Source organism: Nicotiana tomentosiformis, chromosome 12, assembly GCF_000390325.3.
Source record: "Nicotiana tomentosiformis chromosome 12, ASM39032v3, whole genome shotgun sequence".
NCBI lineage: Eukaryota > Viridiplantae > Streptophyta > Magnoliopsida > Solanales > Solanaceae > Nicotiana > Nicotiana tomentosiformis.
Genome location: NC_090823.1, coordinates 31,920,819 through 32,064,997, shown reverse-complemented (window position 1 = coordinate 32,064,997; position 144,179 = coordinate 31,920,819). Strand labels below are relative to the sequence as shown.

The 144,179-nt window shown below is 39.5% G+C and overlaps 3 protein-coding genes and 1 non-coding gene across 6 annotated transcripts; 2 read left to right on the top strand and 2 right to left on the bottom strand.

The window, feature by feature from the left end:
* The first annotated feature begins 10,790 nt into the window (after positions 1-10,790).
* On the top strand, positions 10,791-13,829 carry LOC138902428 (uncharacterized). Its single transcript, XM_070190295.1, has 2 exons — positions 10,791-11,305; positions 13,805-13,829. Exons 1-2 carry the CDS (start codon positions 10,791-10,793, stop codon positions 13,827-13,829), a joined length of 540 nt encoding a protein of 179 aa, XP_070046396.1.
* Positions 13,830-26,731: 12,902 nt separating this feature from the next.
* On the top strand, positions 26,732-26,838 carry LOC117280172 (small nucleolar RNA R71). Its single transcript, XR_004510658.1, has one exon. It is a non-coding gene; the product is annotated as a small nucleolar RNA R71 (small nucleolar RNA).
* A 37,197-nt stretch (positions 26,839-64,035) lies between these two features.
* Positions 64,036-120,722, bottom strand: LOC104110727 (guanine nucleotide exchange factor SPIKE 1). Of its 3 annotated transcripts, none has more exons than XM_009620264.4 (31): positions 120,417-120,722; positions 119,684-119,767; positions 113,694-113,856; positions 112,762-112,889; positions 112,570-112,682; positions 112,436-112,491; positions 112,212-112,309; positions 111,962-112,099; positions 110,457-110,765; positions 108,784-109,053; positions 108,190-108,357; positions 107,920-108,111; positions 107,673-107,716; positions 103,925-103,994; positions 102,884-103,045; positions 94,725-94,832; positions 94,516-94,553; positions 94,295-94,439; positions 85,850-85,976; positions 84,372-84,565; positions 82,700-82,830; positions 76,100-76,175; positions 75,844-75,954; positions 70,540-70,722; positions 69,747-69,890; positions 69,404-69,571; positions 68,873-69,220; positions 68,428-68,760; positions 68,131-68,316; positions 64,727-65,698; positions 64,036-64,511 (listed from the first exon to the last, which is right to left on the bottom strand). In XM_009620264.4, exons 2-31 carry the CDS (start codon positions 119,762-119,764, stop codon positions 64,257-64,259), a joined length of 5,511 nt encoding a protein of 1,836 aa, XP_009618559.1. In that variant the 5' UTR covers positions 119,765-119,767; positions 120,417-120,722; the 3' UTR covers positions 64,036-64,256. The 3 variants fall into 3 exon arrangements, with proteins under 3 accessions (XP_009618559.1, XP_009618560.1, XP_018631312.1); XM_009620265.4 differs by having other exon boundaries at positions 120,311-120,611; XM_018775796.3 differs by lacking the exon at positions 120,417-120,722 and adding an exon at positions 120,294-120,400.
* An 18,189-nt stretch (positions 120,723-138,911) lies between these two features.
* Positions 138,912-140,309, bottom strand: LOC138902427 (uncharacterized). The gene is made up of 2 exons (XM_070190293.1): positions 140,172-140,309; positions 138,912-139,667 (listed from the first exon to the last, which is right to left on the bottom strand). The coding sequence occupies exons 1-2, from the start codon at positions 140,307-140,309 to the stop codon at positions 138,912-138,914; spliced, it is 894 nt and encodes a 297-aa protein (XP_070046394.1).
* Positions 140,310-144,179: the final 3,870 nt, after the last annotated feature.

Below are 144,179 nucleotides of genomic sequence, written 5' to 3'. Positions count from 1 at the left end.
CTATTGGTCCAATACGGGTGATCCGCAGTCCCGGCCTTAGGGCGGTCTTCAAAACTAGGGTAGCACATTTTACTGTTGCCTCATTAAAAATCTTGTCGTAAAACCCACTTCGGAAAAAAGAGTGCAACACGTGCTTTCAGACCTAATCCTTAGATTTGACCTCGACTGAATACTTGTACGGGTTAGTTCAAAGCATAATAAACTACAAAGGAAATTGTGTTCGTACTTTAGCAGTAGTACCGCTTTAACTGTGCCACATTCCAGTTGTTGGGTAGTTGTACGACATTCCCTGACTTGAGCTTATATGAGCCTTTCCCGGTTATACCGGTAACTCTGTATGGCCCTTCCCAGTTCGGGCCTAGTTTCCTGTTGTTCGGGTTCTTGGTCTGCAGTTTAAATTTCCTTAATAATAAGTCCCCGACTTAGAAGTGTCAAAGGTTTGCCCTTCAGTTGTAGTATCTCCCCATTCGTTGCTTTTGGGCCGCTAACCGGACTAGGGCGACTTCTTGTCTTTCGTCTGATAAGTCTAAGCCTGTGGCCATGGCCTCGTTATTTGACGTGTCTGTAGTGTATTGGAACCTTAGGCTCAGTTCTCCTACTTCTATCGAAATCAGAGTTTCTGCGCCGTAGACTAAAGAGAACGGTGTTATACCGGTGCTTGACTTCGAAGTCGTTCAGCATGACCACAAGACCTCGGGCAAATTTGTTTTCCACTTTCCTTTTGAGTCGGTCAATCTCTTATTCAAGTTTCGGAGTATAATTTTGTTTGTTGGTTACGCTTGACCATTCCCACATGGGTGGTACAGTGTCGACAAGATCTTTTTGATTTTGTGGTCTTCAAGAAATTTTCTAACCTTGCCGCCGATGAATTGCCTCCCGTTGTCGCAAGTGATCTCGGCTGGTATCCTGAATCGGCATATTATATGAACCCAGATGAAGTCAATGTCCTCTTTTTCCAGAACCTTCTCGAACGCTTGTGCTTCGACCCATTTGGAGAAATAATCGGTCATGAGTAATATGTATTGGGCTTTGTTGGGTTCCCATGGCAAGGGACCAACGATGTTCATCCCCCATTTCATAAACGGCCAGAGGGAGAGGAATGGGTGAAGCATTTTCCCCGGTTGGTAAATCATCAGGGCGTGCCTCTGGCATTAATTACACTTTCAAACGAAGTCTTTCTCATCTTTTTCCTTCTCGTTCCAGTAATAACTGGCTTTAATCAATTTTCGAACCAAGGACTCTGCTCCCGAATGGTTTCCACAAGTACCCTCATGTACTTCCCTCATCACGTAGTCGGTCTCCCCGGACACAAGCACCTAGCTAGCTGCCCAAAAAATGATCTTCGGCAAAATTTCCCACCGACCAAGCGAAACCTAGAAGGCTTAGTACGTAGGGCCCTTGATTCCTTGGGATCCGACGATAATTTTCCTTTATGAAGGTAGTCTATATATTTGTTTCTCTAGTCCCAAGTCAAGCGTGCTGAGTTCACCTCGGCGTGACCTTCCTCTATCATTGAGTTCATCAATTACACTACTGCTCCAGAGTTGAATTTGTCGGAGTCGACTGATGACCCTAGATTAGCTAGTGCATCGGCCTCGTTATTTTGATCTCGAGGTACATGTTGTAAAGTCCACTCCTTGAATTGATGTAAGGTTACTTTCAACTTATCCAAGTATCTCCGCATCTAGTCCTCTTTTACTTCAAACGTCCCGTTGACTTAGTTAACGATGAGGAAGGAGTCACACTTGGCTTCGATCATCTCATCCCAAGCTCTTTTCCAGTTCTAGACTTGCAATCATAACCTCATATTCGGCTTCGTTGTTAGTCAATTTCACTATTCTAATAGACTGCCTTATTACATTACCCGTAGGTGGATTTAAGACGATTCCCAACCCGAACCCTTTCGCATTGGAAGCACCATCCGTGAATAGGGTCCAAACCCCCAAGCTAGTCCTCGAGGTGAGCAGTAATTCTTCTCAACATCGGGGATCAAGGCCGGCATAAATTCAGCCACGAAGTCTGCCAAAATTTGAGATTTTATAGCAGTTCGGGGTTTGTACTAGATATCGTACCCGTTAATCTCTATGACCCATTTGGCAAGCCGGCCCGAGAGCTCGGGTTTATGCATAACATTTCTTAGCGGTTATGAGGCCACGAAATATATGAGGTGACAGTAAAAGTACGGTTTTAAGGCGAGTGCTAATTTTTCTAAGTGTGGATACCTTGTTTCAGCATCGCCTAAGGTTCTACTAACATAATAAATAGAAAATTGCATACCTTCTTCTTCCCGAACCAGGAAACCACTTACCGCTACCTCGGAAACTGCCAAGTAGCGGTATAGCTGCTCGTTCTCCTTCAAAGTGTGCAACAAAAGGGGGCTCGGCAGGTATCGTTTGAGTTCTTCTAAAGACTGTTGGCATTTCATTATCCAAGAGAAGTCATTCTTCTTCTTTAGTAATGAGAAGAATCGGCGGCTTTTGTCAGACGACCTCAAAATAAACCGGCCCAACGCAGCAATCCGACCGATCAATTTTTATACTTCCTTGACGTTGTCAACTATGGTGATATCTTCTATGGCTTTTATCTTATTCGGGTTGATCTCTAATCCCCCGGTTGGATACCATGAAATCGAGGAACTTGCCCGAGCCGACCCTGAAGGCACACTTCTCCGAATTCAGCTTCATGTTGTATTTCCTCAATACGTCGAAGGTTTCCTGCAAATGCTTCAAATGGTCCTCTTCTCTTAGGGACTTAACTAACATATCATCAATATAAACTTCCATTGATTTTCCTATTTGTTCTTTGAACATCCGATTAACTAGGCATTGATATGTAGCACCGGTAGTTTTTTATCCCAATCGGTATTACATTTAACAGTAGGTGCCAAATTTAATTATAAAATAAGTCTTTTCTTGGTCGTCGAGGTCTATCTGTATTTGGTTGTATCCGGAATAGGCATCGATAAAAATTAGTATCTCGTGCCCAACTATCGCATCGATCATTCGGTCGATGTTAGACAAAGGAAATGAATCCTTTGGACATGCCTTGTTTAGGTCCTTATAATCCACACACATTCTAAGTTTGTTTCCCTTTTTAGGCACGCCCACTACATTAACTAGCCAATCCGGGTATTTAACTTCCCGAATGGAACCTATTTTCAGAAGTTTAAATACCTTGTCTTTGATGAATGCATGTTTGATCTCGGACTGCGGCCTCCTCTTCTATTTGACCGAGTGGAATTTTAGATCCAAGATCAATTTCTAAGGTGTCACCTCTAGTGGGATCCCTGTCATATTTAAGTGGGACTAGGAAAAACAATCAGCATTAGCTTTAAGGAAATCAATAAGTTTTTTCCTGAGCTCCGGAGTTAATCCCGTGCTCACGTATACCTTTCTGTCTGGTAGGTACTCGATTAGTATGACCTGCTCCAATTCCTCTATTATTGATTTGGAAGAGTCGGTATCATCGAGTGCTATAAGGGACCTCGGGATACCATAATTATCTTCCTCGTTTGTTGCGTGCTCCTCCTGTTTCCCCGACCCGGTCAGGTTCGGGCCTGCTGATTGCTATTTGGTTTCTTTCTCTTAGACCAGTTCCCTACTTTTTGATGTTGTGACCACGAGCACCAGGGTCACTTCCTAGACATCGAACATATCCTTTGCGGTCATTTGTTCCCTGCAGACCATTTTGATTCCGCCCGGAGTGGGACATGCTTGATGTAGGGTCGAAGGCACCGCCCTCATGTTGTGGACCCATGGCCTCCCGAACAAGGCGTTGTATCTTATATCCACCTCGATCATGTAGAATTTTGTATTCTGGTGGTCACGATAGTGTTTACTTATAAGTAGGGTTATTTCACCCTTCATCGTCTCGCATGCCATGTTGAACCCGTTCAATACTCGTTCTGCCGGTACGATTTGGTCCAATAATCCCAATTGCTCTATGACCCTCCATCGGATGATGTTGGCCGAGCTACCTAGATCAATTAACACACATTTAACTCAAGATTTATTGATAAGTACGGATATTACCAGTGCATCGTTGTGAGGCTGGATGATGCCCTCGGCATCCTCGTCGCTGAACGAGATGGACCCCTCCAGGACGTAATCTCGGGTGAGTTTTTTCCTTGTGATAGAAACTTTGGTGCGTTTTATTGTTGGTCCTTGTGGGACATCCACTCCCCCAATGATCATGTTGATCATATGTTGAGGTTCCTCTTGCTCAATATTTTTGTTGGCTTCCCTATTTTTGAAATAATATTTGGCCCGTTCACTCAGGAATTCTCGAAGATTCCCGTTGTTGAATAGTCGAGCCACTTCCTCTCTTAGCTGTCGACAATCTTTGGTCCTGTGATCATGAGTACCATGATACTTACACACCAAAGATCCCTCTGTATGGGATCAGACTGAAGTGGCCTAGGCCATTTGGTTTCCTTGATGTGACCAATGGCCGACACTATACTCTCAGCGTCCACGTTGAAGTTATTTTTTGATAATCTCGGGGATTCCCTTCCCCCAAGCGATCTGTAAAAACCGTTTGTATTCATCAGACCTCGGTTGCTAGGTCCTTGGTCGCTTCTCCTATTACTCATGGGTGGGTGGCGACCGGGTCTATTTCCCCTTCTGTCCGAGCTATGTGGCTGATACCGATCTTGTACCGGCCTTGGTTCCTGGTCCATAATTCTTTTAGATCTATCGTTCACCCTGTTGGGGTAAGCAGACCCCGAGGCCCCCCCAGCTGGTCGTCCTCGACTCTAATCTTTGACTGATACCTATTATGGACATCGACCCAAGTAACCGCCAGGTATTCCACCAAGTTTTGCTTCAAATCGATGAGAAACAATGGAACTCCGGGGGTTGAGCCCTTGAGTGAATGCCTAACGGACCAATCATCTACGACCAGAGGCAGGTCCATTCTTTCCATCTGAAACCTCGACATGAACTCCCTAAGCATCTCGTTGTCTCTTTGCTTAACTTTGAAGATGTCTGATTTTCTCGTCTCGACCTTGATAGTGCCGCCATGGGCTTTAACGAAGGCATCTGTAAGCATAGGGAATTAATCAAATAGAATTCGGGGGTAAGTTATGGTACCATATCATTACTCATTTGGACAAGGTTTCCCCAAATTTCTTTAATAACACCGACCTGATCTCGTCGTCTTCTAGGTCGCCTTTTATTGCGCATGTATAGGAGGTTACATGCGCGTTTGGATCTATGGTCAGTTACATTTGGGAATGTCAGGCATTCGGAATCTCTTCGGAATTGGCTTCGGTGCCGCACTCGAGGGGAAAGGCTTCTTAATGAATTTGTTTGGAATCCAGCCCTTTCAATATTGGAGGCGCTCCGGGGATTTGATCGGCCCTCGAAATATAAGTTTTCACCTTCTTGTCATTTGACTTTATCTTTTTCTCACCAGACTCCACCCGCTTTATTAGTATTTCGAGCATTTTCATCACCTCGAAAGTTTCCTCCGGCCAGAACTCATTCGATTCCATGGCAATCTGCTCATATCTTCGAGCATTTTCTCTAACCCGCTCGGGCTCGGTCCTGTTCTGGGCGTGAATTTGGATCTGTAGCTGTGCTATTGCCGCTTGTTGAGCTTGTAACATTTCGAAAATCAATCGCAAGCTAACTCTATCACCTTCTCCTTCGGGTTCTTCTCGAGCTGGTGGCCAGGGTGCCCCATGAATATTATTTCGGGATCAGTCGGAAGGTTGATGTTGATGGAACCTTATGAGTTAGCGTCGATCGGGTCAGCGATTGGGACACCAGATCAACAAGGGGTATGTCGTTGCTTGGCATCACATTGTTGTTCTCACCGTGGTGGCCTGACTCAGCGTCAACGTTCAAGTGAGCAGACTGAGAATTTGACATTTTTGGATTAACCTGAAATCAAACTTCAAAGAGCAAGTGTAAACTAGGATATGTTTTGGATATTCGTATTAAATCACCACTATTATCCTTAGCCCTACGGTGGGCGCCAAACTGTTTACCCTTAAAATGAGTAACAATGGAATTTATATGTGGTTAAAAGATATGTGATTTAATTTAACACGACTGAACCACGAACTATAAATAATTGAATTAAAAGAAGTTAGAGTGATCAAACCAAATGTAATGGATGAACAAGTCTAGCTTTGCGATGGACGTTTGAAAATCAGTTTCGATTTCGCCCTCAGAACGAGCTCAGTTATAACTTAACAAACAGCCGAAGAACACTTTGAACGATAGCTAAAGGACAAAAATTAACTTTTTTGCTTTGATATGCGTGCCAACAGTGATCTTAAAATGAAAAGGTTCTCCCCTTTATATAGTAGGGGAATTTTAAAAATCGTACTAATCTAAATAAAATAAAAAAATCTCCTCCTCCTAGTAAAGGTTGATATGCAGTTGATATCGGGCGAGATTTGCGCCGTATCATCCGGTTGAGTGCGAATATTACAGCTCCCCGCTTATCGTGCCTAACCGTATTTTTCCTTAGCCCTTCACTCTGCTCTGACTTGATACTCATCCGCATCCGGTTCTGGGTGCACCATTCGTCCTCCTCGGGCTCTGAGATGTGAAATCTCTCATCTTTACTCGAGGTCATGTCAGATCGTGCTTCCCTCTCATTTTTTTTACTGAAAAATCAGAGGCAACTTTATTCTCGACTTTACCTGTACACATGCTCCTTTAGTCCCTTTGCCACTTAAGTGAGACACGTGAAAAGAAAATGCTCTTAAACTTTGTCAAATTACTCATTCATGGCTCTCCTGTCTTAATTTTGATTTTTAAACAATCACCACCATAGGTTAAGAAAGAGCTTTCACCATCCTAAGCAATATTGAGCTTTTCCAAATCTTTTTAATATTTTGCAAATGGATCTGCAAGTTGGACTTACTACTTTTCTAATTTCCTTTGGATCATAAGGTTTAAGTATTCAGAATAATAGGTATCATCAACTCCACAAAAAAAAAATTCTCCTTGCAATAGCCATAAAAAGGTCTACATGCCAAGTCCCATATAGCAATTGGTCTCAACCCAAAGGTTTTAGAAAAGTTTACCTTTGCTCAGGATGATAGAAACTCTTTATAGTCACTAGTCATGGTGATAGTGATTTCATTTGTAGAGAAAGATCAAGAAATAAGATAAGAGGGGCATGGCTGTGTAATTTTGTGATGTTCAAGGGAAAATTTAGATATTTTTACTTTTTTACGTATCTCATTTACATGAAAATTTAAATATGTACAAATAAAGTATATATGCAAGTTAGAGCTCTATTAGAAATGAATGACATATTGATACATTTGGTAACATTGATGCCACTTTTAAGCAAACTTTTAACATAGGGCATAAATGACGAATTTCATAAAATTCAGGGATAAATTCTATATTTTCCACCATTTTTTCTTAAAACTTTACGTTTTTAGGTGGCGCCTTCCTTTTATATAATTATATACGATCGAAATCTAGGCACGAGGAGCTGCCTCGAGAGTAAGCTCATAATAGACCAGGCTCGAGCTCAATGGTAGAGTATGGAGCATGAATATCAAAGTGCTCGCCGAAGATCGAGACCGAGCATGACCGATTTTGAGTAAGGCATAATAACTGAATGGCGAGATATTAGCAACCGACCGAAGATCTCGGCGAAAATTCCGGAACAGATCGAATCAAGCAGTTATTGACGCCAATCATGGGATTATACAGCTATAACTTGGGCAGATGTGCACAATCAATATCAGTTGAAGATCAGAGTCGAGGACGACCAATTAGGATCCCCTTCCGGTTCAGTATATCCAAACAGGTCGACAGTTAAAAACCAGAGGGACGTCGACAGGGAGCGAAGGTCGAACAAGGACCGATATCAACCATATACTGCAGATCGAAGGAACAATGGTTTAGGATGCAATTCCTCCAGAATAATCGAAGAAGTGATCGAGGACAGAATTCTCGAGAAATTATGAGCAAAAGTGGTTTTGACAAGTATGCCGATCCCACAGAGGCACCTCGGTTATCGGAATATAACTTTAGCATTGATGTATCGGGTATTGTATCAACAATTGGAAGGATCAGAGACACTAGGTGGCCTAAACCCATACAAATCGATCCTTCCCAAAGAAACCCAAATTTGATGTGCAAGTATCATGGCACGCATGGTCACAAGACCGAGGATTGCAGGCAATTAAGGGAGGAGGTAGCTCGTCTATTCAACGAGGGACACCTTCGAGAGTTCCTCAGCGATCGAGCCAAGAATCATTTTAGAGAAAGGGATGCTAATAGGAAAAATGAATAGGAGGAAACCCAACATGTCATTCATACGATCGTTGGTGAGGTCAACATTCCACAGGGACCCACATTCAAACGCACTAAGGTATCAATCACTGGGGAAAAACAAACTTGAGATTATGTGCCCGAAGGCACTTTATCATTCAACAACGAAGAAGTAGAAGGCATTTCTCAGTCCCACAACGACGCTCTGGTAATTTCTATCTCATTAAATAAATTTCAAGTTAAGCGTGTTTTAGTGGATCCACGTGGCTCGACAAATACCATCTGATCGAGGGTCATGGAGCAGCTCGGCCTACAAAATCAAATCGTACCCGCAACTCGAGTCTTAAACGGCTTCAATATGCTAGTGAAACAACTAAAGGGGAGATTATTCTACCAGTGAACGTGGCTGGAACTATTCAAGATACCAAGTTCCACGTAATCGAGGGAGACATAAGGTACAATGCCCTGCTCGGAAGGCCTTAGATACACAATATGAGGGCAGTCCCTTTGACTCTCCACCAAATGATGAAATTCCCGACATTGGATGGTGTAAAAACATTATACGGGGAGCAGCATGCTGCAAAAGAAATATTTGCGGTCGATGAAGTAACGCCGATATCGACATTATCAACCTCAGAAAGGTCGAGCATCAAAAGTAAATAGGAAGTCAAATAGCAATCACATCCACCAGCCTCGACCAAATCAGGGAAGTAGGAGATAGAAGAAGAAGAGGAGGATTTTCTGACCCCTCAAACTTTTATTGTTCCCGAAAATTTTAACATTACCAAATCAATGGTCGAAGAGTTGGAACATGTTATATTGATCGAGTACCTACCCGAGCGAAAGGTATACCTGGGAACGGGATTAACCCCCGAACTTAGGAAAAAGCTTATTAAATTTCTTATTGATAACATAGATTGTTTTGCTTGGTCCCATTTAGACATGACATGGATCCCACCGGAGATAACAACGCATCAGCTAAGCCTGGACTCTAGGTTCAAATCGGTGAAGCAAAAGAGAAGACCCCAGTTTGAGGTAAAGCATGCATTCATAAAGGACGAGGTAACTAAACTTCTCAAAATAAGGTCCATTTGGGAGGTGAAATATTCCGAATGGTTAGCCAATGTAGTTGTAGTCTCTAAAAAGAGGAACAAACTTAGAATATGTGTAGATTATAAGGATTTAAACAAGGTGTGCCCCAAAGATTCTTTTCCACTGCCTAACATCGATCGTATGATCGATGCCACGGCTGGCCACGAGATACTTACTTTTCTCGATGCCTATTCTGGGTATAATCAAATCCAAATGAGCCCGGAGGACCGAGAAAAGACTTCACTTATCACCAAGTATGGAACATATTGTTATAATGTAATGCCCTTCGGGCTAAAAAATACAGGATCTACTTACCAACGCCTAGTAAATAAAATGTTCGAAGAACAAATAGGTAAATCAATGGAAGTTTATATTGATGACATGCTAGTTAAGTCCCTACGCGTGAGATTTTAAGGAAATACAACATGAAACTCAACCCCGAGAAATGTGCTTTCGGGGTCGGTTCGGGAAAGTTCCTTGGCTTCATGGTATCGAATCGGGGGATCGAGATCAACCCCGATAAAATCAAGGCCACCGAAGACATTACCATCACGAACAGTGTAAAAGCTGTGCAGAGGTTGACTGGACGGATAGCTGCCTTAGGCCGATTCATTTCGAGGTCATTAGATCGAAGTCACAAGTTTTTCTCTCTATTCAAAAAGAAGAACGACTTCGCCTGGACCCCGGAATGCCAACATGCATTAGAGGAATTATAGTGGTACCTATCGAGCCCACCACTGCTTCACACTCCAAAGGCAGATGAGAAACTTTACTTATACTTGGCAGTATCGGAAGTCGCAGTAAGTGGCGTCCTAGTTCGAGAAGAGCAAGGTACATAATTTCCCGTTTATTATGTAAGTCGAGCCTTAGGAGAAGCAGAAACTAGATATCCACATTTGGAGAAATTGGCACTTGCACTGATAAGCGCCTCTAGAAAGTTAAGACCATATTTTCAATGTCACCCCATATGCGTATTAACCACTTACCCACTTCGTAATATTTTGCACAAGCCAGAAGTATCGGGCCGATTGGCCAAATAGGCAGTCGAACTCAGTGGGTACGATATCAAATATCAACCCCCTGGACAGCCATCAAGTCTCAAATTTTAGCGGACTTCGTGGCTGATTTCACGCCAACCCTTGTACCTAAAGTTGAAAAGGAACTCTTATTGAAATGAGGTACATCGTCGGGGGTATGGACCCTTTTCACAGACGGTGCTTCGAATGCGAAGGGGTCCAGGATAGGCATCATTTTGAAGCCGCCGTGGGTAGAATTATTAGACAGTCTATCAAAACCTTCATATTGACTAATAATGAGGCCGAGTACGAGGCCATGATTGCAGGTCTCGAGCTAGCTAAAGGCTTGGGAGCAGAAGTCATTAAAGCCAAGTGCGACTCTTTACTGGTGGTGAACCAGGTAAATAAAACCTTCGAAGTTCGAGAGGATAGAATGCAAAGGTATTTGGAAAAATTGCAGGTAACTTTGCACCGTTTCAAGGAATGGACTTTACAGTATGTACCTCGGGAACAAAACAGTGAGGCCGATGCACTTGCAAATTTGGGGTCATCGGTCGAGGAAGATGAGATTAGCTCGGGGACTGTCGTTCAACTCTCAAAATCAATGATCGAGGAAGGGCATGCCGAGATAAATTCTACAAGCTTAACCTGGAACTGGAGGAACAAATACATTGAGTACTTGAAGAATGGAAAGCTTCCATCGGACCCTAAAGAGTCGAGGGCCCTACGAGCTAAAGTTGCTCGTTTCACAATGGCCGAAGACGGAATGTTATACAGAAGGACATTCAATGGACCATTGGCAGTGTGTTTGGGACTAGGAGACACTTATTATATTCTACGAGAGGTCCATGAAGGCACTTGTGGGAACCACTCCGGCGCCGATTCACTTATTCGCAAAGTCATTAGAGCAGGATACTACTGGGATAGCATGGAAAAGGACTCTAAGGAGTTTGTTCGAAAATATGATAAATGTCAAAGGATTGCACCGATGATCCACCAACCCGGAGAACAACTTCACTCGGTCCTATCCCCATGGACATTCATGAAATAGGGGATGGATATTGTCGGCCCTCTGTCATCGGCCCCAGGTAAAGCTAAGTTCATTTTATTTATGACTGACTATTTCTCTAAATGGGTTGAAGCATAGGCTTTCGAGAAAGTCAGAGAGAAAGAGGTTATAAATTTCATATGGGATCACATCACGTGTCAATTTGGGATACCCGCAAAAATAGTATGCGACAATGGTAAACAATTTATTGGCAGTAAAGTGACGAAATTTCTAGAAAACCATAAAATAAAAAGGATATTGTCAACACAGTATCACCCTAGTGGGAACGTACAGGCCGAATCGACGAACAAGATTATCATCCAAAACTTGAAGAAAAGGTTGAACGAAGCTAAAGGGAAATGGAGAGAAATTTTACCCGAAGTCCTTTGGGCATATCGAACAATATCAAAGTCCAGTACAGGGGCAACTCCGTTTTCCTTAGTATATGGCTCCGAAGCCTTGATTCCAGTCAAAGTCGGAGAACCCAGCGCCAGGTTTCGACATGCAACTGAGGAATCAAACCATGAGGCTATGAATACTAGCCTCGAATTATTAGATGAAAAATGAGAAGCAGCTCTCGTTCGAATGGCTGCACAAAAGTAACGAATTGAAAGGTACTACAATAGAAGAACCAACCTTCGCCACTTCAGGGTCGGGGACTTAGTCCTAAGGAAGGTCACCATCAACACTCGAGATCCTAATGAAGGAAAGCTCGTCCCGAATTGGGAAGAACCCTATCAAGTCCTCAATATAGTCTGAAAAGGGTCTTATAAACTCGGAATGATAGACAACGAACCACTGCCAAACAACTGGAACATATCACTTCTCAAACGATATTATTGTTAAGGTATGACTTTCTCCCTTCTTTCGTTTATATATATTCGATGCTAAGTCATTGCAGGAGTTCGACCAAAGACATCGAGACATCGGTTTATAAAGTACGCGTTGCACTCTTTTTCCCTTAAATCGGTTTTTATCCCAAATGGGTTTTTCCGGCGAGGTTTTTAACAAGGCAACAATTATGTGCTACCTAAGGACAATTCAACAGTATCCAAGGCTTCTTTGCAATCAACCTCGAATACTGGAGGGAATCACCCTCGGATGTTGTATTCTCGAGAATAGTACTTCATGTCAAATGTCCTCGATATGGAAGCTTTGTAATGGGCCAAACGGTCAAGTGAACCGTGTCCATATAAATTAGTCGATCCCCGATGGCATGCGCATGTATAAACTATTCAAAGAAGCATTCTCTCTTCATTTAAACATTTTGTGTCTCGAAGAAAATTCTTTACTATACAAACCTCATGCTTATGATATTATGAGAAACGGCTCAAGAGCCAAAGTGTAAATATACACTCGGGGACTACCATCGATGATAGGCATATTCGAGTTATCTAAACTCAAATTCATAAGACCTCAAAGAGGTATCCCTCGATCTATATCCACCATTCTCGGGGACTGACATTTCAAACGAGTTCGAAATGTTATTGGGAAATAAACCCAAGAGGCATAGCTGAAGGATACGAACAAACTAAATGCTATGGACAAAATACATACCCGAAGGCTACGGCCAAACTATATGCTACAGCCAAAATAACGCAGCTCGGAGATGTCCGAATTCCGCAATAACGATAGGCCTTCAAATTCTTTGAAAACCCGGTTAAAAAAGGCTACCCTCGGCAAATAATCAAAAGGGATTCAATAAAATCAGCCCTCGAAAAACCTTAAGAGGTATCAAATTATCTTTAACACAAACGTGCTAAGGCACAAAAATAAAAAGGGTTTCAACCGACACCGGAACCTCAAAAAACCCAATGGGTAAAAAATACATGTTAAGGCATAAAGAAATTTTTACTAAAACTTTTAAGCCGAAAGGGGGAAATAATAGCCGTATTTTAGAGGCCATATGGGCCCAACCTAAAAGGGCCTAAGGGCCAATACATTTAGAGTTTGAGACTTTGTTCTCACTCAACTCGGACCTAAGGGTTCCACTATTCCGAGTTCAAATAAAGTTGACTTGAATTTAGCTCAATGATCCGCCATAAAACCTTAAGGGGTATGTTACTGTAAGTTCGAAAATTACCCATTATTTGATAAAATACCTAAGGGTTTGTTCTATTCTAAGTTCGAAACATACTCGAACTTAGTTATAAAAACAATGCAGTCATGGCATCGATCAAGCCATCCGAAATCTCGAACATATTATTGTGCTCGGGGACTCGCCCTTGCGTGTCTAAAAAACTTAAGGGTTTGTTCTAAGTTCGAACTAGTGTTCACTCGATTACAGAGGCTGCAACAACAAAATTTTCACAAGGCAAAAGCACAAAACACGTTTGAACATAAAACTGAGAAGACATTCAAAAGAAGTTTTTCTATTATAAAAAAGATTATATGTACAGGAGACAAAGTCCTAACTACGACTAGTTTCGACCTCTTCTCCGGGAGCAACCTCTCCTTCAGGCCCATCATCCGTATCCGCCTCGACTGCCTTCTTTATCATCGTCTTCGTCATCAGAGGAGGAAAGCTGCCTGGCTTCGGCTTCGAGCACCTTGGCTCGGGCTATCTCCTCGGAGAGGTCAAAACCTCGAGCATGGATTTTCTCGAGGGTTTATCTCCGGGATTGACACTTTGCCGAGTTATTGATCCACCGCTCTAGGTCAGAAGCCTCCCTTAGCTGCATTTGAGCAGCCTCAGCATCGGCCCGGTACATGGCAATGGACTTGTTTTCCATGACCTTTGTCTTCTCCATCTCCGCCTTGGCCTCAGCAAGCCCGGTTTCAAGCTCCTCGATCCTCTTGGCATGTGCCAAGCTTTTCTCTTTGCGGCCCCAAAGTTGAACTTCAGCCGATGACAGTTTGGCCAAAGTAGTTTCTTTTTCCGCAGCCAGGCGGTCCATATTCCCCTTCCACTGCTCACAATCGGCCTTGACCTGATCGACTTCTCCCCGAAGCAGCTCGATCCTTTCAACCTTTTGGTGCAGCTGCGATAATGAAGTATTAGCCTCCACAGTTGGGTCGAGTCCATACTTTATCCAAAGGATGCTCACCTGCTTATCTAGCTCGGCCTCTTCCTCATGAGCCTTGGCCAAATCCACTTGAAGGTCATTTATAGTTTCGTCCTTTTGGCTGCAAAGAAGCTTCAGAGCGTTCCTATCCTACGAGACCCTTTGGAGCTCGGTTTCACACTGGATAAGGTCAGCTCAAAACTTGGCGAAGGCCTATACAAAAGGAAAACACAAGTCAGATTTAGAGAAAAAAGAGTAAAGAAAAAAAGTGCAGTAAACTGATTCTTACCCGAGATAAGAGATGTTGGGCCTCTTCTAAAAGAATAGAAGCATCGCTGTATCAGAGGCATCATCGACTCCAGTAAAGCAATCCCGAAAGGGATCCCCTACACTAGAGCCTCTGCCTAGATCAGGGGTCTTCAACTCTCGAACCTCCCTTAGTGCCTCCTCAGAAAAAGTCAGAAGAGAAGGCAAGTGACCTGCTGTCATGGTCCCGAGCAAGTCGCTCGGGGCGCTCTGATCGATCTTCGGGGTCTTAGAACCGTCCCCGTTTGGTGTATTTGTAGATGGCCGAGAAACGATCTCGACCTCTGGTAATTCGGTATCCTCACCCGATTTCTTTTTGGAATCCTCCTCGACACGAGGCTTGATTTTAGCATCCGCCATCGGCTCAGAAGGTTTGGTGACTTCGACGGCTTTCCTAGGTCAGACCGTCAGTGCCGAGGCATTTTACTTTTCTTCCTCTTCTTCGTCTCTCAGGTTTTGGACCGAGTCCATTGTGAGAGCGATTACTTTCCTCCTCACCCTTTGAGGTTTGGGCTTGGGGTCCTCGGACTGTGGGGCACTTTTCCTCATCTTGTCTTTCCCCGGCTTCGGAATCGGGGACTTGGTTTCTTCCTCGCCACTCGAGGGCCTCAAAATATCATCCTTGGTCAGGCCCGCATGAAAGAACATTAGTGACGAATGAAGTACAAAAAGTGTTTCAGAACATGAAAAAGGAGATCCTTACCGTGGTTCTTAGCTTCCCATCTGCCCCTTGCCAAATCACGCCATGCACGTTCGGCATAAGTGGAAGTTGAGGCTAACTTCCTAACCCAATCTTCAAGGTCATATACCGCTTGAGGCATCCAAGGAATAACTGCATGTCGAAAGGGGATATCAGGTGAAGTCGAAGAAGGTACGAAGAACAAAGTTTAAAAGGTCACTTACAGTCGAAGTTCCACTCCTCAGGGAACGACATCTTCTCTTCCGGGATAATGTCGCGGGTCCTCACCCGTATAAAATGGCTCATCCAACCCCGATCCTTGTCCTCGTCGATGCTCGAGAATAAGGCCTTCATTGCCCGACGTTGGAGCCTGATTAGTCCTCGATAGATTCGAGGCCGGTACAACCACATGAGGTGATTTAGAGTAAACTCTAGCCCTCAGCCTTGCTAGAGAAGAAGAGCAGTATGATTACTATGCGCCATAGAGAGGGGTGGATTTGGCCGAGGGTGAACTGATATCTTTTACAGAGATCAATAATCACTGGGTCGAGGGGACCCAATGTGAAGAGGTAAGTGTAAACACTTAGGAACCCCTCCACATAAGCGGTGATGCTCTCTTCGGGAGCAGGAATTTGCACCACGACCTCGGGACCCCAGTTGCAGTCCCTCTTCATGGCCTCGAGGTGGCTCTCCATTATCGAGCATATGTACATCGACACATGCTCACATCGGCCCGTAATCGATGAAGGGTTTTCGACCTTGAAGTCGGATTTTAGAGTACACGGGCCGGGAACATACTCGTGAGGAAGCGGCTCCACCGGCGCCTTGTCACCGGACGGCCGGGATAAGGAGCAAGAAGCTTTATCCTTCTGCGGTACGGTCTTTGAGGTTTTCGCCATTTGTGTAAGTAAAAAAGAGTGAGGGAAGATGAAAAACCGATGGTTTCGGTGCTAACGAAGGTGGCTCTACAGACGACGAAAAGGAGGAGACGAAAAGAGTGAGAAGACTTAGAGATTTGATTAGAGCAAAAAGTAAAGTTTGATTCAATGAAGGAGCGGGTATTTATAGGCTCACGGCGACGGTTCGGTGGCGCTAGTGGCCGACCGCTAACTAACAGACATTAATGATTTGGGGAACTAAACCGACGGGACTTTTTGGTCATTTCTATCACTTACGTCATGAGGACGACGTCATGATCGAGGTTTCGAAAAATCAAGGCTCAAACCATTTCTTATCATTTTATTCCAAGAAACGCGAGAACTATCTGTATACGGTTGAAATTGGGCATGTCTGATTTTATAGGCACGAGGAGCTGCCTCGAGAGTAAGCTCGTAATAGACCAGGCTCGAGCTCAATGGCAGAGTATGGAGCATGAAGATCGAAGTGCTCGCTGAATATCGAGACCGAGCATAACTGACTTCGAGTAAGGCATAATAACGGAATGGTGAGATATTAGCAACCGACCGAAGATCTCGTCGAAAATTCTGGAACAGATCGAATCAAGCGGTTATTGACGCCAATAATGAGATTTGTTTTCATTATTAGAATTGTACCTTATTTAGTATTCCTCTACTATATAAAGAGGGACCCCATTCATTTGTAAAGGAGAATTATTCACTAATAAACATATACACATACACTGCTTTCTCTATTTCACTTACTATCTATTACTGCTCATCACTGTTTATTTTCTGTTCTTTATTGTTATTGTTATCCAACCTCGAGACCATCTCGAATCGAAGTCGAAAGCACTGCCAGAATACTGGTTTGATTTATTTTACTATTCAGATTATCTATTTAATTCCTTGTTTATCAATTAATATTAGATTAAATCACGTATCTTTGAAATCACTAAATAAGTTTAATTGTTACTCGAAATTCTGGGTAAACAATAATCCCAATAAAAAGAGCACATAACAGAGGGAGACATTTCACCTGACCTCTGTTCATACATCCAAAAGACCATCCTTATAACTGCTAGTAGAACAAATACAAAGATATAGTATCTTTTTTATCAATATACAAAAAGCAAAGCACGTATCAAATGCACGTAAGAAAGTCTACCTATGTACGAAAGGAGCTCCCAGAAAATGCTATACAGAAAATTATATGGATTCAGTAACAAATTTTCTTATTCCCTTGGGTCTAAATGTAGCCATTTGCATCTTATCCACCAGATATGAGCTTGTAGCTTGATTGAGAAGATCCTTCACATTATAAAAGATAGAATTCTCATGAATGATGCTCCATTTAGCCAATGCATCTGCTACTTGATTAGCTTCACGGTAGCAGTGTTGGATGGAAAACCCGCAAGATTGCAAGAATTGTAGAATATCTTTAATTGTGTCATGCATTTGCTACACTGGATCGTACAATCCTTTCAACATGTTAACCAAGATCAGAGAGTCACGTTCTAAAATTAAATTGCAAGATCCCTGGTCGATGCACCATTTAACTCCAATCAGTGCTGCTTTAGCCTCGGTTAAGTTACTACTACTCTTCTAGTGGCTGTGCAAATGTCATAATAAAAAAACCATTAATCCCTGATCTCATATTCCTTTCTCCATCCCCTAATATCATCAGTGCTAATCTTAAACCAATTTTTCACTGGTTTAATCCATCTAACAATAGTTAATTAATAAGAAAGATCCAAAGATGAGGTTGGAGCACGGTTTTAGGAGAAATAATAATAACGAAAAAAGTATCCGAGTCCAACTTAAAAAGATGTAGTTTCAAATTTAGGTCGACATGATGGAGTAAATGAATCCCAACTCTTGGTGAGTTGAAATTGACACATACGTATGTATAGTTAATATGCATAACAAGGGTGATCATTGATCAGTTTGGTCCGGTTTTGAAAAAACTCGATTCGATATTTGACTTTTTAAAAATATTATACTAAAACTAGACCTAATTAAATACGATACGGGTCAATTCTTTGCTTTTTTATTTTAGTTTCTTCAGCCTTTACACCATAATAATAGGGTCATAAACGGCGATGAGTATTATTAATAAATATTACGGATAAATAATGTTAGATTAGAGCATAATTTTACTATCCTCTATATGCTCAGGATCGGACGTAGTAAAGTATGTGTTCATCCAACCTAATAATTTTGGTTTAGATTTTGTATATGTTAAAAGATTTACTAAACAATTACAAATGGTTAATTTGTAGCCATTAAATTAGATAATATTTCGGTAGAATCCCGAATTGATTGAAACCCATAAAGTTAAAATATATTGTGTAATAAATTATTTTATTAAATGAGAGGTGCTTTTCTTTTTGTTTGAGAAAACTCGACCTTATTACCAGTAACAATGCAAGGGATGATCTTCTTTTACCACTACTGAATCAAAATGGAGGAGAAAATGACAGGGATCTCCAAATAATGAAGAAGACGCCGAGTACACAGGTATTTTTTCTTCTGAAAAGTTATTCGACCAGTAAAGAATAAAATACCGTAAAAAGATGAACCAACAGTCAAAATGTGCCATTTAGTTGCGCTTTTTCAAATTTAATTTCAACATTTTTAATGGAAAAATGGTTTTGAATTTTCAAAAGTTTAAATTTAACTTTAAACTTGAATAATTAAAAAGATGGCGTCAACTTGATACACAACTTCGTTTTTTTTTTTTTTTAAAATTCTAAAGTTGTGTACACTTATGCCGGCACCATGAAACATTATTTTCTTTGCAAATTTTACCGGGCTTTACACTTAAGTTCTTCAAAATTTTCCGGGGTGTTACAAATTGTGCCCCAAATTCCAATGGTCGGAAGACCGGGGAGGAGAAGCATTCCTCTCTCGAGCGTTTGCGGCTGGTGGAGGAGATACATGGGTGTTGGTGGTGAAGGTACAACTGGTGTAGATGGGCATGATGTTGTTGGCATTGAAGGTTGAGGAGCAGCTGCAATAGGAGCAGCGCTGATTATTGGTTGCTCAGTGGCCGAAGGCAGAAGAAGCCCGACTAGAAATAACAATGGGGACAAGACAACAAGAATTGGCGTTATCTACCAGATCTATCTTGCCCAAAGTTCTTGGACCTCTTCTTTGGTCGGGTCTTGAAGCTCTCCCGACTGAGCTTCCGGTTGAGATGATGAAGTCATTTTTCTTCTTTGAAGGGGAGCCACTTCATCACTGGCTTCTCCATCTTCCGCAATAACCATTATGGTCGGTTCGGTTGTTGTGCTCTTTATTTTCTTATTTTTATCCCCAACCAAGGAAGAACATTGCCTTTTGGTTGCTTGTTCTCTGGCTGGGATCTCCGATAGAAAGCACCCTCACCGAAAGTAGATCCGCGGGCACTGCTTCAAGCAAGGGCACTTTGTAGCACCTCCGCGGGGTCAGCCAAAACATCAGCCTCGGGGTAGGTGACAGAGCCCAACGGGAGTCCTGAATCGAGCGGAATATAGAGTTAGCGAAATTACCTATGTTCATACAAATACAAAAGGAAAAAAGGACTCGGTTTACCATGGTTCTTGGCTTTCCACCCATACTTGAGGGCCATTTCCTTCCACCGACGGGTTTTTGGTATTGTAATATTCAGAATCTTCTAAACCCACTGGTCCAGGACTTGAATTCATGGTGGTGTCCACCAAGTAGCTGAGAAAACGAAAACAAAGAGGTCAACAATGACGGGAAACAGTCTTTTTACAAAGGAAAGAGATGGATAAATTACAAACTTACGTGATGGATTCCATGATTCAGGAAAAGATGGAGTTATGGCCGGGATGATATCCCTGGTAGTGATGATATCAAATCGCTCCATCCATCCACTGTCACTGTCATCATCCACGCTGGTGAGAAGGGCGTGGCGGCCACGTTTGCTAAAATTTATTACTCCCCCACCGAAGATTTTGGGGGTTGTAGAGATTCATAATATGTGCCAGGGTTAGAGTTTTCCCAGTCTCTTTACACAACTGGCATAGGCAAGCCATAATTTGCCATGTAGATGGGCCTACTTGTGCCAAGCTGACCTGATACCGGTGGTAGAACTCCAAAATAGGGTCAAGCCCTTCACTCTAGGAGAACGGACCCAAAGTGAAAGGATATGTATAGACATACGTAAAACCTTCTTTGGTGAAGGTAACCCTCTCTATCATATCCGTAGCAAGGATGTTTAGGTTAGGGTAGTTGCAGTCTTCCTTCATAGCAGGAATACTGGAAAGGCGAATAGAGGAAAGGTACATGCTAACGGCCCAAGTCCGTGGGGACGCGGATGAAAACTTCTCTTGGAAGTCATTGGCGGTGCTCAAGTGTTTGGGTATGATGGTATTTACAGTGGGAGGATCAGCGTCAACGTCAAATTCTTTGTCTTTACTTCTCTTTGGGCCTCCACCGAAGAGAAGACCAGAGTTTCTAAAAGATTCAGTAGAAGAAGCCATGGTAGTAAAAAAAAGTAGTAAAGCTTTAGAGAAAGTTAGATAAGATTAAATTTTTTCTAAGCAGGAGGAGTTTGACTGCAGAGAAGATGATAAACTTATGGAAATTTTGGATGTGAAATAGGTAAAATGATGAGTATAAGTAAAGATATAGACGACAAAAATTGTGATCATGATTACCTCGAGAACTCGCAAAAATATTACTGAATCGTGGGGCAACACGTGTTCGGGGTATTAAATGTGAGAAGACGTGCGTCCTTTCAAGCGTCAGAGACTATTCAGAAGATTTCTTGCTAAGAAAGGGATCTTCACCAACTTTCTGGTGACAGAAAGATATGTCACCAGAAGGCAAGGGGACTATCTGTATAGGGAAAAATTTATTTGTAATAAATGATCAAATAATAGCATGACACGTGGAACCGAAAACAAACAAAAGGCGAATCAAGTAATAACTAGTATCGAGGACAAAGGCTACAACGACATCGGATAGACCCCGAAAGGATCATGGTCAATGGGAGCAGATCGAATATTTATCATCAGATAACATTCAATGAAGAATATTCTTTGACATTAAATAGGCATTCGCTACAGAGAATATTTGCCTACAGTTACATATATATCAATTGCTCCTTTATTATCATTTAAGTAGGTCTTGATCCTAGGATCTTGTTTTCCTAGGTATAGCTATACATAGCAGGCTCAGCAGCCATTGTAACACACGAAATTCTTGGCAAAACTTATTTTGTATTACAATTTCGCTCTTAATTAAAACTACTTTATTTGCTTTTTATATTGCTTTTACTTTTGTCCTTAGAGATGTTGTTCTCGGAGCTAGGCTTTCCATCTTCATCAATCTTAATCGCTAAATCTTACTCTAAATCTTGTTTATTTACTATTTTTGGATTAAATCGGTTTGCTTGTCTATAAATCACGTAACAATTTAAACTGTACCATTTTACGGGTAAATAATATATGTACTTGCACGAGATTGTGTACAAGATCCCTTACTCCATATGATTTTATTTAATTACTTATAGTTTTTTACGCTACAACATTTTAAACCCTCTATGATCATTAATTGAGCATATAGCAACTTGACAACTAGGTTGGACAAAGTACATGTGTTTTCATGCATTTAATGAGCATAAATATGAGGATTAGACAAAAAATAAAAAAAAATAAAAAAAATAATAAAAAAAACAGATAAAAAGTAAAACCCTTTCTTCCATGACGAGCGCAAAACACCACTTTATTTATGCTCACTAGTAAAAGATAGTATAGTATAATATCGTATCCACAAGGATTGGGGTTAAATAGTATTTTCGTAGTTTCTAGCTTGATTGCTATTCAGAAAAATCAACAGTTAAAATTTATGTGATTGAAACTACAATTAACTAAGAATCTAAAGATATTGACTAATGACAATCGCAACAAAGGGAAGCAAGGAAGTTATCAGTGGGAGAAAGTAGGGGTTGATTGGATAGGTGCAAGATAATTATTTGGTATCTAACTCTAGATAATTTACTTCTAATGTTTAAGTAAGTCTCTCGAATTCAATCAATTATTAATTTAAATGTTTAGTAGAAACCCCTCTCTCGATTAAGTTTTAACCTCACAAGATGAACCAATTTAAGTACGTGAAGATATGCAAGAATGTGTAGTGGACTGGTCTTAGGAGAACCTCTCTCGATTATCCTCCTAACTAAGTTTAAACAACAATTCAACTAGCCTCTTTCGATTACTAAGAATAATTAATGAACTCAACCAACAATATAATGCAAATATATCACAAGTTATGCCTCTCTCGATTACATGAACAAGTGAATATAGATGCAATAGTTAAATCATCCAAAACGCTTCAATACATAAAACCATAGTTATAATCCACAAACAAATATCAAAACACCAAATACATCAAACCCTAAAGAGAAATACTCCATAGATATGGAGCAATTTATCATAAATATGTTTAGTATAAAGGAAAACATAAAACAATCTAAACTCGGGTCTTGAGTGAGGATTGAATGATGAACTCCTTGATTTTGCTTCTCCAACTCCTCCTTAACCTCCTTAGGTCGAGTATGTGTCAAAAGTCCAGAAAATAATATTTTTTCATGTATTTATCCCAAGTAGGGTCGGGCCCAAATGAAATCACCTTTTCCTACGCGAAATAGGACAATTACTTTGTAAAATTTGCACAGGCACGTCGCATGGGGAGACGCGCCATGCGGAGCATTAGTGAGGAAATCTAGAGAGTTGAAATCTGTCAGGCAGCAGAGAAATGCACAAGAAAGGCGCCCCACACGCTGCCCCATGCGCAGCATCTGTGGGTTTTTCTCAGAGTACGGAATTTTCCTCGCCTTTTGATATCTAGATGAGGTTTTCGACCCCCGAACGCGATCCCGGCTTAATCCCTTGGGCTTTTACTCAAATTTCAAAGCTCCAAATAGTTCGAACTCATTCCATACATCTACATAGCTCAGAATCACTCCTACAAGGCATAAAACACACAATAAGTACAAAACACTAGCAATTAAAGCTAAAACACAATAAAAGTGTAGTAAATTAGAGTGCAATAGGCGACTAAAACACGAGATTATAGCCTACCATCAACACCCCACACTTAAACCATTGCTCATCCTCGAGCAATCAAACTACACTTTACATAGACACGACCTTTTTAAACAACTCTCATAACTCACCATACCAAGACTATTAAAAATAGATTAAGTACAGTACCGTAACATCCTACTCTCAAGATTTGACTCAAAAGCACCACACATTATTTATAACCCGCTCACTTACTCTAACACAGAGGTCAACGACATTACCTTTCCTTCATGAACCAAGTGCCCTCACACAATAATAGAGAGTAGTTCCACACACAATTAAAATTAAGAAAAATCAGGAACTCAATATAGAAAGAATTCACTCACTCTTAAAAAAAACATTCATATGCCACAAAAGACGTACCATAGGCTTGCCCGTAGTGTACTACTCTACTAATTGAGCTCATTCAGCCAGGGATCAAGTGGGACTTTAATTGGTTGTAATGTAGGCTGTGGGATGGGTATGATACATTTAGATATAAGAGTGACTATACCTCCCTAAGCACTTTAATACATACAGTTAACCATTCAAAACCCCACACTTATGTCAAACCATAACTCCACCTCCACAACAATGTACATTAACTCTCTACTTCTTTAAGCACAATTACATCAAGTTACCACTATCAAAGAACACTTTTCACAATCATACACTTATTTTTTTTCTTTCTTTTTCAATTCAATTGGCTCTTACTTTTTTCAAAACAGTGCACCTTTCTCCTTATTTCATTAGTTCCAATCAAAAGCCAAACCAACCACCCCACACTTCAGCTTTTACAAAGTTCATAACAAATTCAAGTGCTCACGGGAGGTAAATGGTTCAAATAGATGGTCAATTCAAACATATGGGTAAGACTTGTAAGGTGGTTGCCAAAGAAACAGGATTACAGGCAAGACTGAACAAAACTACCATTTCACTTTGCAAACACACGGGGTAAGTTCTAGACATCAAATGCAATGCATAGAATAACACAAAACCTCTCACACACATGGCACATAACTCACTCAAGATTGGACTCATCAATACACTCTAGTCAAAGAAGTTAAGCAGAGTTAACATCAAACAATTTAAGGTATACAAGAGTCAAAAACTGAGCCTAAGCATCACAACTAAAGCACTTACCGTTCTCAAGGTATAATAAAGTTGAGAGATATTGCCTTCCATTCAAATCATAGCACAAGGTTTCTTACTCCTAACAAAAATAAAAACTAACTACACCCGGTTCAAACAAAACCCTTGAAAAAGAACCGTGACACGAAGAAAAACCAAGGGAGAATTATTACACTACCTAACAAAAAGAAAATCTTTTTGTCTTTTTCTTTCGACTTTAATCTCTCAAGAAACCCGTTGAATGATATCCATCGCCAGGAAAAATCAAAACTTTTTCAATTTTTATGGTGTTTTTCCAAATATTTTTCTATCTCTAACTACTAAAACAAAAACTAAACTAACACATATACATACAACATATAATTATCCCCCACCCCACACTTTATATTGCGGCATGTCCCCGTGACACCCAATTAAAAAACATAAGGTAAAGGAAACTTCCCTGAACATCTAGTCGGGGTCTGAGTCGAAGTCGGGATCCATTCCTCGCCTTCGAACTAATGCGCACATTTATGCAGACAACTTATTCTCCACCTTCTTGGGGTGCACCCCACACTTATCTTTCTTACTCGCCACAACCTTCTCTTTTGAGCTCTTCACTTTCCACTCAACATTTGCAGCTGGCTTCTCCTTTTTCACCCTCGTTTTTACATTCATCTTGAAAGTTACAGTCTCCTCACCCACTCCAAGCATGAGCTTTCTCTCGTGTATATCTAACATCGCTCTACCCGTTGATAAGAATGGTCTTCCTAAGATGAGGGGGACCTCTTTGTTCTCCTCCATATTCACCACTATAAAGTCTACAGGACATACAAACTTATCTAACCAAACTAAAACATCTTCCACTATCCCCTCGGGTATCAGAGTCGTTTGGTCCGCCAGCTGTAAATATATTAGCACTGACCTTATCTCTCCAATATCCCTCTCTAATTTCCTATAAATAAATAGAGGCATTAAGTTAATTGAGGCACCAGAATCACATAAAGACTTATCAAAATTTATAAAGCCTAAAGAGCAAGGCATAGTAAAACTCCCTGGATCTCCACACTTTTGTGGGAGTTTGTTTTGCAATATAGAACTACAATGTTCTATGAGCTTGACCACTGAGGTCTCCTCGATTTTCCGCTTTTTTGTAAGGATCTCCTTCAAAAATTTGGCATTGGCAGGCATATGTGAGAGCACTTTTGTGAATGGCAAATTTACATGAACCTGTTTTAACACATCCAGAAATCTCGCAAACTGCTTGTTCATGTTTTCTCTATATAGCTTTCGAGGGAAAGGTAGAGCAGGCATATGCTCGCTCTCATTAGATTCCACCCTTCTCGAAGTTTCCTCCTTCTTCTTTTTATCATCTTCCTTCTTGCCTTTCTTCTTCCTATCAATATCATTCTTCAGCTGCTCCCTACTTTCTTTTGCAGTTATCATATCTTTTTGGTTTGGGGTGGGTTCTTTCAACACCTGCCCACTTCTCAAGGTCACAACATTTACTGTTTCCTTGGGATTTCTCTCAGTATCAGCGGGGAGAGTTCCAATCCTCTCAAACAATTGAGTGGCTAGCTGCCCAACCTGTCTTTCCAAGTTTCAAAAACCAGTACCTATTTCTTTGATAGCCTCTCCATGTTCCCGTATAGCTGCGCTATGAGTTTCAAGCCTCTCATTAGTCTTGATAATGAAAGCCTTCATTAGATCCTCTAGATGGGACTGAATGGGCTGTTGAGGTTGAAATTGCTGCCTCTACTAAATTTGTTAGGCTGAAGCTCATTGTCCCTACGGTCAAGAGTTATTTTGTTGCTAAGTATTCGCAGTACCTCCAGATGAACTCCATGAAAAACTGACGTGCCTCTGACACATCGCATTATATTTTCCCACAACATTTACTTCCTTAGTTGAGGCTTGACACTCATGAGTAGGGTGTCCTCTTCCACATATATCACAAGATGCGTGAGGCTTACTCTATATCGACGCTAAGGTCAACCTCCTTATCTCCTTGGCCATAGCATCAAGTTGTACCTGCATAGATGTCGTAGCATCAACTTGGTAAACACCAATTGATCTTCTTCTTTCAGCACTCTCAGAGGGCTACTGATTTGCATCTTCAGATAACTCGTCAAGAATTGTGAATATCTCCTCTGGTGTCTTCTTCATCAATGGACCTCTAACTGCATTGCTCAATGTTCTACGTGAGGCCGGTGTCAATCCATCTCAAAAATCCTGGAGTTGCATCTAGAGTTCAATTCCGCTATGTTGACACTTTCTAACAATCTCTTTAAACCTCTCCCATGCTTCAAACACAGTCTCAGTATCTTTCTGGAAGAAGTTATGGATTTCTCTTCTAAACATGTCCGTCTTAGCCGACGAGAAATATTTATCAAGAAATTTTCTAGTCATCTCATCCCATGTTTGAATTGATCCATTAGGTAAGCTTCAAAGCCACTACTTTGCATCATCTTTGAGTGTGAAGGGGAATGCCCTTAAATAAACTGCATCTTGTGACACACCATTGTATTGAAAGGTGTTTATAATCTCCTCGAAGTCCATTAGATGTGTGTTTGGATCTTCGTTCATCTTCCCTCTGAAAACACATCAATTTTGAAGGGTTTGGAGCAACCCTTGCTTCAACTCGAAATTATAGCTGCAATTGGAGGTGGCCGAACATTGGATAATCCTTGATTGTAGACCGGTCTAGCATAATCGCCAAGTGGTCTCCCAGGTAAGGGTTGATATTGATTAAGTCTGAGACCCCTCTCTTCTTCATAGATGTTCTGCGTATCTCTAATAGCTTTTTCCTCAGCATCCCGCGCATCTTGTTCTCTTCGTTGGGCTGCTTCTCTCGCAGCCAATTCTATATTATCTTCACCGTTTCCACCCATAAGTTCTTTGGTTGAGGATTGCCCAACCTTTACTAACGTCTCAGTGAGATTTCTTTCCTTCCTCAACTGTCGTAGTTGTTTTTCAATTTCAGGCTCGTATGCTAACTCTTCCTTCGCAGAAGTTCTAGTCATGCACCACTCTCAACCTGCATCCTGCGCACAGTCAAAGAACACCAAACATAAAAAGGAAAAAATAAAAATAAAAGAAAAATTCTTGAATTAGCTCTACAAACTAATTAAAACACTGTTGATTGCCAATCCCCGGCAACAATGCTAAAATTTGACGAGCGCAAAATATCACTTTAATTATGCTCGCTAGTCAAAGATAGTATAGTATAATATAGTATCCATAAGGATTGGGGTTAAGCAGTATTTCCGTAGTTTCTAGCTTGATTGCTATTTAGGAGAATCAATAGTTGAGATTTATGTGATGAAACCTACAATTAACTAAGAATCTAAAGCTATTGACTAATGGCAATCACAACAAAGGTAAGCAAGGAAGTTATCAGTGGGAGAAAGTAGGGGTTGATTGGATAGGTGAAAGATAATTTTTTGGTATCTAACTCTAGATAATTCACTTCTAATGTTTAAGTGAGTCTCTCGAATTCACTCAATTATTAGTTCAAATGTTTAGTAGAAACTCCTCTCTCGATTAAGTTTCAACCTCACAAGATGAACCAATTTAAGCACGTGAAGATATGCAAAAATACGTAGTGGATTGGTCTTTAGGAGAACCTCTCTCGATTATCCTCCTAACTAGGTTTAATCAACAATTCAACTAGCCTCTTTCGATTACTAAGAAGAATTAATGAACTCAACCAACAATATAATGCAAATATATCACAAGTTATGCCTTTCTCGATTATATGAACAAGTGAATATAAATGCAACAGTTAAATCATCCAAAACGCTTCAATACATAAAACATAGTTATAATCCACAAAAAAATATCAAAACACCAAATCCATCAAACCCTAAAGAGAACTACTCCATAGATATGGAGTAATTCATAACAAATATGTTTAGTATAAAGGGAAACATAAAACAATCTAAACTCGGGTCTTGAGTGAGGATTGAATGATGAACTCCTTGTGTTTTTGCTTCTCCAACTCTTCCTTAGCCTCCTTAGGTCGAGTATGTGTCAAAAGTCCAAAAAATAATATTTTTTCATGTATTTATACCAAGTAGGGTCGGACCCAAATGAAATCACCTTTTCCTACGCGAAATAGGACAATTATTCTGTAAAATTTGCACAGGCGCACCGCATAGGGCGACTCGCCATGTGGGGCATTAGCGAGGAAATTCAGAGAGTTGAAATCTGTTAGGTAGCAGAGAAATGCACCAGAAAGGCGCCCACGCGTCGCGGTTATGGGTTTTTCTCATAGTATGGAACTTTCCTCGCTTTTTGATATCTAGATGTGGTTTTCGCCCCCCGAACATGATTCCGGCTTAATCCCTTGGATTTTTACTCAGACTTCAAAGATTCAAGTAGTTCGAATTCATTCCATACATCTACATAGCTCGGAATAATTTCTCCAAGGCATAAAACACACAATAAATACAAAATACTAGCGATTAAAGCTCAAACACAATAAAAGTGCAGTAAATTTGAGTACAATAAGCAACTAAGATACGTGATTATTGCCTACCATCATCTCCCCTACCCCTTCCTTTAACTACGTTGTTGTGTTCTCTTCACATTCAGCTCTACTATGCAACTTCGCCTTCTCTTTCTTTTCAACTTCTTGACATACTCCAACTTTATCCTCCGTTGCTACAACTTTTCTATCATGTCCCAAAATCACATTAAAATTTGATAGTGTCACTAACAAAAATCGGCTCCACATTTCCTTATCTGATCCTTCTTTGGCACTCCATCACGTTTGTAACACAAACTTCGAGGGAGAATACTGTTCCATAGAAACTAATAGAACGAATGATTATGTCGCTGAATCTTCAAGAAGTAGCCAACCATTATTACAATTGAAACTAATAGAATTTGAATACAGATTACTACTTCTCAATCTCAAACGCCAAAGCCTATTTGAATTCGACTTTGATTGAATTGGTTCCTTTAACAAAATCTCTCCACTAGGCATTTTTCGAACCCCCCTCCCCCCCCCACAAAAATAATAAAAGTAATTTTTGTGTGTGTGCATTTCAGTTCTATAGAGTAAAATACAAAATATTAATAATATGAGGTTTGTATAAAAGAAAAAAGGATTTGAAAAAAAAAGTCGACAGTGGGCGGTAATGGGTGAAACAGAAAGAAATGAAAAATGCGAGGGAGGAGGAGGGTAAATTGAGGAAAGAAAAAATGCGGTGAATTTTATTTTTTCCAAAAGGCTAGTAAAAATTAAAAAAAATAATTTGTGCAAAAATATAAGATGATGTGACATATTTTATCTATTGTGGATACTGACACCAGCAACATTTAGAGACACATAAAGGGTGTATGGATTCCCTTTTAAGCTGGTCAAACTAGCTTTTAAGTTCTTTTTAACCGTTTTTAGTGTTTGGTAATTTCAAAAAGTACTTAAAATAAGTTTAAAAGTATTTAAAGACCAAAAAGTTATAAACCGGGACATCCCAACTTATTATTTTTTTGGCTTGAAAGCTATTTTTATTTGACCAAGTATTTTTTATTTTTATCCTTTACACTTTTCCAAAATTTCCAAACAACCTTCATAACAAAAAAGTCGCAACTCCCTAGCATCTTATCCTTCTTTGGTTGGTAAACTCGAAAGGAACATCATGAGTGAGGAGCTATGGTTTCATAAAAACGTGGCAAGACTGTTTGACTAAAACGGCCCAAAGATACTCTTCACATGGTATGATATTGTTCGCTTAGGGCTATGTCCACACGATTTTTCATAAGGCATCACGCCATTACGAATATCCAATTCCTTATAAGTAGCTTCTTCTTTTTTCTACTTTTCATGTGAGACTTTATTTATACACACATAATAATCTCCCACTTGAACTAAGTTCCACATGATCCATCACCATTGATAGGATAATTTGGAGATTAACTGTGTGTCACTCACATGATCTTGAGTATTTACGGTTACCTAAGCCCAAAGGTTATGTATGCATCTTCAAAGCTAGGGATAAATGTTACAAACCCTGTAGACGGGGAAAGGCACAAAGTTGAGCCCCTACGCCACACTCCGTCATCTCCATAGTCCTGCCAAATTATTGGCTCTGATACTGGTTGTTGGCTAAAATAACCCAAAGATACTTTTGACATGGTGTGATATTGTTCATTATGGGACAAGCCCACATGATGTTTTTCATAATACCTCACACCATTAAGAGTATCCAACTCCTTACAAGTAGATTTTCTTACTTTCTATATAGTACGATGTTCACGCACACCCAACAAAGACTTCTCACAAAGCTGCTCTAGTTGATGAACAAGTAGTAGTTTCTCGTAGTGTTGAAGAGATTGAAGACAATGATGATGTTCTAATTAAGATTCTACTTTTCCTCCCACCAAAATCTCTCTTCAGTTTCAAGTTTGTTTTCTTCAGAGGAGCAATCTTTTGGACATCAACGCGTTATATAACTTTGCTATTTTAATATTGATATGGAAATTATCCACTCTTATCCAATGCCAAAATTTGATGTAAAATACTACTGCGGATGTGTGCATGAGCATCTGTATCTGGTTGGCACTTCAGACAATGAATGGCCTCAGTTAATTATGTCACGACCCAAAATCACCAACCAGTCGTGATGGTGCCTAACTCACTTGCTAGGCAAGCCAAATTTGATAAAAGCGGTACAAGATAACAGAAATAATGAAAACAATACAAGTCTAAAAGCCAATAACATAAATAACTATGTCGATACATAACAATCCCCCAGAACTAGTAAATATAGAGTCGCGAGCTATAAAAAGAAAATACAAGTCTGGAATATAAAGTAGAATACTGTCTGAATGAAAGTAACTGTACAGAAATGAAAAGAGACACCAAAGACTACGGTCGAAATGAAGTTCTACCTCGTCTCTTTGCAAATCCTTAGCAATGAACCACAGCTACTCATGGCTCGACCCTACACCTGGATCTGCACAATTAATTACAGAGTGTAGCATGAGTACAACCGACCCCATATAGTCAACAAATATCACAGTTAACATCGGTGAGGCAATAGAAGCAAGAATTATTAATGATTCTCGCTAATCACCCTACAATTCATATATCTCACAAGTTCACAATAATTAATATAACACGTCATAAATTACGGATAAATCCACCTCGGTGCACAAAGATAACGTGACATGCCCTGTTTTAGTTAATGCTCGGGGATATAGAGAAGATATGCAAAACAAGGCATGTATACATTTCCGATCTAGCATATAGAGAAGATATGAGAATAAAACATGTATACATCCAAGGAAATTGCAAGTAGAGAAGAAATACAATAACCAAAACACACACTGACCAATTTTTCTCATACCGCGTATATACTATCAAGAGTATCCACTCATTACATTGACAACTCACGTGCAATATATAACCACTGCAAGGACAACTCACGTGCTAACATAACTCAGATCCGTACGGACAACTCACGTGCTATCAACCAGTTCATATCACATAGAAAGCATATACAAGGATACATGTACATGAACAATAGATATAAATTTACATACTCATGGACTGATATAAGCGACATGCTAAAGTGTAGGCATGTGCGAAGCGTGCTACCACATTTTTAGTCTGGAGATTACGCCACAAGAATGGAAACTAACACGTTTGAACATGATATCAACCAACAAATAATCTCTAACATGATTCAACTAGTTCACAAAGAGAGTACAACATAAGAAACATGATAACATAAAGCTTAACAATCAATTCAAGGCATACAATAGCCTATTCACTACCCCAAGCATGGATAATACCCCGTGTACGCACATGAGCTCAATCCCCTCACATGTACGCCGCCCATAGCACGTAGCTATCACTAATAACTCATGAAACTAGTGCCTCAACCAAGTTTAGGTAAGATACTTACCTCAAGCAAGCCAAATTAATACTCTAAGAATCCATTCCCGCGTGAATCAACCTCTGAACGACTCGAATATAGCCAAAATAACTTAATAATATTAATAGAAGCCATAGAAAATAACTCCAAATAATAAAGCTATGATCTTGATACACATATGCAAGGTCAACCCAAAACGTTAACCCCATGATCGCACCCCGAAACCTGACAAAACTTATAAACCCCGAACACTTATTCCAATACAAGTCCAACCATACAAGTTTTATCCAATTTCGACTCCAAATCGGGGTTCAAATCTCGAATTTACACATTAGATAAATATTTACAAATACAATTTCTTGACTTAGATTCATCATTCAAAAGCTAAAATAAAATATGGAATCATAAATAATTAACAAATCCTAGTAAAAAACACTAACCCCAATCTAAATCGTAAAAATTCTCTCAAATATCTCCCAAATCCGAGCTCCCAATCACAAAATATAATAAAATAACTAAAACCCTCGAAATAGAGTACTTAAGTCATTGCCCAGTAATACTCTTTACGATCGCGGGACCTGCTTCGCCATCGCGAAGCACAAAGCAAAAGTTGCCTATGAAGACCCTACGTGATCACGAGGACCTGGTCACGAGCGCGATGCCTACCACTGCAGATCCTTTGCGAACGCGGTCCTTCGCATGTGAACACGAAGGATAAAGCCTGACACACCCAACCAGCCTCCCCTTCTACGCGAATGCGACTCCGAGGTCGCGAACGCGAAGGCCACTGCCCCTTATGCTCCGCGAATTCGACCACCCTATCACGAACACGAAGATCAAACATCACCTGCCACCAAAATACTCTCCGCGATCGTGAAGCACACCAGAACGTCAGAAAACCAGTAGTTCCAAAACAAAGGAAAATGATCTGAAACCCATCCGAAACACACCCGAGACCCCGTCCAATCACACCAATCAATCCCAAAACATAACACATACCTACTTGAGGCCTCAAATTACATAAAACAACATAAAAACTATGAATCACACCCCAATTCAAGCCTAAGAAACTAATCCCCAAATTCAAAACTTACGCCGAACATGCCTAAACAACTCAGAATGACCTCAAATTTTGCATACAAGTACCAAATGACACAACAGACCTATTCCAACTCCCAAAACATTCGAACTCGATATCATCAAAGCCAACTTTCGGTCAAACCTATGAACCTTCCAAACCTTCAACTTTCCAACTTTTGCCAAATAGAACCTAATCAACCTAGGAACCTCCAAATTCAAATTCGGACATACGCTTAAGTCCAAAATCACAATAAGAACCTATTAGAACAATTAAAACATAATTCTGGCACAAAATTCAAACTCCGGTCAATCCTCACAACGTAAGCCTCCAATGAAGGGACTAAGTGTCCCTATTCAATCCAAAACTCCCCCGAAGCCATACCAACCATCCCACCAAGTCACATAACGATAAATACACATATGTAAAGCATCAAATAGGAGAAATGAGGCTAAAATACTTAAAACAACTGGCTGGGTCATTGCATTTTTCCCCTCTTAAATAAACGTTCATCCTCTAACGAGTCTATAATCATACCCGGGGTTTCAAAAAGGCAAGGATATCTGCTCCGCATATCCTGTTCGATCTCCCAAGTAGCATCCTCGACCTGCTTACCTCTCCAATAAACCTTCATTGATGTTATATTCTTCGACCTTAACCTTCGAACCTGCCAGTCCAAAATGGCCACCGGCTCCATATCATAAGTCAAATCCTCATCCAACTCAACCCTGCTAAAGTCCAATAAATATGGCGGATCCCCATAGTACTTCTGAAGCATGAAAACATGAAATGCTAGTGAACTCCGGAGAAACTAGGTGGCAAGGCAAGTCTGCAGACCACCTCTCCAACTCGCTCTAGCACCTCAAAAGGATCAATATACCGAGGCTCAACTTGCCCTTCCTTCGGAACCTCATCACACCCTTCAAGGACGAAACTCTAAGTAGAACCTTCTCACCTACTATCTATGCCACATCACGAGCCTTCATGTCCGCATAACGCTTTTTCTTAAACTGTGTTGTATGAAGCTACTATTGAATTAACTTCACCTTCTCCAAAGAATATCGAACTAGATCAATGCCCAATAACCTAGCCTCCCCAGTCTCAAACCGACCAACTGGAGAATGACATTGCCTTCCATACAAGGCCTCATATGGAGCCAGATGGATACTTGACTGATAGTTGTTATTGTAGGCAAACTCTGCTAAAGGTAGAAATTGATCCTATGATCCCCCGAAATCAATTACACATGCTCGTAACATATCATCCAATATCTAAATAGTACGCTCGGACTGCCCGTCCGTTTGGATATGAAATGACGTACTCAGCTCGACATGCGTGCCCAACTCATGGTGCAATGCTCTCTAAAAATGCGATATAAATTGAGTGCCTCGATCCGAGATAATAGGCACGGGCATACCATAAAGGCAAAAAATCTCTCGAAGAGAAATCCGAGCCAGCTGCATTGCAGAGTAGGTAATCATGACTGGAATGAAGTGTGCAGTCTTGGTCAGTCCACAATGACCCACACTACATCAAATCTCCTCAAGGTCCGTGAAAGCCCAACTATAAAATCCATAGTGTTACGCTCCCACTTCCACTCCGGAATATCTAGCCTCTAAAGCAAACCACAAGGTCTATGATGCTCATACTCAACCTGCTAATAGTTCAAACACCAAGCAACATACTCAACAATATCCTTCTTCATCCTCCGCCACCAATAGTGCTGCCTCAAATCACGGTACATCTTCGCAGCACCCGGATGAATGGATGATCGCGAACTATGAGCCTCCTCAAGTATCAACTCTCGCCACCCATCCACATTAGGCACACAAATCCGGCCTTGCAACCTCAATACCCCATTATCACCAATAGTAACCTCCTCAGCATCACCGTGCTGCACCGTGTCCCTCAGGAAAATCAAGTGGGGATCATCATAATGACGCGCCTTAATACGCTCAAACAATGACGACCGAGATACAACACAAGCAAGAACCCCGCTAGGCTCCGAAATATCCAACCTCACAAATCGGTCGGCTAAGTCCTAAACATCTAAAGCTAACGGTTTCTCCCCAACTGGAATGAAGGTAAGACTACCCATTCTCTCTACCTTCCTACTCAAAGCGTCACCCACCACATTGGCCTTCTCCGGGGTGATAACAAATGGCGATATCATAGTCTTTCAATATCTCTAACCACCTCCATTGCCTCACATTGAAATTTCTTTGCCTGAATAGATACTGGAGACTCCTGTGAACACCTCACAAGACACGCCATAAAGAGAATGTCTCCAAATCTCTAGCGCGTGAATAATGGCTTCTAACTCCAAATCATGTACTGGGTAGTTCTTCTCATAGGGCTTCAGCTGACGCAAAGCATAAGCAATCACTTCACTATCTTGCATCATCACACACCCAATGCCAACCTGTGAAGCATCACAATAGATTGTATAAGAACTCGATCTTGAAGGCAAGACCAGAATTAGAGTTGTAGTCAAGTCAGTCTTGAGCTTCTAAAAACTCTCCTCATACTCATCAGACCACCTGAATATGGCACCCTTCTGCGTTAATCTAGTCAATGGGGTTGTTATAGATGAAAACCCCTCCACAAAACAACGATAATACCCATCCAACCCAAGGAAACGCCGTACCTCTGTAGGAGTAGACGGTCTTGGCCAACTCTCAACTACCTCAATCTTCTTCAGATCCACCTCAATCCCGTCATTGGATACCATGTGACCCAAGAATGCCACTGAGTGTAATCCAAACTCACCCTTGGAGAATTTAGCATATAGTTTCTTCTCCATCAAAGTATGGAGCACGATCCTCAAGTGTTGTTCATGCTCCTCCTGACTGTGAGAATACACCAATATATCATCAATAAGCATAATGACGAAGGAATCCAGATACAGCTGAAATTTGATGTTCATCAAGTGCATGAAAGCTGTTGGGGAATTGGTAAGCCCAAAAGACATCACCAAGAACTCATAGTGGCCATAACGGATCCTGAAAGGCGTCTTAGAAATATCTGAAGCCCCGATCTTCAACTGATTGTACCCTGATCTCAAGTCAATCTTCGAGAATACCCTAGTACCCTGAAGTTGATCAAATAAATTATCAATACACGGTAGTGGGTACTTCTTGATAATAACCTTGTTCAACTGCTTGTAGTCATTGCACATCCTCATAGAACCATCTTTCTTCTTCACAAATAGTACCAATGCACCCTAAAATGACACTCTAGGTTAGATGAAACCCTTATTAAGTAATTCCTGTAACTGCTCCTTCAATTACTTCGACTCTGCTGGTGCCATGCGATATGATGGAATAGAGTTGCACTGAGTGCCCGACACTAGATCAATACCAATATCAATATCCCTATCGAGTGGCATGCCTGACTGGTCTGCAAGAAACATATCTGAGAACTTCCTCACTACTGGAACCGACTAAATAGTATGAGTATCGACACTAACATCCCTCTCGGAGGCCAAGTACGCCAAACACCCCTTCTCAATCATCCATTGAGCCTTCGAAGATGAAATCACTCTACTGGGAGTGTGACCAAGCGAACCTCTCCACTCCACCCTAGGCAACCCCAGCATCGCCAACATCATGGTCTTAACTTGACAATCAATAATAGTATGGTACAAAGATATCCAATACATACCCAAAATCACCTCAAAATCAACCATTTTGACCAACCAAAAATTGACTCTAGTCTCATAGGCCCCAATAGTAACCACACACGAACGATATACCTGATCCACCACAATAGAATCACCCACCGATGTAGATAAATGAACATTCATATCTAAAAAATCACAAGGCATATCCAAGTAATGAGCAAAATAGGATGACGCATAAGAGTAGGTAGAACTAGGGTCAAATAACACTGACACATCACTATGGCACACTGAAATAATACATGTGATCACAATATCGATAGAAACTACCTTTGTCTAGGAGAGAAATGCATAGCAATGGGCATGTCCACCGCCTGATCAACCTCCCCTTCTAGGGCAACCTCGAACAGACTGAGCCCTACCCCTAGTTGTGTGGGTGGTGTAGCTACTGCTACTGGAACCATATGTTGCATGCTCGACTGTGGTAAACTACTCAGAAGTATGGGGTAATCCCTATTGATATAACTCAAGTATCCATACTCAAACATCCACTCCTCTAACGAGACTGCTGACCTTTCGACCGACTCTGATAACCTGAATAACTGCTTGAGAAACCCTGAGCAGATGAGGCACGGTAAGAAATCTGTGCTGGCAGTGCACTGAATGATGACTGAACTGGGTGAGTATTATATAAGTTGTGTCTAACTGTTGAACCACGAAGAATATGAAGGGCTACCTAAGCGGGAGTAAAAGGACGGCCTCTGCCGTAATATGACTTGCCTCCAAATGAAGCACCACCAAACCCACCCGAACCACGAGGCCTTTTTGCCTCTTTCTCCTCTCTCTCAAGCCTTCGAACATGCTTCAAACTTCTAGCAATCTCAACCACCCGGTCAAATCAATCATTCGTCTCGAACTCTCGAGCCATACCATACCAAAGACCATAATTGAGGCCATCAATGAACTTCCTGATCTTCTCCCTATCAGTAGGGACCAAAAATACCGCATGACGTGACAACTCTGTGAACCTTATCTCGTATTGGGTCACAGTCATGCCCTCTTGGTGTAGATGCTCAAACTCCCTACGCAACTCCTCTCTGCGAGTCTGTGGAACAAACTTCTCTAAGAAGAGGACTGAAAACGGATGCCATGTGGGTGATGTTGCGCCAGCTGGCCTACCTGACTCATAGGTTTGCCACCTCTTGTAGGCTGGCCCTATGAGCTGAAAAGTAGTGAAGTTGACTCCATTGGAGTCCACAATGCCCGTTGTGCGAAGAATTCGGTGACTGTGATTAAGAAATCCCTGAGCATCCTCTGACTCTCCTCCACCGAATTGGGGAGGACGAAATCTCTAAAATTGCTTCAACGTCTTCTGTTCCTCATCAGTCAAAGATGGTCCAACCTCGGCCTGAGTAGCAACAACTGACTGAACAGGCAACACCCCTTGTGCATAATAACCCTGAGCTAGTTGCTCTGGTGTATAGGCAGCGGGATTCTAGGTTCTTCCCCTAGCATAAGAGGTAGCTGGTTCAACCGGTATCACGCTCGCCTGAGCCAAGCTCATGTATACACTCAAAATCTAGGCCTAGGTCTCTTGAAGACCAGGCATAGCAACCGGTACTTCTGGTGTCTGAGCTGGTCCCACCGGATGGACAGTATCTGAAACATGCTCTTCCACTGGAGCAACTGGTGGCTCCACATGTGATGTTCTAGATGTAGCACGGGCCCCACTTCGGCATCTACCTCGACCTCTCGCGGCCCTGACTGGAGGCACTGGTGCCGATTCATTTGATCTGGCTGAACGTGTCCTCACCATCTATGAGAGGATAGAATAGTAAAGGTTCAAACTTCTAAAATAACAAATCCACATGACAAGAATGCAAGAAAGTGAAATTTTTCCTAACAGTTCGGTAGCCTCTTAAAGATAAGTACATACGTCTCCATGCCGATCCGTAAGATTCTACTAAACTTGCTCATGACTCATAAAACCTATGAACCTAGGCCTCTGATTCTAACTTATCACGACCCAAAACCACCAACTAGTGGTAATGGAGCCTAACTAACTTGTTGGGTAAGCTAAACATGATAAAAGCGGAACATGATAACAAAAATAACGAAAACAGTATAAGTCTAAAAGCCAATAATATAAATAAATGTGTCGATACATAATAATCCCCAAAAACTGGTAAATATAGAGTCATGAGCTTTAAAATAAAAGTACAAGTCTGGAATATAAAGTAGAATACTGTCAGAATGAAAGAAACAATACATAAATGAAAAGAGATGCCAAAGATTGCAGTCGAAATGCAGCTCTACGTCATCTCTTTGCAAATCCTTAGTAACGAGCCACAACTACTCACGGCTCGGCCCAACACCTGGATCTGCACAATTAAGTGTAGAGCATAATATGAGTACAACCGACCCTATGTACTTAGCAAATATTATAGCTAACCTCGGTGAGGTAATAGAAGCAATAATTATTAATGATACTTGTTAATCACTTGTACAGTGCAATAAACTCACAAGTGCACAATAATTAATATCAACAAGTCATAAATTACAGACAAAGCCACCTCGGTGCACAAAGATATAATCATATGCTCTGTTTCAGTTAACACTTCGACATATAAAGAAGATATTTAATACAAGGCATGTATATATTCCTGATCTAGCATATAGAGAATATATGAGAATAAAATAAGTATACATCCAAGGAAATTGCAAGTAAAGAAGAAATGCAATAACCAAAATATACACTAGCCAGTTTTTCTCATACCACATATATACCATCAAGAGAGAAACATGAGAGGGTAGCCCTAGGAGGATGGATCCTTATCAACACAATGCACGGATAACTCACGTTCAATATATAGTCAGCACACGAATAACTCACATGCTAATATAACTCAAATATGCGACAACTCGTGTGCTATCAACCCAATCCATATCACATAGAAAGCATATACAGGGATACATGTACATGAACAATTATTGTCGATTTACATACTCATGGATTGATATAAGTGATATGCTAGAGTGTAGGCATGTGCGCAGTGTGCTACCACACTTCTAGTCCGGCAATTACGCCACAAGAATAGCAACTAACACGTTTGAACAAGAGATCAACTAATAAATAATCTCTAACATGATTCAACTAGTTCACAAAGGGAGTGAATCATAAGAAACATGATAATGAAGCTTTGCAATCAATTCAAGGCATACAATAGCTTATTTACTACCCCAAGCATGGATAATATCCCGGTGTACGTACATGGTTGAAAATCCATTCCAGGTTTCTGGGTAGGATCAAACAAAGTAGCATTGACCTGTAGTTATATAGGTAATTTCTCTGACATGTTAGCTACACTATCTTATCTATAATAAATCAGAATTTGGCACTTCAGAGTTTGTAAATTTGTTTTATGTCTTGGTTTGTCTTTGTTATTCTACTGAAAGCAGCGATACTAGCTTTGCGTCAAATCAATTTCCATAAGATTGCTACCACATTTTTATCTTCTTGAAATTATCTATAGAAGGTTGATATTCAAGTCCTAATAGGAATGAAATTAGTCTTTGTTGTTAAATAAATAATATTTTTTACAAGTAATGACTCAACGAGGGCCATGGAAACAATTGCTGCACTTGAAAGCCGCAAAACCACCAAAGTGATCCACTTGAAAGTTTCAAACTTGAATAACATAAGTTGTCTGATAATAAGTAAAAGCATTATCAAGAGGGAACTGAGAGAAGCCATACTAGCAAAATGGTGCATACTAGTATTCCAGAGATAACCAATGAAAACTAAAGACATTTATCATGTACTAACATATAACTCATTTTGAAATCATCATATGTATTATATTGGTTAGAGGAATAAAAAACTTATCGAGGAACATCCTTTAGCGCAAACTCAGTATCCTGAGGAACATACTCCTCTTAACAGCTCCAGCACATCCAATGTTTTTCGTGCTCTTCTTTGAGACTTACCAGTTTTCTCATCTCAAGATAAGGTAGTTTTTCTTACTTTCTTTTTCGTGGTTTTTCTGATGTCCATTTATGGCTAACAACGATTAATCCGTTTTATTTATTTATTTAGGTGAGATGAGTTCCTACATTGCATCTATTAAAATACAGGTAATTATGATTAAGGTTTGCCCTTAATCCAGTAAAGCAGTATTTTTTTATTTTTATGATCGGTCTATGACCAAATTATTTTAGTGATGAGATGTTTTATCTTTGATAACTCTGGATGTTCTGTTTATTCTATCATCAATAAATGCTCATTACATGTATATTTCAATGATGCGAGAAAATAAGGTACATATATTTGCTAATAGGATATAAGAGTCTATTAACCTCCAAATTTCTTCATTTTATAAAAGCTGTAGTGGTATTTCAGTGATTAAGACACCATCAAGATTAGTCAATAAGACGTTAAATGTTGTCGCTGAAATTATTCAAAGGTGATCGTTGGATGACATACAACATGTGAATTGTTTTCTAAAGAATTTTCTCTTATCGAGTAATCATGGTAGTTGAATCCTCTTCCAAACTGTTTTATGTTCTTACCATATCTCATCGGTTTTTTATTTCGCAATAACTCGGGATGTGGAAGGCACAATTTTTTTTTGAAGAATTCGCCATGATTAAAGATTCAAAGTTGGTTCCAGGATAAGAAGAAAGCAAAGACAGATAAAGCTACTCCCAACGACAAAAGCAAAAGGTGAGCAGAGAAGTTCATCTCTAGTGCTTTTAGGAAAATTTCACTTCTCGATGGGATGCGAGAATCCCACTTTTGTGCTTTCAAAGGCCGGTGGCTTATAGAGATAGTTAACTATAATATTTTATACCTGTAAATTATAGTACAACTTTATCGGAATGCTGCAATGTGTTTGCATTTATTTGCTTTTTTTCAATTTTGTTTTTGATTGGCAAAAGGCTGATCCAAGAGTGGAACATTTGCTTTAACAAATGATGCTTAAAAAATTATTCTACTTGTTGTTAAGGTGAGAAATCAGAGTGCGTGAGCAGAAATTATGGAGAAAACCCTAGAACTAGAATGAGAGAGAAAGAGATCTTATTTCATTAATATATGAAAAAGAATGATACAAAATGAATTAATTATTTCTAGAGAGTTCAATATACTTATATACAAACGAATCAATGAAAGAATACATGGACCAAAGTGTAAACTACAAAGAATGATATTAGACATTAAGTGGAATGTCCGGTCGTGTCATAACTTGGGCCTTGGCCTTGCACTGGAGTTAGGATCATGTTAAAAACCCCATCAAGTTGGAGGGTGAAAACACTCCTAGCTTGCCCAAAAAAGAGTGATGAAGTGGACTATACGAGGCCTTAGTCATGATATCAGACAACAGGTTAGAGCTGCGAATACGTTGGAGAGAGATCAGTCCACAACTCAAGCAATCGTGTACATAGTAAGAATCAACTTCTATATGTTTCGTATGCTCACGAAACACTGGGTTCTTAGCAATGTGTAAGACAACTTGATAGTCATAAAAAATAGGGACATGAGTTGTAATATGAAGGCCAAGGTCACCAAGTAGCCTAACAAGCCAGGAAATGTCTGCTACTACCTTTCTCAAAGCTCGATATTTAGCTTCTACAGAAGAAGGAATATTGTGAGTTTTTTTTACTCTTCCAAGAAACAGGGCAGCCACCAAGAGTAATAAAGAACCCTATAATAGACCTCCTAGAAAATCACAAGTAGCCCAATCAGAATCAGAAAATGCAAGAAGTGAAAGATTAGGAGAGTTAGTCAGTAAAATCCCTTGTGCTGGAACAGAAATAAGATATCTTAAAACATATAAGACAATTTTCATATGAGGGACCCTGGGAGATTGTAGAAACTGACTCAAATACTGGACATAATAAGCAATATTAGGCTTAGCGTGTTGCAAAAAGTTGCAATTCCCAATTAACCTTCTGTAAGCACTGGGATTTAGAACAACATCACCCATATCAACAGTCAATTTGATGGATAGATCTAGGGATATAGCAACAGAAAAAGGTGAGAACACTTAAACTTATCTAACAAGTCTGAAGTGTATCTGTTTTGGTGCATAACATAACCAGCAAGATGATTGGAGACTTCCAACCCCAAAAAGAATGAACCATCCCCAAATCTTTGATCTTAAACTGCTCATCCAAAAATTATTACAAAGTAGTTATTTCATCAATGTCATCACCAGCTAAGAGGATATCATCAACATAAATGACTAGAATAATTACGGAACCACCAAAAGACTTGGTAAATACAAAGTAATCATTATTTCTAGCAATGTAGCCTTTGGAGAGAAAAGCCTCAGACAGTTTAGAGAACCACTGTCTGGAAGCCTGCTTAAGGTTATACAAATACTTCATGAGTTTACAAACCAGAGTAAAAGCAGAGCAAGGAGGTGAGGAAGAAATCTGAAGCCCAGGAGGTATCCTCATGTACACCTCCTCATGGAGATCACCATGGAGAAAGGCATTATTGACATCAAGCTGAAACACGATCCAATGTTTCTTGACAGCCAAAGAAAGAAGACACTTAACAACGGTAAGCTTGACAACTGAAGAGAAGTTTTTGCGTAATCAATGCCTTCCTTATGAGTATCACCCCTAATGATAAGTCTGACTTTGTACCTCTCAACAGAACCATCAGATTTTTGCTTAATATTCTATACCCATTTGCAGGTATGGCTTTCTTATGAGAGGGCAGAGGAACAATGTCCCAAGTATGGTTTGTCTCAAGACCCTGGAATTTCTTTAGCATGACCTCTTTCCAAGTAGGGTGGGATGTTACCGGCCAATAAAATTTAGGCTCAAACATGTGTATTCAGAAGTAAAAACCTTGGAATTCAGAGAAATCAGAGGAGAAGAGGAAGGAAAATAGAAGAACAAACATAATCTGCCAAGTAGGAGGATGGATTGACATGTCTACGAGATCTCCTAAGAACAGAGGAGGAGAAGAGACCAAAACAGAGATAGTTGGTTAAGAAGAAGGGAAAGAAGAAACAAAAGGAGGAGAAGGAGCAGGAGAATGATGATGTGGAGGAGAGAAGTGGTCTGTGAAGTCGGTGGCAGGAGGAGGAAAAGTTGAGAATTGAGGATGATGATAAAGAAAAATGTTTTCAAGGAAAGAAACATCTCTAGAGAGAAAAAAGTATATAATGAGAAGACAAATTAAGTAGTTTGTAACCCTTCTTACCACAGGGGTACCCCAGAAAAATACAAGAAATAGCTCTAGGTTGGAACTTATCCCTGCCATGCCTAAGACTAGTAGCATAATATAGGCAGCCAATGATTTCAAATGATCATAAGAGGGGGCATAACCATGCAACTTCTCAAAATCAGAAAGATTTTGTAAAACAATGGAAGGTAATCTATTAATGAGATAGGTGGTTGTAAGAACACATTCACCCCCAATACTTAACAGGAAATTTGGATTGAAATAAAAGAATCATAGAGACTTCCAAGAGATGTTTGTGTTTTATTTCAACTGCTCCATTTTGTTTAGTAGTGCTAGGAATTGTTGTCTGATGAAAGACTAGCAGAAAAGAATTGTTGAGCTTTAGAACTAGTACCTAACTCATATGCATTACCATATCCGAAACTTTGAATAGTGGATTTGAAATGGACTTGTACCATTGCAAGGAAATCCTTGAACACAGAAAGTGCATTGCTCTTGTAGGATAATAAGTGAATCCAAGTTACTCTAGAAAAATCATCAACCAAGGTCAAAAAATACGTAAACCCATTAGGTACGAGTATTATATGGATCCTATATGTCAATGTGTACAAATTGAAAAGGAATAGAAGAGTGAATAGAACTCTCAGGGAAAGGAAGTCTTTGTTGTCTAGTCATTGGACATACATTATAGAGAAAAGTGTGTTTAGAAGAAATCTTATCAGACATATCAGATTGAAACAAAAAGAAGGAACTAATAGAATATTATATATAACCATATCTGGCCTGAGATGTAAAGACCTAGTAGATATGACCTTCACTTTATATCTATTAGGAAGAGTTATTAGAAAAGGTGTGGTGAGTAGTGTTAAGTTGTGTAGAAGATGTTTGTGAGGTGTCATGTTGTTAGTGGCTCCTGAATCTAGAATACAAGGACTTGAACCTAAATGAGAAACTACACATGCATGTAAACAACAGAATGTACTTCAGGATCATTGAATACACCTAGAAAGTGAGCGAAACCAATGTTCTCTGAAGCTGTAGTTTCAGAATGTATGACCGGAGAAGCCTGAATCTGTTGGAATAGGGTCATAAGATGTTGTCACTATTCCTTACTAAAACCATGACCAATGTTCTCCGATGACTGTCCACTTGAATAAGTTGAATGCTGAAGAGGACCCTCAGACTGGACACAGGTAACAAACCTTTTGATCTTAGTAAACTTGAAGTTTGGAGGAAATTCATGAAGCTTGTAACATTTCTCAATAGTGTGCCCACAGGATAGATGAGAGGTAGAACCAGAATCTCTTTTTTGCTCAAACTCAAACCTCTGAGTGAAATTCCTACTAGGATTGTGGATAAGAGCACTAAAAGCATTGAATGAGGCTGACTCATTAGAAAAACTGGAGACGAGGGCTGAGGTTTCCTTTTGTTTTTCATCATGTTAGAGCATAGAATATGCTTTGCTTAAGGAGGGAAGGAATTGCATCAATAGAATGTTGCTTTTATATGTATAATATGACTCATTTAACCCGCTAAGAAATTGGTATATCTCCTGATGCTCAATGGATTTTGGTAAGGCTCCACAAGTACATACTGGGCCTACATATGCAGTACTAAGTTCATCCCAATGACCCCTTAATTTTGTAAAATAGTTGGAAATATCTGAAGATACTTGGGAGGCAGCACTATTTTCCCTCTGAATTTGGATATATTTTGAACCATTTGATGTCCCAAACCTTTCATTAATGTCAGCCCCATGTCTTTGACAGTATCAAAAAACTTCACACTATTGCTATATCCTTAGACAATAAGTTTGTTATCCATGCAATTATTATATCGTTACATCTTTCCCAGAATGAGTAATAAGGTGAATCGAATTGAGGTTTGAAAATATTACCAGTTATAAGCCCTAGGTTATTTTTAGCACAAAGAGCAGCGAGCATATTCTTGCACCAAATGGCAACCACTCCCATAAAATGGAGGAGAAACCAAATGAGTGCCAGGACCATCGGATGGATGAATATAAAATGGATGAGATGGAGGCATAGAAAAATCATCAAATCCATCGACCACAGAGGAAGAACTAACTTGAGGACTACCTATGAATAAACCCTAGATATGCAAATTTCAGAAATATGAGCATAAATATGATAGATCAATACTAAAAGCTAGCATAAATAACAAAAGAGATGTTATCGTCTTTTTTTGCAATGTAAAGAAGGTAAGGTCTTGAAAAGAGGAAGAAGATAACTCCGACAAATCTGAGCAAAGAGACAGAGACTCAAAACACCAGCGATCCATCAGAGACAGACACACCGTAAAGACTCCAAATTATCGACAAAACAACACGCAAAAAACACTGCAACCCAAAAGCAATTCCCAAAAATGCAAAACTAGATAGAACTCGATGGTGCGAAAACTACCACAGAATCCAATGAGGCTACCACCGGTCGAAAGGGTGGTCCAAAATCGTCTATTTCTATACTTTGATACCATGTTAAGGTCAGGAATCAGAGTGAGCGAGCAGAAATCATGGAGAAAACCATAGAACTAGAAAGAAAAAGAAAGAGATCTTATTTCGTTAATATCTGAGAAAGAATGATACAAAATAAACTGATTATTTCAGGAGAGTTCTATCTCATTATATACAAATGAATCAATGAAAGAATACATGGACCAAAGTGTAAACTACAAAGAATATGATATTACATACTAAGGGTGAGTTGTCGGGTATTGAGGAATTTGAAAACGAAAGCAAATGACAAAGAGGTTAATGTGGTTTGTTCACTAGATCTTAGTCGATAGGGGAAGAGAAGTACTCTATTTTAAATATGGTTGAACAAAGAACACAAAATTAGAGATAACACTAAATAATTCTAAAAATATCATAAGAGAGAATAACCTCATGTAATTCGTTAGTGAGAAGCAAAGTGGCTCGATACTGGTAGCCTAAAACTAAACCTCAAAAAGAGACCTTAAATTTATTAATAAAATTTACTATACTTTTTTATTTTATTTTTGTAATGATGGTATACTGACCATCTTGTAAGTATCTTGATTATTCTCACCATTGTAAATATTATGTAGCTCAATTCACTAAAGGTTAGATAATATTTTTACAAGAAATATATAATATTTTTATAAATTCTCATAATATAATAATTTAATTTTGTACCACTAAGTAGATGTCAGAATAATTTCATACATTTGAAGTAGTTCAAGTCTATTTCGAAATAAAATAAATGGCTTATTCCACTCTTTTATAAGAAATAATCAACTCTAAAAGATACTAAAAGACTATGTTTTTTAATTATCAAAGTCGACATCAAATTGTTCATTTTCATAAATTACATATTTGTTATAAAGCTCAAGCTATTTATTTGAATAACTTCTGTCTCGTTCGAAAAGAACAATATATAAAATCTAGCGCTCCTCTTTTATTAATAATTTTATATTATGTAATAATATATAAATTTAAAAAATATGGGGGCCTTCATTTCTTTGTGGGGGGGGGGGGGGGGGGGTTATTAAAGTGATTGCTTTAATGGCTTCCCCTATAGCCGGCTTTGTTTATAGGAGTATGTTCTCTTTTCAAACAAGCAAGAGAAAAATCAAATATGATAGATTTGTAGATCTTTTTCTCAAATAAAAAGAAATGTCAAAAGGTAGCCATAATTCAGACCACCAAAATAATAAATATCCAACTTTGAATTTTTTTATAAAGCAAATTTACTCCCTCTCATTACATAGTTCTTAGTAAGTTGATGTTGCTCCTAATATGAATCTCCATTATCAACAATTTAGTTTTAGATTAGCATTTGGGCCGAACCTGATTAGCCACAGCTTTAGTTTTAAGATCGTAATATAGAGATATTGCAGATTTAGACGAACTATATAAAAGGAGACAAATAGTTACGTGGTTAAGTCAATAGACATGTGTATACTTGTACAAAAGGAGCAATCCTCAATTTTTATTTTTATTTTGAAATGGCACAAACCAATAAAGGGTTAAAAAATGGAAGATGACACTAATAATTTCAGAAGGAGAATAAAAGTTAAACCCCTTATTACCCGCTTTAATGGAAGAATCAGATTTTCAAAGAGTAGCAAGAGTTCTCTAACAAATTATATACAAACATGATAAAAACATACACAACACATTTAATTATGTTGTTGTATATATCACCGTAACAATATACACATAACATATAATTATGTTTTAGTATGATATATCGTTTGTATATATTTTGTATGTCGTGTGTTTCACTATATGTCCAGTGATACATAAGACATACACCCGACATATAATTATTCTACCACCAAAATAACCACTATCCCCATCACCAAAAATCACCATAACCATCATTCCTTCAATCATAATAATGCAAAAACATATCTATAATATTACTTTTTTAAAAGTTTCTACTATAATATTTAAGATAATAGAAACATGTTTAAATGGCACCCCTTAGGTAAAAATTTGAAAAATTGGAAATCTGAACTCATCTACCTATTGGCGGAGCATGTTGGTAATTAAGTGCAAATATTCCTAATAATAATAACCAGGCTTTCAATTTTGCATATCTAGGTAAATTTTTCCTTTTTAATTATACTTATCACAAGCCGGTTCGTTGCTCAGATGTCCTCTCGCAGAGAATCCTTATAACTACGAAAGGCTACACTTTGGCAAGTATAAAGTGAGAGCAAAGAAGTGTCCTAATATAAGAGTTCGTGCAATTTTCCATAAGTGAAATCGAATATGATAAACTTGTAATATGTTCTTTCAATAAAAAAGAAAGGTCTGATATGGTAGTTGTTTACCCTAAAAACGGATAACAATTAGATTTATTTGTGGTTATAAGGATACGTGGATTAATTCGATACAAACAATAAGTTGCGTTAGATTAAACGGATAAAGGAGGTAATAAATTATCAAACCACTTGAGAAAGGTGATTCCGGACTTAACAGTAGCCTTAATAAAATAGCCGCCCTCGATCCCGGACTCACAATGACCAAGCACTGATGAACAAGAATAAAAACTTTGAATAAGTATATTGCCTTGATATGCATGTTACAGTGTCTAATGAATAATAAGACCCCCCTCCTCCCCCCCCCCCTCCTTATATAGTAAGGGAGTCCTACCCTAGGTACAATTTCATAAAAGGTAAAAATCTTCTGTTTAACTAATCATTGGATTTCCGCTGGTACGTGCCGAGATCCACGCCGTGATACCCGGCTGGTCACGGATATCACGACCTTCTATTAATCGTGCTCGGTTGCCTGACAACGCTCTCTGAAGTCTTTTGAGATTTGGACCGCTCCCGGGGTCATGGCCCCGATATTCCCGAGGGTGGGTGTTGTGCCCCCGGACCCTGACTCGATGAGACCCTCGCCTCTATTCTGGTTTCTTATCATCACGTCTCTTGCTCGATTTACCTTATTGGAAATCGGGGTGTCCCATGGGTCCAGTTTCACCCGTATACAGATAGTCCCCTCGTTTCTCGGAGAGTTATTTACGGAGACTACGAGGAACGACATGAGCTCTTCGATTCCTTCTTTAACACGCCATGACATAAACGACAAAGAAATCGAAATGTCCCGTCAGTCGCATCATAATGACTCCAAACGCGTGTCAGCCATCGGTAAGCCGTTCCTGGATGAAAAACGGCATAAAGCCTCTATAAATACTCTTTCCTCCGTTCATTTTTTACTTTTGACCAAGCTTCTACCTTCGATCCTCCAAGATATCATTGCCTTTCTTCATACTCTAACATTCTTACCTTCGTTCTTCAAGTTTTTTCAACAAATTGCAATCTTTTCTTTATCCTCTACTCAAGCCGGTATGCTTGATTTTCTTAGCAAGTTTTCACCTTTCATCTCCTAATCTTCCTTCACACTTTCAAAATAGTTTTCAAGACAACAATGGCAAGATTGTTCCCTAAAAATGTGCTTCTACTTCCTCGCAGCCGACCATCGAGGTCGAGGAGACCGCCCCTGATATGGTTGTCCTCGATAGGTTCGCTCCTGACGTGGCTACCGATGAACTGGTAGCCGAGCCCCCCTTGAAAATGTTCATCCACGGGGGGTATTCGGTTGCGAACGACTTTAAGGTCAAAAAGCCCTCTTCGGTGCAAGGCCGATGCGAGGCGGTGTCAAGGTACATTTGCTCCATCACTGAGGTTGTTCTTCCTGTGATTCGGAAGGACTGTAGCTGGGTGGATAAGGACATAGTTGTCACAATCCAAAATCCACTATAGGTCATGATTATGCCTAACGTCGCCGCCAGGCAATCCAACGGTGATCGATCAACTTAATTACTTATTTTTATTACTTTGAAATCATAATTTCCATTAATTAAATAGTATGAAATAGAAATTACAGGGTAAAATGATAATAATTACGTGAACTACAATAATGAACAACCAGTAGGAACCCCTAAAATCCGATGTCACAAGTGCATGAGCATTAACTAGGAAATATAATAAAATACAACATCTGTCTCGAATATAAGTTAGATAGGACAATATGAATAACTCTGATGGAGACTCTGTATGCTGTGGATCATAACATGGAATGCAGCTCACCGTAAAGTCCCCGCAAATGCCGCATCTCTGCACCCAGAGGACCACTAGAAACATATATATACCTGCACAATAAGTGCAACAAGTGTAGCATGAGTACGTAAATCAACGCGTACCCAGTAAGTATCTAGCCTATCCCCAAAGAAGTAGTGAAGAGGGGTCGACATCGACGCTTACTAGTGGTCCAATAAGACAGGTACAGTAAGAAGTAAATAAATATGGGGCAGAGCAATTAAACGGTATGAACAAATGTAAATACGAGGTACAATCCTCCTCTGAATGGTAAACTCAAGCTCTCACTAAGCAGTTGCCTCCTCAATCGAAGTATATATATATAATGTACTTCACCAGATAGGTCGTCACAATTCAAATCAGGAAAAACTCACAGATACACTGGCTTCTTGTCAAATATTACGCACGATTTTATAAGAGTATTTTATAGAAATGTCGAGGTGTACGGCCCGATCCCATCATAATATGTGCATTGCCAAGGATCGAACGGCACGAACCATAGATATATCTATTATATTGTCGAGGCAAATAGCCTGCTCCCATGAGAGTGTGATACATAATCTTGCCAAGGCGAACAACCCGATCCCTTCATAATGTGCGCACTACCGAGGGTCGAATGGCACGAACCATAGATGTATCTATTATACTGCCGAGGCGAACGGCCCGATCCCATTAGAATAAGAAGCTTTAACGGGTCTTTGACCCCACTCACGAATAGATGTGTGAGTTATAAATTTTAAGAAAACCCTTTCGATGAAAACGTATAACGCGGGAGAAATGCGTAAGAGGAGTACGATTATTCTGCGGCTAAATCAAGTGGCTCGTGACATCTCTACAATAGTGAGTCTATCACCCTATGCAAGTCTAGTCTCAAGTCATAATGCGAAATAAAGGAATTCAAACGAGCAAAAATAACTCAAATAGTACAATTATAGCATGGCGTGAGCCTAAGTCTAACCGGACATAATCAGGAATTTTAGCTTATGCACGGGCACTCGTCACCTCGTACGTGCGTAGCTCCCACAATATGTAGCACATAAGAATATAACACCTACGAGGTAATTTCCCCCTCACAAGGTTAGATAGGAGACTTACCTCACTCTGAAGTTCCATAACCGGCTCCAACGTCACTCAAACACCTCAAACCGATGCATGTCTCTCCGAAACTAGTCAAACAATGAGCAAACCAATAAAAATATACCCCAATACGTATAATTTAACAATTTATAATGATTTCTAACTTCGCTCAAAAGCCAACAAAGTCAACCCTCGGGCCCACGCGTCCGGATTCTGAAACTTTTCGAAGATAAACCTTACCCATAATATTACGAACTCAAATATATAATTTATTCCTAATTCCATTTCCAAAATCATGGTCAAAATCCAAAATTATCAATTCTAGGTTTTCTACCAAAATCCCATAATTTTCCTAAATTTTCCTCCTTAAATCAACATATAAACATTACATTTAGCTCACAACAAGTGGGAAGTTACTTACCTTGTGTTGCATGATGAAAACTCCTCAAATATACCCATGAACCGAGCTCCAAAATTCCCAAATGAAAATGACGAAATGACCAAGTTTGATCCCTTATGTTCTGCCCAGTTTTCGCTTCTGCGGACAGAATCTTTGCATCTGCGAAGTCACTTCTGCAACCACAAATGCGCATCTGCGGAGTCCACTAGTCAGCAATCCCATCGCACCTGCAGACTCCTTCCCGCTTATGCACAACCGCAGGTGCGAAGCCATAGCCACCTCTGCGCTCCAGCTCGCTTATGCGACCACTTTGTCGCTTCTGCGAAGCCGCAGAATCGTTCCATTTTTCGTTTCTGCGAAGCCTTCCCCAGCCCAATGACGACATTACTACCCATGTGGAGGGGTATTTGAGTATTTACACTTACCCCTTCATAATGGTCTTGGTGGACCCGGTCATTCTGGACTTCTGCAGGAGGTATGGCGTGTGCCTCGGTCAGATCCATCTGTCACTATGGAGGATCGTAATCCTCTTTCGATTCTTTGTGAACAAAGTTGACTCTCGTTTGTTCACCGTCGACCATCTACTCCGCTTGTACAGTCCCTGAATCTTTCGGGGGGGAGGGGGGACTAATAAAGCTTTTACGCTGGGTTAGTAAATCCTCATTTTCAAGTATTGACGAGGACCGGGATTAGGGTTGGCAGGGACGCTTTGTTCGGGTGAGGACTGCCGACCTGATACCTGCCAAATTTAGGCCATTCCCCAAGAAGTGGAATGAGGCACGTAAGTGTCCTTTTCTTTTAGATGTCAATTTTACGTTGTACCTCCCTTTTCCTCATTGATATTTGTTATGGTGCATCCCTCGCTCGAGTCTCAAACACCATTCCTCAGCTCAAGGAGTGGATCGAGGGCATTTCTTCGGAGATGCCTTATGCCGAGCGCTCGTGGCGCGAGCTCTCGAAGGGCTGCTGGGAGGCCCGTTCCCACGGTATGATTTCTTTTCCTGAATAAGTAGCACTAGGCTTTCTTTTTCAGCACAATGTTCTCGTTCCTTCTCTTCTCTTTTTGCAGGCTTGCCTAAGACCATTGAGCTTAGGCCCTTAGTAGGGGGCGAAGACCTGCCCGCTGATCCTTCTTCTTCGGGGCATCCCGGGGCCACAGCAGGAGAGAAGAAAAGAAGGAGGGCTCCGAGTTCCCCGAGCTCGGAGTAAAAGAAGCCAAGGAGAAGGTTGGCTCGTAAGCCAAAGGAAAGCTCCAGCTCTCGAGTGCCTGACTTGGACTCGCTTTACCGACTTAGGGACGAGCCCGAAAAGGATGAACATTTTATGGCCTGCAGGCCATCTGTCCACGAGGAGTGGGTGGCAGCCGAGGGGGAAACAATAGAGGCTAATCCCCCTCAGGTTCAGGAGGCTGGTGCAGAAGTGAGGGCCGAAACCTCTCGAGACGACGGATCCGCCCCGCCCGGTGTTATAGAAATTTCGGGGTTGCCTTCTCTTACAGAGTCAATGTTCGATGAAGCCCGAGCGACGAAGAAGCAATCCAACGAATGGGCTCATGGTACGGGCGATCCCCTCCGTTGCTTTTTTGATGGTGTGGACTCAACTACTCTAGAAGACTTCTCCAGGTTGGGTGATTTAGAGGTGCCGAGGAAAAGCTCATCCTCGGAGGTCGGTGGGCCGAACTCGAGCCCAAAGTTGATCATTTGGTTCCCCACCCCGAACATGGATCCTGACCAGAAGCGGTCAGTTATCATCACCATCCCAGAGGATGCCCGGGTTCTTTCCGCCCCTATCAGAGTAGCTAGCTACCTCCTGTGCCTCGTAACTGAAGAAGATCAGGAAAAAATGAACAAGGTGGATGCGCCTTGCTTGTTCAACTAAGCATAACATGCGTTGAACCGGGTAAGGTGTCATTACACTCTTTTGCCTTCGAATTTAATTTTTGATATATCTCATGCCTTTTCCATTTCATATCTTTGCAGGCCTCGGTACTCCATCATGAAGCCTTTCTCTAGTACCGGGCTAAGGTTAACTAGCTCGAGGCTGAGGTCAAGGAGATTGCTGAGAAGAGGGACATGTATAAGCTTCTCAGCGAGCAACGCGAAGAAGCAGTCAAGAATATCCAGGTTGAGTTGGACGCAGCTCAGAAGGAACATGCCGACCTGGTGGAACAGGTAAAGATCTTTGAAGTTAGCGATGGCGAGTTAGACATGGCGATTAACGGTCAAAACTCACAGGTTCAGCAGAAGGTTGACCAGATCGACCAACTTCGAGCCGAGATGGACGAGGACAAGGCCATGGCCGAATAGTGGAAAGGAAAAATGGACTGATTGGCTTCGGAGAAGGAGGCTACCCAGGAGCAGTTGTCCTCGGTGGAGGTCCAACTTCAAGTGACGGGGGAGAAAGCCGAGGCCCATGCCCAAAAAATTGAAAACCTCCAGTCTCAATTAGGCTCGACCATCGCTAAACAGGATACCCTTGGCAAGGAGCTTAAAATAGCCAAGTCAGTGACAGAAATAACCAGGGTCGATGCTGAAGAGATGGTGGCTCAATACATAACTGATGCTGAGGCAGCTGAGGACCGCCTGAAAGTCACTGTTCAGTACGCGAAGTGGCAGTCCCGAAGAGAGGCTCTCGAGGAAGTCCATGCTCGGGGTTTTGACCTGTCGGCCGAGATCGAAGATGCTAAAAGGCTCAAGGTCGAGGCCAAGAATCTGGCTGACCCCGAGGACGAGGAAGGCTCTGAGGGCTCCGATGAACTCGAGGGTGGAGAAGACCCCAATGGCCCCGGTGATGAGTCTGGATCCGGTGGAGATCAGGCTTAGGTGTCTTAGAGATATTTCTTTTGTTTTTGTATTTTTGTTCATTTTGTTAAGGCCGTTTGGCCTTTGTAAAGATCTTTATTGGAATATATATATATATAAGGATTTTTTTCCCTTTGGCAATTTTCGAGTTTGTTTCTTTTGGTTTCTTCTTATAATTTCAAAGATTTCAAATGCCTTGGCACGAAATAAAACGTATTAATAGGGTCTTGTTCGGAGGTTCGAACAAGGCTCGTTCTCGATGTAATTGTGTTTGAAACTTGTGGGGGGCTTGGTATGACCGGAAGCTTTACCCAAAGTGCTTACTTTAATATTTTTTGATTATAGTTTAGCCGAGGGTAGCCTTTGAACCGGTTTGGAATTTTTGAAGGCCTTATATTTTGATTACGGGTTTCGGACGTCTCCGAGCCGTTTCTAGGATGGTCCTAGCCCTTTAAGTTCGGGCATTACCTAATAGGCTTTGTACCCCCAGGCTTCAATACCTGAGCCGTCCAAGCTTGCCTAGGACGACAGTCCCCGAGTGGGGGTGGTCGTAGCTTTTTAAGTTTAGGCACTGCCTAATAGGTTTTTGTGCCCTGATGCTTCGATAGTCCGAGCCGTCCGAGTTTGCCTTGGACGACAGTCCCCGAGTGGGGGTGATCTCTTTGATCCGGATAGAGGCAGCCCTTGGGCTCAATATCTATCCTTAAGGAACAAAATGTAATAGTCTTAAGGGACAAAATATGTATGTGCAAGGTAGAAACTTTCTTTTATTTTAATGCGCAACATACAATATTGCAAATGTGTACAAGCTTCATGTTATGGCTTAAGTAGTCTATATGGGCACGGTTTATTTGACCATTTAGCCCTTATAATAAATCCTATCCACCTAGCACAGACTATTTAAGCACAAAGTTTCCTTCCTTGCTAAAATCATTATCTGAGGGTGATGGCCCCCAGTATTCGAGGTCGATCGTTGAGAGGGCTCAGATACTGTTGATGCGACCCTCGAATCCGGTTCGTAACCGGTCTTCAATTCTAAGTTAGGACGATCTACTGTTTCCTCGTTAAAAACCTTGCTGGAAAACCCATTTGGGACAAAACCGGTTCAAGGAAAAAAGAGTGCAACGCGTGCTTTCGGGCCTAATAGCTGCATCATTCCTTGGTCGTTGCTTGCAAGTGTTAGTCCAATTCGTAATATATGTAAATAAAAGAATGGATGGGGTCGTACCTTAGCAGTAGTATCGTTTTAAGTGGGTTACGTTCCAGTTGTTCGGTAGTCGCTCACTGTTCCATGCTTCGAGTTTGTATGATCCTTTGCCGGTAATCTCGATAATTCGTTATGGACCTTCCCAATTCGGTCCCAGCTTCCCTTCGTTCGGGTTCTGGGTGTTCAGTGTCACCTTTCTTAACATCAAGTCCCCGATATTGAAGTGTCGGGGGTTGGCTCTCTGGTTGTAATGCCTTTCGATCTGTTGTTTTTGGGTGGCCAACCGAACGAGGGCGACCTCGCGCCTATCATCCAATAGTTCCAGGCTTGTGCTCATGACCTCGTCGTTTAACTCTTCGGTCGGTCAGCGCTTTGGCACCGTAGACCAGCGAGAACGGGGTGGCCCCGGTACTAGATTTTGAGGTCGTACGATATGCCCACAGTTCTTCGGGCAAAATTTTCTTCCATTTTCCTTTGGCGTCGGTCAATCTCTTCTTAAGGTTTTCGAGTATGGTCTTGTTCGTAGACCCCGCATGCCCGTTCCCACTAGGGTGATAGGGTGTTGATAGGATCCTTTTGATTTTATGGTCCTCGAAATATCTGCTCACCTTACTGCCGATGAACTGCTTCCCATTGTCGCAAACGATCTCGGTCGGCATTCCGAACCGGCATATTATGTGGTCCCAAATAAAATCAATAACTTCTTTCTCCCTTATTTTCTCAAATGCCTAGGCTTCCACCCATAGTCAGTCATAAATAATATAAATTGAGCCTTACCGGGTGCCCATGGCAGGGGACCGACGATGTCCATTCCCCATTCCATGAATGACCAGGGTGACAAGACTGAATATAGTAGCTCCCCGGGCTAATGAATCATCGGTTCGTGTCTCTAACATCCGTCGCATTTTCGCACGAACTCCTTCGCATCTTTCTCCATGTCGATCCAGTAGTAGCCGACTCTAATTATCTTACGAACCAACAATTCGGCACCAGAATGGTTCCCGCGGGTGCCGGTCTCGGGCATATGGCGAGTGGGCCATCAAACGTTCTCCTGAATAGGGTGTTGCCTTCGGACAGGCTGAATCTGGACGCCTTTGTGCGCAGAGCTCCCGATTCTTTGGGATCCGAGGGCAGCTTCTCAGTTTTCAGGTAATCTATATACTTATTTATCCAGGCCCAGGTTAAGCTTGTCGAGTTTATCTCGGTGTGGCCTTCTTCCACTACCGATTTTATGAGTTGTATGATCGTTCCCGAGCTGAACTCATCGTCATCAACCAAATATACCAAGTTAGCAAGAGCATCGGCTTCGCTGTTTTGATCCCGAGGTATATGTCGCAGGGTCCACTCCTTGAATCGATGTAGTATTACCTGTAGTTTATTCAGGTACCTTTGCATTCGTTCCTCTTTGACTTCGAACGTCCCATTGACTTGGTTCACCACAAGGAGAGAATCGCACTTAGCTTCGATCACCTCGGCCCCAAGGCTTTTAGCCAGTTTGCGACCTGCAATCATGGCCTCATACTCGGCCTCATTGTTAGTCAATTTTACAGTTCTAATAGATTGCCTAACTACATTACCCGTCGGTGGCTTCAACACGATGCCAAGTCCGAACACTTTTGCGTTTGAGGCATCGTCCGTAAAGAGGGTCCAGATCCCTAAAAAAGTCCCCGAGTTCAACAAAAATTCCCTTTCGACCTCGGGTATTAGGGCCGGCGTGAAGTCGGCCACAAAGTCCGCCAAAATTTGAGATTTGATGGCGGTTCGGGGTCGATATTCGATATCGTATCTGTTGATTTTCACGGCCCATTTGGCCAATCGTCTCGAGAGCTCGGGTTTATGCATTAAGTTTCTCAATGGGTAAATAGTCACGACACATATGGGATGGCATTGAAAATACGGTTTTAACTTCCTAGAGGCGTTTAGTAAAGCGAGCGCCAATCTTTCCAGGTGAGGATACCTAGTTTCGGCCTCGCCTAGAGTCTTGCTAACATAATAGATAGGGAATTGCGTACCTTCTTCTTCCCGGACCAGGACTCCACTTACCGCTATCTCAGATACCGCTAAGTACAGGTACAACTGCTCGTCTGCCTTCGGAGTATGAAGCAAAGGCGGGCCCGAAAGATACCGCTTGAGTTCTTCCAAGGCTTGTTGGCACTCCAGGGTCCATGAGAAGTTATTCTTCTTCTTCAATAACGAGAAGAACCGATGGCTCTTGTCGGAGGACCTTGAAATGAATCGACCCAAGGCGGTTATGCGCCCGGTTAACCTTTGAACGGCCTTGACATTGTCCACCATGGTAATATCCTCTATGGCCTTGATCTTATCGGGATTGATCTTGATTCCTCGGTTGGACACCATGAATCCGAGGAATTTCCCAGACCCGACTCCGAATGCATATTTCTCTGGGTTCAACTTCATATTATATTTCTTCAATATGTTGAAGGTTTCCTGCAAATGTTTCAAATAGTCTTCTGCTCGCACGGACTTAACTAATATGTCGTCAATATAAACCTCCATTGATTTTTCTATTTTCTCTTCGGACATCCGATTTACTAGGCGTTGGTAAGTGGCACCAGCGTTTTTTAATTCGAATGGCATTACGTTATAACAGTAGGTTCCCTATTTAGTGATGAAGGATGTTTATTCCTGGTCGCCCGGTTCCATCCGAATTTGGTTGTACCCGGACTAGGCATCGAGAAAGCTGAGGATCTCGTGGCCGGCCGTTACATCGATCATGCGATCGATATTGGGCAAGGAAAAAGAGTCCTTGGGGCATGCCTTGTTCGAGTCTTTATAGTCTACACATTCTTAATTTGTTCCCCTTTATAGGGACTACTACTACGTTTGCTAACCAATCCGGGTACTTAACTTCCCGAATGGATCCTATTTTAATGAGTTTAGATACCTCATCTTTGATGATTTCATGCTTGACTTCGGACTAAGGCCTCCTTTTCTGTTTGACCGGGTGGAACTTCGGATCCAGGCTCAGCTTATGAGTAGTTATTTCCGACGGGATCCCTGTCATGTCCAGGTGGGACCAGGCAAAACAATCTATGTTAGTTATAAGGAATTCAATGAGTTTTTTCCTGAGCTCGGGAGTTAACCCCATGCCCAGGTATACCTTCTGATTGGGCAGGTGCTCGATCAATATGACTTGCTCCATCTCTTCGACCATTGATTTGGTGGCATCGGTATCGTCGGGGGCTATGAAAGACCTGGGAACTCCGTAGTCGTCATCCTCGCACGTCCCCTGCTTTTCTAGCTCGGTCGGGACCGGTATCGATTATTGCTATTTGGTTTCTTCCTTGGTGACTGAACTCGGGTTCTTTGATGTCGAGAGTGTGGATATCGGGACCACCTCATCGACCGCGAACATCTCTTTTGCGGTCGGTTGCTCTCCGTAAACCATTTTAGTCCCTCCTGGTGTTAGGAATTTCAGCACTTGGTGAAGTGTAGGGTACTGCCCTCATGTTGTGAATCCATGGCCTCCCGAACACTGCATTGTAGCTCATGTCTCCTTCGATCATGTAGAACTTTATTTCTTGAACGGTTCTGACGGTGTTCACCGGTAGGGTTATCTCCCCTTTATTGGTCTCACATGCCATGTTGAATCCGTTAAGAACTCGAATTGAAGGCACAATTTGGTCTCGTAGACCTAGCTGTTCTACGACCCTCGATCTGATGATATTGGCCAAGCTACTTTGATCAATTAACACACGCTTAACTCGAGATTTATTTATGAGTACAAATATTATCCGTGCATCATTGTGTGGTTGCATGATGCTTTCAACGTCCTCGTTGTTGAAAGATACGGTTCCTTCTGGCATGTAATCTAGAGTCCATTTTTCCTTATGAAGGACACTTTGGTGCGCTTTAACATCGGCCCCTGGGGGACGTCAACCCCACCAATGATTACGTTAATGACGTGTTGAGGTTCCTCCTGCTCGATCTACTTATTGGAGTCCCTATTCCTGAATTGATTTTTGGCTCGATCGCTCAGGAACTCTCGGAGGTGCCCATTGTTGAATAACCGGGCTACTTCCTCTCTCAGTTGTCGGCAGTCTTCAGTTATGTGGCCGTGAGTGCCATGATATTTACACATTAGGTTAGGGTCCCTTTGGGCAGGATCGGACTGTAAAGGTCGAGGCCACTTGGTGTCTTTGATATGTCCGATGGTAGATACGATGGCAGCAGCATCGACGTTGAAGTTGTACTCCGGTAACCTCGGCGCTTCCTTAGGCCCGATAGGCCTATCAAAACCGTTTTTGCTTATGAGTCCCCGGTTATTTTGATCTAGGTCGCTTCTCCTTTCACTTCTCGTAAGGTTTCGTCCAGGCTTATTACCTCTTCGATCTCCATTGTATGGTTGATACCGGTCTTTATTTGATCTTAGTTCACGATCAATGTCTCTTTTGGATCTGCCACTAGCTCTAACGGGATAAATAGACCCGGAAGGGGCCCCAAGCTGATCATCTTCGACCCTGATTTTTGATTGGTACCGGTTATGGACGTCGACCCAAGTTACCGCCGAATATTCTATCAGATTTTGCTTCAACTGCTGTGAAGCCAATGTGCTTCGAGTATTGAGTCCTTAGGTGAAGGCTTAAACGGCCTAATCGTCCGCGACTAGAGGCAGGTCCATTTGTTATATTTGAAATCGGGACACGAATTTTTTGAGCATCTCATTATCTCTCTACTTCACTTTGAAAAGGTCTGACTTCATGGTCTCGACCTTGATGGCCCCGGCATGTGCTTTCACGAAGGCGTCTGCAAGCATAGAAAATGAGTCAATAGAATTAGGGGGTAAGTTGTGATACCATATCATAACTCCTTTTGACAAGGTCTCTCAGTGCTTTGTCAGCACGACGGACTCGATCTCATCATCTTCCAAGTCGTTCCCCGTGATGGCGCATGTGTAGGAGGTCACATGTTTATTTGGGTCAGTTGTTCCATTGTACTTAGGAATTTAGGGCATGCGGAACTTCTTTGGGATCGGCTTCAGAGCTGCACTCGGAGGGAAAGGTTTTTGAACAAACTTCTTGGAATCCAAGCCCTTCAATATCGGTGGTGCTCCTGGGATTTGGTCGACCATGGAATTGTAGGTTTCTACTTTTTTGTCATTGGCTTCGATTTTTTTTTCTCCCGATTTCACCCGTTTTGTCAGTTCCTCAAGAATCTTTATGATCTCGGGGTTAGTCCCAGGTTCAGTTTCACTCGGCCTTTCTACGATTGGTTCATTTATGCAAGCGTTTTCCCGGGATGGTTCGGGCTCGACTCTGCTGAGGGCGCGACTCTGGTTTTGCAACTGGGCTATCGCTGACATTTCGAAGATTACTCGCAAGTTGATCCAATCACCTTCACCGTCGTGTGTATTTTGGGCTACCGATTAGACTCCCCCATGGATGTTGTTCTCAGGATCGGTAGGCAAGTTTGCATTGATGGCCATATGTGTGTTAGCGTCGATCGGGTCCGCGGCCGGAACTCCATTGGGGTCAACAGGGGGCACCTCGTTACTGGGTACCACATTATTGTTCTCGCCATGGTGCCCAGACTCAGCATCCATGTTCAAAGGGGCAAATTGGAAGTTCGACATTTTAAGCTTTGACCTGAAATTAAAGACTTCAAAGAACAAGTGAAAAATAGGGTGTGTTATGAAAATTTGTATCAAATTACCACTATTATCCTTAGCCCCACGGTGGGCGCCAAACTGTTTACCCTAAAAAACGGATAACAATTAAATTTGTTTGTGGTTTTAAGTATACGTGGATTAATTCGATACAAACGATAAGTTGTGTTAGATTAAACGGATAAAGGAGGTAATAAATTATCAAACCACTAGAGGAGGGTGATACCGGACTTAACAGCAGCCTTAATAAAATATCCGCCCTCGATCTCGGACTCATAATGACCAAGCACTGATGAACAAGAATAAGAACTTTGAATAATAGAGAAAATAATAGTATATTGTCTTGATATGCATATTACAGTGTCTAATGAATAACCAGACCCCCCTTTATATAGTAAGGGAGTCCTACCCTAGGTACAATTCCATAAAAGGTAAAAGTCTTCTGTTTAACTAATCACCGGATTTCCACTGGCAGCGTGACAACACTCTCTGAAGCCTTTTGAGATTTTGACCGATCCCGGGGTCATGGCCCCGATATTCCTGAGGGTGGGCGTTGTGCCCCGAATCCTGGCTTGATGAGACCCTCGCCTCGATTCCGGTTTCTTATCATCACGTCTCTTGCTCGATTTACCTTAATGGAAACCGGGGTGTCCCATGGGCCTGGTTTCACCCGTATACAGTAGTAATAATTCAAGCCACCAAACCATCAGTGACATACTTCAAGGAGTAATCAGAGAAGTTATTTTTAAAGATTATACACATAATTGTTCGTGTAAAATGTAAAATGCATGTCAGATGAAATATCATGTTAGGTAAATTCTCTCAACATCAATCTGTTCTCATCAGAAGTAGGGTACTTTTCCAATTGGAAGATATGAAAGAATATAACGTAGTTAACTTTTCGTAAAAAATCAAAATAGAATGATTTGTCTAAAGTATGTATGCTTGAATATTTTCTAGTTCTCAACTTTCTCGAGGAATTCGTACCTTTGCTTACTCTGTACTTCTGGTCAATAGGTATGTTCAGAGACGTGCTAGCTTCTTCAATATCAACGGTTGCTTCGTCATGGGAAATATATCAAGATCAAACTATTCTTAACAAACCAAACATGCAAAAATTAGTCCCAGACAATCGTTAAGTTGGGTAATTATAGGGGAGAAGTGTATTTGTCCCATAAACGGCATTCTTTCATCTTTGATGGCTCGTAAAGGTGCACGCATAGTTCAATCAATAATCTTCAACATACTTGAAATGTTATATTTCCACTCTTACAAGTTGACAATTTCATAGAATCTTGGCGAATCTTCCTTGTAAAGTGAATATCATTCCATTAATAAACGCAACTAAAAAGTGTAACATTATAAGTTTACTTGATTTTCGCAGCTTTAACACAAAGTTGAGCATGCTTTTGCTTTCATCAAAAGTACATTAGTGCATCCGTACACAGCAAAAGGTTAACACAAAAACAACTAATTTAGACTTGCCAACTGTTCCCCTGGGTCTAAGAAAAAACAGCACAGGAAAAATAAAAATAAAAATAAAAGAAAGATCTCCAAAGAAGGGGATTGGGGGATTACGATTTACGGCTCCTCTCCTTGAGAATCCATACATCCCTTATCTCGAAGAAGGTTAAGGTTCAACCTCAACGGAAAATAAAATGAACACCTAACGCATCTTTCACAGGCCAACTACGAGATCACCCCTTTCTCTCTGGGTGACAGGTGTACTATTCGAGTCGTTTTTTTTTTTTTCGTGCTTTCCAGGTCTGGAGAAAGCTTGCAATCAACATGATTTATCTTCTCGTGCTGAAAGGAAAAGGCATACACAAAATGATAACACATCCAGATAACTCCTGCCCTGCAATCTTCTTTTGACTAATAACGTATCCAACATAAGAAAAATTGGCTGAAGCAAACACACCTAAAAGGCAGTCATGCGAGCTTTATTGTTATTGATCAGCTTGTGCATTTGGGGAGACTAATCCACTCAGCAATCTGATATTGGGTATAACGAAGAGACGATTACTTTAAAGTACCAGCAGTCATAGTTTCAGGATGGACGACCTGGAGAGTTTCTACAAATAGCCTATTAATTGAGAATCATAGAACAGATAATGTATGGTTGAAGGCAAAGGGATGAATAAATACAAAGATGGAGATCCAATGACTAATTTATGAACAAAGACCCAGCCTGAATACAAAAACCAAATTGTTACAAATAATATAAACAGATTATAGGAGGAACACAGACTAACATACAAAAAAACACTAAGGATATCAATTAAAATTACTGCTACAGCTCTGAAAGAATTGCAGGAATATAATGTGATAGTTCTGCAGTGAGAGACTGGAACCCATTTACAAGCTGAGTATGAAAATCCTGATCTTCTTCCCCGATCAACCTAAAGTGTACCCGAATAGCACGTTTGCACACAGCCATAAATTCAAGAAGAGCAGCAATAAGTTGTTGTAGCTCCTGCGAACGTAACCTAGTTGCAGGTTCACCAGAAAGGAAAGCTGTGCAGACGCTGAGGACTCCACTATTAACCTGTAAAAGTTTTATTTGTACTTAGATAAGCAAACTCCAACAGGAAAACCAGATCGAAAATAACATGAAATGCACTGTTGGAAAAGTTCTAGACTAGGGAGCAGCTGAAGGTAAGCTCTTTAAATGCATAAAATTTGCAGAAATATCAGGAATAATTGACATTTTTCAGGTGATTTATTACAACTATAGAGAATATACAAAGATATAACACTCACTTGAACTGCAACTGAACCTTGAAGAATCCTCTGTAAGCTCTGCAAACGGGGAAGTTGATCGCCTTCTGAACTTCGAGGCTCTTCAAGTTCGTTCCTTAATGCAGCTGTCCTAGTTTCGATCATTCCAATAGCGTTCTCAACCGGGGAGAACTCAAGAGATTCTGATTTGATAACCAAGAGTCGGTTCACTAGCGCTGGAAAAGATCCCTCAGTTTGCAGAACTGTTCGCCGCTTCCATTGGTCTTCCAAGCCTCCTTGGGTCTTTCCATTTTTAGTAAAAGGGGTATCAAACAAAAACCGATCAAAGACTCGAGCACGGACACTTCCCGTAGAGAGAGAGAATATTCTTTCCCTTCTGCTTCCTAAATCTTCATCCTCCATGACTGGATCGACTGCAGTTATTTGTAGGTAGCAGACTCCAGTCTGCAACTCATCTGCTTTGACTTGTCTAGAATCAGGAATTACATGTAATGTAGTTCCGTCCATTCTCGACTCGTAGATATGGCTCAATTTCTCCATTATATCACCTAATCGCACATCACGAGGCTCTCTATAAACATATTCTTTCCTATCCAACTTCCCAAACTTCTCACCGTAAAATCCTACTCTATAATATGTGGCATCTGTGAAAGGTATAGGGCTTGATTCCTGCTCAAGGATGGATTCATAGATATTAGTAAGCATTGTGTGGCATTTCGCAAGCTGTCCATATGCCTTTCTGCTTTTATATACTGGAATTACAAGTTCTAGAATGCTTGCACAGAAATGGAATAACTCAGCCTGAGAGAAAAGCTTATTTGCAAGCTGTAAATACTTTACAGCCGAGTCAACTGTGAGTTTTGAAGAACCATATCCCTCCACCTCAGCTGCTGAGGCCTCAGAAGTGATCTCACTGCTGACCATGGGGCATATTTTGCGTAATGCAGTCACATGATCCTTGCTCCAGACACCATCATTTCTACTCACAAGGGCCTGGAGAGAGTGGTACAGATTCATGTCAGCATCACTGATCAATATATATCTCGTCATGTTTTAACTTCTAAAAATTAAAACGCAATGTTGATCGAAGACCTAGTAGGCTAAGTTCAAGCGCCACAATATCTAACACCATAACATTTAGTACCACTTTTGGATCTACGAAAACTAGGTTAACTGTAATTAAAAGCGTCAATAGTGACCGATGAACAAAGGCAACAGGCGGTACCAGGTGATGACTTCAAGCACATCCGCAGGGAAGAAATCTAGTCATAAGAAACTCGAGCCTATACACACAACCATTTGTCAATCCTAAACTAATCGGCTCGGCTGTATGAATCCTAAATAACTACATCCCACCATTTATGCCTACTTCTCTAACACTCAATAGCTTGAAGGGGAACCTTGGAGCAATGATAAAGTTGTATCTGTGTGACATATAGGTCACGGGTTCGAGCCGTGGAAGCAGCCACTGATGCTTGTATTAGGGCAGGCTGTCTGCATTACACCCAGTGCACCCCTTGGAGTGCGATCCTTCCCGAACCCTGCATGAATGCGGGATGCTTTGTGCACCGTGCTGCCCCTCTTTTTCTCTAACACTCAATAACTTGTCTTTTAGGATAAGTTATGGGTTCTCTAAAACTAGAGATTCTTTAAGTCTCACACTTATCCCTGCACTGACATATAATCTCCAAACAAACTAAAGATACTTCTATCAAACACCAAACCTAATGCAAATCTCAACTAGTTGCTATTGCCTAGACAGATTTTGCTTCCAGTAAAGATATAGAATATTTCAAGATGTTTCATGCTGTACACCGAAAATTAGATAATGCTCCATTCCAATTCATCTTATTCATTCCACAGTGTTTAACATGGCCCTAAGTCACGGCAATAATAACAGCGACAAAACAAGGACAGCTTTACACAGCGCATACAAGAAGTCAGTAAGTAATGTCTCTTTCTGGGAAATAACTTGAGAACCTGTTCAGAGTAGCATCAAATTGAGAAAACCCTCCAATATCGGTGAGGATCGATAAAGAGGATGTCATGAATAGGCCTACTGCTTTACACCACATACAAAATGGAATAATATTATATTTCAAAAATGTTCGGATATAAAACCGACCTTGGAACATTCTCTAGCGCTATGCCATATAAAAAACACCAGAGCATAATCAATCAAGCACTTCTTTTTGAAAAACTTGCCATTCTTCATATAGGCAAAATTTTAGTTAAACAGATAAACTTCACCAAGAGAAAAAGGAGTCATATAGAATCACTCAGGTAGCCTAGATATCTCCCTAATTCTTTTGGAAAAGGATAATTCTTGAAATAAATGAGAATAGACTTTATTATTCGTGCACATAATGCAACCATTCCGACCAGATGAACAAGGCCTTCTCAACTCTAAGAAGTCAATGATTTTAGGTCTCTCCTAGACCAACGACCAAGTAGATGACTTGATCTTTCATGAAATCTAGCTCTCTGAATAGCAGAGGCAAATGGCAACTCCGAAAAGGTTTTGAGCAATATAGGCTCTACAGATTAGCATGTAAAGAACCAGGATGAATCTAGGTTCGAAATGCATCAAGAGTAGGGTTGTTGATAAACTAAAACACATATATTGCATTTTTATCAAGTGTTTAATACAAGTTTTTCATGCAAAGTATCAATAGAAGTGATCAGAGAAATCATTACATTTTGTTGCATCAGTCAATCAACTATTGTTTTTATCCATTCCGATCTATTTCATTTAAATACTAAATATTTGTCTTTTAAAGAAAACTAGTACTAGTTCTCTAAAACGAGATGTTTCTTTAAACCACCTTATCCCTACATCTCTGCACAAGTCTCTAACAAAAATATAAAGACCCCAACACGCATTGTTGAAGATATTTTTTGGTTCCATTTTGTACCTTTAACTTGAAGTAAATGGTATTGCTAAAGGCGAATACACGAGAAAGGAAAAAATCACGCCAACGAGGTTAATGTGATCAGCAGAAGATTGCATTCTCTGCAGCAAAGAAAAATCAAGTAATTGCTGAGTAGCATTAAATGCTTTAGCAGAAAGAGACCTCAAGATATGAAGCCGCAAAACCATGACCATTTTCATGGAAATTGGAGATCAGTCCTAGTCCTACAACAACAGCATACCCAGTGTAATCCCACAGTCTGGGGAGGGTAGTGCGTACGCAGACCTTACCCCTACCTTGTGAAGATAGAGAGGATGTTTCCGAAGACCCTCGGCTCTCGGAATGGACGATCAGTCCAAGTGATCTAGAAAAATATGCTATGGATCCTAAATTAACAAGGAAACAGATTAAAATAGGATTTTTGGCACTAATAAAGATGTCTTTTATTAGTGAAGCCGGATTACTTTCTCCTTCCCTCACTAGAAATGGAAAGGTGATCCAATCAAGTTATACCTGCATCACTACACCAGCAACAGCAACAGCGCACTGAGCAGCTTCAGCCCAAGACTGCATTTCCTGATGAGCATCACAAAGATGCAGTAACCACATTATGTGAAGATCTGGTACAGGAGCAAATGCCATTGCTAGTTTATAAAAGCTCTCTGCAGCTGCATACCTATCGACATTCATAACAGAGCCCTACAGATAGTAGTGGCAAGGGAATTTCAAGAGAGTCAATGACAAAATATCATTGCAGAATAATAGTAGTAATTTGGAATCAAAGCAGTGATTAAGAAGGTCAACACATACCAGAAGTGCATGTTCCAGGCTGGCATCAAGAGCCATAAGAAGACTGTCAGAAAGAACTTTAACCTCGGACCAGGACCAGCGGTTTTCTGTCGATCCTTCCGGAACAGCAACCAGTGCACTTTCAGGGAGCCCAGACTCTAATAATAAGGAAGAACTCTTAGCTTCATCTGCCATTTCATCCAAAGAATTTCGAAGACGACGAGCTTCACCACTTTCTTCTAGTGTGCCATCAGGTTTCATTTGTGTTACTTGAACTTCAGACATTAACTCTGACAATGTAATGGTTAGCATGACTCTTAATCTTCCCGTCTGCATATAACAAGAAAACGAGCTCTGCAGATTGAAACATTCAACAAAGTTTAGCAATCAATAGATAAAGATTACTCTAAATAGTAAAGTAAGTGAAAAGGAACATTGGTACACAAACTTCAGCTACAAGCCTTACCCGAATAAGTAACTGCAGGCCAATTACAGCCCTTTTCCTGATATTGTCATTCCGAAAAACTGCAAGCCGAAGAATTTGGAAAGCAATTTGCTTTAAGAAGCGATCATTTTCTCTTGCCATCAGTGTAGCTCCATGAAGTTCAAAGACACTGTTGAAGACAGGAAAGAGAGCTTTCCAGAAGGAGAGTGGTTGATTACGTGAGAACACATTCATAAATATAGATGTGATACAGTCAAGTTTTCCATAATCAGTAGCAATGCGCTTCGTTGCAGCAGTCCGCGAGAACTTCTCGGAAACTTCTAAAACTTGAAGACTAACAGCAGCACTCAGGTTTTCTTCCCAAAGTTCCTGAAATTATCTTACCATTAAGTGACAGAGACTAATGTACTTTTTGTAAAGGTCAGAGTATGTATGTTATGAAAATCACAAGGTTCATGACTTCTAACTAGCGATAGGCATCAATATTATAATTGAACAATCAAAGGTTTCTCAATCTAGGAAGTAATACAAATAAAACCCATAGAAGAATACCAGCTTTTGCCTTAAGATTGGGTGCAAAGATTCCCTTAATGCTAGCGCTGATGCTCCAATTCTGGAAGATTGGGCTTGAGCTAGCGCTTCTCTCAAAGAATATGGCTGACTAGGTGAGCTTAATTGGGAGTTGACCCTCTGCCACAAATAACCATTATCCGGAGTTCCCTGAGGATGCATAGATCTAAGATACTGAGCACCGCAGAAGAGAAAAGGAAGACAGAGTTTTATCACAAAAAAGGGATGGGGATGGGGGTGGTTGTGGGGGTGGGGGGGAGTGCGTGTAACGCTAAAAAATTGTGAATCTTAAAAGAATTGGTCAGCTTTGAAACATATAACGTACTCTGACTTCTTGCCGCGCTGCCTCAGACATATAATGATTTATTGCAGGTGAAAGTCTGTCAGAATATTTTGGGGATGCAGGTCCATCCCCCATCACATTACGAGAACTACTACCAACAAGCATGCCATCAGCAGGTTTCCTATGCTGCAAAATATGTAGAATCAAAATGAGTGCCTCAGAGCCAAACCGGCTAGTAACAGACAAATAATACCATACACCAGCATCCTAGAGAGGCAAAATTGCCCAGTTGAAATTAATTCCCACGAAGCTCCAATGATATGCTCTGTTCTAGAATAATTAAAATAATTAGCAGTGCGACAGAACCTTTAATCTAGAAACAGATCACATTTTCTCTCATACATCATCCATAGTAGTTTAAGTTTGTTCCTGAAGCATTCATAACTATTAGAAAGTCCAATTACCACCATTCTACAGTTTGATCAGGAAAATAACAAAAGACATTTGACATATTGAATTCTGTTCCTCTTGGAAGACCAGAATAACAAATAAACCAGATAAAATCCACTGCTAATGACACACTGGGCCCTTCTCCACGAAAAACCTAATTTATGTCATCCAGCTAAGTTATGTTTCTACTTTCTAATGTGAGACTATTAAGTTTGGGTAGCATCTCAGAAATTTTTATCATCGAACTTATAAAGATCTTTTTATTTGGCTATTGACATCATTATAGAGATGCAACAACATGGTTGCCAAATGATCATGAAATCCGAGCTTCAAGCCGAATGTATTGTGAATGTTAAGTAATGTAGCAGTTCAGACATATTTTAACCTCAAAATGCATCAAGCACTCTTCAAAGAGTTTGAAAAATAATCTGGTCCGTGCAATGCTCTGCTCCCAAGCTTTAACAAGTGAGTCATCATCCAAGTTGCGTACTATTTGCAGAAAGATAATCAGGACTTCACGTTTTTCAATTGTACTCAGATTGTAGAAGACAGGCATCTCATCTAGGATCTGCACACACATATAAAAATGTCATGAAAGGCAAGAAGAACATTATAGTGTTAACAAAGGCGAAAAGCATAGAAAATCTCAACATGTCTACTAGGTCATTAAGTGCAAAGCACAAGCTTGAGGCAGATATATGACGTAAAAATATGTCAATCGAGCTCAGAGAAATTGTTCAAGATTTCTGATTCAGATGTAGATTATTAATTGATAAAGTAATAAATTTTTATAAATGTTTGGGCCAAAAAATGCTCGTTTTTACAAGTAAACCAAAATGTAGAAAACCTACAAAAAGATATGGTTTTCTATAAACGACACCCAATTTTTAATAAATAAAGGAACTTCGTGGGTGCACCAAAAAGATTCAAGCGATAAGAGGCTACTCCTCGATTTACAAAATTCATCTCTACATCTTCAAAATCTCTCATATTTCTTTCTCTCCAAACGACTCACATAAGTGCTAGCGGGGCAACATTCTAAACCATGTGTTTTCTCCATCTTCTACCACAATTCCAACAATACATTAGTTTTTTCCCTGTTCTGACAACATTCAAAGTATCTGAACCATCTGAGGATTTCCCACCATAGCTTCAAAGCTACCGAAGTATGTTTGAGGAGATGGTCGACATCTTCACGCGAGCCCTTGCCCAAAATGTGCCATGTGACACAAGTAACATTCCTCTTCCTTAGATTCTTAGCCGTCAAGAGCATTCCTCTTCCTTAGAAAATTTTTTTTACTCAAGGAAGATCAAGTCGCAGAATAGAGTTCTTCAATGTTGGAGAACTGTTAGAGAGCTTATGGGATGGACTTGATGATTCTCTATATTTCTTGAAGGTTTAATCATTAACTTTGAATTCAAGAAGCATGACTGCTGGGTTCCTTTTGGGGGTATCCCCCCCTATACCCTCCTTCAAACTTGATATCAGATTTTATCAGTGAAAATTCAAACACGTGACGTGCGGCTAACTCACTCATCGCACTCCGCATCCTTACCACTGAAACAAAGTCCTGGGGGCAAGTTGAAGTAGCAATGTTTGTGATATTGCATTTTACTAACCCCGGAAGGGTCTTTTTAAAAATGTATACAACCATCAGAAGGCCCATAAAGAAGAGTGACATTCCAAAATCTTAGATCCAATTGGAATTTGGATAATAGAAGTTCTCACTATTTTCACCTTTAACATCCTAAAGATTACGCCAAAAAGACAAGCCATAAGCATCTTAACTTTATCTTATGTATAGTGTCTACTTTTCCTTCGAAAGATCTCGCATTGCTTTCCTTCCACAATACCCAAGGAACACAAGCTAATACTGATTTCCAAATCCTCTTCATAAAATTTCATTATTCCTGCAACACGTGAACACCATAGATGGTAAGGAGCTGCCTCACTCCCTCACTGTATGAGGCATGGTATATAGGATCTTGATTAGGTTAAACGATAATGATCAGATCAGACTTGCCAAAGGTTTTGGCAAGTAGAAAGAGATGACTGCAGTTTTCCTCTTCATTGTTATACATAAAACACCTGCATAATGACAAACATATTCTCTATAGTTTGCTTCAGTCAGGCAATGACTCATGCGTAATCAAGCACATAAAGCAACAACTTTTGGAAGGGGACCTGGACCTCGCAAGTAATTCCATGTTTAGCTAAAGGGGCTGCCCCTACTGTTAATTGTTTTGTAGCAGAATAGACAGAGAAGCTGCCATTCTTTGCCTGATCCAGAAAGTAATGTCAGAACCTCACCACTTAATGCCACCATGTTCAAATCTTCCAACAAAAGAGACATTCCAGGTATCCTCCCAATAAAAAAATTCCTTCTAAAACTAATACACCAGCAGCTAGTATTCCAACAGTCTGAGACCAAGTTATCTTTATTAGAGGTGAAGCTATTTAGGTCTGATATTTTATCTTTAGAGGTGAGTATCCAAGTATCTTGCCAAAACCTTGTATGTCTACCATTCCCCACCTCGATCTTTATGTTGGCTTCAATTAAGCTGCAAATATGTCGATGACGACGTCCTATCTTTTTACCCACAAAAACCAACCAACACAAATTTCCTTCTTATTCTCGAGTTTTCAAAGTCAAATAGCATTTCAGGGAGTTGTTCAAACTCCAAACATAGAGTCCATTTTTCATAGCTCAAGAGATCTGAACCCAATTGTGAGAATATTTTTCACTTCTATATTTAACAGAACTATATACAAGGATTTGATGCAAAATTTTATCACAACTTTGTTTTAATGTGCTAAAAAAGTACCAATTTTATTCCATAAGATCATAATTCTAGCATCTCCTACCTAAAATTTCATCTTCTTGAAGAAGTCCTCCCGTAGCATCATAAAGACGGATGTTGATTCAATTACTCCATCTACTTCAACCATAATCCTTGCAGATAATCTTGCTTTTCATCCAGAACCTCCAAACCATTTCCTCAATAGAGCGCATCATTATAAATCTTAACATCCCTTACCCTAGGCCCATCTATACAAGAACTAGAAAGTTCCCCATCTACAAAGTGACACCACTTCTTCTGTTCTTTGTTGTCTCCAGCAACATTCTTCTAATTGATGCACTCTTTAGCAACTTAAACGGGATTGGTAAATATAAGACAATAGGTAAGCAAGGGGGCTTTAGAAAACACTTACTAAGACTAACTTGTTGGCACCCAATGGCATGGCCTATCAGTCAATGAAGCCGGAACAATCATGGGAGACCAGGATTCAAGTTCCAGCTGAGGCAAAAGAATATTAGGTGATTTCTTCTATGTGTCTATCCCACTTGTGGGATTATACGGGGTATATTGTTGTTCTTCTTCTATGTGTCTAAGCCTTGGTGGATATTATTATCCAGTACCTATGCTAGTGGGAGGTAGTAGGTACTTGGTAAATCAGTTGAGGTGTCAACAAGTTGATCTAGACGCAGCTGCTATGGTGCAACAGTAAGGATAAGAAGTCATGTATAGATCTTAAACGGGATCGGTAAATATAAGACAATACGTAACCAGTGGGGCTTTAGAAAAGACTCATTATTAAGACTAACTTGTTGGCTCCCAATGGCACGGCCTATCAATCAATGAAGACGGAACAATCACGAGAGACTAAGATTCAAGTTCCAGCTGAGGCAGAAGAATACTATGTGATTTCTTCTATGTGTCTAAGTTTTGGTGGATATGGTTATCCGGTACCTATGCTAGTGGGAGGTAGTAGGTACTCGGTAAATTAGTCGAGGCACCAGCAAATTGATCTAGACGCAGCTGGTATGGTGCACCAATAAGGATAAGAAGTCATGTATAGATCTTAAACGGGATCGGTAAATATAATACAAATTGTGGGGGGGGGGGGGGGGGGGGGGGTTTAGGAAACACTTATTATTAAGACTAACTTGTTGGCACGTAATGGCATGGTATATCAGTCAATGAAGCCGGAACAATCATGGGAGACCAGGATTCAAGTTCCAGCTTAGGCAAAAGAATACTATGTGATTTCTTCTCCGGAACAATCATGGGAGACCAGGATTCAAGTTCCAGCTGAGGCAAAAGAATACTATGTGATTTCTTCTCTGTGTCTAAGCTTTGGCAGATATGGTCATCCAGTACCTATGCTAGTGAGAGATGGTACATACTAAGTAAATTAATTGAGGTGCCTGCAAGTTGATCTAGATGCAGCTGGTATGGTGCACCAGTAAGGATAAGAAGTCATGTATAGATCTTAAACGGGATAGATAAATATAAGACAATAGGTAACCAGAGGGGCTTTAGAAACCACTTATTATTAAAACTAACTTGTTGGCACCCAATGGCATGGCCTATCAATCAGTGAAAGCCGGAACAATCATGGGAAATCAGGATTCAAGTTCCAGTTGAGGCAAAAGAATACTAGGTGATATCTTCTCTGTGTCTAAGTTTTGGTGGATATAGTTATCCGATACTTATGCTGGTAGGAGGCAGTAGGTACTCGATAAATTAGTTGAAGTGCCTGCATGTTGATCTAGACACTACTTTATCTTGTAGCTAGTCAAGTATTCTGTAAACCATATTGAATAGCTATATAATCATAATAATATCATAAAATAAACAAAGAGTTGTGTTCTTTCAGTGACACAACTAAACCTTTCAAAAGTTCTTTAAAATAAGTTACTAATGAAAGGACACAACTATTTAGAGAAGACACAATATAAATCCATCTATTCAAAGTTTTATTTAATTACCATTATTAATAAAGAAAAATTATATATTGTTAAAAGGATATTTTGGTCTTCTAACTTTTTAGTTTAGGACTTCCACTTTTATGATAGTATAGATATAGATTTGTTTTCTTTGGATAGGCAAAGTGTAATTTTGATGAAATACCAGCAAAAGGGGAATGCTAGAGAAAGTTACAGCTAAAATAGTTGAGCCACTACAAGTTGTGTAATGAGCTAGTCAACAATTCCTTTTGGGTAATTAAGAAAGTCAACAATTGCAGATCTATCATTTACATCTAAGGGGGCTATGTTGCACCAAATCCCGCGCAAAGATATACAGTTGCACTTAATTTGAAGTACAAATCTTCTTTGTTCTTAAAACAACTATTGTTCCTTTCCTTCCAAATGGCCCACCAAATAGCCGCTGCTATGGTGCACTGGTAAGGATAAGTAATGTGTAGATCTTTTCTATGCCATTCATGAAGAACAAAACACCCTTTTAATAATACTAGTCATGTGTTAGAGGCACTTCACCAAGAACCTGACGCACGCCATTTGTTTAGATTAGACTAACTTTAGGGTCTGGTCAATTGATTGACAACTAAAATGTGAGATGTTCTTCAAAACACCCAAGCGTGCAACAACTTGAACATAAGCCCAAAATTTCTAGCAAGGACAACCAGAACACTAAAGTTCCCTTTTTTGCTTCATTACTATTTAGAGCTAGAGAGAAAACCGAAAGGTAGACATCCTTAATGTCAAGTGCATATTTAATCCTAGTAAATATGTTCTCAGAAACCTTGTAATGTACAGCACTCAAGAGGCTTTGCAAGAAATTTTCTAACATTATAAGGATTTTCGAACAAGACGCGCAAGAAACAACATTACCGATAAGGGAACACTAAAGCTCATAAGACATTTCAATTAGAATCACGCACCTGGCCAACAAGGGGAAAATATAATTGAGCAATATATAGTTTATCCTCTTGCTTTTGGTAACGAATATCAAACTCGTGCTTACACATGAGGACCACCAGGATTCTTGCAGCCTTCAAATATAGAAAGTGAAAGGTTTATGTAGAGCTCGGAAGCCTGAACTAGGCAAGATGATAGCACTAAATTCCTCACAAAGAGCATAATACTAGATGGAGGAAATTTTTGACCAAGTATATGAGCATCCAGTTAAGTACTCACTTTTGCCCTCATCGATAAGTCATCATGATCCCATGTAAGGAAAATCTCTTGAATTAAGATAGACGAAAGATAATTCCTGTACATTAAAAATATAAACCCACAAATTAAAACTGGCGATCAGGTCAAGCAACTAATGAAAAATGGCCGAAATTAGAAACACAGTGAAACATGGCTAGCATCATCAACTGGCAACGCATGCAAATCAAAATAAGAAGTTTAAACCAAGAAAATACATCGTTCTATGATAGGTTGTTGCTTTGGGGAATAGAATAGCATGAAGCATTGAAGAATACTTAAAATATGATGTTTAGAGAAACTTCTTTTGTCCATGAAAGTACTGTTCATATTTTAGGTAACATTTTTTTATTATCATGTAAAGCGACCATATGGAATAACATTATGGAGGAGCACAATGAAAGGGAAGATAATTTCAATAGAACTGTGAGATTTAAAGTAGGAAATGGAGCCAAAAGGAAACTATAGGAAGTAGAAATTGTGCGTTGACGCCCGTCTATGTGGATGTTATCCAGCTATATTCAACGTCTCTAGACAGCAGATTGCAGTAGTTGTCGAGATTGCAAAGAGTGGGAGACATAATTTCAAAGGGACTTGAGCTTCAATAAGAAACTTACAAGACTGCGAGATGGAAGAGCTCACCTTGTAGGAACTACTTTACAAGCATAAAACATCAATAATAGATAGAGATTGCTGGAAATGGGCAACATTTTCATGGAAAAGTTTTTCTGTAATTTGCACAGGAAAAGAGAGAACTCTGTGACAGGTACTTTCCACATTCCTCAATTTGGAGAGCATCACAGGAATCCATTCCATCAGTAGAAACAACAACAACAACAACCCAGTATAATCCCACTAGTGGGGTCTGGGGAGGGTAGTGTGTACGCAGACCTTACCCCTACCCTGGGGTAGAGAGGATGTTTCCGATAGACCCTCGGCTCCCTCCCTCCAAGAACTCCCCACCTTGCTCTTGGGGTGACTCGAACTCACAACCTCTTGGTTGGAAGTGGAGGGTGCTTACCATTCTATCAGTAGAAAATTTGTGGAAAAACAAATTTAATTAATATTAGCTGGTCTTTCACGTGCAAGAATGCAGGAGATCATGTATCATTTACTGCGCTTGAATGGTAATACCAAGAACCATTAGGGAGCTGCTCATCAAATGACAGTATAGAAGGAAAAGGAATAGAAGAAAAGCATGGGAGGTGTCTCCTCTAGAATTCATGTGGAAAATGCTGAAGGAGAGAAACAGAAGTGCACGGAAGGAGAAAAAAAACGCTTCTGTAGGTATTAGTGGAATTTGTATAGGTGCAGACATGACATTCCAATCTGTTTTGATGATTGGCTGCTATTTGCAACACAGTCATGTGTGCTTGCAGATTTTATCTATCTAGTTGTCTATGTACCTTGTATGCAAGATTCCTCTTCATAGCAATAAAGATCTTGCCTTTATCCCAATTAGATATCTAGACAATAATTTTTTTTGAGATGAGATATCTAGACAATAATTAGAATTTAGTTTGTTCAAATAGGGCCTGTTACAACTATGCAATCATTAGACGTCTTGCTCTCAATATCATAAGCCTTTCGCATTAAGTTCCTTTCTCAACAACCACAAACATTTATGAAATTAACCCCTATTCAAGGCATTCCCCTGCTTTTGTTTTAAACTGAGGCTTCATTTAAAATAAAATCCATTCACTTGGACTTGCGCTAACACATGCATCATTTTCCTTGTGATCAAAGACACAAAATGGTTCATCGTGAAACCTCTTTTATAACCTAATCAAAAGCAGTTACGCAATTTTTAGAGTAACTTTCACTGTTTATGTCATACTGTCCTAAGTACTTTAATGTTGTTGTCAAGAGAGTCCTTGGTGGGTCATGGGTGCTTGAGAAGAAAGAACTCAATATCAAATACATAAATGGTGAAAATGATATTAAGAGGGGAGTATCACAAGTCTGAGAACATCAGGGGAGATACAGGAAGATTCTTATACCTGTTGGCTTACAGAGATCTAGCTTTATTTAACCTATGTCAGACACGGATAAGTATGAGACATACAATTTTAAGTTAAAAGAATTCCTAATTTGCTAAAAGACAAATCATTAAATCCATATTAGAATGAAATAAGTCCAAACAGATGAAATGGATATAGAGAACACATATAGCCGGATTGAGGAATAGTTGTTAATTACTTAATTAATTGTCTTTTAGGACAGTTTGGTAGTCCAGTGATTCCGAGCCTAACCACACTATTTTCTTTTATTCCGATCACTTTGAAATTTTTCCGGCAGAAACGATGTTTCCTTTGCCTGTTTCGGCAAGATCCCGTTAATGTTTTCTATTATTTGGTGATATTTTTGCTAGACCTTTCTTCAATCCAACAATGTCGTTGGGATTTGATGTATTTGGTTCTAAAAATACGGGTTCCAGAAATTCAAGATTCATGATTACTTCGGATCCCTTAATGGGAAGTTCAAACTATTTAGGTTGGGCTTTCTGTATTGAGTTGTGGTGCAAGGGCTCCGAAGTACGGAATTTGAGAAGTTGATGCTCGTTTCTGCTAGTGTTGAAAAGCAACGAGAGCAACGACATAAGATGCTAATAGTTCTTACACTTGTTGGTAATGACCTTGATTCAATGCACGACCAGATTTTGGCTAGTCCGACTGTCCCTATAATTGACAAATTATTCTCTCGATTACTTAGCCTTGCTGCAGTACCCAGTCACCAGTAATCTCATCAAAGATAGATGAATCCTCTGTTCTCGCATCCAAGACAGTGGAAAGTCGGGCACCTCCAAACAGAGAAGAAGGTCATTTTAGAAGATCTCGACCCAAGTGTTGTTATTATTGTAATAAGCTTGGACACACTCAAGAGGTGCGTTACACTTTGCATGACCGGCTATCTAAAAATGCTCAAGTTGCTCAAACCGAGACTGCAGGTAAACATGGGATGTCTTTATTTGCAGGGGAATATAATAAGTTTCTTCAGTATCGAGCAAGTAAGCAGACACCTATATAACCTATGTTGCTCAGATTGATACTTTTGTTGCTGGTAATTCTTTTACTTGAGTTTCCCAGTCTACTACTCTTGGATCGTGGGTCATGGACATATTTTTGGTAATAGGTCACTTTTGACATATATTGTTTATTTACAGTTTCTTCCCAATGTTACTTTAGCCAATGGAGTCCAAACAAAAGCAAAAGGAGTTGGACAAGCTAACCCCCTATCCTCTATCACTTTAGATTCTGTTCTTTATGTCCTCGGCTGTCCTTTTAATCTTGTATTTGTTAGTCATTTGACTCGTGCCCTCCATTGTGGTATATATTTTATTGATAATTTTTTTGTTATGAAGGACCGCAGTACGGGACAAACGGTTGGCACAGGGCGTGAATCACAAGGTCTTTACTACCTTAACTCATTCAATCCCTCCATAACATGTTTAGTTACAGATCTTCCAGAGCTAATTCACAGACTTTTAGAGACATCCGAGTTTATCCAAGCTTCAGAAGATGGTGTTTGTCTAGTTTGACTACATTAGATTATGAGTCGTGTCAACTTGGAAAACATACTCGAGCCACATTTTCACGTAGTGCTGAGAGTCGTGCAGAGTCTATTTTTTCTTTTGTTCATTCTGACATATGAGGTCTTAGTAAAGTAAGTTCAACCTTAGGATTTTGTTATTTTGTTAGTTTCATTGATGATTACTTAAGATGTACTTGGATTTTCCTAATGAAAGTGAGTTGTTTTCTATATTCCCGATTTTTTGTGATGAAATAAAAAATCGCTTTGGCATTTCTATTTGCATCTTTCGCAGTGATAATGCCTTAGAATACTTATCATCTCAGTTTCAGCAGTTTATGACTTCATAGAGAATTATTTATCAGACATCTTGTCTGTATACCCCTCAGTAGAATTGGGTAGCAAAGAAAAAGAAAAGGCACCTCATTGAGACTGCTCGTACACTTTTCATTGTGTCCTATATTCCGCTGCATTTTTGGGGCGATGTAGTTCTCATGGCTTGTTATTTGATTAATCAAATGCCTTCATCTTTCATCCAGAGTCAGATTCTGCATTCAGTATTATTTTCTCAGTCACACTTATACTCTATTCCTCCTCGTGTTTTTGAGAGCATATGCTTTGTTCATAACTTAGCTCTAGCAAAAGATAAGTTAGCTCCTTGTGCTCTCAAGTGTGTCTTCCTTGGTTATTCTCGAGTTCAAAAGGGATATCGCTACTCACCTGATCTTCGTAGGTACCTTATGCTAGCTGATGTCATATTTTTTGAGTCTCGACCTTACTTTACACCTCTTCTGCTCACCTTGATATATCGAAGGTCTTACCTACACCAACTCTAGAAGTGTTTACGATAGCTCCTCCTACATCCTCACTCACAGATGTCTTACCCATATCAACCGTGGAGGAATCTAGTGTTGCTTTCCTAGATCCCCAGCCACAGGAACACCACTCTTGACTTATCGTCGTCGTCCATGTCCAGAATCAGGCCCAATTGATTCACGTCATGCACCTGACCCTGCTCCTACTGCAGACTTTTCTCCTACTAGTCCACCGATTGCACTTCGAAAAGGTATACCGTCCATACTTAATCCTAATCCACAATATGTTCGTTTAAGTTATCATCATCTGTCACCGCCCCATTATGTTGTTGTATCTTATTTGTCCTCTGTTTCAATCCCTAAATCTACAGGCGAAGCATTATCCCATGCAGGATGGCAACAGACTATGATTGACGAGATGTTTGCTTTACATGCGAGTGGTACTTGGGAACTTGTTCGTCTTCCTTTAGGTAAATCTACTGTTGGTTGTCATTGGGTTTATGTAGTCAAAGTTGATCCAGATGGCCAGATTGATCGGCTTAAGGTTTGCCTTGTTGCCAAAGGGTATACTCAGATATTTGGGCTTGATTATAGTAATATTCTCTCCCGTGGGTAAAATAGCACCAGTCCGTCTCGTTCTATCCATGGTTGTTGCTCGCCATTTGCTTCTTTATCAGTTGGACCTTAAGAATGCTTTTCTTCACGGTGATCTTGATCTTGAGGATGAAGTTTACATAGAGCAACCACCTGGTTTTGTTGCTCGGGGGGAGTCTAGAGGTCTTGTATGTCAGTTGCCCTGGTCACTCTATGGTCTAAAACAGTCACCTCGAGCCTGGTTCAATAAGTTCGGTGTAGTTATTCAGGAGTTTGGCATGACTCATAGTGAAGCTGATCACTCTGTGTTTTATTGGCATTCTGCTTTAAAATCTCTGTATGTATTTGGTGGTTTATGTTGACGATATCGTTATTACCAGTAATGATCAGGTAGGGATAAGGTTTGCGTACACCCCAGACACTTGTCGGAGCTGATCACTCTGTGTTTTATTGGCATTCTGCTTTAAATCTCTGTATGTATTTGGTGGTTTTTATTGACGATATTATTATTACCAACAATGATCAGGTAGGGGTAAGATTTGCGTACACCCCAGACACCACTTGTCGGATTAGACTAGGTCTGTTATCTATTTGTTTTGATCAGGATGGTATTACTAAGTTGAAGCAACATCTCTTTCAGCATTTTCAGACTAAGGATCTGGGCAGATTAAAGTATTTTCTAGGTATTGGGGTCGCTCAGTCTAGGTCAGGTATTGTGATCTTACAACGGAAGTATGCCTTAGACATTCTTGAGGAGACAGGAATAACAGGTTGTAGACCCGTTGACACTCCCATGGATCCGAACTCTAAACTTTTGCCATGACAGGGAGAACCGCTTAGAGATGCTACCTCGCAGTGACTAGACCTGACATTTCCTTTCCTGTGAGTGTTGTGAGCCAGTTAATGGATTCTCCGTGTGATAGTCATTGGGACGTAGTTGTCTGCATTCTTCGGAGTAGAGTATGTATTGTGTATAGTTATAAATAGGGCTCATTGTATTATAGTTAATAATATCAATAATACAATTTTCTCATTATTCCTCACAGCGCTTATACCAGTTTTATTATGAGGAATTGAAATGCAGATTCACATATTCAAGGCCTACTCTTTGCATATTTTTCCTTTCTGCTTCTCTGGTGGTAAAACAAGAGCTTTATTAACCAGCAATCTTACTCATACGACAGGTTACTGCTAGTATAGACTAGACTGTTTATATCTAGGACCTCTTAAGCAATTTTCAGTCCTTGTTATGTCCTTTAGTAGCCTTTCTGTACAAGGCAGGCACCCCTTCAATATATATATTTAAAATTTTCCCATCCAGATAACTTTTACGAGGGATCGTTCATGCTCCAATTCGTTCTAAAAGTCTTTGAATTTCCCAGTTATTGACCTACTTGGTCATCATGTTTTTTTAATCATGTTGTTGTTGTAGTTGTTGTTGGCTTCCTTATTTAAAGTATATTTGAATTCGAAGTTCTTTGTGTTTTCAAATATATAATAAACTTATAGATTTTACTTTTCAAAAACCGAACATTAGCCATTTGACTTTGGAGAATAGATGTCTTATAAAACAGGGTAGTGCTATAGCAATATAAACAAGGTAAATATTTGAACAAAATAAGATGGCAGAAAATATTTGAACATTTACCTATCAGAAGGATCTCGTCCGGGCATTTCAACAAAAAGATCATGATCGCATATAATTTGTAGAAAAGTAAGCTTGCAGTCATGCAGCACCGTCTGACACACTCCAGAGAATTTATCGAGGTACAAGGACACCTGTACACAACAGCAATAATGGGGAAGATGTATATTTATTAGACTGTGGGAAGAATAATTAATAGAACAATTTAAAGTAACATAACATAGCATAATGATATAAAGAAAACTCTACTTGGTGCTGAATAAACCAACAGGGATGAAGAAAATCTATGTTTCCTAATAAATTAAATATGACCAACACAATAACATCTTTCTGTAAATAATGTCATTTAAGCATACATAATCAACTTTCTGTTTTTCCTTAATCATGCTAAGAAATTCAGTTTCTTTTGGTATTTTCTTCTAATGTTAAAGGAATAGTATACCAAACAGTGAAAACTAGATCGAGGACTTCTAATCTGAAGCTTTAGCAGATGCAACATGTTTAGTAATTATCATAGAGAGATTATTTCCTTGCAGGAGAGAAGCTTGTTTAGTTAATTGAGCAAAAAGGAAGATTCCACTGATTGCAATGGTGGTGAAAAGAAATAGGAACCTTGTTAGTAATAAGAAGGTTGTTAGTGCAAATTAGGTGTGGATTAGTGTTCTGACTCAACTCTTGGAGAACAAATTTCTGAGCCAACCAAGGAAACTTTGACTGGTTGGTATGTGCTGGTGAGAAAAGAAAAAAAGAAGAAATCATGTAAGGCGTTGGCAGTATAAAAGTTTATAACATAAATTCGGTGTAGATATGAACTGTTCCAAATCGGGCCCAAATGTATTTCGAGGGTTCACATAGCCAACCCAACTAGTTTGCGATTGAGGCTGTTATAGTTGTTTTATATGTAGAATGTGGTGTTCTGGATCTAGCGTCAGAGTGCTTAGGAAAGTTTTGTCGTAATTGAACAAAAACAGATTAGTATATGAATATAGGATAATACCTACAATATTATTACAATTAGAACAAACCTACCATACCTTCTTTTTTTTTACGGAAAGAAATGAATATAAAAAAAATAGGTATGGTAGATTTGTTCTAATTGTAATAATATTGTGTGTGTGTGTGTGTGTGTGTGTGTGTGAGAGAGAGAGAGAGAGAGAGAGAGAGAGAGAGAGACAGTAATCACACTTGAGATTAGCCCCAACCCTAGCTGGTTGGATGTGGCCAAAAGGATCTTAATTTAGTTGAGCAAGGCTCTAGTAACAGCAAATTTTCCACCTTTGTGCCAATGATTAGGAGATAAATAAATTTAGCAGCACTGAATAAATGGCCGGACGATGAAAGTAAATTATTGGAAGGATCAGAACATCTTGGGAAGCACAATTATGGCGGAAGAAGATTCTCTGAAGTAGGGGAGAAACTATATTAGCAGATGACTGCTGAGTAGATTTGGAGATAGCACTCCAGAGCTCCCAGACTTCTTAACTATTCAAATATTGGGCTGAAGTCTAAACACCTCTAGGAAGACTCCAATAGGAACTGAAGCACCGGATTATGTCACAACCATCGACTGGAGAAGAGAGGAAATATAGGCTGAGTGATGAAGAGCAAGAATAACAGTTTTAGGGGTGAATACTAAAAATGAATGAAGAGCAAAAGTCGAGTTTGAAAAGCTTACCAGTTCAAAAACCTGCCGAGGCTCGATGATGGATAAAAGATCATAACAAAAGAAAGCCAAACTACTGTTTAAATGCTTGGCCAAGCTTAGACCTTTCTTGCAGCGTTCATGAACTTCTGTTAGAAGGCAATCATACAATTGAACAACACATCTAAAAACACCTTCTTTCAACTGCATTGGCGGGACATCTTCACCTGTGCTCAAAAGGACGAAATGCAGCTTATCAATATAAAGCCCCAATTTGGTGAATTTCCAAACACAACTATTCAGCAGTCAACAATCTAATTTTTAAAAGAATGACAATGCATCCAAACCAATTGAATAACAAGTAGTCTAAGACTCCAAAACCTAACTTCTGAATGAGCATTATTCTAAAGGAAGCCATGGTTATTAGCTCAAAACAATGCTAAGAAACCACGAAGCAAACACAGGCTCACCATTCATGATGGATATAAATGGATTCGACAACCTGAATACATCGTTAAATGAAAATGAGATTGTTGGGTAGTAAAGCAAAACCATTGCACATTGATTAGACTATTATGTAGAAGAGACACATGAAAAAAGGTTTGACCAAAGCTACCAACTTACATATTAAACAATTTTATTTCTTATCTAGCATCTACCCATATATATTATATAATTGTGGTCTACAGAGAGTGATTGCTATGGGGCCAGAGAGTGTAAATAGGAAGATTGAAGAGAGTGAGAAAAGTGTGTGCACTTTTGACACTAAAATCCAAAATCAAATGACTTTGACAAAGCATATAAAGCCAAAGGCATGTCTTGCACTCAAAGGAAAGCAACATATTCTTCTATGTCTTCAGTCTTTGAAGTCTTATGTATCGGTTTATCGCGACTTGTAAATTTTTGAGTAGATCGGCCTGCTGGAACTTTTTTAATTGTTTCTCTTTGTTGTAAGATTCTTTTATATATTAGTCTTTTCCAGATTAATTAGGAGTTCTCTTTCTATCTTTCTCCCTCAGTGCGTTACGCAATGACAAATGCCTTGAATACCTTAATCGAGTTTTCTGATCACTAGCTAATACAACACTGAGATATTCCATCCAAACGACTTTGAAGTTCGTGCTTCTGTGCAATCCGCACTATCCAGGATGTATCATTAGGATTATCCAGTCAAATAACATGATATAACAGTTTCAGATGATCGTCTAACACCTACTAGAGCTGTGGTTTAGGGCTGAAGGAGATCTGGTCAAAAGACCGTCTAATATAGATCACTTATGGAATTGGGAAACTACAACTGTTTCTTTTTCCTGATCACATGCAAAAGATCAGTTTTCTTCTATTACTCTGTATTGTAAGATAACCAGGTAGAAGGAAAACAATGAGTACAACCTTTGTAAAGACCTTATTTGAATGCACTTTTTAGAAAAGAGGATTCAGAGCAAAGCATGATTACAAAGCATAAGATTATAACAATAATGACAGATCGAAGCAAGCCCAACTGCAATTACCCGATGGAAGATTGTGATAGAAGGATCGAGCCTGCTCCAGTGCCATTGACTTGACAATCAGCTCAAGAAAAAACCAAGCCATTGCCAGGACATCATCATAGACTGGCCCAACGCGGTACCCTTTTGCCTATAACAGAAACCAAAAGTAGTTAAAACATAAGAAAAAAACAACTGAATGGTTCCCTAGTTTCTGAACCAACAGATGTCATATACATAGAGTCCATTTCTGTGACACTAAAATATTTATTGTGCAGTAAACTAGAGCTGACAATGACAGTGCAGAAGTCAACATGATAAACTTGGATCGAAAAGCTCACCTACTAAATGAAATTCCAGTCTTAATGATGCAGGAGAATATTTTTTTTTATAAAGTAATAAATTTCATTAAAACAAAAGGAACAAGGTGCCATATACAAGAAGTATACCAAAAAGATAGAAAACCATACAAAAATGATGCAGGAGCATCTTATAGAGAACTTTCTGATTTGGCAGTCCCCTGCTAAGTGCTAAATCCCTATATGTTTTCTGTGTTTTCTCTGATGAGTCAGGGTTATGTAGAACTGCCCAACCTTATCTTTGCTCCTAGTTGATATGTATGAACCATGTAACTTTACTAGGTCAACACTAGGGTTAAGTATCACTTATACATAGATTGCCATGGGGTTGTGATGGCAGCTACTTCTTTCTGTTATACTGTATGAGGATGTAGCAATTGCTACGTTGAAGACAAGGAAATTAAAGCAGAAAATAAAAAATTAACAAAAAGGGAAATATGTCATATATTTTCAGTACCCCAAATTCTTGTACAATCATTGCCCTAAATAGTGGAATATGACAGCTGCATCCCTTTGGAAATACCTAGACAAAGCAATTAGACTAAAACACATGTCCCTTGAGTCAGCTAACTAATTTGGGGACTTAATTAAAAATAGACAAACTACTGGACTAAAATGTAAAGACTAAAAGAAACAATTAAAGTTACAAATGGATAATTTCATAACATTCCATCCCCCTTCAGAACATTAGTCGTCGCCGGTGGGTTGCCGATCAAACTCAGGAAACTGGGAGCGCAGAAAAGAGTAGTCTTCCCAAGTGGCCTCTTCTTTAGGTAAATTAGCCCGCTGTACTAAAACTTGAATGGCAGCTTTATTCCCTTTTTTTACTATGCGTCGTTCTACGATTGCCACTGGTTCTATCAAGACTTGACCTTCATTGTTGCAACAGGGAGGATCAACTGAGGGCAACACAGCAGTGTTATCAAAGGCGAAAAGCGCAAAAAAGCTCTAAGGTCCGTTGGGGCTTTAAGCGCAAAGCGCAAATAAAGTGTGGGCTTTAATGAAAAAAGGCGCAACGGGAGAAAAAGTAAAAGTATGCATAGTAGTCCAAGACTAATCATTATAAGCATGAATAACAAATATATGGACAAAGAAATTGAAATTTTTTTTTATGATAAAATGAAATATCAATTGTTTAAGGTCGCCTTTTCAGAATTACACTCATTAGCAAGGAAAAGTATGTGTTAAAGCTTTGATGCGACACTAAAGCGCCCACAAAACGAGGCAAAGCGCTCAACGTGTTTTAAGCCTCGCTCCAGGGCTTAAACGCGCTTTAAGCGCACCTTTGACAACACTGCAACAAGTTGAACCAACTTGTTTCTTCAATTGCGACACATGGAAGACAAAGAATGTATTTTTGATTCTGCCGGAAGTTCGAGTTCACAGGCCATCGATCCAACTTTTCTGATGACTCTGTAGGGTCCAAAATACTTAGCCGCCAATTTCAGATTTTTGCGAATAGCCACAGATGTTTGGCGGTAAGGTTGAAGCTTGAGGCACACCATATCTCCAATTTCAAATTTTCGGTCACTTTCTTTTCTTATCGGCAAATTGCTTCATCCTATTTTGTGCCTTTTGGAGGTTATCACGTAGTACCTTACTCATGAGTTGTCTTTCTACTAGCAATTGATCCACAGTCTCTAATTTTGTCTACGACACTAGCTCAAAGGTGGGCTGTGGAGGTTCATACCCATAAAGAGCTTTGAATGGTGACATGCCAATTGCTGAATGGTGGCTAGAGTTATACCAAAATTCCGCTAATGGAATCCATTTGCTCCAATCCTTAGGTTTGTGGCCAATCATACAGCGTAAATATGTCTCCAAACGTCTACTTAACCTCTCCGATTGGCCATCCGTTTGTGGATTGTATGTTGTGCTGAGTTTCTGTTGGATTTGTAATCCTTTGAGCAATTCTTTCCAACAATTACCGACAAAAAGTGGATCTCGAGCAAGGAGTACCGTGCAATTTAAAAACATTATCCAAGAACAATTAAGCTACTTGAGCTGCATTGAAGAGATGGGATAATGTTAAGAAATGTGCATATTTGGTGAATTTATCAATGACTACCAGAATGGTGTCTTTCCCATGTGACTTTGGAAGGCCTTCGATGAAATCCATTGTCAAATGCTCCCATGCTTTGGAGGGAATGGGCAATGGTTGTAATAGTCCGGGGTAAGAAACATTTTCCCCTTTGTTCCTTTGGCAAATCGCACAAGCCTTCACCTTTTCCTTGACATCTTTCAATAATTAAGGCCAGTAAAAAATTGATCTTAGCCTCTGTTGATTGGAAAGAATACCAGAACGTCCCCCCCAAGGAATGGCATGCATTTCTTCAATAAGTCTTTCCCTGAGATGCCCATTACTTCCAACCCATACTTGTCCATTTTTTCGAAGAATTCCCTGTTGATAAGTGGTGTCTGGTACTGCGGCTGCATCTAAGCACAGTTGTTCAATGAGTTGTTGGACCACTAGGTCATTGTTGTAACTCTCCACAATTTCTTCAACCCATTTAGGTTGTGTTACAGAGAGTCCATGGCATTCTTTTGAATTTTCGTGTTTGCGGGACAAGGCATCTGCCACTACATTATCTGTACCTTTCCTATAGCGGATTTCATAATCAAGGCCCATCAATTTCGTGATACCTTTGTGCTGTAAGGCTGTTGTTATCCTCTGGTCACGAAGGTACTTCAGACTGAAATGGTCGGTGTGGATGATGAATTTATTAGGTTATAGATAGTGTCTCCACTTTTCCACTGCCATCAAAAGAGCAACCAGCTCCTTTTCATAGGTGGACATGCCTAAATGCTTGGGAATGAGAGTTTGGCTGAGGTACGCAAGAGGTTTCTTGCTCTGCATAAGCACTGCTCCTATCCCTATCCCATTTGCATCAACTTCAATGACAAAAGGTTGGGAAAAATTGGGCAAGCCAAGTAAAGGAGCCCTTACCATTGCCTTCTTCAGTTCCTCGAAAGCCTTGGTGGCTAAGTCAGTCCGCTGGAAAGCTCCTTTCTTGAGCAATTCTGTGAGGGAATTGCTTATCACAGCATAGTTCTTGATAAAGCGCCTATAGTAACCCGTTAAGCCTAGGAAACCTCTCAGACTCTTCAAATTGTTGGGCCTAGGCCAAGTCACCATGGCTTCAATTTTAGTCAGCTCTGTGCTAACCCCTTCACCTGAAATAATGTGACCAAGGTATTCAACCTGACTTTGGGCGAAACTGCATTTAGAGTATTTGGCAACCAACTAGTTCTTCTTTAGCAACTCAAACACCAACTCTAGGTGTTGTAAGTGTTCTTCCAGCTTGGCATTATACACCAATATGTCGTCAAAAAAGACTAGAAGGTAGCGGGTGTATTTGTCAGTCCAAAGGGCATGATACGAAATTCCAATAAGCCATGATGTGTTCTAAATGTCGTTTTATACTCATCATCTTTCCTCATACGAACTTAATGATAACCGAACCTCAAGTCTAATTTTGAGAAACATTCCGCCCCATGTAACTCATCTAACAGATCTTTCACCACTGGAATGGGATATTTATTCTTCATAGTGATCTCATTGGGTTTGCGATAGTCAACACAAAATTGCCACGATGAATCTTTCTTCTTAACTAAGATCACCGGGGAAGCAAATGGAGAAGAACTATGAGAAATCACTTGGGCTGCCAACATTTCCCTCACCATCTTCTCGATAATATTTTTTTGTTCGTACGAGTACCTATAAGGTCTTTGATTGACTGGGTTTATTACCAATGGAATGATCATTCTTCCTTGTCGGTGGTAACCCCTTAGGCTCTTGAAACACCTCTGAGTATTTCTGTATCAACAATTGAATTGGTCTTGGAATTGTGGGCTTATGTGGGGTCGTTTCTGCCACCAATTGGGTTGTGAAGATGCACTGACCCAAACTCAATAGTTTTTTAATGGTCTTAGCATCCTTAAGTTCCAACGGGCTCTACTCCTCCTTACCCAAAAGTGTAATGAATTTCCCTTCCTTAAGGAATGAAATATTGTGAGGACGAGTGTGTAACACTACTGCAACTATTGTATTGACCCAGTCCATACCCAAAATAATATCACTCCCCCCTGCGTTCAACACTCTCAAATCAAACTCGAACAGCTCTTCGTTCATGGTCCATTTAAAATTGGAACATTTATGAATGCATAGCATCTTCTGTCCGTTGGCTACTCTCACCCGCATGGGCCTTTCGTTGGGCTCAATTCTTAGATTCAATTGCTTAATCACTTGTGGGTCCACAAAGCTGTGGGTAGACCCACTCAGTGTTATAAATAGCGCTCGCTACAGCGCTAAAAGCGTGTAGCGACGCGAGGCGAGCGTGTGTCGCTACAGAGGGCCTGTTGCGTTGCGATTCAAAATAGCGGTCGCCTCTGCTTGTGTAGCGAGAGGCGAGAGTGTGGCGAGAAGCGAGCGTAGCGTCGCTATTTTAAAAAAAAAGAAAAGAAAAAGACACTTAAGTCGCGATTAGGGCTTGGGTGAAATCACTTCTTACGAGCAGCGACCCTTCTTCTCCAGTTCTCCTTCAGCGACAAAATTAGGGCTTGGGTTCACATCTTCTTCTTCTTCTTCCATCGTCAGCCATCAGCGACCCCTTCTTTACCAGGTATGTTTCTTTCTTTTCTTTTCTTCTTCTTCTTCTCCTTTCTTCTTCTACTTTCTTCTTCTTCTGGTCGACCACCATTGCTGGTCTTCTTTTTTCTTTTTCTTCTTCTTTCTTCAGTGATCACTGTTTTTCTTCTTCTTTCAGCTCTGTTTTTCTTCTCTTTCAGCCCAGCTCTGTTTTTCTTTCTTCCATCATCTCTTTCAGCTCTGTTTTTCTTCTTCTTTCTTCGCTCTTTTTTTCTTCTTCTTTCTTTCTTTCTTTATTTGCTCTGTTTTTGGGTTCTTTACTCTGTTTCTTCCATCATCTCTTTCAGCTCTTATTTTCAATTTGTTGCTCTGTTTTTCAAAATTGAGCAGAGGCAGTAGCTGTATTTTTTTTTGTTGCTCTGTTTTTCAAAATCGAGCAGAGGCAGTCAGACAGTAGCTTCATTTTTTTGTTGCTCTGTTTTTTCAATTATAGATTTATAGTCTTATAGAGTAGAATTAATTGCATATTGAGTCTATGACTATCAACTATGAGCCTATGACTATCTATTGAGTCTTTAATTTTTGAATGATATTTATTAATATATTATTGTTATTGAGTTTTTAGTTATATGTATATAATATTTTATGTTTTTGTATAAATTGTCGCTTCACATCAAAAAGGCGAGCGCTTCGCTGCGCGCCTCTCGCCTCAGTGAAGCGGGCCCTCGTCGCTATTTGTCGCCGCACGCTATCCAAAACACTGGACCCACTATCAATCAATACCACCACTGAGTGCTTTCTAGCCCAACCTTCAATTCTAATGGTTTTGGGAGATTGTTCGAGGCCCATAAGGACATTTAACGACACCTCTTCTTGCTCTTCTTCCATTTCCTCCCAGGCTCATTTGCTAATTCAGCAGCAGAGGCTTCCACAAATGTTTCTTCTCCCTCCAATGCATTCAATGTTCTATTTTTGCATTGATGTCCCGGAGACCACTTCTCATGGCAACAAAAGCAAAGGCTTATATCTCTGGGAATTTCTCCGGTGATGTTTTTAGTTAGCGGTGCTTTAATTGGGGCTTGGGCTTTTGGAACTGGAAAGGGCGTTTGGGGTTTGGTGTTTTGGTAAGAGTAAGACTGGAATTTTGAAAAGGTGTTTGGTTTTTGGTGTTTTGGTAAGGACAAGAACCAGATTTATATGTCTTGGGTGCTTGGTGTTCTACTGAAGCTTTTGTGGCCATCTCATTAAGTTTAGCCATATTATAGGATGCTACCAGTGTTTGTGGATTAGCCACCTTCACCATTGGTCCAGTCTCCGTTTTCAATCCTCCCACAAAACAAGTCACGAAGTAAAGCACATCGAGGTATGGTCTCACCACTTGCACTCTACAACGCAATTCTTTGAACCTCTTTTGATAACTGAGCACATCGTCCCATTGTTGTAATCTGTTGAATACAGTCACCACATCCATAGGCCCAGTGCCGCCATACCTCTCGCAAAGGTCAAAACAAAATTGTCTCCAATTAATTATGCCCCCATGGTCAATGACAAAGGAATCAAACCAACAGTCCAAGGTGTCCTTTACTGTAACAGTCACATAAATCATTTTTTCTTCCTCTGCCACACGATAATAATTGAAATAGTATTCACACCTACGTATCCATCCTAATACGTTATTTTCATCAAATTCGGGGAAAGCCAATTTTGCTTTCAAGTGACGCAGGATGTGAGGAGGGTTATCCATGTGTGAGAACAGAGTGGGCAAGGTCATCTCATTGTACGAGAGTAAATGGGTTGTGGGTATTGGTGTTTGAGAAGTGTAAATGGGTTGTTGGGCCGATGGAGGATGGTTTTGGGTTGGATAGGTGGGAATTTGGTTTTGGGCTGGATAGGTGGGAATTTGGTTTTGGGCTGGATAAGTGGGAATTTGGTTAATGGGCATTTGGGTATTCTGAAATGGAACTTGGCCTACAGTATTGAAGATTTGCATTTGGGCTTGGCTTGGTGTCTGGGACTCTGTTACAGATATGGGCACATAAGTACCAAAAGTCAATGGTCCAGTAAAAGATGAGGCATGTGACGGTGTAAAAGGTCGGCTAGTGACTGAAAGTGTAGTAAAAGGTCTAGCGGAGCTGAGAGAGACAGGTATGGTGGAGTTCACAGTAGGTGTAAGGGAGTGAGGAGGAAAATGAAGGTTCAAGGTCGGCAAGGCTAGGGCTTCAGTCAAGGTTGGACCAGAACTGACACGAGAGATCATTGGGAGTGGGTTTGTAGGGAAATCTCTACTTACATTAGAAACCCTTGGTGTCGCCGGAGCCAACGAGGAGTAGATTGGGGTGTTTGGAGTTGACGCCGGCCGAAAAACTCCGGCCACCGATGATTGGCCCGTCTTTGTATATGTACTCCCCAAAGCAAGAGCCAAGCGTGACTCCTCTTTGCAATGCATGTCCATCACCCAGTTCTCCATCCTTTGGTTGGACTCAACATTTTGTTTCTGCATTTCTTTTATCTGGCTCATGCGCTTGTTCGAAACTTCTATAAAAAATTTTAGTTGCCCAGGTAGGCTCCTGATACCAAATGTAGCAATTGGTACGTTGAAGACAAGGAAATTAAAGCAAAAAATAAAAAAATAACAAAAAGGGAAATATGTCATATTTTCAGTACCCCAAATTTTTGTACAATCATTGCCCTAAATAGTGGAATATGACAGCTGCATTCCTTTGGAAATATCTAGACAAAGCAATTAGACTAAAACACGTATCCCTTGAGTCAGCTAACTAATTTGGGGACTTAATTGAAAATAGACAAACTACTGGACTAAAATGTAAAGACTAAAAGAAACAATTAAAGTTACGAAATGGATTATTTCGTAACAGAGGAGTTCCATGCCTTTTTAACCTTCTGAACCTAGAAACAATATACTTTTTAGTTTCTCTCCAGTTCCATTTGGAAGTTGCTATTATGTTTCAGATTCTGCACTTAATCTCTATATTTCAGTTGCTATTAAAGCAGATTTTCGACCCTTGAAATCCAGCCACTCCATTCAAGCACATTATAAATAGATACTTGAAACTTATGTGGCTAACAAGCATGCCATTTTACCTCAAATGCCATCTAGATATAGCACAATTGAATGATTGGATACAGTATACTGACAGGAGAAAACAAAGGAATGGAGAGGCCACATTGTTAATTGCCTGCTATTAAAAGAGTGGAGAAAGTTTCATTCACCAATCTCTCGTCATCCATGAAAGTTTCATTCATCAATCTCTCGTCATCCATGACAGTTGTCCTCTTTATACTTGAAGGTCCATTATTTCAGATTTGACCTTTTGCATTGTATTATTTGATCTAAGTACCAGAATTGATAACATTCAGCAACATGTATATCTCGCATCAGATTATGAGAAATTCTTCTAAGCTTCTAAGCCTTTCATTGCCAAGAGTTCTTGCCAGTAAACGCCCAAGTTTAATATAAAGCCAAATATTTCGCTGAAGAAAAGTGGAGGTCACTAGTTTTACCTTACTGCGAGCCAAACTTCCCCACACTGTGGACAAACCAGGATAGACTGGTGGCTGACGGCCCCCAAAATCATCAAAAGCATAATCAACAAAGTTTACTAGGAAAGCATTTCTCTCAGCTTCATCAACAGACTCCTGCTGCACCCTATGGGGTAGAGATTTAATGTTAATAATAAAGGACAACCATGTTAACTGAAGCATAAAGGAAATATAAACTGTACCTTGTTAAAATGTTAACCATTGCTCTAAATGCAGCAACCTGAAAGTGGAAAATGAAAAAGAGAAAACACAGCATTTATCATTTAGAATTATGATGCAGAGCCCACAGCGGACAACAATCGCGAAGGGAAGAAAAGAGGTACATTGTTATATAAGCAAGTCAAATAAAAGACAGCAATCATTAAAAGCACCAGCAATGTTTGTCTCAGACCTGAAGAGTTTCTCCCCCGTTGCCAATAAGATGGAGAAGCATGTTTAAGATCGGATAAAGAAATTGAAGCAAAGCAGTGGAATCAACATTCTTCAAGCTATTGATTGCCTGCAAAAGTTGGACAAGTTTAAGTACCAGTTCATCACACTGCACGGTTGAAAAGCAACAAGTTCAGTGCTTCCACTACTTTTTAGCGGCTACCAAGCAGAACATCATCAGAGAGGTTAGAAAATAAGGATTTTCACCATAAATACACAATTTGATGTCATGACAGTTTAGAAAGAGAGAAAACTTTTATTTTGAATTGGTAATTAACAACTAACAAGAGCACTCCTTATGCAAGAGTTTCGAGTTACATGAAACAAGCAAAGTTTCCAATTTTTGAGATTCCTAATTATTATAACATAACCTTTAGAATATTATATTCTTTGTTATTCACTTGACTTTCAACAATGACATAACCATCATGAATATCCTATCTCTTAATTTTAACATACCCCTACAAACAAAAGCTGGTGAAACAGCTTGAATTTGTAAATTAAACCTTGAATGTGCGGCCGAAAATAAAATTGATTTAGTACTGATGTGAGACCAAACTGACTTGGCATTGCCAGGCGATTGACTTGGCCATGATGCCACTGTTAATCAATTAGACATGGTTAGATTGAAGACATGTATGCTACCAGTTTAAGTCACCAATTTGACCAAATTGCTGGCAATCCATGGTGCTAACCAGACGAAAATCTGAGGATGATATGTCACCGACTAAAGTGGACAGTTGACCAGACAAACCAACGGACATAAACTAATTTGATATGCGATCTGACAACAATTGATGACTACTCAGATTTTAAGTAGTACTTGACAGGTCAGCTGACTTGGACTAATGTTGACCCAAGATAATCCATTGGCATGAGGCACATAGGACTGACACAGTGAAGGAGTTGAAACTTCTAAATTGCGTGTTGAAATGAAGGACGAGGTTTTCACCATTGTTGGTGTCTTGAAGAAATGAATCAAAATCGAGTTGAATGAGGAAAACACCAAGTACAGGCACAGGAGTGATGAGGTGAAGCCAGAATGGTCATGGGCAATAGATAAGAATGGTAAAATAATAAAATAAATCGGCAAAGCTAAGTGGAAGCTACTTAGGCTCCATTTGTTTTCACTTAATGGAGGTTTGACTATGAATCACTCAAATCTCCGACCATTAAGTGCATTTGTATTTTTTTTCTTTTACAACTACTTGTATGCTCTGAATAGGTCTAATTCATTATGATCTTGTACAAATTTTTAAAATCATTAAGATGCTATCATTTGACAATACTGGAGAATGTGACTTTTTACAACTACTCTATCCACTAACCACCTCCACCCCAACCACCACCGCATAATCACCAATACCAACCATCAGCAACCCTATTGACAACCACCACGATCAACTACTCCCAAGGCACATTTGTATTTGCATCATTAAATTAAGCTAAGAAGGGACATGCACACTCCTCTAACCTATATATTTGGCAACAATAAATTATTTCCGACTATGCAAAGGACTCCTTACAAAATGATAAAAGCAAAATTGGTCAAACAAACAACTACGCCTCAATTCCAAGCAAGTTGGGGTCGACTATATGAATCCTCACGTTATCTTAGCCAATTGATACCACCTATATAGATCGTTTTCTTTCATAGTATCCTTTTTCGTGACGTCTACAGTAATTTCAAGATATTATAGATTTTTTAAGATAACTTCCTTCCATTTAATGTTAGGTCTATCTGACCTTTTTTAACACCTCCACTCACCATGATTTCAACCACCTACTAGACCGATAACTTCCTCCAGGTCTATCTGACCTTTTTTAACACCTCCACTCACCATGATTTCACCCACCTACTAGACCGATACATCCAGTGTTTTTGAGAGCGAGAAGCGCAAAAAAGCGACATGGGCTTGCCTCGCTTCAAAAGCGAAGCGCAAAGCGAAGCGCACGCTTCATTGAAGTGAAGCGCAATTTTTAAAAAACATAATGTAAACCTTGCAAAGACACAATATAAATAATCAAAAAATTCAATTTAAAAACTTTGGGACATTTTTAAATCCCTATTAATATAAGAAAATACATAATCAAATAAACTGAAAATACATATAAAATTAATCAAATAAACTGAAAATATAACATATATATAATAATTAATTTTATAAACTAAAATACACATTAAAAAATTCAAATAAACTGAAAATAAAACATATCATATATATATATATAAAAAATTCAAATAAACTGAAAATAAAACATATCATATATATATATATATATATATATATATATATATATATATATATATATATATATATATATATAATAATTAATTTTATAAACTGAAAATGCATATAAAATTAATCAAAATAACTGAAAAATAACATATATATAATAATTAATTTTATAAACTGAAAATACACATAATATTAATCAAATAAACTGAAAATATAACATATATGTGTATATATATATATATATATAATAATTAATTTTATAAACTGAAATACACATTAAAAAATCAAATAAACTGAAAATATAACACACATGTATAATAATAATTAATTTTATAAACTGAAATACATATAAAATTAATCAAATAAACTGAAAATATAACATATATATAATAATTAATTTTATAAACTGAAATACACATTAAAAAAATCAAATAAACTGAAAATATAACATTATATATATATATATACATATATAAAATTAATTTTATAAACTGAAATACATATAAAATTAATCAAATAAACTGAAAATATAACATATATATAATAATTAATTTTACAAACTGAAATACACATTAAACAAATCAAATAAACTGAAAATATAACATATATATAATAATTAATTTTACAAACTAAAATACATATTAAAATTAATAAATAAGAAGGATAAAGAGGGGGGGGGAACCAACGCCTGCCCTAGCGCAGACACTGGACGAGAAAAACTAAAAAAGAGAAGAGAGAAGAAGAAGAAGAAGAAGAAGAAGAAAGAAGAATAAAAGAAGAAAAATTACCTGGAGGCTGCTAACGTTCAATTTTTGGCAAGACAAAGAAAGGTCTTTTCACTTTGGGTCTGTTTTGTATAACAAAAACAAAGACCCAAACTTTTTTTTTTTTTCAAAATGACCCCTTTGGGCAGAAGCGCTCGCTTCTGCGCTTTTCGCTTCTGGATCGCTTCTCGCTTTCTTGGCTGAAGCGATCGCTTCTGCTGGTCGTGTCGCCTCGGTAAGGAAAAAGCGACAGCTTCTCGCTTCGCCTCGCTTCTCGCTTAAAGCGACGAAGCGCTCGCTTTTCAAAACACTGGATACATCTAAAGGTCGATATAGGACATCACCAAACCAACTCAAGTGACTTTATCTCATTCCATATTTTGTGTGTGTTGCTTGCGAACATGATCATTTTTAATCTAATTTAATCTTGTACGGCTGCACATCTGTCTTAACATTCTTATTTCTATAACATTCATCTTGTGGATATGCTAAACTTTTTTTTTGGAGAATGGTAAAGTTTTATATATAAAGAAGGGTCCACTACACAAGTTGTGAAGTCACCACAGAACGACAAGGTAGAATACAAGTAAAAACAAAAATTCCTAGGTTTATATCATCTGACAGATAATCCAGTACATCAAAATAGATTCAGCATCTTCGAAGAAACCTTGTTTACACCAAAAATAATAAAGGACTAAGCAGTTCATCTTCATCTTTTGGATGGGACTATATTTGTCTTCAAAGCATCTTTGATTCCTCTCATTCCAAATTGTCCACCAAATGCATGTTGGGACAATCCTCTATCTCTCCTTCTGACGGGATAGGTTACCATTCCTGCTCCAACCATCACCCACCTAATTCCCCTCAGGTTGATGTATATTTTCTGAAGTTGATTTGTCCAATTGCAGTGTAAAAAAGGATGGTTTATTGTCTCTGCCTTTTTTTCACATAAGTAACATTTGGAACATAACTGGTAGACCCTTTTAACCAAATTATCATGTGTCAAGACTGCCTCTTTTGCCAAAAGCCAAGTGAAACAAGCAACATTGAAAGGGAATTTGGATATGTTAACAGGATATATTAAACTTTTGAGGCCCAACATTTTCTCTCTTATAACTTTGTTAGTTTTACAATATATAGAACTTGCATCTCCCTTTGATAGGTGTGTCCCTTTTATCACATAACACTCTGGTAGCCCTTCTCCGTTCCAACCATGTTATTGTGATTTTGTAACATCTTCATTTATCATAAATATCACCTCAAGCTTAAATATCAGAAATGGCATTTAGGCACCGCAATCACGTCTAATCTCACCTCAATTTCCCTCTTCTTATTCGGACTAAACTTGTAGTGCATATAACTAGTCTTTACGCCAAATTACCCAAAAATTGCAGAATAGAGAGACAACAACTATGGTGGGAGATTGCATCAACCAGAGGATTATCCTCAAGGCCTTGGATAGTGTATGGGGATTTCAACATGAGATTCATTACAGAAAGAAGGAATAATACTAGACTTACAAGAGCTATGACAACAGAAAAAAATAAAGTTGGGTCAAATGAATAAATGGATAGGGTTGCGGCTTCAATTAATTATAGGGAAAGAAAAAGCAACGACCTTATTGAAGATTTGGAGCTATTTGAACCTCCTCTAAGTGGTGGTTTATTCACATGGTCCAAAGGAAATAATCAGGAAGTTTCAAGACGGGACAGGTTTCTATTTTCTACAGAGTGAGAAGAGCACTTACAGAAACATTAGGCAGTCTCTTCTTCCAAGGGTGTCATCAGATCACACCCCAATCTTGTTACAAAGTGGTAATTGGGAGGATTCATAAATCTTATCACATTTGAAAATTGGTGGTTGGGGGTTTAGATATTTTTAATGAAGTAAAGAAATAGTGGTCTTCTTTTGAGATAGAGAATGGACCTGACTATGTCCTGACATGTAAATTGAGATTGCTGAAAGGGACATTGAAAGAATGGAACTATTCTAACTATGGTAATCTGGAGGTGGAAAAACAATATGATGCTGAGCTAATTGGCAAAATTGGATACTATACAGGAACAGAGAATATTGTGTGAATGAGCTGCTTTTGAGAGCAAGCTTATTCATGAGTTCGAGGACTTGGCCAACAATGAAAATTGCCTTGGAGACAGAGGTCCAGAGTATTATGGCTCAAACAGGAAATAGAAATACAAAGTTTTTCCAAAGAATGGCAAATGTGCACAGGAGAAACAATACAGTAGACAAGCCTGATGTCAATTGGGTGACAGAGGAAGATTCTGGGAGTATCAAAAGAGAAACTCTAACTTTCTACCATAAGCTATATGATGAAACTGAAGACTGGAGACCAGAGTTCAATAACAGAATTGTCCACGAGTTACTTAAGAAGAAGAACAGTGGTTGCAGAGACCCTTTGAAGAACAAGAGGTACTGGACTGCAACAAAATATGTGTAATTGACAAAGCTCCCGGACTATACACTATGGGTTTCTTTGACTCTGGTCGGGCAATTCTCAAGGAAGGCATCATGTTGACCTGGCAGAATTTTCAATTGAGGGAATGTTGCGAGCTTTAATTCCTAAAAAAGAATGGGCCATAGGCATTGAGAGATTTCAGACCTATCAGCTTGATAGGTAGTGTGTGTAAGATCATCTAGACTACTAGCTGAGAGACCCAAAAAAGTGGACTGGTAAACACCCATCAAATGGCTTTTATTAAATGCATGCATGAAATGATGCAGTTTTGATATCTAATGAGTGTGTGGACTCGAGAACTAAAGAAAAACAAAGCTAGGGATTCTCTGCAAATTAGATATAGAGAAGGCATATGAGATATGACCATGTAAAATGCAGGTACTTACTCGAAGTTTTGAAGGATAAGGGATTTGGTAGGAAATCAGTCTGATCGATTTTTTTCTGTATCATCACAGTTAGGTATTCAATTCTGATCAATGAGTCACCAGAGAACTTCATTCTATCATTTAGGGGTTTGGAGACGAGGTGATCCCCTATCACCTTTTCTATTCATTATAGTTATGGAAAGATTAAACAGCATGTTGAAAACTGCAAATATGAGGGGGTGGATTAGGGGGTTTAAAGTGTCGAGTAATGAGGAGTGCAGCCTGGAGATCACTCATCCTTTAAATGCTAATGACTTTTGGTTTTCTGTGATGCTAAGTCTCAACAGCTTAAGCATTTAAGACTCATCCTCAGTGTGTTTGAAGCTGTCTGGACTACATGTGAATTGGAGAAAGAGTCAATAAATTCCAGTAGCTGAAGTGAAAAAATTAACCTGCTAGCTGGGATATTTTGGTGCGAACAGGATCTCTTCCAGCAAATTATTTGGGGATGCCTTTGGGATCAAGGAACAAGTCTCTGGAAATATCGAATGGGGTATTTGGAAGATGTGAAAAGAGACTGGCTCAATGGAAAAGCAAGTATTTATCCTGGGAGGGGGGGAATTGATTTTAGTCAGTACTTGACTCAGCACCAACATATATGATGTCTCTGTTTTCCATAACAGTAAAATTGAAAGAAGATTGATGCTTTTGAGAAGGAACTTCATATGGAAAGGAAATAGAGAAAAAAGGTGCTTTCATGTAGTGAAATGGAACACACCAACCATCAGCAAAACAGAAGGGGCCTAGGCATAGGAAACTCAAAACAGCACAATTCAAGTTTACTTATAAAATGGATATGGAGGTATGGTCTGAAGGGACAAGCTCTATCGAGGAGTGTGATCAGTGAGAAGTATGGGAATGAAATGCAATGGGTTTCAGGAAGGGTAATCACATCATATGGTACAAGTGTATGGAGAACCATCAGAGGTTTAGGGCCTTCTTTCAACGAAATGTCAGCATTGAAGTGGAGAATGGAAGAACAGCATTCTGCAAAGATAACTGATTAGGACAAACCCTTTAGTACCTTTTCCAGACATAGTCAGCAAGATGCAACAATAAATGAAATATGGGGTCAACAGGGTTCGAATCTGAACTTCAGAAGATTGTTATATGATTGGGATATCAAAAGAGTTGCTAATCTTTTAGTGCCCTGGAGCGATTCAAAGGCACTAATGATGATCAAGAGGACAAGCTTGTCTGGCTGAAACACGACGAGCGAGTCTCCATAGTCAAATCCTCATATGATGTTTTGATTCATACTGGCCAACAGGCTAATTTGTGGCCTTGGAAACACATATGGAAAGTCAAAATTCCATACAAGGTGGCTTGTTTTGTTTTGCTGGCAACAAAAGAAGCTTGTCTGAGCCAAGAAAATTTGAAGAGAAGGGGGATTCAGCTTTTGTTCAAGATGTTCTGGTGGGAAGGAGGCAGAAAGCAACAGCCAATTGGTTTTGCATTGTGAAATCACCGATCAATTTTGGCAGAATTTTCTAAACGTGAAAGGCATTAAATGGACAATGCCAACATTGACTAGAGAGCTATTGGCATGCTGGAACAGTTTGCCAGATGTGTCAGACAGAAGAATAGATGGAAAGTAATCCCTGCATGCATATGGTTGAGTATTTGGAAGGAAAGAAGTTAAAATATAGAGGATAGATATAGTTTTAAGCAGAAGATTAAGATGAATTGTTGTTACCTTTTTTTTAAAAAAAAAAGATTTAAGATGAATTGTTTTCTTCTATTTCACTTTTGTTGCAAAGAGAAATTTACGGACGAATCAAAGTCTATTTTAGAGGTTTTAGAATCCTTGTAAGAAGAATTAAGAATATACTGTTTTTGCTTTTTGAATTTAAGATATGGCACACAGCACCTTCTGCTGATGATATTTATAACATTTGTTACCTTTCTCATAAAAAAGAAGATAGGTTCCACACTATCTATTTCAACATTCTCCATTGATTTATAAGTTTCAGTGTTATTTAAAAGGTAAAATGGTGTGTTATAGCATAAACTTAGAAGCCTGGCAGGCTGGCACTAAGCTAGTGCCTGGATAATTGTAAAGTTCGAAACTTCAGTCTTTTTCAGTTAACTTTTCAAACAAATTAACAAAAAAAAGAAGGAAAACAACGTGCAAATATTTGCACAATACCTTAAGAATGGGATAACTACCTCAGGGAAAAACATAGAATGGTCAATGACAGCATTAGTTTAGTTACCTCAAGAAGCTCAGATCCCCAAGGGGGGCTTGTCCGAAGAGTGTGCCTATCATACTCAAGGAAAAAATCCCTAATGCGTTCACTAACTGGGTACAATGATGAACATAGTCGTAAACGAAGCTTGAATATATTCTTGCCATCTTCCAAGTAATCCAGCCTCTCCTGCAAGAAAGAAAACATAAAGAAATTATGATATCATCAAAACAATCATATCTATTACCTGTCAAAAACAAAAACAAACAAAAAATTAACAAAAAAAATAACAAACCAAAAGTGTGAAATCCAATGGGACTTGGACAAATGGCCAATGTAGCATGAAAACTAATCAACGGATGGAAGCTGCCTTAGGACAAAACAATTATCTACGGCTAGCAGCAGAAAAAGAGTAGCAGTTCTGATATCATCTTTGCTGAAAAAAGCAATGATTCAGGATATGGCATTTACTTGAAAAATTATGAAAGAAAACCAAGGAAAAACCCAGGCTAGGTCTCACTCACTGTCACAACGACAGCAGATTATCGAAAGATAAAGGCTTGGAATTGGAAAGAGCTCATTGTCGAAGGTTGTTGAGCTTTGTGATAAGCATTATATTGTTCGATCATTGGATGCTCTACGTAAAGTATCATGTTTTGTAGGGCTCTTTAATTTTTGTATATACCTTAAATGCAGGGCTTTCCTCGGTATACCAGAAAAAACTAATTTTCGTGAAAAAGCTATAAGGAACTGTTTCACGTAAAAGTAACAACTTGGTACATTCAACTAGAGAAGATGTCAATCTTTTTTATTCTTTTTTGGTAGGTAAACAGAAGATGTCAATCTTGAACAGTGAAGAGTTGCCCTAGCCCTTTAATGCAGATACAAACCACCAGCCATGAAGGACAAACGAAATTGAACTCCCAGAAAAAAAATGATATCAAAAGTTGAACAATGAAATATGCTCCCAACTCAAAGATAAACAAATCAGTTCATACGTCAAGCACAACTAAAAAATGAAGGGTAGGGATGGAAGGTTAACAATGGCAAACATGATTTGAAACAAACCTTGGCACTATCTTGAAGATAATGAGGAACTAATTCTTTCATGATTGGCAAGGAAATCTCAGATCTGAACCTGTATTAAACCCCAGCACGTTAAAAATTGCATACTTCTCAAGAGAATATACATTGGCAAGGAAAGATAGAGATTTAATTTCCCTTCCCAAAGCTTTACAAACAACAACAATAAGCAGACCAACTAGTGAAAGTTCTTGGATGAAAGTTCCTCTTCTGAGCAACCACCTCCTTTTTACTTATAGGGCGAAGATGTATGCTAGAAGGAGAAGACTGTAGCATATAAAGTAAAGAATCTTAAGCAAATATCACACTCTACATCAGTCATCCACGTCAATTGGGACCTGAAATGCATTCCAAAAATTTAAATATTCTTTAATCTGTATGAAGCTAAATTTTACGCCTTAAAAAGCACGCCAGTTTCTTTCTCTTTAGGTTGTCTGCATTAAGTGCCAAAGGGTCAATGTATCATACTGTGGCTCTTTTCCTTTTCCTTTTGAAAACCAAACTGTGAAGTAACCCTTAAACTGTTCTTAGCATCCCCGCTTCATGATGAGGTCCAAATTGAAGTCCACATTCGATGCACTACAATGCAATGAAGCAGTACATGATTCACATCTTTCCTTTTAAACATGAAGCATGGACTGACACAAATGATGTTCCACTTCCTCATGCTCTCAGGACTAAGGTTGTCCTTGCTGCCAACAGGACCACAAAAAAGAAAAGGAAAAAAAAAGGTTTCCATGGGTGCTGTTGGAAATAATATTGTTCCGGGGTGGGGAATCTATGTTCTCTCTCTTCATGAAGTATGTGATGGAATGACTTTACAATAAACCACCATTTGTCCTTCCAATTTCCAGGTATCATCATCGCAGCTGGAAATTCTCTTTTTGTGCAGTAGTTGAAGAACACCTTGAAATTCTTTTGATAAGGAAGATTCTGAATTCTTCAGTTTCTCAATCTTATAAATTTCTACTAAATCTAAGTCCTGCTCACTCCCGTTTCATCATCTTTATGACACTTGATATTTGCTGTGAGGAGATGCTAAAAATTGTCGGGGAGTTTCAGAATTGGGCCACATATGATTCTAGAAGTCGATCAGGGCACCATTCCCTGCCTTTAGGTTAATGTTTTTATAAAATTTATCCTATACCTCCCCCTCCATATAGCAAGCTAATTCCCGCAGTCCTCCATGCTCCATCATGCGCTCCATACTAGTCTTGAATACTCTCCTCTGCAATGCCAGCTCCTCAAGAGTCAAGACCAAATATGCATGTCCATTTTCCTGTAGGTCCTTCTTGAATGCCCTTATTAGATTGAGTAAGTCTTTAGGAGAATGACTTCCTTTGGATTGGCCAAAAGCAATAAAAACTGGTTTAGCTTAGCAAAATGAAAGTAGCTTTTAGACACCAAGTCTTTAAAAACACTTTTTAAGTGTTAGCGTTGATTTTACGAAGAAGGCTATGTTGGTATAGAAGTGCCAAAACTGATAATGAGCAAGTTGATGTGGGTTAAAATGACTAAAATGCCTTTAAAATTGTTACTACTAAAAATGAGCAAATTGTTGAAAGATTTTTAATTGATTCAAATATAAATAAATTTATGTCTCAATTCATTTAAGTTCCAAAATTATTAGACCAGCTTATTTTATAAATTATTTATTCAAATAACATATTAATCCCTCATCCCAATTTATGTAGTGGTGTTTTACTGGACACGGGTTTAAGAAAGAAAAACTTTTGAAACTTGTGGTCTAAAATAAGCTATAGACATTTTAGAGGCTATAAATCACCACGTTAACGGTAAAATGGCAAGGTTAATTCAAAATCGTTTCTAAATAAGGAAGTATGGCATTTTTTATGTGACAGACTGAAAAGAAAAGTGTACCGCATAAACTGGAACGGAGAGAGTAATAATTTGACTAACGTATGCAAGCAAAACATCATACACCCTCCATCCATTTTATGTGACAAAGTTTGACTGGGTATGAATTTAAGAAAGAAAAACTTCTAAAACTTGTGGTCTAAAAAAAGTCATAGACATTTGTATTGTTATAAACCATTTTATTAAGGGTAAGATAGGAAGTTTTGTAAGGTTCTCTACTTTTTGGAATACTTCTTGTATACGGGTATTTTTTTTCTATCAAGTAATTAGAATTATATTAAACAAGGGCAAACAAGCCTGTATACAAGAAATATACCAAAAAAGTAGAAAACCTCAGAAAAAGAAATGATTTTCTACAAAAGACACTCAATCTTCTATACATATATAGAAATCTCATGGGTGCTCCAAAAAGTAATAAGCGAGAGGAGGCTATTCCTCAAGTGGACAAAATCCTTCTCTACTCCATCAAAAGCTTTCTCTCTCACCATATCCATATGGTCCGCAGAAGTGCTAGAGAAGCAACATCCCAAGCCTTGCTTCTTTTCTTCTCAGCTAAACATTGCTTCTTTCACCATGCCCGGCATCACCCACTCAACTCCAAACATCTCAGAATTTCCCACCACGGACGAAACGCTATCCGACAAAGAGAAGATTGAAAAGGAAACTATTCGGGTATTTAGTTGCCCATTGTTAATAAAATTTATAAATTGATCAAAACATTATTTCTAAACACATCAACTGATTACTTTGCTTTTAGCAATCTCATCCAAAAATGTAACTACTTATTCGTAAGCACCAACACTTGAAATGTGTATTTCAGCACTTAGTACTTGAAAGCTACTTTCATTTACCTAAATCAAAGGGGCTCTAAAAATGTTAAATGTTTACCAAGTGAGAAATGAGTTGAGATTCTAATGCCCAATAAACCATATCAATTGTAGTCCATCCTATCTGCTTTCACATTACCTCAATTTTACTTAATCTTCCTTTTGCTAAATCCTGCTATAAGAAATTAAAGAAGTGAGGGAATGTATGTCCTCTTATTGCCCGTTAGATTTTGATCATACATAACCGTACAGTTTCCATAATTTGCCAACTATATATCACCCAAAATTGATGAAGAGAAAATGACTTTGCAGCTCTCTCCAACTATAAGTAAACCGATTTCAAATGTTCAGACATTTTCAGGTGAAGCTCATGATATGAATTATCTTCATTCAAAATTTCTAAAGTTCCATTAGCTTTGTCTTCGGTTTATTTCGCACGAGAAGCTTATCTTTACCCAACCCAAAAAAAGCTGCTATTTTCTTACCTTAATGCTCTCAGTTTCTCAATTCTATTTGTAGTTTCTTTGGCAGGCAAAGCTTATCCATCTCCTAATAACACATATTTACATCAATTATGCTTTGAACATTAATTGCCAGTTACAAACACATGTTACCAAGATGGCAAATTCCACACTTTTACGCTGCTCTTTTGCCGGAGTCAGGGCAGAGATTATTACTTCATCATATTACTAGTCGGGGTTTTTACATATGGCTGAAGGTCATGGAAAAGATGGTCAAGCTAATAACAGCTCAACTGAAGTGGATTATTAACTAGTATCCAAAATAAATGCAGACACATACAAAATCCTACAGATTTTTCCTAAACCCTTCACTGGAAAACTATGTCCTTATTGCCATTACAAAAGATTTTCTTCATAGCGACAGCACATTGAGAGCAAAGCTCAAAGAGAATATTGTAAATAAGGTATTAACATGAAGGGGAAAAAAAGATCCAACTAGAAAAACATGGATATTAAAGTTAAAGAGAAATGACAATGACACTTTAGTCAAAGAATAGAAAAACATACTGCGCATGTGTGGACAATGGAAGTGAAGCGTATCCAATTACCACCTGGCATAAGTAAACAAAGAAAAGAGCAACTTATAAGGAGTCTGCCATGAAGCTGTGCACCAATTCTAATAGGTGGACACGCACACACCAACACACGCCTCGTGAGAAGAAGAAGACTAAAACTGTCAGTTTAATTGTCACAAGAACAGGGGATACAAATCAAGATGGTGCGTCCCTCAAAAGCCAATAAACATCAAACTTACCGGCTTTGGGGCTTCAAGTTTTGTTTGAAGATCAACATGATAGAAAGTAAACAAAAGGTGATGCAATGGTGTCCAAATAGCAGGCAAAGAAATTTTGATCTCGTCATGGTAGCTGGCAACCCTTGCCCCAACAGCAACTTGTGTGTGTGACCATTTCTGAAGTGGTACACCTGGTTCCCTTGGATGCATAGCCTAATGATATACAATTAGATAGGTATCCAACCACATGGAATTTACAAGATAAACTGCTCTGAAAACACAAATACATACCTCTAGAGGTGGTTTCCGAATGTCTGTGTCGTCTTTTCTCAGTTCAACACGTATAAACATGTTTCTTTTCCGACTCATACTAACAGTCAAGGGGTAGGCATATAAGCAGTGAAAGAGCTGCAAGAAAGGTTCATTTCTTGTCGTCGTGCGGAAGTCAAAAGCTTCAAACTGTACACTCGAACATAATTATTCTGAATCAGTGAAGGGAAATGAATCAAATCTCATTGAACAAGCAGATAAAGGCAAGAACCACCAAGCAAAGTAAATTATATCGCAGGATTTGTAAAAATCATCTTGCTCAGCAGTTTAGCCCTTGCAATAAACTGAACGTTGTTTTGGGCACATTATTGGAGCAGAAGATTTACTTTAGTACCCAATCTTAGATAATCATAGTATCATCTTCAGATAAAGATGTACCCGGTCATTGGGCAGAAGGTCGAGGCTTCAATATAACAGTTTAGATCATAGAAGCTGAACAGAAAAAACATACGAATCTGAAACAACCTACCACTGGAACATGCCAGTTAAACATTCCATACAATACAAAAGTTGAAAAAAGACAGAGAAAACATTGATTTGAGAGATGATACTTACATCATCAGCAGTATTTTCCACATTTTCGTGAGCAATTGAACCATTCCGAACAAGCTCTTTCATCTCAAAGGATTTAGACTTAGAAAAGGAACCATTAGTAGGGCGTTTCATAGAAGCCGAATCAGTCAAATGGTCTCCATGATCAAGAGAATCATAAGTCAGACTCCCACTCTCCAAAGTATTTTCAACTTCAGCAGAGCTAGCTGGCAGCTTTTCGATTTCCAATTTCAAGACACCTTTTACGGGTTTATGAACCTTTCGCTTTGGATCCTGAAATTTAAGCAAATCAGATATCAATTGACACAAGTGATCCTGAATAGCTACGTTTAAATTAGCTTTTGACTTCAATTGGGTAACAGGAGAACAACCTCATGCTCAGGGATGGGTGTAAAATTAAATTCTTCAAAAAGGCTCAGTGGTGGTGAACTTTAAGTATATTTCCCTCTTTAACAAATTATAGCATTTTATCAATTACAGCCAGACCATGCACAGATAGGGAATAAGCAAAGTTGATAACAACATTTCACACCCCTCTGCAGGGCAGGAAAACGAACTTAGGAGCAATTAGTATTCCCTGCTGTGTAACCCCTGGCGTAGCCTCCCCTAACAGCTTTATCCATCATCAAACTAAGTGCTTTCGTGGCAAGTATGAACAACACAGGGAGAAGGATGTGCCTTAACTTCAGCCTCTTGACCTTATCCAAAATACATTTCAGAATTCCTTTCAAAACATCCTTTTTTCTTCGACAAAGAAGTATTTTCCTAATGACAGAATAATCCACATTGGCGGAAATGCTTACACAACATGACTTTTCAAAAGAAGGAATTACACATCTACATAAGTAGGAATCAAATATGTCCCAATTCATGAGGCAATACGGGCAAGTACGAAACAGAGGAGAAAATAGAAAGGTATTTAGATTGAGCAAACTTATTAGCACAAATATTGAAACTCTACCAACTGAAACAAGATAATTATTGCACTGTTCATGCACAAATAGTTTTTGGTTAGTAGTATTCATGCAAATGCGCCGAAAGACTGAATTCATCAATTACAAATTTTCAACACACAAGGACATTAGTGAGAACAAGATTTATGTCACTGGGCAATGCCCAGGACAACTGCAGATATGCTAGCATGTTGGAACGATCCAGCCAATTTACCGAGGAACAAGACTTGGGGGAACACGATCCCTGCATTCATTTGGTGGATAATTTGGAACGAGAGGAACTTAAGATGCTTTGAAGGGATAGTCAACTCTGAACAGAATATCATTATGAATTGTATATTTTTGTTTCATTTTTGGTGCAAAGAAGCACTAGTAGAAGATGTAGATTCAGTGGTTGACATCTTGGGGCCTTTGTAACTAGCACAGGACTAAGTTTTTGTTCTTTTTTGGGGTCCTGTAACTCGGGTTCCTCTTAGCACAGTCTTTGTGCTAAGGACTGCTTTCATTGTTAATAATATACAAGTTATCTTGTTCCCAAAAAAACAAGATTTATGTCACTACATCATGTAATTAAAAGGAGAAGGATCAACATACTGTACATACTAAAGAAGACTAAATTAATGGTAAAATTGAAGTCAGATAGAATCAGAAACCACTATTTTATTCTTTGAGCAAATAAGTGAATAGGAATCAAAAAGATAACAAATGAAGAATGAAATTAACCTGGAGTGATTCCTCGGTGTATCCTTCTTTGACTTTATTTAAGTTTGACACTTCAACCACAATAGAGTTCCCATTTGAATAACCAAGCTTTCCATCAGCTGTAATTTTTGAAACTGGGTCAGTGATACCCTCTTGAGAACTTGAAGCTGAAACGCTTGGAGCAAGAGGACTGCTGGGAGAAGCAGAGCCAGCAACAGAAGTAATGTTACTGTCAAAGAGTGGAATGATGGCCCAGGCAAAGGACTCCTTATAAGGCATGATCCGCGACCACACTTGTAGCTTCTGTTTCTCTCTCTCTGTCAGATGAACCTATTTAAAGGTAGAAATATTCAATGAAAAGAGAAAATATCCATCTTATTACATGCAAGATGAGTGCATATAGGCGAAATGTATGAACTCACAAACAAGCTGGAGGACATTAGTGTATGCAAAACAACATTTGCAACAAGACAGTAAAGATACGCTCTTCGGGGTGCAGAAGAAACTAGCATAGGTAAACCTCAGGAAAAGCATATCTTAAGCTGTACTTGGTAAAAAAGCTGGCAAAGTAACAAATTTACCAATCACCATAAAACAAATGCAAGAAAGTAGGTAAAGATTTACTTCTCGCAGAAGATAAAAGGGATGCCAGCAATTCCTCTCCTAGGAGACACTACAGACAGACTAGAAGTGCTATTAATGTTGCTAGACTGACAATTCAACATTTTTAAAGTGAAAACCCACATGCGGCTTATAGGGTAGTTATAAAACGGATAACATCAAACTTGAGGCACATTCTGTAATTAAACTAAAAACAGAAAGGATAAATCAAATTTGAGGGACATTCTGTAACTAAACTAATTTAATTCTGCACAATGCCAGCCTGAGATGAACTTAAATGGAGAATCATGGACAGTGAGGATTCATATAGCCGACCCAACTTGTTGCAAACTAAGGCAGAGTTGTTGTCTGTAACTAAACTAAAAACAGAAGAAAGCCCTTCTGTTTGGTACCACGAAGATGGAAAAGGTGTAAATAGAGATGATAAGCAAACCTGTTAATTGCAAAGAGATCTCTTAAAAGATAACCTATACTAATTTAAAAAACCAGTTTAATTTCTTGACTCTTGTCAAACTCACCTAAAACTTCTGTTTTAGAAGATTTTGGCATAAAAGTTATCTAGTTGGCTGCAGTTAGTTCATATCTAATACCATATACCTTAAGTCTAGTACAGTTATTCTCTTTCAGATTGTAAGGGAAAAAAAGAAGACCAAAATGGCAGGACGTAGACAGAAGATCTTCACTTTTTCAGGCTAATATAGGATTCCCCCAAACTCTAACTCCTAAATGTTCATCAACCATGTATGAAAAGCTAAATAAGTGTAACCGCAAAAAAGATAAAGATAAATTCTTAAGATCGTCAAAGTAAAGCTTTCGTGTCTGTGTCCCCAGATCATTTAAACCGAATAATGTATTGAAATGAAGCAATCCTTAGCTTAGGTGTTGCAAGAAGAGCTCAAGCTTACTGGTTCCTTTCGTGAATAAACAGAAGGAGACACTCCACCTTCTTCAGTTGCAGGCTTTTCTAGTTGGATTAGCAGACAAATAGATGCTGATGGAGCATCAAGATGAAAAATACAACGCCGTTCACAGGAACTGCTTGCCTGGGGATGGCATCACAATAAGCAGATATTACAACACGCTAGCATCAAAAGAAACTAATGGAACGAAAAAATGAAAACCAAGAAAAAGAAAAGCAAAACAGAAGCAGCTTACTTCTTGCATTTCAGTAGGCAATATATGGAAAATAAAATCCTCTGAAAGTTTTTCTCTTCGCTCCCTATTATATAAACAAATTGTGCCATAAAACGGCTCTACAAAAAAAAATCTGAAACTCAGATACGGAGTGCTGGCATCTCAAAGGCTCAAATGAATAGAGAAATCTTAAGCAGAAACATCGTTTTAATAATCAAGACCAGTATTCAACAATATAAGCTCACCAACAAGTTCAGCTTGAAATGACAATGATAGGACTTTCACGGCAATCTTCAGACCACTATAACCACAGCCATAAAATTGATAAGAAAGATTTCAGGGAGCGGGAGGACCAAACGAATGTTAAATGAATTAAAACCTCGTATACTGGGACATATGAGCTTCTGGAATCCTTTGCCCAAATATTAGTGACCTTTCATTTTCCCAGTCAAAAACTGGTTCATAAGTCGGTAGGGGGGATTCACCAAAATGCTGCAAATTAATGATTTGAGTCACTTTTAAAGGAAAGGCTATCTTTATAAAGGCCTGCATTTGTGTAACAGGAAACAACCTTAGAGACTTTGGCATTTGAGAGGTCAGAGAAATTAGCTTCAGAGAGTTGTGTCCCAGAAGTGCTGGGGATTTCATCATCAATTGAATCCTCAATCTTAGGTCGCCTAGCATTTGCAAGATGCATCTCTGAAGACAATTCACCATATAAACATTAGTAAAAAGAAAGGTGATAAAATTGCAGAAAGCACACTGTTGGGCTGTAACTACATTTTCAGATGTTTTACTTTCAGCTAATCAGAAGGATGTAAATAGCTCAAAGCACAACCCAACAGTAAGTATAATCTCTAGTAGATCCTACCATGCCGAATTTAAGAAGAGGCATGACAACAATTCTCTTAGTAAAAGCAAAAATGTGAGAAAGGAACTTTAAAGACCAAACCCATGGGAAAGCTGTTTACTAGACCAGTTGTATGAGAAACAATTCTCATAAGTTTGCAAGGTGGGAAAGAATCAAAATACTTTTTAGGTGTTTACTTATATTCTGGATAGGACAACAGAAAGGGAGTATTCTTTTTAAGATAAGATGACACAAAAGGACTAGTGGACAATTTTACACCATTTGCACCACTAAGATGTTTATTTTGGAAGAGATGAACTAAGAGCTTTGGAATGCATGGAATCACAAGATCCTTTAGGAATGATGAATGAGGAGCATGAAGAAGTCCTGCTTGAAAAAACAGTTGATAGATGCACATGAAATGTGACATGACTTCTCTGTTCAAGTCAGCACCCCTTCACCAGATGGTTGAACAAATCTACTTGTGAATACACACAGATAGATGCACATGAAATGTGACATGACTTCTCTGTTCAAGTCAGCACCCCTTCACCAGATGACAAATCTACTTGTGAATATACACAGATATATCAGAATGTGAATGCCCTTAATCTTGACATACTCAGAAAAGAGCTATCCCAGTAGTAACTTACCTGTTTCAATATCAGTATCAGGACCCTCATATATCTGATTCTGAAATGAAGCTGGGCTGACGCTTTCATAGTGACCATACTTGTTCTCATCTTTTACCCAGTCGGTTCTGTAGCATTGCACAAGTTCGTTTAAATGTGGCCACTGCTCCAAATTTTCATCAAGCTGCAATGAAAAAAGAAAGAATAATGACAGCATGATAATAAGCCATGAATTTATCAAGTAGTGATTTTAAAAAATTTAAAAAAAGGTGATTAAGAATGAATTGATTTATTGTATAGATTTTTTAATTAATGGTCAATATAATATAAATTATCATAGTGGATACAGACATTATCGACCTCCACACTCCATACACGAATTACACAACCCAGCTATAAATAAGAGAGAATAATTGATCAAGTTAGTAGCTGCAGATTGTAAATTCTGTACAGGGTTTATGAAGGATGGCTTTCAAGCTGCTTAAATATGTGCTACCCAAGTTAAACAGAGAATCTGGCGAATACAATGAAGGTAACTTTTTGTCTTTGGGAGATTGAAAGGGGAAATCCGGCTATAAGATGTATAAAAAAAAGTTTCATACAAAACATACTTTCAACTAAGACACACAAAACATCTGTTAGAGATCATCCAATAAAATGTACTAAAAACTTGGCCCCTTTCTAATTGGACCATACACCCATGAAGTCCCCAAAAAAGTATCTCTATCCCCGTAAACATCGTAGTTCGGAGTGCAATGTACAATGAGGATTTCACACCTCTTGTTTGCTGACAATACTTCAGTTTTCTATGACACTAACATTAATAAACTGCATTACTTGACATAGGTTCTTATATGGCTCCAGGAAGTGCCATGATCAACCACAAGAAGTGTCAGATCATTCCAATGAATGAAGTGAACAATTGAGAATTTAGCTGGTGCTCATTAGCAGGGTTGGAGCTCGCCCTATCTCGGTTTATCATTTGGCGCTTCCAATAAGGATCAAACGGTATGAGTCCGTGCAAAAAATTGGAGTCAAGTTTTGGAAGAAAGGAAACCACTTTGTAAAGAGGAAAATGAGTTATTTAAAATTAAAGTTCTTGCATCTCTGCAACTAGCTTTGTTTTTTGCTGGTTGAAAGAGCTGAGAAGAGGGTAGCAGGATGACATAAGAGGTACCTAGCAAAAGAGGGTAAAGTAAAATTAAGAATACATCGTCCGACATTCTCACGTACTTCAGTCATTGCTTCACGCATTTGTCAATATCACCACCAAAAGTTTTTTCTTTTTTTTTTTTGAGAAGGTAATGTATCCCGTATATTCATAAAATCATCAGCACGTATGCGGGAAACCATAATATGAGTGTTACATCAAAACTCAAAAGAAACAAAAATACAATCCATGTTCTTCTTACAAGGAGCTTAAAACAACTAGAATTGAAACAAGATCATCTATGTATTCTGATTTACACCAAGAACAAAAAGCAGAATACACTTTATCTTAATTTTCTGGAGAGGGTTGCTTATATCTTCAAAACATTTCGAGTTCCTTTCCTTCTAAACTGTCCACCAAATAGTTGTTGGGAGAATTTTCCATCTGTCTTTATCTGTGGTAAAGCTTGCCCCTGTATTCCAGTTTAGTAAGAGTTCAAAGGTTCTCCCGGCATTATCCATCTAGTATCTCTGAGGTTGATAAACAAATCCCATAGCTGGTTGGTCACTTCACAATATAGAAACAAATGGTTAATGGTCTCAGCATCATGTCCACACACATAACACCTAGATACAATTGGTATACCCCTCTATCTTAGGTTCTCCTGAGTAAGGCCGGCTTCCTTAACCACCAACCAAGAAAAACATGCCACTTTATAAGGCACCTTTACTTTCCATATGTGGTTCCGAGGCCATAAACTGAGTTGAGAGCCCACCTAGTTCAAATCTTTATATGCTTAGTTGACTGAGTAAATTCCACTACATCAAGAGGCATTTCTTATGCTTTCTTAGATTCCTAACTTCCAATCCTCTTTTTTGTTTGTTGATAGTCAGGGTCTTCCATTTAACTAAATGGATCCTTATTTTTTTTCTTTGTTTCCATGACACAGGAAGTTTCTTCTCAAAGCTTTTAGCCTCTTTTCTACACTTGCTGATAAGGGAAATAAAGACATCATATAGGTAGAAAGAACATCCAGGTAAATTGAAAGGCTATAAAGGAATTCTCCATGGGATTAAACAAATTGGACTAGGGAGTTCCAGTTAGTCAGGTGGGAGCACGTTACATCTCCAAAGGATTGTGGGGTCTTGTGGTGAAAGAACTCTGATTTTCAACAAGGCCCAATTAGGAAATGGTTATGGAGATTCAAGATCGAGAAGCACGCTTTATGAAGGAAGGTGCCTTTGAAAAAGTATGGAGTTATGGAAGGGGTAGGATGAGTAAATATAGCACGCTTCCATTTAGGTGCAGGCATCTGAGGAATATCATAAAAGGATGATAAGGCTTCAATGGCAACATGTTATAAAATGTCATTGCACATATCGCATTGTTCTCCTCTCTTCACTTAGTTGCACTAAACTCAAGTGTACTCTAGTTCCTACTTACCCACCAATCTCATCATCACTTGGGTCATGCATAGGTTTTTATTTTTCCAACAAGGAAGATTTTGGATTAGAATGTTCTTGTCACCATTCGAGTAAACAAATGCTAACATTGTTGGGCATTCTAAAACTTCTTTTTTTATAAGATACAAATTTTATTAAGGGTAAGGAGACAACTCATGTATACATGTGGTATACCAAAAAGTTAAGAATCTTCAAAAATATGGGATTCTCTATGAAAGACGCCTAATCTTGTATACAAATTGGAACTCCATGGTTGCACTCCAAAAAAGTGGAATAAGAGGCCACTAGCCAACATTACAAAATCTTCATCAATCTTTCAAAAGCTCTCTTATTTCACTTCCAAACTATCCACATTAGTGCTATTAAAGCAACATCCTCCATTCTTCTTTTTCATCTTATAAAGGCCCAGCTGAATAGTATCTCATTCAACGTCGCTGGAATCACTAATATAGTTTGAACCATCTCAAATTTTCCAACCATAAGCGAGTAACTGCCTAACAACATATGAAAAGTTGATCCACGTTGCTAGTCTTACACATGAGGTACCCACTAATATATGTTATTATCCTCTTAAGTTTTCAGCTTTCAAGATCATTCCTCTCTCTACTAGCCAAGTGAAAAAGAAACCTTTCAATATGTAATTTTGTTCGTCCACCTTGCTTGTTTGACCCTTTATTTTCAATAGTGAACCCCTACGAAACTACACCTTGCTAAAAAATACTTCGAGTTGTAATCATACACTTCTATCCCCTTTCACAACCATTCTACGAGATGCAAATGCTTTGTTACTTTCCTTCTCTCGAAATATCCAACACGAAAATCTTATGTTTAAATTTGAGTCCTAGCCAATATTTCACCTATATATTCAACGTTTGTATATTAGCTTTCACTAGTACTCAACCTCCCTCAAACATGTAGACGTTGAATAAGCCACACCACCATTGATCCCAAAATATGATGCTATTCCATTCCCTACCCTATAAGTAACTAAGTTGTTGGAATTGTCCCAACCCTTCATGATATTCCTCCAAAATGTTGCATCCATAAGTTCATTTAAGATCTGCATCCCCCTTCCACAACTTCATCTTTTTCTGCTATTACCTCCTTTCATATCGGAGCCTTGGCGTAACTAGTAAAGTTGTTGTCGTGTGACTAGGTCACAGGTTCGAGCCGTGGAAACAACCTCTTGCAGAAACGCAGGGTAAGACTGTGTACAATAGACCCTTGTAGTTCGGCCCTTCCACGGACCCCCGCGCATACCGGGAGCTTAGTGCACCGGGCTGCCCTTTTTACCTCCCTTCATAATGCCTATTCCTCAATCTCGAATCTCCATAGTCACTTCCCAAGTAGTACCTTGTTGAAAACTCTTAAGGTCCCTCGCCCTAAGCCCAGGGAGGTGACAACCTCCTCATTAGCCAGGCGAAACTTTTGTGCTCCGTTTGCTGAGTCCAACAAGATTCCTTTGGAGTCTTTCCAATTTCTCTATCACATTACTCGGAGCCGGGAAGAGAGACATATAATATATGTGTAAGCTAGATAGTCTGCTACTAATTAGTATTTTCTTCCCTTTTCTTATGAATACCTCTTCTCAACTCTTACAACAACAGGGTTCCACCCAACTTGGTCCTTGTTCAAAACACCCCAGGGCAGTCACAAGTAGATGGTACAGAAATCTCCAAACCTATAATTAAGCACTTGTACTAGATGATTCACCAACCCTAGAATGATCTTGCGCTTTTTGAGGTTGATCTTAATCCTAACACCACTTGGAATCACATAAGAATCTGTCTCAATGATGCATTTTAATAATGCCAATGGGGAGATATTTGATTAGAGAATACAAGTGCGTCCTGCGAAACAATAACTGTGACTAACACGTGTTTGCTCTGCAATTGAGGCTTTGAAGCAACAAGTCTCAAGAATCTCTTGCAACGGCTCCATCTATCATCTTACTCAACGTTTTTACCACTAAGATAAATAGCATAGAAGATAACGGGTCCCCTAGTTTCAACTTCTTATGGATGCTCAAGTAACCACATGCAACTCCTATTCACCAGGTTGTTGAGATGGAAAACATGATCCAACTTCTCCAAATCTCTATCATATAAAACTCCACAAACTCTCAATTCCCATAGTCATAAGTCTTCTCAAGATTCAACTTATTTTTTGACAAAAATAATATATTGATCGTCATCTTACAAGGAAACACTGCAAAAGACTACTTAACTTACGCTTTCTATGATCACTAGTCAAATTGAGAGGCAAAGAAACTTTCTGAACCCATGTCTTGTGGGAAGATTTGACCACTAGGTGGGTCCTGCCGAAAAGTGACTATCGTGGTGAAGGTCTCAAAACTAGGAACCTATTTCTACCCTTTTTTCAATTTCCAATTAGAATTGAGGTTAAACGAGTCCTAAAAACAAGGATAATGCTTTTTATGCTAGATAGCAGTCTTCCCCATCGGGACCCACTAGATTTAGAAAGATTATTCCTCTCCTCATTCATTTGTAGTGCATGGCTCTACTCTAGCAAGTAGGCAATCTATGTAGTGGCTTCTCGATTTGGATTTCAGCAAAAATGAACACAAATTGTAAAGTTGGTTGTAGAGGAAAAAGGGAAGGTATCAGAATACTCTCATGTTGAAGATTATACCGATTAGAGCAAAAATGATTGCTTTAACATGTGTAACAGTGTTAGAAAGAAAATGTAATGCGCGGCAAAATTGGTAGGCGCAAAAGTTTTGAATATCAAATGATACCAATTGGGCAAAAAATAAGCGGGCCTAGTGTAAAAGAGACACAAGTAATGAACAGAAAGCCAAATACCCAAACCAGAGACTACCACAGTTGACCAAAGTACCCTCCCATAATTGTTAAACTTTCTGGACAGAATAGGAAATAAGTTGGGCTAGAAGGCCCAAGTGAGGCAATTTGGTCTGCAAGGGTGGTGAGTGGTGACAATACAAAGAGCAAAAAAACTCTAAATCAATGCACACATCGTGCAGGAGGAAATAGGCCAAGCTTTATAGGGGCTGCAGTAGATGACAATTACATGGTGAATCTAGTCTGAAAGCAACATAGGGACTCAGAAGATAAATACATGAAAAATTCGGTTAGGCGAGTGGTGGTCTTCTTAGCATCTTTATGGACCAAACAGTATGGGTTTGTTAGTAAGTTGCCTATAACTGCTTTGCAGCACAAACTGAAGCGCTGTCGACTTTGTTCTTAACAATATTAAGCTTAAATTTCTCATCTTTGTAATCCTTTATTAACAATTCAAAAAGAACTAGAATTAAAAGAAAGATAACAGCATGAGACTAATAAAGAATCATTTCCTCCCACTCTCAATCAGTTTCTGTTAAGGATTAGTAAGTCCAAATACTTGAATACCAAACTCACCAGGGGATCTAAATTCACAGAACCAGCAAAGGAGTGGCGTGGTATTCTCCGAAACCGATATCCACTAGATGAAGTTTCCATAACCTGCAAAAAGTAAAAGCATAATGGCAAATATTAAACAGAGTAATTTAGTCTAGGTCTTGGTATTTTTTTTTAATAAATAAACTAATCTTGCATTCTATACGATATACAGTAATTCCATATCAAATACTTGCTATAAAAATAAACAATTTAAATACAAACAGAACAAAAGAAAGCTCATTCAGTCCGTGTACTTTACGCTATCAGGTTACTTATAAGGTAATTACAGGTAAACTTCTCGATAAGCATTAATTGATAATCCGATAAATATGGTAATTAGCCTGCTATCAAAGGTCAGAATTCACTATAATGTCAAAAATCTTTACACTGTCCGTTTATGTAACTTCAAACCTAACTTCAACACTTAAGAATGACAACAGCCTTAAAAAATCCATTGTCTTCCCTTTTTGAGAGAAATATTACAGTAATTAACAATGCAGATCAGTTTGGGCACAATGCAATATTTACAAATCGGAACTGTAACTATATTTATGCATCGGAAAAGGGGAGAAAAAGGACAAAATCTCACTTGCATTTGCATTGTACCTTTAACAATCACTCGGCGAGGGGATTAGGGTTTTCTTGTCGAGTGAGTGACAGAAAGTAGCAAATTTAGAGAAAGAAAGAGAGAGAGAAAGATGTAAAAACTTACAGATCGATTTCGCCGGAGCCGGAGAAGCCCGATGTGAGAGGAACAAGCTGCTCGCAGTAGAGAAAAAGGGCGAGCTTTCGGACTGACTTGTGTTTAGTCAAAATATAGTCAAATTAAAACAGACATTGGTCTAAATCATCTATTCCCTTCCCGAAATCCTCAGTTTTTCCGAGGGCACGGGGACTCTCTTTTTTTCATATACTTGTGCTATTATCTAATCTTTTTCTTCTTCTTTTTTCTTTTTTCTTTTTTCTTTCTTCTTTCTTTCCCTTTCTTTTTTTTTTTCTTTTTTTTTTTGAGGGGGAGGCAAATAGAAACGTTATTTGAAAGTTGAGTACAACATTACTAATAACTATAGTCCGTAAGCATTAATCGGGAGGAAATTGATAGGTGACTAAGAGCATGTTTGGATAGGCTTAAAAGCTGGTCTAAAAGCTGGTCTAACTAGCTTTTAAGTATTTTTTTTAACTTGTGGAAGTGTTTGGCAACCAAAAAATGAGCTTAAAAAAAGTTAAAATCTGTTTTAAAAAAGCCAAAACTAATAAGTTGAAAAACCCATTTTTTTCTAAATTGGCTTAAAATCCATATTGCTTTGACCAAAGATATTACATTCTTATCCCTTGTAATTTTTCTTAATTCCGAAATTACCCCTAAGTAAAAACCCTACAACATACTATATTTTTTTTCTCCATTCTCCAATATTTGTCAATTTCTCGAAGTTCTTAACGTGAAGCAAACAATAGTTTTTTAAATAATGTTTGATACATTCCAATATTTTGTAAATATTGTTCTTTAGATTTCTTTTTTTGGTTCCATAACATTTAATATTTTGGTCGTTGAATCCTTCCTTTTTTTTTAATTGGTGTAACTATATTCTAAAATCAAATCATTCAATGAATTTACGTGTTACCCCTGAATTTGAAGCTATGAACGAAAAATATAATATTATAGTCATCATCTTCTTTATAATGTTAACAATTTTAAGGATATTTCAGTCATTTTAACAAGAAAAAGTGCTTACCAGCACTTGTTTACCAAACACTTCATCAGCTTGTTTTAAGTTTCAGTACTTTTATCCAAACACGTAACTGCTTATTTATAAAACAAGTTCCCTCACTTATAAAGTGTTTTTAAACACTTAAATTAAAAGCTACTTTTTTTAAATCAATCCAAACGGACCCTAAGTTTTCTTGATGATAATTTTGAAACTTTTTGCAAAATAAAATTAAGTAGGAGAAAAGATATAAGGGGATTTTTTTTTTTATATTGATTCAACAATTAAGATATTTTTATATACATTAACCAAAAAAAAAAAAAATGTCAAATTTGACTATTATGTTGATTACATTAACCATGACTAAGGACATACATTATTGTAATCACATTTATTACAAACAAGTAATACAAAGACAAATATCCTATTAGACTTCGTCATATTGAGTTTCATTTGGAAAGTAGTGATAACTTTTAAAATAAAGTTGAAATGGATCGGTGAACTCAAAATATGACATCGATCGTTTGTACGTAGAATTTGAATCATAATAACTTGCATTTATTGTGAGTCTTTGATAAATTTGAGGCGGAATAGTGAGGTTGCTCAACCCAAGTGGATGATGGAAATTTCTTGATTGTTGTTTTCTATTGTAGAATTAGATGAAAATTTGTTACAAAGATTGAAACTTTGTGAGATGGGGTTGAAGATATTGAAGATGTACTTAGTTTATTGAAGTGACTCAAGAATATTATACGGATTTTTCCCTACTTTAGGTACGTTAAGGCTATCCCTCATTTCTTTTGGCATGATCCAAGTAGCGATATGTAAATGTAATGTTATTTCATAAATAGTTCTACTCTTAGCAGTTAAGGAGGTCTACGTTATTCATTCCTGTAAAATGATATCCAAGCATGTCTAAGTATGTATCTAGTTCCCTATTGAGATATATGATAAAGATGTTAATGTTTATAATACAGTGATACATGCATCTTCATTTACCACCGAGCTACGGCCGGCCGGGAAGTTGGGCAGCTATGTATCATTATTTACCACCGGTTGGGTAGTCATGCATATTCATTTATCACCAAGCTGCGCCCGGTTGGACAGTTACACATTTACTACCAAGCTACGGCCAGTCGGGCAGTCATGCATTTACCACCGCGTTACGGCCGGTCGGGCAGTTACCACTGATCAATTGGACAGTCATACATTATACGATATGGATAATAGAAATAGTCTCAAAGAGAAGTATTACATATGTAAGTATAATAAGTATGCATATACGGTGGCACTTCAGAGATTCTGGTTGATTCTTATATGTCTTTAATTAATGTTATGTTTCAGTTCTGCCTTACATACTCAGTACATTATTCGTACTGACGTCCTTTTATTGGGGACGTTGCATCCATGCCTGCAGGTATAGATAATCAGTTTGACGAGCCTTCATAGTAGACGAGATTGGCATTCAGCGAAGGATCGGTCAGACTCTACCTCATTCGGAGTGCAGCCGAGTCTATGAGTCATCGTGTCAGAGTTTTGCTACCGAATTATGGGTAGGTCGGTACCCTGTTCTATTTAATATCAAATAATCTTAGAGGCTTTGTAGATAGAGGTTCATTTTGTACAGTATGTCAGAGGCCTTGACGGCCATATGTATTCATGTTTTAAGAAAGATGGTTCATTAATACAGTATTTGCCCACTTATAATTATACATAAAGAGTTGTGTTCATATTGGCCCATGATAGTTACAAAGAAAAAAAGAGTTGCAGAGTAGTTCGCTCGGGCCAGCACGGCACCGAGTGTCAGCCACGCCTCCCCAGGTTTGGGGAGTGACAAAAGATGTCCAAGATAAAGTGAAAGCTAAGAAAACGGCATATTTGAAGCTAGTATAGAGCATATACGAGGTGTAGAAGAGGGCCAATAGGGAGTGGCATAAGAGGCTAAAAAGGAGGCAAAGTTAGCAGTCACAGCGGCTAAGACTACGACGTTTGGACATTTGCATGAAGAGGAGAGGTAGGGATAAGAAGTTGTACAGGCTGGCCAACGCGAGAGAAAGGAAGGCCTGTGGTCTATCAAGTAAAGTACATAAAAGATGAGAAGGGTAGAGTGTTGATGGATGAAGCACATATTAGGCGGAGGTGACAATCACACTTCCATAAGCTCTTGAATGATGGGGGAGGGGATAGGGATATTGTGTTGGGTGATCTGGAGCACACCGAGAGTCATCAGAACTTTGGATACTACAGGCGGATAAGTGTGTGTGTGTAGGGGGGAGGGTCGAGAGGGCGATGCGTAGGATGAGCAGGAGACCGGGCCAGACGAGATCCCGATAGAATTTTGGAAGAACGGGGGTAAGGCAGGCTTGGAATGTCTCTCTAGGTTGTTTAACGTCATTTTTAGGATGCAGAGGATGCGTGAAGAATGAAGGCAGAGTAAGATGATTATGTTGTACAAGAACAAGGGTGATATCCATAATTGTAATAACTATAGGGGTATCAAGTTGCTAAATCATTTGATGAAAATTTGGGAGAGGGTAGTGAAAGGAAGGGTGAAAATTGTGTCTATTTTCGAGAACCGGTTCAGTTTTATGTCGAGTCATTCGACTACTATCACGACCCAAAATCCACTAAAGGTCATGATGGCGCCTAACACCGCCGTCAGGCAAGCCAACAGTGATTGATCAGCTTAATTACCCATTTAGTATTTTAAAATCATAATTTTCGTTAATTAAATAGTATGAAATAAAATTTACAGGGTACATGATAATATTTATATGAACTACATTAATGAACAAGTGTACCTGCACAATAAGTGCAACAAGTGTAGCATGAGTACATAAATCAATCTGACCCAGTAAGTATATAGCCTAAATCCAGAGAAGTAGTGACGAGGGGTCGACATCGATACTTACTAGTAGTCCAATAAGACAGATACAGTAGAAGTAAACATATACGAGTCAGAGTAAATAAACGAAATAACAAATGTAAATACATGGTACAATTCTCCTCTCACTAATAACTCAAGCTCTTAGTTAGTAGTTACCTCCTCAGTCAGAGTATATATATAATGGACCTCACCAGATAGGTCGTCACAGTTCAAATCAGGAAAACTCACAGATATACTAGCTTCTTGCCAATTATTACGCACGATTTCATAGGAGTAATTTATAGAAATGCCTAAGCGTACGACCCGATCCATCATAATATTTCCTAACCATAGATACATTTATTGTATTGCCGAGGCGAACGACCCGCTCCCATGAGAGTATGATACATAATCTCGCCAAGGCGAACGACCCGATCCCATCATAATGTGTGCATTACCGAGTATCGAACGACACTAACCATAGATGTATCTATTATATTGCCGAGGCGAACGGCCCGATCCCATTAGAATAAGAAGCTTGGACGGGTCCTTGACCCCACTCACGAATAGGCGTGTGAGTTATAAATTTTAAGGAAAACCTTTCAATGAGAACGCATAACGCGGGAGAAATTTGTAAGAGGAGTACAATTATTTCGCGGCTAATCACGAAGCCCGTCGAGTCTCTCCAAAACTAGTCAAACAATGTGCAAACCAATAAAGATATACTCTAATACTCATAATAATTCAAGTTATAATAATTCCCAACTCCGCTCGAAAAGTCTATAAAATCAACCCCCGGGCCCACGTACCCAGATTCTAATTTTTTTTGAAGATAAACATTACCCATAACGTTACGAACTCAAATATATAATTTATTCTCAATTCCATGACCAATTTCGTGGTCAAAATCCAAAAATACCAATTTCTAGGTTTTCCACCAAAATTCCAAATTTCTACAAATGCTCATGCTTAAATCCATATATAAACCATGTATTTAACTCATAATGTGAAGAAATCACTTACCCCATAATAGATGATGAAGATGGCACTCCAAAATTGGCTCTCCTGGACGAAATGAAGTGAAAATGGGTCGACCCCCATTTTAAAATAACACACTGCCCAGAGACCTTTCGCATCTGTGGTACATTAGCCGCTTCTGCGGCTCCGCAGATGCGATGCTCCTCCTTGCTTCTACAGTTTTCCTCACTTCTGCGGACAAAAGGTCTGCTTTTGCGGACTCGCTTTCACGACAACATTGCCGCTTATGCGAAGTAGCACTCCCTCACACTTTCCTCTTATGCGATGGATCCGGCGCAGGTGTGGTTCCGCATCAGCGGAACTCGACTACATCTGCGATCCCAGCCTTCCCCAGGAAACTCCGCTTCTGCGCTCCAGTGGTCGTATTTGCGATCATGCAGGTGCGAGAATTCCTTCGCACCTGCGACCTCTGCCCAGGTCACTCCCAGCCGCTTCTGCGGTTCATTGCCTCGCTTCTGCGGTGAATCTTGCGCAGAAGCGGTTGCACCAGCAACCAGAATTCTCCAGCTTTTCCTTAAGTCCAAAATCTAATTTGTTAACCATCCAGAATTTACCCAAGGCTCTTGAGACCTTAACCGAATATACAACACGTTCAAAAATACAATTCAAACTTAGTCGAATCCTTAAACTGCATCAAACAACAGCAAAATCATGAATTGCGCCTCGAATCAAACTTATGAATTTTTGAATTTCCAAATTGTATATCTTGTGACGAAATGTATCAAATCTATCCGCAATGACTTCAAATTTCACACACGGGTTATAAATGACATAACGAAGCTATTCCAAGGCTCGAAACCTCAAGCGTACATCGATAACATCAAAATCCACTTCAAACCAAACTAATAAAATTCTAAAACTTTTAAAAAATGCCAACTTTCCATAATAAGCGTTGAATTGCTCTCGGGTGATCCGATACTCAACCCGAACATACGCCTAAGTCCGAAATCATCATACAAACCTATCGAAATCTTCAAATCCTGATTTCGAGGTCGTTTACTCAAAGCCAAATCTTAGCTAATTCTCCCAACTTAAAGCTTCAGAAATTAGAATTTTCTTTCCAAATCAACTCTGAACTTCCCGAATTTCAATTCCGATCACACGTACAAGTCCTAATACCTGAGGTGAAGTTACTCAAGGCCTCAAACCGTTGAACGTCGCGCTAGAGCTCAACACGACCAGTCGGGTCTTTAGCGCCCCATTTTTCTCGCGAAAATCGGGCTTCGACATCGTGGCAACTCTTTTTAATGGGAGGGTAATAAAAGAGAGTCACCGCCTAATAGATTAAGGTGTGTTAGGGCACCTATTTTGCAAATAACTCTGGATTAACCAGTTGCGTCACCAAAGATCGGGTAAGGGATCAAATTACCTTGAGGAGAAGGTGTTAAGCACTCATCGAGGTCTACAACGGTGGGTCCCGGCCAAACTCGAATTATATGAATTAGTCTAAGGGAAGGGAAGCAATTTGGACAAATAAAATTATTAACTTTAACAAATGTGGAGGGTGGGGGTGGGGGGTCCTAAGTTTTTTTAGCGTAAAGGATCACCTTGTGCAACATAAATAATACTTCGTAACTCCCTCAAGATGGGGTGTTACTCATATTATTCAGCGGGCACAAACTATCATCTCCTGCTACCCGATTACCATCTTTAAGTTGTTTACCTAAAGTGCACTAGTCAATTCTAAGTCGTACTCTATGTGTGCACTACCCATCCCATGTCTATGGTATATGAGGCATTTGGACCTCTATTTCAAGGGGTTTTTAGACTTTAACTTAGGTTGATCAAAAATGGTAAAACTAGGCGACATACAAAAAAATAAGTTGGTACTTCATGTAAAGGCAATTAAGGGCTCAAGTTAGCCTCCACACACAAACAAACAAATGCACGCGAGCAATACATAGTTTCAGAATTTGAGACTTAGAGTCATATATGCATGGATTCTAGGTGATGCCGAATTCAATATCGTATATATGGTGTTGTTGTCCCAAGTTAACTGATTTGCAGATTATGGAGATCATGAAACCTATAGACATGATTTTTAAGCGACTATACAGTTTAGGAGCATTTGGTATTACACGCTGATTATTGAGACTAAAGGTTGTAGGTTATTAAAAATATAGACATGACCTCTACGTGATTCACGTAGTAGGGTCAATAAAGCTTATTGGAAATGCTCAAAATTACTTATGCCTCCTTATAATCGCATGGATAACAACGTTTGAAGAGCGAGTGGTGATGTCCTATAGGCATGGTTTCTAGAGACTAGTGATTGGAACTGATTCTCATATGTTAGCTCCTATAGGCATGCTTTCTAGATGGACAATATGATGCAATAGCGATTTTAAGTAATTAAAATCCGACATGCATGATATCTATTAAGCGTGGTGCATATTGAAAGGACTGTTATTAGCATTCATTCCTTATAGGCATGATATCTAATAATCGGACAGAAATAGGTATAAGAGCAGGTAAAATATTTAGTCAAACGATCATGCTTTTGAATAATGTGCAGGTATTAGGCAGGTTAAGTGAAGTGTGTGATTTTCTATAGGCATGGTTTCTAATAAGCAGAAATAGAACACAATTGAACCAAGTATTGAAACCATAGACATGGTTGCTAACATATAATGACTGAACATAATAGGATACCCATAGGCATGATTTCTAACACACATTATTGAACCTATAGGTAGGATTCCTACCCCATTGATTGCAAATATAAGATAAAGATAACTTTCCTAATTTCACTAATACCCCAAATGTTATTACAAGAATTATTACAGGCCTAGAATGAATTACAAAGTAGAATAGTATAGGGAGCCTACAAGAGGCCCAAAGATACACCCGACCAGGCTAGGCCTTCATTCTCATAGTTCATAATAGCCCAAAATTACATCCTCATGGGTATAAGGCAACCAGGAATCAAGTGATTCACCCAGTGGGCATATTGCAGAGTTGAGCATTAGAACCATGGCCCTAGTGTGTCAGAGTTCCCAAGGGTTTCAAGAACCCAGGGCAGTACTCACACTAGGGAGGTTGATAGGGAAAATTCAGAGAAAGCCTAAGGACCAAATTCTAGTGTGTCAGAGTTCACAAGGGTTTCAATTGGACCCCCAGCAGTGCTCACACTAGGGAGGTCAAATGATAGAACTTAAGTAGCCTTGGCTTTCAGCCGGCTAAGAATAAGAACTCAAAGAAACCAAGTAGTAAAGGAATAGACCGAGGTTAGGGGGACAACACTGAAGTATACAAACAGATTCAAATTGAGCACATAAAATAGGTAGTAGAACATGCTTAGGTTTTGAGAATAGACTTAACAAAGTTTCAGAAAAACAAGTTCAACACATAATGTATATACTAACAAGACAGGTTTGCAAGATTGATGTACACAGACTCATATTTAAAAAAAAAAAAAAAAGGGGGTTCAGATTATGCTAAGTGTAGATGCTAGTGTCCCAAGAAGGGATCATATCAATTGGCAACAGAATTTAACAGAATGAGAACAAATTAAGGCCACTATTGGGAAGTCAAGACATGGTAGAAGCATATAGGATCAAACATGCTACATGTCATCACAACAAGTTCGGAAACAAACTTATGCTAAACACTTAGTGAATACCTTCATGCTTAGTCATCTAATCCATAAAAGGGGATATGAAAGAATATTCAAGTAACAGGGTTAATAGCAAATTTAAAGACTAATGAGATGGCTAAAGTGCAGAGGTTCTAAACATTAGTAACACATAGGCTAGGCAGACTTAAAAATAAATTAATTAACTTAAAGCAGGTCTAAACATGTCTCAAACTACAAGCGTAATGGCATTTTAGATTAGAGAGGCCTAGAATTGAAGTAAGACAGTCAGGATTGCATACGAGAACAACCCAAAAACATATTGAACAACAACTTTCAGAAGTGAAAACACATGCTAATGATAGGTAAATAGGAATAAAGTGACGAAAGTTCAGCAACTCACCAGTTAAACGAAAAAACAAGAAAGAACAAAGTCCACAGTAGCAAGAACCCAGAATTTCTGGCCTTGGCAGTTAAGCGAAGAGACAAGAAAGAACAAAGTACACAGTAACAAGAACCCAGAATTTATGGCCTTGGCTTTCTGCCGGCCAGGAACCAGAATATAGAACAAGAGTATTTAGAGAACAAAGAGCGATAATTTCAGTTTTTTAATAAACATTCACGATTCAAGTCTGTCCCAAAAAGGGGAATGGGGAGGGGTTTATATAGTAGTAGAAATTAACATCCAAACAGGGAAAATCATCAATCAAACACGAGAAAGGAAACAATCATCGCATGCAATCAAATAAGTAAGGAAAATAGAAAAATCTCAAACCCTAATTTTAGGGAAAGTGTAAAATCGATAGAAACCAAAAATAAATAAAAGGTGAAAATCACATGGTGCATAGAATAAGATGAACATAGAGAGAAATACCTTTTAAAATCAAAAAATCGAACCAAATTTGATTTGATTTAAAAGAATCTGAAACCCTAATTTTAGGGTGAGTAAGAATCACCGAAATGCATAGAGATTCATACCATAAACGAACAAGAACGAACATAGACGGAAAAGGTCAAGGAAATGAACCAGCTTTGGTTCGAAATCGATGTAATACGCTTGCCATGTTTAGGCAAGCAGTATATAGAAGGTTCTCGTACCAAGGGGGAGTCGAATATGGCAAGAAGCGACCATGGAATCCCATGATCGGTAGGATTAGGAGAGAAAACTGGGGGGAGATGGCTAGGGTTTGACAAAGAGAGAAAGGGAGTTTGAGAGAGTTCGAGGGCGGCGGGTGAAGGGACGAATGGTTTAGGGTTTAGGGGGGTTCAGGTATAATTTAAAAGGTCGGGTGTAAGATCAACGGCCACGATTAGTCGGGGGTTCTGGGTCGGGTTAGTGAAACGGGTCACGATCGGGTATGGGGTTGGGTTAATTGGTTTGGGCTCAAAATTATCATTTGTGCATGAAAATGATAAAAAATAATTATTTAATATAAAAATATAAAAAGTTATTTTCTGCATAAATAATGTAATTATACATTTATATGGGCTATTATTGTAAAATGTGCAATTTGTCCCTAGAAAAAATGCAAATGTAATTATAAGAAATGCCCTGAAAATATTAAAATCTCATATTGGTGTAAATGATAAGTTTAGATGATTAAATCATCATAAAATAATTTGGAGGATAATTATTGGATATTTATACAATAAAAATACAGAAATAAATTATTTTAAAGTCTTTAAAAATCATGAAAGATTATGAAAATACTTGTGTATGCTTTTAAATCAAATGATGATGCCTATGAGCTATTTTGAAGGTATATATATATATATATATATATATATATATATATATATATATATATATATATATATATATATATAAGGGAAAAATCGGGTATCAACAACTGCCCATCTTTACACGGGAAGGATGAAAGAGTTGTCGGGTAAAAAAATGATGACCAATTTTGACCGAATGGGGTGATTTGAAAAGATATTGGCTGGACCCTAGTGTCTGAGCTACCTACATATCCCTGGTTTTATAGGAATCAGGCCATGTGTAGTTTCGGATCCAACGGTGGAATAAACCGACGGAGTTATTATAAGAATGGTTATGGATATTTGAACGGGTATGGTGATTGGTTACATTTGAAATAATTAAAGGATATGAACGTTGAATGGAAATTGGAGCGAAGATTGCTGCCGCTAAGAGAACGGTTACTTTTTGGATCACCTGCAAACTCAAAACACGATGTATGCACAATATATATATTGATTATTGCAAGAATTTAAACATGATGCAAATTCCCTCTGGACCATGTAGATCGTCTTTGGATGGTGAGGATGATGTCCTTAGATCATGACGTCCCGGGCCATGAGTTATGAGATAGGAGATTCGCAGGCGATGAAATGATATTCTCGGGCCATGAAGGTGGTGCCTCTGAACCATGATGCCTTTGAATAATGATGTGCAATATTAAGAGATCCCCATGCCATGGCATGGTGTCTTCCGGCTATGACGCCCTCGAAAAATTTAGCTATCAGCCCATGAGATGCAAAGACATGATGCTTGAGACAAGACAGAGCTTAGTCTTGTGTAAGGTCGACGGCAGAGCTCAGCCTCGAGAGAAGAGAATGATGCAAGGTTTTTGGAATAGAGCAACATTTGTGGTCATGCAAGGAGAGACAATGCTTAGTCTCATGGGGGGGGGCAGAGCTTAGCCTTATGCAGTTGAGAGGCAGGGATTAGCCTCATGCAAGATTTGAGACAATGTTTAGGCTCATGCAATGGGAAGGTAGAGCTTAGCCTTATGTAATTAAGGAGGCGAGGCTTAGCCTTATGCAAAGATTTGAGACAATGCTTAGTCTCATGCAGTGGGAAGGAAGAGCTTAGCCTTATGCAATTAAGGAGGCAGGGCTTAGCCTCATGCAAAGATTTGAACCAATTCTTAGTCTCATGCAATGGGAAGATAGAGCTTAGCCTTATGCAATTAAGGAGTCATGGCTTAGCCTCATGCAAGGTTGAGACAGTGCTTAGTCTCATGCAATGGAAGGCAATGCTTAGCCTTATGCAGTTGAGGAGGCAGGGCTTAGCCTCATGCGGGATGGAGACAATGCTTAGTCTCACGCAAATGGAAGGCAATGCTTAACCTTATACAGTTGAGGAGGCAGGGCTTAGCCTCATGCAAGATAGAGACGATGCTTGGTCTCATGCAAGGGGAAGGCAATGCTTAGCCTTATGCAGTTGGGGAGGCAAGGCTTAGCCTCATTCAAGATTTGAGACGATGCTTAGTCTCATGCAATGGGAAGGCAGAGCTTAGCCTTATGCAATTAAGGAGGCATGACTTAGCCTCATGCAAGGTTGAGACAGTACTTAGTCTCATGCAATGGAAGGCAATGCTTAGCCTTATGCAGTTGAGGAGGCAGGGCTTAGCCTCATGCAGGATGGAGACAATGCTTAGTCTCATGCAAATGGAAGGAAATGCTTAGCCTTATGCAGTTGAGGAGGCAAGGCTTAGCCTCATGCAAGATGGAGACGGTGCTTGGTCTCATGCAAGGGGAAGGCAATGCTTAGCCTTATGCAGTTGAGTAGGCATGGCTTAGCCTCATGTAAGATTTAAGACAATGCTTAGTCTCATGCAAATGGAAGGCAATGCTTAGCCTTATGCAGTTGAGGAGGCATGGCTTAACCTCATGCAGGATGGAGACAATGCTTAGTCTCATGCAGTAAATAAATAATAAGTGGTAGCGGAGTATTTCTTAGTTGTAGATAAGTTCGGCAGCCTTGTTGTTGTGAAGACAGTCAGAGACGGATGTAGCGTATTAGCTACGGGTTCAATTGAACCCATAACTTTCGACGCAGAGTAAAATTTTGTATGTAAAAATTTATTAAAATTACAAAAATAGTAGATATGAACCCATAACTTTAAAAATATAATGGGTTCAATGTTAAAATTTTTAAAATTGAACCTACAGGATTTAAATCCTGGATCCGCCTCTGAAGACAGTGATTATAAAGTGCGCACGTACTGGCGACTATATCTTGTTCCTGCATTCAAAGAAAAATTGTGAGTTTTGCGGGGGAGGTTGGTTCATGCCTTTGTCTACTTGCTTTGCTCTGTTCCGCATTGAAATCCTTTCCGAGTTACCATGGGTAGCATCTGGCTAAGAATAAAGTTTTCGAAAAAAATATGCATGCATAGTTATTGAAAACATAGTAATGTGCAATTTAAAAATTGATTAGATGAACCAATAACTGCGACATTGTTAGAGACATTGCGACCTTCTTACCATAGAATTTTGAGGGTCCTCCTCAAAATTCTGCCGCAGTTACCTAGACGAATCTCTGATTGTTCTGCATACTGTGCCGTTGGTTTAACTTGCTTCAGAATTTTAAGGGTCCTCCTCAAAATTCTGCCCCAGTTTCGATTATGGGGAAAATGGAAATTTTATTGAATTTTGACTGAACCCACAGGGCTGCCTACGTATCCCCTCTTAAATTGGAATCAGGTCAAGCGTAGTTCATTTACATCATATGCAAAAAGTTTAGACATAGTATATTTTGACTACGTCTGAATTAATAGGCTTTGACCAAATTTCTCCATCCATCTCTGCGAGTATGAGTGCTCCTCCTGTTAGTACCTTATGAACCATATAAGGCCCTTGCCAGTTGGGTGAGAATTTTTCTTTGGCTTCATCCTGATGTGGAAAGATCCGTTTCAGCACTAGCTGCCCCGGTGCGAACTGTCTAAGTTTAACCCTTTTGTTGAAAGCTCTGGACATTCTGTTCTAATAAAGCTGACCATGACACACCACATTTATTCTTTTCCCATCAATGAGAGCTAACTGCTCGTAGCAGCTTCTTATCCATTCCGCATCACTAAGCTCAGCTTCTTGTATAATTCTCAAGGAAGGGATTTCTACCTCAGCGGGGATGACGACTTCAGTGTCGTAGATAAATAGGTAATGAGTTGCCCCAGTTGGCATGCGGACTGTGGTACAGTATCGCAATATGGCAAGTGGTAACTTCCTGTGCCACTGCTTGTGATTCTCTACCATCTTCCTTAGTATCTTCTTAATGTTCTTGTTGGCGACTTCCACAACTCCATTCATTTGGGGTCGGTATGCTGTGAAGTTTTTGTGCTTGATCTTGGAGGTTTCACACATGGCTTTTATTAGATCACTGTTGAGATTGGCGGCACTGCCAGTGATGATGGATTTTGGAACCCCGAATCGACAGACAATACGGTCCTTGACAAAATCTGTGACGACTTTCTTATTTATAGCTTTGTAAGATACATCTTCAACCCACTTTGTGAAATAATCGATGGCCACTAGAATGAACATGTGCCCGTTTGAAGCGGTGGGCTCGATTGGTCCAATGACATCTATTCCCCAGGCAGCAAATGGCCAAGGTGCGCTAGTTATATTAAGTTTATTTGGAGGTACCTGTATCATATTTGCGTGTATCTGGCACTAATGACATTTCTGGACATACCGGATGCAATTTGTTTCCATAGTCATCTAAAAGTATCCGGCTCTGAGTATCTTCTTGGCTAGGATGAAACCATTCATATGTGGGCCGCAGGTTCCGGCATGTATCTCTTCAAGTAGTTTGGAAGCTTCTTTGGTGTCAACACACCGTAATAGCCCTAGATCTGGAGTTCTTCTATATAGAATTCCTCCACTCTAGAAGAAATGGTTAGACAACCTCCGAAGTGTGCGTTTCTGGGTGTGGCTTGCGTGCTCTGGATATTCTCCTTTTGTCAAATATTCCCTGATATCATGGAACCATGGATTCCCATCTGCTTCTTCTTCAACATGAGCACAGTAAGCCGACTGATTATGAATCCTTACCGGAATGGGTCAATGAAATTCTTGTCTGGATGCTGTATCATGGAGGACAAAGTGGCAAATGCGTCTGCGAACTCATTCTGGATTCTCGGGACATGTCTAAACTCTATCTTCGTGAACCTTTTCATCATCTCTTGCACGTGATATAGATATGGTAATATCTTGGTATTCTTTGTAGCCCATTCTTCCTGGACCTGATGTACTAGCAGATCTGAATCGCCAATTACCAGTAATTCCTGGATATTTATGTCAACGGCCAAATTGAGCCCTAATATGCAAGCCTCATATTCTGCCATATTATTGGTGCACGGAAATCTGAGTTTTGCATATACCAGATAATGTTGACCTATTTCTGACACCAAAACGACTGTAATACCCACTCCTTTGAAGTTTGCGGCTCCATTTAAAAACATTCTCCACCCATCGTAGGCTTCAACGAAATCTTCTCCTACGAGTGATACTTCTTCATCAGGAAAATACGGTTTTAGTGGTTCGTATTCTCCTCATACAGGATTTTCCGCAAGATGATCCGCTAATGCTTGTCCCTTAACCGCCTTCTTAGTCACATAGACAATGTCAAATTCACTCAACAATATATGCCATTTTTCCAGCTTCCCTGTAGGCATGGGTTTCTGGAAGATGTACTTCAAAGGGTCCATCCTTGATATGAGATATGTGGTATAGGCACAGAAGTAGTGCCTCAGTTTCTGGGCTATCCAGGTCAAAGCACAATAGGTGCGTTCCAGCAAAGAATATCGTGCTTCGTAGGGTGTGAACTTCTTACTCAAATAGTATATGGCATGTTCTTTCCTTCCCGTCTCATCGTGTTGTCCCAAGACACAACCGAAAGACCATCTAATATGGAGAGATAGAGTAGCAGTGGTCTACCAGGTTCTGGCGGGACCAGGACTGGCGGTGTGGACAAATATTCTTTGATTCTGTCAAAAGCTTTCTGGCAGTTTTCAGTCCAATTGGTTACGGCATCCTTCTTTAACATTTTGAAAATCGGCTCACACATCACGGTTGATTGTGCTATGAAGCGGTTGATGTAATTAAGACGTCCCAAGAAGCTCATCACGTCTTTCTTGTTCTTTGGAGGCGGCAAATCCTGGATAGTTTTGACCTTTGATGGGTCTAACTCAATTCCTCGGCGTCTGACGATGAACCCTAATAACTTTCCTGCGGGGACCCCAAAGGCACATTTTGCGGGATTCAATTTCAAATTGTACCTCCGAAGCCGATCAAAAAAATTTCCTCAAATCTGCTATGTGATCTGTACTCTTCTTGGATTTGATGATGACGTCATCGACATATACCTCTATCTCCTTGTGTATCATGTCGTGGAAAATAATTGTCATGGACCTCATATAAGTGGCCCCAGAATTCTTCATACCGAACGAAATCATTTTATAGCAGTACACCCCTCATGGTGTGATAAAAGCTGTCTTTTCGGCATCCTCTTCATCCATCTAGATATGATGATATCTCGCGAAGCAATCCCCAAAGGATTGGAGTTTATGCTTGGTGCAATTATCGATAGTATGTGTATGTTGGGTAACGAAAAATCATCTTTGGGGTTTGCTCTGTTTAGGTCCTGATAATTGACGCATACTCTGACTTTCCCATCCTTCTTCGGAACTAGCATGATGTTAGCCAACCAAGTTGGATATTCAACCACTCTGAGAACCTTGGCTTTGATCTGTTTGGTGACTTCTTCTTTGATTTTCAAACTCATATCTGGCTTGAACTTTCTGAGCTTCTGCTTTCCTGGCAGACACATTGGGTTGGTAGGTAGTTTATGAGCCACTATGGACGTGCTCAAACCGGTCATATCATCATAGGACCATGCAAAGATATCCTCATATTCCTTTAGGAAACGAGTGTATTCTTCTTTCTCTGATGGTGATATGTGAATGCTTATACGTGTTTCCTTGACTGTTTCGGAGTCTCCTAGATTAACTGTTTCAGTCTCATCCAAATTGGACTTAGGCTTGTTTTCAAAGTTTTCCATTTCTCTGACAATTTCCTCGGGCATTATATCCTCTTCCAGATTTTCTGAATCATTATCCTTATGTTGCATTGTCTCATTACATGTCACAGTCGTAAGTTTATTGGGATAGGTAATAATAATGTTGTAGAGAAAAAAAAATGTAAAGAATAATAATAAATACTAAAAATAACAATGCATTTAGATAAATCTTGAAAACGTAAAACAGGTGCGGCTCGATGACCCGAGCAATTATTTCAAACAAAACATTCTTAAAACAAAATGCTGAAAACGTCTTAAATGCTCATAAAATGCTTTTAAAAATAAATGATGCTAATTGCTAGGCTACCCAGAAACTCGATGGGCCCTTGATGGTGCAGCAGTCCAGTTCTTGAGAAGAACTCCCTTCTCCAAGGTTTGAATAATGAGGCCTTCCTCCTCAACTATCGCACTGCAATCCATGTCTCCAACATCCACAAACAGATTCCTTATACCAGCTAGAACTTCATCTTCTTCGGACTCCCACATCATGTCAGCTTGGTGAAATGACTGGCTCAAATATGGTACTAGTTGCTCTAGAGGGTAATAAGGACCACACCATGGTGGCGACCAATTCTGATACTCGTGCCGAGTGTATTCATACCCAAGCCCAAAAATTGTGCCATGACGCTTTAGCTGTATTGGTTTGGTGATCCCCTGGATATTCTTGCCGAGACCTTTGCCAGGCTCATACCCCGCCCATGCCAATATGTCTTCTATCTTACTGCTCCACCATTTGTCATTTTCAATTGTGTTGACGCGCTCGATGCGATAGTATGTTTCTCCACCCAACTTCCTTCTATTCTCGATGACCGGAACAGTTTGACTGGTGTAAATAGGATTACTTCCGTCCCCATGGATGATCACTTCCTGATGGTTCCATTCAAAGTTCACGACCTGATGTAAAGTAGAAGCTACGGCCCCAACGATATGTATCCAAGGTCGTCCCAACAATAGGTTGTAGGTAGCAGATATGTTCAACACTTGAAACTCAACATCAACCCAGGTTGGGCCCATCTTTAGGCTGAGGTTGGTTTCCCCAATTGTGGCCCTTTGAGAACCATAAAATGCTATCACATTCATACTTCCTGCTTGTATCTCGTGCATGCCTTTACCCAATCTTTTCAGAGTAGTTAGTGGACATATGTTAATACTCGAAGCCCCATCTATCAGGACTCTAGCAATGAACTTATCCTCAAATTGCACTGTGATATGTAGTGCCCTGTTGTAACTTAGTCCTTCTGGTGGTAGCTCGTCTTCATGAAAAGTGATCTTGTGGCTTCCCAACACTTGTCCTACCATATTGGCCATCTCTCCACTGGTAATATTGTTGGGTACACAAGCCTCATTCAACACTTTCATCAACGCGTTCCTATATGCCTCAGAATTCTGCAGTAGTGATAGAATGGGTATCTGAGCAGGGGTTTTATTCAAATGATCAACCACAGAATACTCCCTTGCTTGCACCTTTCTCCAAAGATTATCCGGGCCGATTTTAATGATGGGCTTCTTAGAAGCGGCTTCTTTACTTGTCCCCCCTCCCCAGATGCTCGGGTGTGTATACCCTACCAGTTCTGGCCATACCTTGTGCTGCACCAGTTTCTTCCATTTTTCCCATTTCCTTTCCTTCTTACTTCTGCAACATAATCCCATGGTATAGCTTTAGACTTATAAGACGGTGTAGGTGCTACCATCACGGTGAAGGGTGATGTTACTTCAACCTCAAACGGAGTTGGTGCAGCTACCTCAACTTCAATTGGTGCCTGAGTTTGTACCATGATAGGTGTGAGAGTGTTTGGAGATGTTTAAGGATTATCCCCTTCTCAAATGAGTCCAATTGACCCCTCTGGGTCCCATTCTTCATCAGTGTCTATCACATTTACTCCCATGTCCCTATGATCTGAGAGGAGATTGTTGCGGACGTTAGGTCTAACCTCCTTTGCTTGTATAACCTTAGTATCGATTAGTGTCTGGATCTTGTCTTTCAGGGTGCGATATCCATCAATAGTATAACCTTTCATGCCGGAGTGGTAGGCACATATTTTGTTTGGATTGACCCATTGAGAGGAGTTTTCCATGGCAACAACGCGAATAGGGGTGACATATCCAGCAGCTTTCAGTCTCTCGTATAATTGATCAATGGGTTCAGTAATAGGGGTGTATTGTCTGGGTGGCCTGCGGTCGAAATTTAGTCTGGGTTTCTAATAGTTTTGGCGGGCTGGAGGTGAGTGATAATATGCTGGCTGGGTGTTATAAGTGTGGTAAGTAGTGGCGGGTTGTGGATATCTGGGAGGTGAAGGCTGATATGTGGGTGGAGGTGTTTGGTATGTAAGAGGAGATTTTGGACCTTGGGCTACCATCACATCCCCTACTTCTTTCTCCTTGTATATATCCCCTGATTGCAATGCTTTGTTTATATCCTGTAATCCCTCAAAATTAGCTACCATTCCGCTCTTGATCCCTTCCTCAATCTTTTCCCCTAGCTTGATGATGTCGGAGAATTTGTGGTTCTCGATAACCATCAACCTTTCATAGTATTGTGGATCCTGGGTTCGGACGAAGAACTTGTTCATGTGCTCTTTTTCCAATGCCGGCCTTATTTTCGCGGCTTCTGATCTCCATCGAGTAGCATACTCACGGAAAGTCTCAGTTGGCTTCTTCTTGAGATTCTGTATGTAGAACACGTCTGGTGCATTCTCCGTATTAAACCTGAATCGATCCATTAAATACAATGCCATGCTTACCCAATTAACCCACTTCTTGGGATTTTGACTAATGTAACAAGATAGGGCGTCCCCAGTGAGACTTCTCATGAACAACTTCATGCGAATCCTTTCATCCTTTCCAACTCCTATGAGCTTGTCACAGTATATCCTTAGATGCACCTTTGGGTCACCTGTTCCGTCAAACATCTCAAACTTAGGAGGTTTATAACCCTCCGACAGTTCTACGTCTGGCTGAATACACAGATCTTCATAATTAAAACCCCCAATGCCTTTACCCCCTATGACACCCTAGACTAGGCTTGTGAGCTTCTTAAGTTCCTCTGCCATATTCTTGATGAGCATGTCCTTCTCGGCGAATTTCGGTGTGTATGGGATTTGTTGAGTGGAGTGAGGTAGGGTTTCTACGTATATGGGGTTACTTTGGTGGATACCGAGAATTTGGATGTAGTGATGATCATTGGTTGAATTCTGCGGATCGGGGGTAGGTTGCGGTGTATTTTGAGGAGTATGGTAGGTAGTAGTTTGTGGATACTGAGTCAGAAGATGTTGGTGTTGAGGAGGAGTTGGCACTGGTGGAGGGTTAGGATTTTGAGAAGGTGTGTCGTATTGATGAGGTGCGGGAGGATTTTGTGGATGTTGGTTTGGTGTGTTTTGAGGAAGTGATAGGTTTTGGGTGTTCTGTTGGTTAATATCCGGGACGTTTAAGGTGAGGGAGAGGTTTGCCAAGTTGCGGACCTGCTCAAGTTCCCCTTGCAATTCCAGTTCCAACCGTAGAACCAAATCATTCTGTGCCAGAGTACTCCGACCATCTGAAGTTTCAACATTTTTCGCATGCGCAGCGTTATCTTTCCTGATACCACTCATGTCATCCATCTTAGCCTTTCCCTTACTTTTAGGATCACTTGGAGGAGGAGGAGGTGGAGGGCCTATGGATCTGGTATGATATGCTGATGATGCCAGTATGCAAGAACCAACCTTAGGGGATGGGAATAATCAAAACAAAGAAAAGCAAAAAGGTAAACAAGTCAGTAGGGGATTTTGGAAGGATATTTGAGATATTTAAACATGTATTGCAGAATTATAAATTCGTGTCCTAATTTTGGGGACCTCATTGTGCCTGAGGTAGGCCTAGCGACACATAGATTTGGAGAAACTTGATGCCGATAACTGCCTCATTTCATTAATGTAATAAATAGATCAAACCTTTAAAATGACAATAATTAAAAGAGTTGCTAGTGGCATTTGCCTTATTACAATCAATTTCTAAAACGACTATAGAAAAGCAAATAAACAACAATTCTATTCTATTTAGTCCCGGAGGGACCCTCTCCAAGCTTGGCCTTCTTGGCCCCATCGATCAGATTCCCCAGGTCGCGCATGTCCAGGAGCAGATACATCCTTGCTAGGTGTCCTCCTTCGTTGCCCTCTGCATTCTGACAATCCACGATCCTTTTCCTCACCTTCCCTTCAAGTTCCATCAGACCCTGCTCTAAGTACTCCAGCCTCTCTGTTTATTTTGCAGCAACTTCCCTCCATTCATTGATTGATTCCATGTCTATCTTGTGTTATTCCAAATGTCTGGCTTCAGACTCAAGGATTCTCTTGCGCAACCTCTTGTATTTTACTCGTGCTTCAGCAACATCGTCTATGACCATGTTTCCTCGATCGATCCCTAGCTCGACTTCTCCTGCTATGTCATCATCCAACCATGATAGGTAGAAATACACATGACCGGCGTGGTACCGATCTGGTTCGATGGTATCCTTTTCCACAATAATCTTCAGATGCCACATGTGTTGGGCCTCACACTTAGATGGAATGGCACCACCCTGAAAGTGTACTTTGTAGTGAACCATCTTAGAAACTTGCGGTATGACTTGTTTTCTCCCAGCCTGTCTCATGACCCTGATAGGAGCATAAGGATAGATACCCCTCAACCCGATCAACACTAAGTGAGAAACATCTATGGACCTGATGATGAACTTGCTAGTAGGGAACTACTCGAACATCCAATGGACCTTGTTATCAGTCAATTTGCTAAAGAAGTGTACCCGATCCACTGCGTTTTCCGGTTGTGCAAACCTGTATGGGATGAACGTCATTCTTTTTGGATGGTGAAAGGCTATGTGGTTATTCCATGGTCGCTGCGGAAATTCCTGACGGTACTGTCCTCTTTGAAGATGCTCCAATAACCATATTTGCAGTAAAAAATTACAACCTTTAAAAAGTTCTGAATCCCTTCTTATAATGGTCCAAACCTCGGTATATCTCTGCCACGATCATTGGGACTATAGTGTAAGTCTGTCCCTCAATCCCTTCTATTAAGGTCTTGGTAACCATACCCAAATGAGTGTGAATCATGTCTCCTTGAATTGGAAATACTATCATACCCAGAAAACAGACGATGAACACAAAAACCCGACGATGAGACCAACCCAGGGAAGTGATGGCAAACTCATCATGATAGATACGGTAGGATGTGTTGTGCCCATAACGCTCGTAGAGGAAGTCGAAAGGTATGTAGGACTTCTTCAGGCAGACTAACTCGTCATTCTTTCTAAGACCCATCATCTTCAGAAATCCCCGAGAAGTATGATTTTCCGGTACCATCAGACCGGGACTCTCCCAGGGTAGCCCGGCAAAACCTCCTATTTCCTCAAGAAGGGGAGTCATCTCTATGTTACCAAAATGGAAAACAACTCTCTTTTCATCCTAGAACATAGTAGCGGCCTCGATCAATACATTGTTTGGCTGAATGTCTAGCAAAAAAGGTAAATTTCCAAGAATTATTTTCACATGGTTCTTGTCGCTTGGCGAGAGATTTTACCACCAGTATAGCAATAGAGGTGAGATACTTCAGACTATGCCGAACCTGGGGACTTCGTGCCTCATTTCTGCAAAACAAATAAAGATAGCCCTTTCCTCTTCCGGGTTTGACTACTTATACATTAATGATTAGCATATCGGCACGTTTTCTCCAAATAATGCATATATCATGATCGTGCCCGTTGGGATTATGGAAATCCCGATGGACTTTGGACAAGGCTTTCCTTAGAGAGTTATTATGCGGACAACATTCTAACTCATGCTAGGTTTCGACATGATGCATGCACAGTTAACATCAGAGTAGGGTTTTCTATAGAAGTATAGACCGGTACTCTCATGCGGACAACTTGAGAGGGAAAGGCACGGAACCGTCGACTGCATCGCTGATCGACTAGTTTTACCGCAAATAAGCCTTTCCAAATTTAAAAAGGGTAATATAGGAAGAGCGCGGACACTCATCAAGTGCCGCTATGGTATTAATTGCACATGAGTGGAATATGATGCAGAGCATGTGATTATGCAAAAAATAAAACAACACCTTGTCAAGTATTTTGCATGATGAAAACGATAAATATGGTATTTAATAAATGTAAAGACAGGAAAGAAAGAAAAACAAATAATGAGTTATTTCGCATAATGAAAAATTATAATAAAGCGGTAAAAGGGGTAGGGATCGGGAAAGACATAAAGATTGAAGCCATCGAACATGGTTAAATGAAAAGTTGCATGTAAATTCATGTAAAAGGGGAAATAGGGAAGGGGGTGTGCATGTAGCAAATAAACGGTGAATTTGAGCATAAAGACACGCTTATCGAGGGTGACTAATTCACAGAGACCAAGTTCATTATGGTAAGAGCCTAAGGGGTTTTCCCCAGCAGAGTTGCCATGCTGTCGCGCCCCGTTTTTCTCGCGAAAATCGGGCTTCGACATCGTGACAACTCTTTTAAATGAGAGGGTACTAAAAGAGAGTCGCCACCTAATGGATTAAGGTGCGTTAGGGCACCTATTTTGCAGATAACACTGGATTAACCAGTTGTGTCACCAAAGATCGGGTAAGGGCTCAAATTACCTTGAAGAGAAGGTGTTAGGCACCTCTCGAGGTCCACAATGGTGGGTACCGGCCAAACTCGAATTATATGAATTAGTCTAAGTGAAGGGAAGCAATTTGGACAAATAAAATGATTGACTTTAACAAAGGTGGGAGGTCCTAAGTTTTTTAGCCTAAAGGATCACCCCGTGTAACATAAATAATACTTCGTAACTCCCTCAAGATGGGGTTACTCATATTATTCAGCGGGCACAGACTATCATCTCCTGCTACCCGATTACTATCTTTAAGTTGTTTACCTAAAGCGCACTAGTCAATTCTAAGTCGTACTCTATGCGTGCACTACCCGTCCCATGCCTTTGGTCCATGAGGCATTTGGACCTCTATTTCATGGGGGGTTAGACTTTAACTTAGGTTGCTCAAAAATGATAAAACTAGGCGACATACAAAAAAATAAGTTGGGACTTCATGTAAAGGCAATAAAGTTCTCAAGTTAGCCTCCACACCCAAACAAACAAATGCACGCGGGCAATACATAGTTTCAGAATTTGAGACTTAGAGTCCTATATGCATGGATTCTAGGTGATGCCGAATTCAATATCGTATATGTGGTGCTACTGTCCCTAGTTAACTGATTTGCAGATTATGGAGGTCATAAAACCTATAGACATGATTTTTAAGCAACTATACAGTTTAGGAGCATTTGGTATTACACGTTGATTATTGAGATTACATGTTGTAGGTTATTAAACATATAGACATGACCTCTAGGTGATTCACGCAGTAGGGTCAATAAAACTTATTGGAAATGCTCAAAATTACTTATTTAAAAGAATGAGAACAAATTAAGGCCACTATTGGGAAGTCAA

What these genes read in the sequence shown, in the direction of transcription:
- LOC104110727 (XM_018775796.3), bottom strand. An exon ending in CTCGGCAGGTTTTTGAACTG is followed by an intron (nt 82,831 to 84,371) that starts GTAAGCTTTTCA and finishes TGTTGTGTACAG; the next exon opens with GTGTCCTTGTACCTCGATAA. An exon ending in ATTTTCCCCTTGTTGGCCAG is followed by an intron (nt 70,723 to 75,843) that starts GTGCGTGATTCT and finishes ATGTGTGTGCAG; the next exon opens with ATCCTAGATGAGATGCCTGT.
- LOC138902428 (XM_070190295.1), top strand. Translation starts at nt 10,791, where the DNA reads ATGCAAAGGTATTTGGAAAAATTGCAGGTAACTTTGCACCGTTTCAAG. An exon ending in ATGGAAAAGGACTCTAAGGA is followed by an intron (nt 11,306 to 13,804) that starts GTTTGTTCGAAA and finishes TTATATGTACAG; the next exon opens with GAGACAAAGTCCTAACTACG.
- LOC138902427 (XM_070190293.1), bottom strand. Translation starts at nt 140,309, where the DNA reads ATGGATGACATGAGTGGTATCAGGAAAGATAACGCTGCGCATGCGAAA. An exon ending in TGCAAGGGGAACTTGAGCAG is followed by an intron (nt 139,668 to 140,171) that starts GTCCGCAACTTG and finishes CTGTGTATTCAG; the next exon opens with CCAGACGTAGAACTGTCGGA.